At 35.0% G+C, this 143,243-nt stretch overlaps 12 protein-coding genes, 2 non-coding genes and 2 pseudogenes across 18 annotated transcripts; 9 read left to right on the forward strand and 7 right to left on the reverse strand.

Moving 5' to 3' along the window:
* The first annotated feature begins 4,413 nt into the window (after positions 1-4,413).
* LOC115957193 lies at positions 4,414-8,118 on the forward strand (annotated as a pseudogene).
* Positions 8,119-9,653: 1,535 nt separating this feature from the next.
* Positions 9,654-13,322, forward strand: LOC115957194 (annotated as a pseudogene).
* Positions 13,323-14,790: 1,468 nt separating this feature from the next.
* On the forward strand, positions 14,791-17,088 carry LOC115957260 (uncharacterized protein At2g39795, mitochondrial-like). Its single transcript, XM_031075460.1, has 3 exons — positions 14,791-15,149; positions 16,218-16,555; positions 16,656-17,088. The coding sequence occupies exons 1-3, from the start codon at positions 14,874-14,876 to the stop codon at positions 16,813-16,815; spliced, it is 774 nt and encodes a 257-aa protein (XP_030931320.1). The 5' UTR covers positions 14,791-14,873; the 3' UTR covers positions 16,816-17,088.
* A 1,842-nt stretch (positions 17,089-18,930) lies between these two features.
* Positions 18,931-25,350, forward strand: LOC115957195. The gene is made up of 7 exons (XM_031075404.1): positions 18,931-19,244; positions 20,221-20,558; positions 20,676-20,826; positions 20,942-21,009; positions 23,174-23,441; positions 24,437-24,831; positions 24,928-25,350. Exons 1-7 carry the CDS (start codon positions 18,972-18,974, stop codon positions 25,085-25,087), a joined length of 1,653 nt encoding a protein of 550 aa, XP_030931264.1. The 5' UTR covers positions 18,931-18,971; the 3' UTR covers positions 25,088-25,350.
* A 2,821-nt stretch (positions 25,351-28,171) lies between these two features.
* On the forward strand, positions 28,172-36,541 carry LOC115957814 (probable receptor-like protein kinase At5g24010). The gene is made up of 2 exons (XM_031076147.1): positions 28,172-28,288; positions 33,862-36,541. Exon 2 carries the CDS (start codon positions 33,921-33,923, stop codon positions 36,396-36,398), a length of 2,478 nt encoding a protein of 825 aa, XP_030932007.1. The 5' UTR covers positions 28,172-28,288; positions 33,862-33,920; the 3' UTR covers positions 36,399-36,541.
* LOC115957813 (probable receptor-like protein kinase At5g24010) lies at positions 28,223-30,968 on the forward strand. Its single transcript, XM_031076146.1, has one exon. The coding sequence runs from the start codon at positions 28,344-28,346 to the stop codon at positions 30,819-30,821; it is 2,478 nt and encodes an 825-aa protein (XP_030932006.1). The 5' UTR covers positions 28,223-28,343; the 3' UTR covers positions 30,822-30,968.
* LOC115957815 (delta-1-pyrroline-5-carboxylate synthase-like) lies at positions 32,689-47,723 on the reverse strand. Of its 2 annotated transcripts, XR_004084402.1 has the most exons (21): positions 47,455-47,723; positions 46,549-46,620; positions 46,367-46,470; positions 46,084-46,186; positions 45,806-45,967; positions 44,671-44,948; positions 44,062-44,212; positions 43,784-43,948; positions 43,482-43,559; positions 43,075-43,164; positions 42,051-42,137; positions 41,843-41,929; positions 41,659-41,755; positions 41,433-41,536; positions 41,244-41,319; positions 40,431-40,581; positions 40,242-40,310; positions 39,997-40,063; positions 38,993-39,063; positions 37,794-38,011; positions 32,689-32,820 (listed from the first exon to the last, which is right to left on the reverse strand). XR_004084402.1 is itself a non-coding variant. In XM_031076148.1 (20 exons), the coding sequence occupies exons 1-20, from the start codon at positions 47,512-47,514 to the stop codon at positions 37,930-37,932; spliced, it is 2,154 nt and encodes a 717-aa protein (XP_030932008.1). In that variant the 5' UTR covers positions 47,515-47,723; the 3' UTR covers positions 37,586-37,929. The 2 variants fall into 2 exon arrangements, 1 of the variants encoding a protein (XP_030932008.1); XM_031076148.1 differs by lacking the exon at positions 32,689-32,820 and having other exon boundaries at positions 37,586-38,011.
* An 8,429-nt stretch (positions 47,724-56,152) lies between these two features.
* On the reverse strand, positions 56,153-62,537 carry LOC115957816 (protein YIPF1 homolog). The gene is made up of 6 exons (XM_031076149.1): positions 62,282-62,537; positions 61,040-61,079; positions 60,819-60,908; positions 58,959-59,124; positions 57,137-57,410; positions 56,153-56,808 (listed from the first exon to the last, which is right to left on the reverse strand). The coding sequence occupies exons 1-6, from the start codon at positions 62,333-62,335 to the stop codon at positions 56,614-56,616; spliced, it is 819 nt and encodes a 272-aa protein (XP_030932009.1). The 5' UTR covers positions 62,336-62,537; the 3' UTR covers positions 56,153-56,613.
* Positions 62,538-71,660: 9,123 nt separating this feature from the next.
* Positions 71,661-72,429, reverse strand: LOC115957196. The gene is made up of 3 exons (XM_031075406.1): positions 72,409-72,429; positions 72,235-72,310; positions 71,661-72,121 (listed from the first exon to the last, which is right to left on the reverse strand). Exons 1-3 carry the CDS (start codon positions 72,427-72,429, stop codon positions 71,661-71,663), a joined length of 558 nt encoding a protein of 185 aa, XP_030931266.1.
* Positions 72,430-75,952: 3,523 nt separating this feature from the next.
* TRNAV-CAC lies at positions 75,953-76,026 on the reverse strand. The gene has a single exon. It is a non-coding gene; the product is annotated as a tRNA-Val (tRNA).
* A 380-nt stretch (positions 76,027-76,406) lies between these two features.
* LOC115957817 (probable glycosyltransferase At5g20260) lies at positions 76,407-77,909 on the forward strand. Its single transcript, XM_031076150.1, has one exon. The coding sequence runs from the start codon at positions 76,587-76,589 to the stop codon at positions 77,637-77,639; it is 1,053 nt and encodes a 350-aa protein (XP_030932010.1). The 5' UTR covers positions 76,407-76,586; the 3' UTR covers positions 77,640-77,909.
* Positions 77,910-87,118: 9,209 nt separating this feature from the next.
* On the forward strand, positions 87,119-96,304 carry LOC115957818 (folylpolyglutamate synthase-like). 3 transcript variants are annotated; one of them, XM_031076151.1, is made up of 16 exons: positions 87,119-87,355; positions 87,469-87,581; positions 87,662-87,727; positions 87,867-87,976; positions 88,522-88,582; positions 89,818-89,901; positions 90,027-90,083; positions 90,808-90,868; positions 91,614-91,660; positions 91,767-91,844; positions 92,952-93,116; positions 93,204-93,476; positions 94,042-94,120; positions 94,456-94,608; positions 95,054-95,217; positions 95,831-96,304. In XM_031076151.1, the coding sequence occupies exons 1-16, from the start codon at positions 87,346-87,348 to the stop codon at positions 95,888-95,890; spliced, it is 1,581 nt and encodes a 526-aa protein (XP_030932011.1). In that variant the 5' UTR covers positions 87,119-87,345; the 3' UTR covers positions 95,891-96,304. The 3 variants fall into 3 exon arrangements, with proteins under 3 accessions (XP_030932011.1, XP_030932012.1, XP_030932013.1); XM_031076152.1 differs by having other exon boundaries at positions 95,057-95,217; XM_031076153.1 differs by lacking the exons at positions 87,119-87,355; positions 87,469-87,581; positions 87,662-87,727 and having other exon boundaries at positions 87,888-87,976; positions 88,503-88,582.
* A 19,242-nt stretch (positions 96,305-115,546) lies between these two features.
* Positions 115,547-124,952, forward strand: LOC115958174 (folylpolyglutamate synthase-like). 2 transcript variants are annotated; one of them, XM_031076561.1, is made up of 16 exons: positions 115,547-115,752; positions 115,863-115,999; positions 116,129-116,194; positions 116,711-116,820; positions 117,303-117,363; positions 118,527-118,610; positions 118,741-118,797; positions 118,925-118,985; positions 119,798-119,844; positions 119,952-120,029; positions 120,935-121,099; positions 121,193-121,486; positions 122,937-123,015; positions 123,303-123,455; positions 123,742-123,902; positions 124,538-124,952. In XM_031076561.1, the coding sequence occupies exons 1-16, from the start codon at positions 115,743-115,745 to the stop codon at positions 124,595-124,597; spliced, it is 1,623 nt and encodes a 540-aa protein (XP_030932421.1). In that variant the 5' UTR covers positions 115,547-115,742; the 3' UTR covers positions 124,598-124,952. The 2 variants fall into 2 exon arrangements, with proteins under 2 accessions (XP_030932421.1, XP_030932422.1); XM_031076562.1 differs by lacking the exons at positions 115,547-115,752; positions 116,711-116,820 and having other exon boundaries at positions 115,916-115,999.
* A 953-nt stretch (positions 124,953-125,905) lies between these two features.
* Positions 125,906-134,439, reverse strand: LOC115958175 (protein NEDD1). Its single transcript, XM_031076563.1, has 10 exons — positions 133,962-134,439; positions 133,633-133,745; positions 131,787-132,047; positions 131,582-131,686; positions 130,897-130,962; positions 130,532-130,753; positions 128,652-129,230; positions 127,023-127,649; positions 126,552-126,728; positions 125,906-126,474 (listed from the first exon to the last, which is right to left on the reverse strand). Exons 1-10 carry the CDS (start codon positions 134,116-134,118, stop codon positions 126,367-126,369), a joined length of 2,415 nt encoding a protein of 804 aa, XP_030932423.1. The 5' UTR covers positions 134,119-134,439; the 3' UTR covers positions 125,906-126,366.
* A 1,179-nt stretch (positions 134,440-135,618) lies between these two features.
* On the reverse strand, positions 135,619-140,571 carry LOC115958176 (serine/threonine-protein phosphatase PP1 isozyme 4). Its single transcript, XM_031076564.1, has 4 exons — positions 140,211-140,571; positions 137,593-138,152; positions 137,251-137,474; positions 135,619-136,127 (listed from the first exon to the last, which is right to left on the reverse strand). Exons 1-3 carry the CDS (start codon positions 140,410-140,412, stop codon positions 137,286-137,288), a joined length of 951 nt encoding a protein of 316 aa, XP_030932424.1. The 5' UTR covers positions 140,413-140,571; the 3' UTR covers positions 135,619-136,127; positions 137,251-137,285.
* Positions 136,673-136,819, reverse strand: LOC115958714. Its single transcript, XR_004084636.1, has one exon. It is a non-coding gene; the product is annotated as a small nucleolar RNA snoR135 (small nucleolar RNA).
* Positions 140,572-143,243: the final 2,672 nt, after the last annotated feature.

A 143,243-nucleotide genomic window follows, 5' to 3' on the forward strand; every position in this document is an offset into this window, starting at 1 on the left:
TGTCAATCAACTAAATCAAATATGGTATAGCTAGTCTCAAAACAGATCTAATGTATTGTTTTATGTTTTTTTTACTGCATGTCAACCAACATTATTCAAGTAATGGATAATATTTGGACCCCTGATTTTATTTGAACATGGGTCCAGCGAAGGCATTTAGGAAGGCCAGTACCTAATGTCTGCAACATATCCATATCAATTGTAAAATAATTTGATTACATTGTCATAATCCTAACCATTAACCATGTTTCTTGTGCTTAATTTAAATCAAAAAATTACCTCCCAAGTTCCACCAAAGACCCTAAGGTGCTATTCTAATGTAGAAATTATCATTTTTCTCATATGAAATTTTGAAATGATAGCATCTATCATACCCTTCTTTCTTAAGTTCAAATTCTTTTGGGTTTTTGATGAATCAAACGAATTTGCACTCTCATTAAATCCCAAATCTCATTATAACAAGAACTGCAAAATCTTCTTACATATCAAAAATTGTAGAGTAAGGCATTGGCGGCAAGGTATCAACAGAGGGGGACGTGAATAGCTTTGGAGTATTGCTACTGGAGATGTTCTTGGGAAAAAGACCAACTGATAAAATGTTTAAAGATGATCTCAATCTCCACAATTTTGTTAAGATGGCATTGCCAGAATGACTTGTTCAAATTGTGGACCTAACACTTCTCATAAGAGAAGTTGAAGAAATTCCAACAACTGCAGTGGCGGCTAGAGAATATAATAATGATAATGAAATTGAAGCAGATGAAGAAACTCAAAGTAATGTTAATCACTACCAAGTGGAAGCTAATGTGTACAAGTGCTTAGTCTCAGTCCTTGAAATTGGTCTTACATGTTCCGTGGAGTCACCAAAAGAAAGAATGAATATGGAGGAAGTTAGCAAGGAACTACATTCAATAAAAAGTGCTTTTCTTGGTTCTAGGATTTGAAGAGGTTAGAGAATCTAAGCTGAGGTCCTGCTACATTTCAAATTTGAATTTGCTTAAATAAAATTGCACATGACAATTGTCTCATAAAATGGTGATGTCCTAAGTTGTAACATACTGGCCATTACTGTTTTTTTCTTTTAGGCAAATGATCTTGATTGTATAACTAAATTTTCTGTATTGAATTGTTGAGTAACATATTCGATTGTTTAGACCCGACCGTACTAGACAAGATATTAATTTTACATGAAATAACACACATAACTAATTTTTACTTGGATTGCATAGCAAGAAACTACCTCAAAAATTGATTTGTGGATTCTCCTTACTCTGTAGTTGGATTCAGCATTTATACGTGAAATATGTTCACATGCTTGTTAAATCTTGTTTAAAAATTTTAGTGGATGATTTTGTTATCATGTTATGGAACTAATAATGCTTAAAATTTTATTACATAGATTTATATATTAATTTATTAATTTAATAAAATTAAGAGATTTCTTTATTATGCGGTTGACATTCATTGTCAACTCAGTTTGCAAAATTTTTGTCATAAAATTAATAATAGCTTTAGCATTTTCCTTTTGTTGTGCACTCTTCTTTTGGGTCATCCTTTTGTTGTAACTTGGTAACTTAACACATAGACCGGTCTGGGTCATCAATTATATCGGATATGCACAAGATCCGATCAAAACCGGTACAACTCGACGGGTTCTAAGCAAACTGTGTGATCTGGTTGGGTTATTATAACCTTGCGAATTGTTTAAAATTACATTAATAGGATTGACTTATTTACTGTTTAATGCGTGATAATATGATAATTTAAGAAAGAAAAAACCTACCAATGAAACTATTCTTTTGCCATAACATGATAACAAAATCATCCACTAAAATTTAACAAGCATGTGAACATATTTCACGTATTTCATGATAAGCATGTGAACATCACTACATATGTTCACGTATTTAACAAGCATGTGAACATATAATAAAAAAGTGAACATATTTCATGAATGATGTTAATATTTCATGATAAGCCTGTGAACTTTTTTGCCTCACATGTTTTTTTTGCCATTTTTTTGGTTTGTCCAATTCATGCTATTTCACATTATAATAAAATATTAACATCACGAATTAGCACAATATTTTTACAATTGTTGAGGTGTTAATTCATTATAGGTCAAAATAAAATAATAAAATATCATACTAGAACTAGTTACAACTAAAAATAAAAGTATTGTGAAAAAGAAGTGCTATATCCACAACAATTTTCACAACACTTTCATAACAATTCAAATATGGTAAATAGTTATTGGTTCTAATTTAAACTTACCAATGAAAATACCTTTTTGCCCACCAATAACAACTTGTAGTAACCTTCTACTTATAATTTGTTGTGAAAATGTCATGGACATAACATTTTTTTGTATGAAAAATGTTAAGACATCTTAATGTCGTCACAATATTTTCAAAATTGCTGAGTTATCAATTCTTTACAAGTTAAAATAAAAATATAACAAAATTATAAAGGTATTATGAAAATTTTACGTCATTCTGTTGTGTTTTTTGAAATTTTTTGTTGGTTTAATCAACTTTGTTGAGCCAAAATTCACTATTCTACATACAATTTTCTTTGGTTGACTTTTTGTATATTTTTTCCTTTACACACTATTTAAAGTAAAGACACATAGTTTTACACACACACACACACACAAAAACTTAGGAAAAAAAACATTTTTCATCCTTTATGTTTGGGATAGTTTACAATTCTTCCTTAAACTTTAAAATCAAGCAATTTTTCCCTCAATATTTTGGAAAAGAGCAAATATGTCATATTGTTATTCTCTCAGTTAAACCCTAATGAAAGCTTATGATTCTTAAAATATTTTATTGTGTAATGTCTAAATTACTCCCGCTAAATTTTAACATCCTAAAAATTTTCTTTACATATTTTGAGTTTTAAATGATAGAAATTCTTAGAAAGTTAGAATGATGATATTAGGTGTTTTATTTGTTATCTAAAGAACGTTAATTTTCTAGGTTTAAATTTTCAAAACTTATAATTTATCTAATGAAAAATTCGATAACACATGCCTTTTGTTATCTTTTTTTTTTTTTTTTTAATTTTCTTAGCAAAACTCAATTGTTTATTGTTGGAAGATGATGATATTCGTTATCATTCTTAGAAGTTTTTAGAGAGTAGATATATTGTCTTTAGCAAGTAGGTACTAAAAACTATTATAGTTAAATAAATATTTATACGTTAAATAGCTACCCTAACTTTGTGGTTGATCAAAATTCTTATGCAAATGAGATTAACTTTTTACAACATAATTATTAAAATTCTTAAAATTAATGTCTCTTTTGATTAATGTAAATTTCTATATACTTTAAAAATCAAATGATTCATATCTTTGTTTTGTGATACAAATAAAATCTAGAATTGACCTTAATTACTTTTTTTTTTCCATGGCAAGCACGTGCCTTGCACGTGCTATCCTAACTAGTATTTATTTAATCTATAAACTTAACGCTTTGTTTACTTTGTTTCCATTAAGGGTCATGAGCATAGTTATTGTGTTTTAAATGAGGTGGCGGATTCTACACCATAGATTTATTTATTTATTTATTGATGGTAACCATCGATTCATTTTAAATAGACTTGGCCCTGACTTAAACCGAAATCGAGAGGATACTTATCCGCGAATATTTTATTGTAAAGCCAACTTATCTTTACTTCATATGTATAACTGCAATCAAGTGAAGTTGGTTATTCATTGCGTTTTAGCTTTTAGGAGACAAAGTGAACTATTCATGCACTGTGTACGCACTATTAATGCACTATTCACGGGACCCACAACCACTTTATTCAAAAAAATACATTAAAAATGGGTCCCACGATACTATTTACACATTTAAAAATTATTTTGCTATAGTGTTTTCAATTTTCAGTAAAATAAACTGTATCCAAACAAACCCTTAGTGGGAGTTGTTGATGTGAGAGGTCATTCTTTTATGGTCAATGAGAAATTTTTATTTCTCCTAAATGGTGTTATCTTCGTGTGATTCCTATGTCCTTAAGGCTTTCCCAGACTTTCCTGGCACATTGTGTTTTTGTTCCAACCTTAGCTCTCATTGCAAGTCCACCTTTACCAAAAATACATTCTATATATAGATCTTCACTCGTCCCCCTTACATAATTGCAACCAAGTGAAGTTGATTGTTCAGTTGCATATCTAACACCAACAAACAATTTACCAGCTTCCTGCCCCCTCAAACCAAATGAAGCTTCGCCAAACCAACCTATATACACTTTGGCCTATGCACCTTCATGTCATTCTTCTTTTTTCTATAAACTTATTGCAACCCACCATTATTGCCAAAGCTCCAACAAATGAAATTGATCGTTTGGCTTTGATTAAATTCAAAGAATCTATAACTCATGACCCAGATATGATGTTGAGCTCATGGAATGATTCTATGCACTTCTGCTACTGGTTTGGAATCAAATGTGGCCGATGACACCAAAGAGTCACAGCCTTTAACCTACAAGGCTATAAGTTACAAGGATCCATATCACCTTACATCAGTAATCTCACCTTCCTGAGGATCATCAATCTCCAAAACAACAGCTTCTATGGCAAAATCCCACATGAAGTTGGTCATTTGTTCCGACTGCAAGAGCTCTATCTTAACAATAACACATTGGAAGGTGACGTACCATCCATCTTATCCAACTGCTCCAATGCTATATTGATAAATCTTCAAGTGAATAAACTCGATGGGAAAATTCCAGCATAATTAGGCTCTTTGAAGAAGCTTGAATTGCTTCAGCTTGGTGCAAACAATCTGACAGGAAGAATCCCACCATCTTTTGGAAATCTTTCATCAATTAGAATTTTCTTTCTAGCATTTAACAAATTGGTGGGAAATATACCTTATCGCATTGGTCATCTAAAAAGTTTAGTCTTTTTCACCATTACAGCCAATAAAATCTCAGGTACAATCCCTTCCTCCCTTTACAATATATCATCTCTCCAAATCATTTCAATTTCAGAAAACCAACTTAAATATACACTTCCAGCCAACATTGGCCTCACTCTCCCTAACCTAAAAATAGTTTTTTTTGGTGGAAATGAATTGTCGGGGCCAATTCCTATTTCATTATGCAACGCATCTCAGCTTCGAAAACTTGATCTAAGTAGAAACAATTTTTTGGGATTAGTTCCAACTAATTTGGGAAATCTTCCAGATCTTCAATGGCTAGGCTTGAGTCACAATTACCTAGGAAAGAGCCTGGATTTCTTGAAATCTTTGACCAATTGCAGTAAACTAAATCTATTGGATTTAGGTACAAACCAATTTAGAGGTGTTTTGCCTATACCTGTAGGCAACTTGTCAACCCAACTTACTGAATTATATTTTGGATAGAATGAAATTTATGGAACTATTCCAGTAACATTAGGGAATCTTGCCAACTTAATTGGCTTAGGTTTGGAGTATAATCTTTTCACAGGCCTCATTCCCACTACTTTCAAGAAGTTTCAGAAAATTCAAGCATTGTATTTAGAAGCAAATAGATTGTTAGGAGAATTACCAACCTTCATAGGCAAACTTACTCAGTTATTCCTACTCCATTTATATGAAAACAGATTAGAAGGAAGCATACCTCCAAGTCTAGGTAATTGCCAAAATTTGCAAATCTTAAGCATTTCACAAAATAATCTTAGTGGATTCATCCCCCCGCAGCTTATTGGTCTATCTTCCCTTCAAATACTACTTTTGTCTCACAACTCATTTACTAGCAAACTACCTTTTGAAGTAGGCAATCTGAAAAATATTAACCAACTTGATATCTCTGAGAATAATTTGTCTGGGGAAATTCCTAGCTCCATAGGAAATTGTTTGAGCTTGGAGTACCTTAGCTTGCAAGGTAATTCCTTTGAAGGATCCTTACCGTCATCTATGGCTTTCTTAAAAGGCCTTATATTCCTTGATGTTTCAAGAAATAACCTATCAGGCTCAATTCCAAAAGGTTTAGAAAAGCTTCCTTCTTTAAAAGAATTGAACCTCTCATTCAATAATATCAAGAGTGAGTTGCCAACAAAAGGAGTTTTCAAAAATGCAAGTGCTATATCAATGATCAGAAATACTAAACTTTGTGGTGGTGTTCCACAATTGCTATTGCCTCCACGTCCTGTTGAAGTCATAAAACATACAAAGTCCCTTTCATTCAAACTTAAAATTGCAATCATTGTTGTCGTTGTATGTTTCCTTCTATTTTCATTCATTCTTTTTCTTCATCGGAGGAAAAAACCAAAAAGGAATTCATCTTCTTTGGGTTCAACAATAGACCTCCTTCCAAATGTTTCTTATAAAATGCTTTATCAGGCAACCAATGGATTTTCTCCTAGTAACTTAGTTGGGACTGGCAGTTTTGGCACTGTATATAAAGGAGTTCTTCACCTTGAGGAAAGATTAGTTGCTGTAAAGGTCCTTAACCTTCAACAAAAGGGTGCTTCCAAGAGTTTTATGGCTGAATGTAATGTACTAAGAAATATCCGGCATAGGAATCTTGTCAAGATATTAACATGTTGCTCAAGCATGGATTACAATGGGAATTAATTTAAAGCCCTAGTCTTTGAATTCATGACAAATGGGAGTCTAGATATCAGGCTTCATCCAAAGATAGACAGGGAAGATCAATCAGAGGTCTTGAGCCTTCTTCAAAGACTAAATATTGCAATTGATGTTGCTTGTGCATTAGATTATCTTCACAACCATTCTGTGCAACCAATCATTCATTGTGATTTGAAGCCAAGCAATATTCTTCTTGACAATGACATGGTGGCTCATGTAAGTGATTTTGGTTTAGCAAGACTCGTCTCAACTGTTACTCATTCTTCTCAAAAGCAAACTAGTACAATTGGGATAAAGGGGTCTATTGGCTATGCTGCTCCAGGTAACTATCTTTCCAACTGTCTAATTTCTTAAAAATGATTATGGATCTTTTTAATAATAGTTTTTGAAACATATTGAATAGTTTTTTGCAATTATCCTACTATTAATATAAAATTATCTTTGTATTAATATGCAACACAGAAACACTCAAACTCACAACATGATTTATACCTTGATAAATCATAGATTTCATTAATTAACAGAGCTAATTATTGAATATGCATTGGCCATGCCTTTTTTTAGGCATTTATTTCCTCAACTCTATATGTTGTGATGATAGCTTACCAATCAACTATATCAAATATGGTATAGCTGGTCTCAAAACAGATCTAATGTATTGTTTTATGTTTTTTTACTGCATGTCAACCAACATTATTCAAGTAATGGATAATAATTGGACCTCTGATTTTATTTGAACATGGGTCCAGTGAAGGCATTTAGGAACGCCAATACCTAATGTGTGCAACATATCCATATCAATTGTAAAATAATTTGGTTACATTTTCAGAGTCCTAACCATTAACCGAGTTTCTTGTGCTTCATATAAATCAAAAAATACCTCCCAAGTTCCACCAGAGACCCTAAGGTTCTACTCTAATGTAGAAATTCTCATTTTTTCACATGAAATTTTGAAATGATAGCATCTATCTTATCCTTCTTTCTTACGTTCAAATTCTTTTTGGTTTTTGATGAATCAAATGAATTTGCACTCTCATTAAATCCCAAATCTCATTATAATAGAACTGCAAAATCTTCTTACATATCATAAATTGTAGATTATGGCATGGGCGGCAAGGTATCAACAAAGGGGGATGTGTATAGTTTTGGAGTATTTCTAATGGAGATGTTCTTGGGAAAGAGACCAACTGATGAAATGTTTAAAGATGATCTCAATCTCCACAATTTTGTTAAGATGGCATTGCCAAAACGACTTGTTCAAATTGTGGACCCAACACTTCTCATAAGAGAAGTTGAAGAAATTCCAGCAGATGCAGTGGCAGCTAGAGAATATAATAATGAGAATGAAATTGAAGCAGATGAAGTAAATCATGGTAATGTTAATCACTGCGAAGTGGAAGCTAATGTGTATAAGTGCTTAGTCTCAGTCCTTGAAATTGGTCTTGCATGTTCCGTGGAGTCACCAAAAGAAAGAATGAATATGGAGGAAGTTAGCAAAGAACTACATTCAATAAAAAAATGCTTTTCTTGGTTCTAGGATTTGAAGAGGTTAGAGAATCCAAGCTGAAGTCCTGCTACATTTCAAATTTGAATTTGCTTAAATAAAATTGCACATGACAATTGTCTCATAAATTGGTGATGTCCTAAGTTGTAACATACTGGCCATTATTTTATTTTTTTTTTTTTCTTTGGGGCAGATGATCTTGATTGTATAACTAAATTTTCTGTATTAAATTATTTGAGTAACATATTAAGTTGTTTAGACCCGACCTTACTGGACAGGATATTAATTTTACATGAAATGACAAACTTAACTAATTTTTACTTGGATTGCATTGCAAGAAACTACATTAAAACTAGATTTTTGGATTCTCCTTACTCTGCAATTGATTTGGCATTTATACGTAAAATATGTTCTCATGTTTGTTAAATCTTGTTTGAAAATTTTAGTGGATGATTTTGTTATCATGTTATGGCACTAATGATGCTACAAAGTTTATTACATAGATTTATAAATTAATTTATTAACTTAACAAAATTAATAAAAATTATTTATTATACGGTTGATATTCATTGTCAACTCAGTTTGTAAAACTTTTGTGGTAAAATTAATATTAACTTTAGCAGTTTCCTTTTGTTGTGCACTCTTCTTTTGTGTCATACTTGTATATGCATATCATCGGGGATGGACCTACGCTTAAACAACGGGGGCCTTGGTCCCCTGGCCTTAATTTTTTTCAATTTCAAAATTCTTTTTCTTCACTCTACAAGAAATTAGTATGGAACAGTGAAAATTACTCTTTCAAAATATTAAATTAAGTGGAACTCATTAGATAAATGGTCGTTGTTTAACACTTGATGTTCATAGAGAGTCACATGACTGAAGAACATCATACTTTGTTAAAAGAAATTTTCACCAAATGAAACTATTGACTCTTTGCTTGACTAAAAATTCCTAAGTATTAACTCCATTTTATTTGGATTCTGAAAACCCTTCAACAATCAAGTCTGAATCCTAAAATTTTGGGAGTCGAGTATGTTTTCTCAAAAAAATAATTAGGGTCAACCCCATATTATACAATTGAGTGAAATGATTTCAGTCATACAATGTTCAATTGAGTAGAAGATCTATGAGGTGGAGACATCGATGGAATCCCATTGGCACAAGAATTGATATTCTTTATCATAAAAGAGTGAAAGAAGCACGGACTGAGCAGTAGGAGCCAGCAAGACAATGCAGTATAGGAGATGCTAAATTGAGAGGTCATTCTTTTATGGTAAATGAGGTTTTTTTTTTTTTTTTTTTTTTTTTTTTTTTTTTTTCAACCTTAGCTCTCATTGTAAGGTCACCTTTACATAAAATAAATTCTATTTTAAATCCTTCACTCATCTCCCTTACATAGTTGCAACCAAGCGAACTAGGTTGTTCAGTTGCATATCTAAGAGTGACCCTAAAAAAATTTACCAGCTTCCTGCTCCTCTAACCAAATGAAGCTTCACCAAAAACATTTATATGCATTTTGGCCTATATACCTTATCTTTGTTATGAACCTATGTTTATTGCAACCCACCATGACTGCCAACACTCTAACAAATGAGACTGATCATTCGGCTTTGCTAAAATTCAAAGAATCAATATCTCATGATCCATATATGATGTTGAGCTCATGGAATGATTCTATGCACTTCTGCAACTGGTTTGGAATCACATGTGGCCAACAACACCAAAAAGTCATGGCCTTGTACTTACAAGGCTATAAATTGCAAGGGTCCATATCACCTTACATCAACAACCTCACCTTTCTTAGGTTCATCAATCTTCAAAACAACAACTTTTATGGTGAAATCATGCATGAAGTTGGTCATTTGTTCCAACTACAAATGCTCAACCTTAACAACAACACACTGGAAGGTGAAATACCATCCAGCTTATCCAACTGCTCCAATGCCAGATTCATCAATCTTCTTTGGAATAGACTTAATGGGAAAATTCCAACAGAGTTAGGATCTTTGCTGAAGCTTCAAACACTTCAACCTAGTGGAAACAATCTGACAGGAGAAATCCCAACATCTTTAGTAAATCTTTCCTCATTATCAAAAAAGTAAATCTTTCCTCACTCAGAATTTTGTCTCTATCAGATAACAAATTGGTTGGAAATATTCCAAATGGCATAGATAATCTAAAAGGCTTATACTTTTTCTCAATTTCAGTCAATAATCTGTCGGGTACAATCCCCTCCTCCCTTTACAATATATCATCTCTCTAAACCATTTCATTTTTAGAAAACCAACTTGAAGGTACACTTCCAAACAACATAGGCCTCACTCTTCCTAATCTCAATAGTCTTCTCTTTGGTAATAATAAATTCCCTGGGCCAATTCCTATTTCATTATGCAATGCATCTCAGCTTCAAATACTTGATCTAGGTGAAAACTATTTTTTGGGATCAGTTCCAACTAATTTGGGAAATTTGCCATATTTTTATGGGCTAGCCTTGAGTGACAATGACCTAGGAGGAAGCCTGGATTTCTTAACATCTTTGACAAATTGTAGTAAACTAGAAACAATGGATTTGAGTACAAACCAGTTTGGAGGTGTTTTGCCCATATCTGTAGGCAACTTGTCCACACAACTTACTGAATTATATTTTGGAAGCAATGAAATTTCAGGAACTATTCCTATTAACATTAGGGAACCTTGTCAACTTAATTGCCTTAGGCATGGAGTATAATCTTTTCACAAGCCTCATTCCCACTATTTTCGAGAAGTTTCAGAAAATTCAACTATTGGCTTTAAATGGAAATAGATTGTTAGGAGAGATACTGACTTCCATAGGCAACCTTACTCAGTTATTCCTACTTGATTTAGATGAAAACAGATTAGAAGGAAGCATACCTCCAAGTATTGGTAATTGCCAAAATTTGCAATACTTAGACCTTTCACAAAATAATTTTCATGGATTCATCCCCTAGCAGCTTATTGGTCTAACTTCCCTTACAACACTACTCAATTTGTCTCATAACTCATTTGATGGCAAACTGCCTTCTGAAGTAGGCAATCTGAAAAACATTAACCAACTTAATGTCTCAGAAAATAATTTGCTTAGGGAAATTCCTAGCTCCATAGGAAATTGTTTTGAGCTTGGAATACCTTAGCTTGCAAGGGAATTCCTTTGAAGGATCTTTACATTCATCTATGGCCTACTTAATAGGCCTTCAGTTCCTTGATGTTTCAAGAAATCACCTATCAGGATCAACTCCAAAAGGTTTAGAAAAGCTTCCATTTCTAAAAAAATTGAACCTCTCATTCAATGATATCGAGGGTGAGGTACCAACAGAGGGAGTTTTCAAAAATGCAAGTGCTATATCAGTAAACGAAAATACTAAACTCTGTGGTGGTGTTCCACAACTGTAGTTGCCTCCATGTCCTGTCAAAGTCATGAAACCAAGGAAGTCCCTTTCATTCAAACTAATAATTGCAATCGCTGTTGTTATTCTATTTTCATTCCTCCTTGTTCCTTTTTGGAGGGAAAAATCAAAAAGGGATTCTTCTTTTGTCTCAACAATAGAACTCCTTCCAAATGTGTCATACAAATGCTTTATCAAGCAACCAATGGATTTTCTCCAAGTAACTTAATTGGAACTCGCAGTTATGGATTTGTATATAAAGGAGTTCTTCACCCCGTAGAAAGATTAGTTGATATAAAGGTCCTTAACCTTCAACGAAAGGGTGCTTTTAGAAGTTTTTTGGTTGAATGTAATGTATTAACAAATATCTGGTATAGGAATCATGTTAAGATATTAACATGTTGCTCCAACATAGATTACAGTGGGAATCAATTCAAAGCTCTAGTCTTTGAATTCATGAGAAATGGGAGTTTAGATATCTAGCTACATCCAGAGATAGATAGGGAAGATCGATCAAGGGACTTGAGCCTTCTTCAGAGACTAAATATTGCAATTGCTGATGTTGCTTCGGCATTAGATTATCTTCATAGCCATTTTGTGCAACCAATCATTCATTGTGATTTGAAGCCTAGCAACATTCTTCTTGACAATGACATTGTTGATCATGTAAGCGATTTTGGTTTGGTGAAATTACTCTCAACCATGACTTATTCTTCTAAAACGCAAACTAGTACAATTGGCTATACTGCTCTAGGTAAAACCTATTCTATTTGTATTAACATGCAGCACAGAAACACACAGCTCTAAACATGAATTATGCCGTGATAAATCATAGATTTGATTAATTGGCAGACATCAACTATTGACTATCCATTGACTAAGCATTTTTTTCGGCATTCACTTCCCCAACTCTATAAGTTGAGATGATAGCTTGTCAATCAACAACATCAATTATGGAATAGCTGGCCTCCAAACAGAACTATACTATTGATTTTTGTTTTTTGTTATTGCATCTGTCAACAAATAATATTCAAGTAATGGATAATAATAGAACTCGTGATTTTATTTGAACCTGGCTCCAGTCAAGTACCTAAAGTAAAGTGTGCAAATTGTAACAGTTGTAAAATAATTAAATTAGATTATAATAATCCTGACCATTAACCATATTTTCCGTTCAACATGTACCAGGTGCTATTCTAATATAGAAATTATCATCTTTTATAAATGAAATTTTGAAATGATAGCATATATCATACCGTTCTCCTTAAATTCAACTTCTTTTTGCTTTTTTGACAAGTGAAATGAATTTGTACTCCCATTAAATCTCAAATCTCATTACAAATAAGAATTGCAAATCTTCGTACATATCATAAACTGTAGAGTATGGCATGGGCTACAAGGCATCAATCGAGGGGATGTGTATAGCTTTGGAGTATTTCTGCTAGAGTTATTCCTAGGAAAGAGACCAACTAATGAAATGTTCAAAGATGATCTCAATCTCTACAATTTTGTTAAGAACTTAAGATGGCATTGCCGGAAGGATTTGTTCAAGTTGTGGACCAAACCCTTCTCATTAGAGAAGTTGAAGAAATGCCAGCAGCAATACTGGCAGCCAGAGAAGATAATAATGAGAATGAAATTGAAGCAGATAAAGAAACTCAGGGTATTGTGAACCTCTATCAAGTGGAAGCCAATGTGTACAAGTGCTTAGCCTCAGTACTTGAGATTGGACTTGCATGTAGCGTGGAGTCGCCAAAAGAAAGAATGAATATGGAGGAAGTCACCAGGGAACTACATTTAATCAAAAATACTTTTCATAGTTCTAGGATCTGAAGACTTAGTAGAATCCAAGTTGAGGTCCTGCTACCTTTCGAATTTGAAATTACTCCAGTAAAATTTCACATGACAATTATCTCATAAAATTGTTGAAGACGTCCGAAGTGAAATATTCTAGCCATGAAGGGTATTTTTTTCATAAACACAAGTGTGGAGTCCCAATTTTTGTTTTTTTTTTTTTTTTTTTTTTTTTTTTTTTTTTTTTTTTGCAAATGATCTTGATTGTACAACTAAAATTTCTGTATAAAAATGTTGGAGTAACAACTTTGGCCAAAATATGTTGATCCATAAAATTTATATATGGATCATTAAATGTATTTTGTCCCTAATGTCTTAAATAAGTGTGCATTTTTCTCAGTACAAAAAATAAAATAAAATAAATAAGTGTGCATTTTGGAAACCAATTAAAAACTAAGGATATGTTAGGTAACAGTTTTTGTTTTTTATTTTCAAAAACTTGTTTTTGGGAATATAAAGAAAAAACAATTTTCTTATATTTTTTAAATCAAAAACATGCTTGGTTAGTTGAAATTAAAAAGATAGTTTTTTAAAGAAAAAAATAGAAAATACTAAAATATATTGTTACTAGGGCTTGAACTATAACGTTAACTCATTAAATGAGAGAGATTAATTAAATTAAATGAATGTTTTCATTGACTTTTGAAAATTAGAAACTAAAAATAGTCTTTTGCATGTTTTCAGTTTCCTTTACAAATTGAGTTTTGAGAATAGTTTTTTGTTTTTTGTCTATTTTGAGTTGCCAAACAAGTTTTTTAGTCTAAAAAATAGAAAATTGTTTTTGGAAACAAAAAATAAAGAGAAAAACAGTAACCAAATATATCCTAACTTTTTGCTTAAATTATTCATTGTTTGTGGGTCCTAAATTACTTTTTGTCTCAAACTTTATTTTAAATATTCTAACCTTCAGTTTTTTTATATAAAACAACCTAACTTTTAACTTTTTGTTTCACATTATGCAAATAAAAATAAACTACTAGAAATAAGCAATTCTCAAAACGGATACTAAAGTTTAACAAACTAATGCTATTAATCTCTCTAATTACATTAATTTTTCTTGTATATATGGCTAACAAAGCAATGAGATGACTTTGTTTTGTTTAGTTTTTTTTTTTTTTTTTTTTTTTTTTAGGAAAAACTTTGTTTAGTAACTTGGCAGTTGAATTTTTATTAAATAATTACAACATGGAAACAAAAAGAGCCAAATAAATTTTAATTTTTGTTTTAAATTTTCTTACTGGCCCTTGAGTTTCAAAATTTTCAGTTTTATGAAGAGCCAAATAAAAAACTGAATCAAATAAAAATGACCAAAATAAAGTATTTAAAAGGTTAAAGGTCAATATCAAGAAAATTCAAATAGGAAGGGTCAAAATAAAATATTTTGAAACTTAAAGGCCAAAATAAAAATAGCTCCAAACCAAACTTTAAAAAGTTACTAAAAGTTAAAACCCTGAGAGTCCAAAATCATTGTACCCTTGTCCCTAAAACCCTAAACCCCTTCTCTCTGCAACCCAAACTCAAGTTAGAGAAATGGCTTTCACTTCCATTCTTCGCAAGTCGGGTTCTTCTTTGGCCCCACTCGCAACTCGACTCGTTCGTGGCCAGAGAAATTACCATCGTGCCCTCTTCACGGCCAAAACCCACTCCAATCTCTCTCACAATCACAGGATCTCATTTCTGAGCCCTCTTTTGGTTCCCAACCTTCACTACTCTTCTGCTTCGAAGAAGCCCAGTTCTGATGAGACCCTTTTACGAGTGATTCTGTCAGAGATCCAGTGCTTGCAGGAGACTGATGATCATGATCGGGTAGGTATTTATGTTATTTTATTCTATTTTTTATAAATTTTTTTGGGGTTTATGGGCTGTTTGGTTGCTGAGAAAGTGTGGGAAAAAGAAAAGAAAATGGAACTTATAGGGCTATTTTTGTAGTTTTTTGGGAGAAGATGAAAAACCCACCTCAATGTCATCGAAGGGTTGTGTTTGGGCACGGAAAAATCAATAATAATTTGATATCTAGGATTTTAATTTCTTGAATGTTTACTATCTTTCTAGGCAATAGAAGGCACATGCTGATGCTGCTCGGTTTGCTTGTGGACTAAAGGTTGTCTTTTTATTATTAAAAACAAAAAAGTGAGGCAAATTTAGTTGCTCCAAGAGGAATGTAATGGAAGGAAATGAAGCTTTAAATGTTATGACTTTATATGTTTTGAACTGCGGAAACTTGGTAAAAACAAAATGTAGTTAGGCGGGGTTGAGTGGTTGCTTCTGTTTTCAGGCCCTGGGACCTGAATTGTGAATAATTTTAGTAAGAATGGGAATTTCATTTTCTTTATTGTCACCAAAAAGAAAAGGCAAGAAATGAAAGAGAAGGATAGAGGTTTGTGCTTCAAGTTTTGATTATTGCAATTCTTAGTATGCAAGCAGCTAGAGGAGGTTTTTTAAAAGTTGTAGTTATTCTTTTTATTCTTATTACTTTCCAGATAGACAAACAGAATTAAGACTTGTGATAGTTATTGTTGCCTCATACTTGGGTTGTTATTCAACTGTAATTCTTGGTTTTTAATAAAAAAGAGCCAGATGATCCAGAGTTTTCAGATGGATTTTGGAGATAATACTCTGAATAGTGTTGGTTTTGGTTTACTTAGAGAAACATTTATTGGTTTGTTAATGTTCAACGGATATCCTTGTATGCATTTGTCGATCGCATGTGGAAACTTCCTTTGATGTGGATGTCTTTTAACTATTGATGCTCTTGTAATGTAGTGCTTTAGGAGCTTACCTTATTTTTTTCTTTTTTTCTTCTTTTAATGAATATGCTTATACACTTATTAATTGCCTTACTGATAGTGGTGATCACATCATTTTATTTGATAGGTTGAACAGATTCCAAGCGATTTTCCTTTCGAAATTGTGGATAATCCAGGACTTCAAACTCTAACACTGAAAAGAACTTATCAAGGTGAAGAGATAGAAGTTGAAGTTCACATGCCCGATCTAGTTACTGGTGAAAATGATGATGATCCTGATGGGGATAATAGTGAAAAGGCTAGTCTATCTAGCTTGCCACTGGTTGTTAGTGTCTCTAAGAAGGATGGACCTAGTCTAGAGTTTAGTTGCATTTCTTACCCTGATGAAATTGAGATTGACAGCTTGGCAGCTAAACGTCCAGAAATTTCTGATGAGGAGATTGCCTATAAGGGCCCTAGCTTCATGTAAGAATTTATCGTTCTTACTTTTATATCATCAATTCAATATCATGGTATATGTATTTATATATATAATTTATGAGGGTCTTCACGTTTTCTTTTCCAGTGATTTGGATGAGGACCTGCAGAAGGCTTTCAAGAGGTATTTAAATATAAGAGGAATCAAGCCCAGCACAATTAATTTCTTGCATGAGTACATGATCAACAAGAACAGTAAAGAAGAATTGATTTGGATGAAGAAACTTAAGAAGTTTGTTGAAGCCTGAACTTTTGCCCTATACAGCAACTTTGGTAGAAGAGAACTCAAGGACCAAGTTTTGATATTGTATTTTCTTCTGCATAGAGATATACATTGCTGCAATTTATTTACAGAGCCTTTTATGCAAGGCCTATGATAGTTTCACTTGGTCATTAACAAATAGTTGTGTTAGAGGTCTTTTATTGAGAAGTTGGTTAAGTTGCTTTTGATATAGAATGAATGTGTTGTTTCAATTAGAATTTAGAACCAACTATGATTGAATGGATCTGTTTATAACTCCTGAAGTGTTTCATTAGGAAGTCTAGTACCTAATGAAGTGTGCAAATTGTAACAGGTGTAAAATAATTAAATTAGATTATCATAATCCAGACCATTAACCATATTTTCCATTCTACATGTACGAGGTGCCATTTTAATATAGAAATTATCATATTTTCTAACATGAAATTTTGAAATGATAGAATGTGCCATACCGTTCTTCCTTAAGTTCAACTTCTTTTTGCTTTTTTTGACAAATGAAATGTATTTGCACTCTCATTAAAAATCAAATCTCATTATAAACAATAACTGCAAAATCTTCTTACATATGATAAAGATAAACTGTAGAATACGCCATGGGCAGCGAGGCATCAATCAAGGGGGTGTGTACAGCTTTGGAGTATTTCTACTAGAATTGTTCCTGGGAAAGAGACCAACTGATGAAATACATAAAAATGATATCACTCTCCACAATTTTGTTAATATAGTATTGCCGGGATGGGCTTGTTCAAGTTGTGGACCAAACCCTTCTCATTAAAGAGGTTGAAGAAATGCCATTGCCAGCAGCAACAGTGGCAGCTAGAGAAGATAATAATGAGAATGAAATTGAAGCAGATGAAGAAACTCAGGGTATTGTGAACATTTGTCAATTGGAAGCCAATGTGTATAAGTGCATAGTCTTGGTCCTTGGGATTGGACTTGCATGTAGCGTGGAATGACCAAAAAAAAGAATGCTTTTCTTGGTTCTAGGATCTGAAGACTTGGTAGAATCCAAGTTGAGGTACTTCTACCTTTCAAATTTGAATTCACTCCGGTAAAATTGCACATGACAATTATCTCATAAAATGGTTGAAGATGTCCCAAGTGAAATATACTGGCCATGAAGGGGTTTTTTTCTTTTCTTTTTTTTATAAACACTAGTGTGGAGTCAATCAATTTTTAACCTTTTTTTTTTTTTTTTTTTTTGCAGATGATCTTGATTGTACTAAATTTGCTGTATAAAAATGTTGGAGTAACAACTTTGGCCAAAATACATTGTTCATCCATAAAATTTACACATTAAACACAGTTTGTCCCTAATGTCTTAAATAAGTGGGCATTTGATGATGGATTAAAAACTAGTTTTTTGCTCAAATTATTCACTGTTTCCTAAATTACCTTTTGCCTCAAACTCTCAGCTTTATTTCACATAATCTAACTTTCAGTTTTTTAAAAATAAGCTAACTTTTAGCTTTGTCTCACATTATATAAATAAGCTACTAGAAATAAGTAATTCGCGTTACTCAACTAATAAAGTTTCTGATACTTGTATAAGAGATCTGGGATTCAATCCTGCCTACATCAAAAACTGATTGGTGTCTTGATTTGATAATAAAGAGCTATTAGTAAGAACGGACGTCATAGATTGAAATTCTCTTAAAAAAAAAAAAAAAGTAATTCTCAAATGACGAAGTTTAACAGCGAACGCAATTAATCTCTCTAAGTAGGTTAATTTTTCTTGTATATGTGGTTAACAAAGCAATGAGGTGACTTTGTTTAGAGATATGAACATTGTGGAGTCGAATTTTTATTAAATAGAAAGTACCCAAAAGTATTTGTATAAAACCTTTTGTTTTTAATTTTCAATTTTCTTACTGGCCCTTGAGGTTTGAAATTTTCATTTTTATGAAAGGCAAATAAAGAACTGAATCAAAAAATAAAAATTTTAAAACGTAAAAAGTTAATATAATTTCAAAATAAAAAATTTGAAACTTAAAATCTAAAATAAAAATAAATCCAAACCAAACTTTAAAAGGTGTATATACTATTTACTTAAAAACCTTAGTCCAAAATCCTTGTTCCCTTCTCCCTAAAATCCAAAAACCTAAACCCCTTCTCTCTGCAACTCAAACTCAAGTCAGAGAAATGGCTTTCACTTCCATTCTTCGCAAGTCCGGTTCTTCTTTGGCCCCACTCGCAACTCGACTTGTTCGTGGCCAGGGAAATTACCATCATGCCCTCTTCACTGCCAAAACCCACTCCAATTTTTCTAACAGTCACAGTCCCTCATTTCTGAGCCCTTTGGTTCCCAACCTTCACTACTCTTCTGCTTCGAAGAAGCCCAGCTCTGATGAGACCCTTTTACGAGTGATTCAGTCAGAGATTCAATGCTTGCAGGAGACTGATGATCATGATCGGGTAGTTTTTTTTTTTAATAAATATTTTTGAGGTTTAGGGGCTGTTTCGTTGCTGAGAATGTGGGAAAGTGGAAAGAAGATGAAAAAACCCACCTCAATGTCGTCGAATGGTTGTGTTTGGGCACGGAAAAAATCAATAATTTGATATCTAGGATTTTAATTTCTTGAATGTTTACCATCATTCTAGGCAATAGAAGGCACATGCTGATGCTGCTCGGTTTGCTTGTGGGGTAAAGGTTGTCTTTTTAATATATAAAAATAAATAAAAAATAAAAAAGTCAGGTGAATTTAGTTGCTCCAAGAGGAATGTAATGGAAGGAAATGAAGCTTTAAATGTTATGACTTTATATGTTCTGAATTGCAGAAACTTGGTTATAAAAAAAAGGTAGTTAGGCGGGGTTGAGCGGTCACAAAAAACAAAAACTAAAAAACAAAAAAGGCAAGAAATGAAAGAAGGATAGAGGTTTGTGCTTCAAGTTTTGATTAATGCAATTCTTAGTATGCAAGCAGCAATAGGAGGTTTTTTAATAGTTGTTGTTATTCTTATGATTCTTCTGACTTTTTAAATAGATAAACAGAATTAAGACTTGTGATAGTTATTAACTTATGATGATAGTTATTGTTGCCTCATACTTGGGTTTTTTATTCAGCTGCACTTCTTGGTTTTAATAAAAAAGAGCCCGATGATCCAGAGTTTTCAGATGGATTTTGGAGATAATACTCTGAATAGTGTTGGTTTTGCATTACTCAGAGAAACATTTATTGGTTTGTTAATGTTCAACGAATATCCCTATATACGTTTGTCCTTCAATCGTGGAAACTTCCTTTGATGTGGATGTCTTTTAACTATTGATACTGGTAAAGTAGTGCTTTAGGATCTTACCATGTCTTTTTCTTTTTTCTTCTTTTGATGGGTATGCTTATACACTTACTTATTGCCTTACTGATAGTGATGATCGCATCTTTTTATTTAATAGGTTGAACAGATTCCAAGTGATTTTCCTTTCAAAATTGTGGATAATCCAGGACTTCAAACTCTAACACTGAAAAGAACTTATCAAGGTGAAGAGATAGAAGTTGAAGTTCACATGCCCGATCTAGTTACTAGTGAAAATGATGATGATCCTGATGGGGATGATAGTGAAAAGGCTAGTCTATCTAGCTTGCCACTGGTTGTTTGTGTCTCTAAGAAGAATAGACGTAGTTTAGAGTTTAATTGCATTTCTTACCCTGATGAAATTGAGATTGACAGCTTGGCAGTTAAACGTCCAGGAATTTCTGAGGATGAGATTGCCTATAAGGGCCCTAGCTTCAAGTAAGAATTTATTGTTCATACTTGTATATCATCTATTCAATATCATGGTATATGTATTTTTTTTTTATTTTTATAAATATCTATAATTTATGAGTGCCTTCACATTTTCTTCTCCAGTGATTTGCCTCACCTGCGGAAGCCTTTCAAGAGGTACTTAAAACTAAGAGGAATCAAGCCCAGCACAATTAAGTTCTTGCATGAGTACATGATCAATAAGAACAGTAAAAAAAAATTGATATGGATGAAGAAACTTAAGAAGTTCATTGAAGCCTGAACTTTTGCCCAATACAGCTACTTTGGTAGTAAAGAACTCACGGACCAAGTTTTGATATTGTATATTTTCTTCTGCATAGAGATATACTGTTGCTGCAATTTATTTACAGAGCCTTTTATGTAAGGCCTATAATAGTTACACTTGGTCTTTAGCAACTAGTCGTGTTGGCCCTGTTGGGTGAGATCTTTTATTGAGAGGTTAGTTAGGTTGCTTTTGATATAGAATGGAAGTGTTGTTTCAATTAGAATTTAGAACCAACTATGATCGAATGGATCTGTTTATAAATCCTTGTGTTCCATAACCTTTTTTAATGTTCTGATGAAGATCCATATCTATCTCAAATAATTTGGTGAAAAAGGTCATATGAGCTTATAGTAGCTTAAAGCAGAGCCGTGATGTTGCGTAATTGTTGTATAGGGGTGGCAATTTTTATTTAAACCTATCAATCAATCCATTTTCCGCCTAATTTGATTAAGCATTAATCTAGCCTAATTAAACATTTGGGTTAAATGGGTAAAGACATTGGGTAATTCAATTAAATGAGTTTTAATTGGTAAACCCACTGGATACCAAGTGATACCCATCTAAAATTTTTAATACATTAAAAAAATTAATAATAATACCCCAAGCCTAACTTAGCTTCTCAACACAACCGCCAAACCCTATCTCCCTCACCTTTCTTCCTATTGACTTTCTTGCCTTTTCCTTCACATTTTCTTAGCTACCAAACGTATTCTCTACCCCTCTCTATTTGTTGCTCATTTTTCCAACCAAGAACTTTCAATATCTCCAAGCCCTTCGAGTTCCTTGTCTAAGTGTTTGTTTGGGAACAACTTATTTAGCTAAAACTGAAAACTTTTTGCTGAAAGTACTGTAGATAAAGCTAAAAAGTAGTTGAAATAGTATAGTAGAACACATTAATAGTACTAAAAAGTGCAATAGGATCCATGAATAGTAGCAAAAATAAACTGAATAGTTAAAAAAAAAAAAAAACTGATTTTTTAAGCCAATGCCAAACACACCAAATTTCTTGAAAATTTTTCGATTTCCTTTCAATTCGATTGGAAAAAAAAAATATTTTGATTTTGTAGGTCATGAAATCTACAAATCTTAGGCTGAAGCTTGAAACAACAACAAAGAAATCATCTTAAATCAATAAAAAAATTTCAATTTTAGCTGATTTTTTTTTTTTTGTAAATTATATTTTCTCGAGAAAATTTAGGTGTTAAAGTTTTCTTGGGAAACAAACGGTGTTTGGAGTTGTGTACTATACGATCATAGTTCGTTATTTCATTTGATTTGGTACTAATATGATGTTGTTATGCATATAGGTGTTTTGCTTTTAATTGAATTCTTGGTGATTTTGTGAATCTAACTCAAATTTGATCTAAATTTATTTTGCTTATTTGAGTAACTTTTACTCTTAAAATTAGAATTGTATGTAAGATCATAGTCAAAAGTGAATATTCATTTTGTTTGATTCTCAATTTTCTAAGAAACCAAACGGTGGGTAAATCAATTTCTCGGATACCAAACACTGGTTAAGTTAACTTAGAAGCCAAAAGGGTATTTTTGTAATTTTGTATATTTTGGGGTATTTTGGTATTTTTGGAGGCCAAAAGGATATTTGGGTCATTTTGGTTTAAATGGCAAGTCACAATATTAAATGGCTTTGGTGGGTAATGGATATTTAATTTATATTTAAACAAGTAATAAATGGGTAATTATATACCCATCCTATTTATGACCCAACTCACCCCACTCATTTGCTACAAAATATAGTATCATGCTTAAATGATCTTTTTTGGTGGGAACATTTAGGCCATTTATGAAAGTTTAACCCTTGTAGCTCAACTAATTGGCACATTTTGGTATTTCTAAAAGAGAAAAACATGTGGGATTCAAATTGACATGATAAATGCTTTTTGTCCTTAATTTTTTAAACAATTGTCTTTAATCCCTAAACTTTAACAAAAAAGACTATTGGATTCTCTAATTCTGTTAATTTTCTTGTATACATGGCTAATGAATGAAGCAATGAGGTGATCTAATAAATTTTTTGTTAAATGTCGAGTTGAATTTTTATTAAATAATTACACAATGTAGAACTTAATAAAATTTTCAAACAAAAAATTGAATCAAACATAAAAATGAAAATTTTGAAACTGAAAGAGCAAAAATGAAAATGAAATCAAAAGGCTAAAATAAAAATATTGAAACATAAAAACTAAAGTAAAAACAATTCCAAAACTTTAAACGCGCTAATTAGTCAAAACCCTTAAAACCCTTCGAGTCCGAGAGCCCAAAATCCTTCTACCCGTGTGACTCTAAAACCCTAAAGGGCTTCTCTGCAAGTCGGAGAAATGGCTTTCACTTCCATTCTTCGCAAGTCGGCTTCTTCTTTGACCACACTCGCAAGTCAACTCGCTCGTGGCCAGAGAAATTACCACTGTGCCCTCTTTACAGCCATAACCCACTCCTCTTTGAGCCCTTTGGTTCCCAACCTTCACTACTCTTCTGTTTCGACTAAGCACAGTTCTGATGAGACCCTTCTACCTGTGATTCAGTCTAGGATTCAATGCTTGCGGGAGACTGATGGTCATGGCCGGGTAAGTCTTTTTTTTTTCTTGGGGGGGTTTATGGGCTGTTTAGTTGATGAGAAAGTGTGGGAAAATGAAAAGAAAGGGGAACTTATATGGATATTTTTTTGTAGTTTTTTGGGGAAAAGATGAAAAACCCACCTCAATTTCATCGAATGGTTGTGTTTGGGCACGGAAAAATCAATAATTTGATATCTAGGATCTTATTTCCTTGAACGTTTGCTACATGCTGCTCTGTTTGCTTGTGTAGTAAAGGTTTTCTTTCTCAGAAAGAATAAAATTCAGGCGACTTTTGTTGCTCCAAGAGGAATGTAATGGAGGGAAATGAAGCTTCAAAAGTTATGACTTTAGATGTTCTGAATTGCATAAACTTAGTCAAAAAATGTAGTTAGGTGGAGTTGAGATTTTGCTTCTGTTTTCGGGTCCTGAATTGTCAATAACTTCAGTAAGAATGGGAATTTCATTCTCTGTATTGTCACTGAAAAAAAAAAGAGGAGGCAAGAAAAGAAAGGAGGATAGAGTTTTGAATAATGCAAATCAGTTTGCGAGCTGCTAGAGGAGGTTTTTTAAAAGTTGAAGTTACTCTTTTTATTCTTGTGACTTTTCAAATAGACAAACAGAATTAAGACTCGTGATAGTTACGGTGATAGCTAGTAACGCCTCTTATATGGGTTGTTATTCAGCTGTACTCATTGGCTTTATTAAAAGAGCCAGATGATCCAGAGTTTTCAGAGGTAGATTTTGGAGATAATACTCTGAATAGTTTTGATTTTGCAGAACTCATAGAAGCGTTTACTGGTTTGTTAATGTTCACTGAACGTTTTTGTATACATTTGTCAATTGCTTGTGAAAACTTCCTTTGATGTAGATATCTTTTAAACTATTGATCCTCAAGTAAAGTAGTGCTTTAGGATCTTACCATATCATTTTCTTTTTTCTTCTTTTGCTTTTACAATCATTTATTACCTTACTGATGGTGGCGATTGCTTCTTTTTATTTGATAGGTTGAACAGATTCCAAGTGATTTTCCTTTTGAAATCGTGGATAATCCAGGACTTCAGACTCTAACACTGAAAAGAAAATACCAAGGTGAAGAGATAGAAGTTGAAGTTCACATGCCTGATATATTTACTGGTGAAAATAATGATCATCATGATGGGAATGATAACAGTGAAAAGCCCAGACTATCTATCTTGCCACTAGTTGTTAGTGTCTCTAAGCAGATAAAACCTAGTCGAAATGAACGTTTAGGTTTTTACCCATATAGGCTTGAGTATGGTGACAAACGTCTAGAGTTCAGTTGCATTTCTTACCCTGATGAAATTGAGATTGACAGCTTCGTATTTAAACTTCCTGAAATTTCTGATGATGAGAATACCTATGAGGGCCCTAGCTTCGTGTAAGCATATATTCTTCTTACTCGTATATCATCAATTCATTATCGTGGTTTATATATTTTTATGATCAATGAGTGTCTTCCTGTTTTCTCTTCCAGTGATTTGGATAAGGACCTGCAGAAGGCTTTCAAGAGGTATTTGAGAATAAGAGGAATCAAGCCCAGCACATTTAATTTCTTGCACGAGTACATGATCAATAAGCACGGTAAAGAAGATTTGATTTGGATGAAGAAACTTAAGAAGTTCTTAGAAGCCTGAACTTTTGCCTAATACAGCAACTTTGGTAGAAGAGAACTCGAAGACGAAGTTTGGATTATTTGTTTTCTTATGCATAGAGGTATACTGTTGCTGCAATTTATTTACAGTACCTATCATGTAAAAGAGTATGATAGTTACACACTTGGTCATTAACAAATAGTTGTGGCATGAAAAACTAATCTAGTTTGACATTATGCAGGCTTGTATTTGAAAAGTTGGTTAAGTTGCTTTGATATAAAAATGAAGGTGTTGTTTCAATTAAATTTAGAATTAAATAAGATTGAATGGATCTGTTTATAACTCCTGAAGTGTTCTGTAAACTCTTTCAATGTTCTGATGAAGATCCATATCAATTATTTGGGGAAAAAGGTCATATTCTGCTTATAGTAGCTTAAAGCAAAGCTGTGATGTTGTTGTATCATGCTCACATGAATGCATGATATTTTCTGGAGGGAATGTTTAGGCCATATATGGCCTGTCAGGTTGCAGCTTAGTGGTTAGAGGCTTGGGATTAGTTGTATTCCTAGACATCTTGGATTCGACCCCCAGTAGTTCTCTGGATTGCATGATGTTAGCACTTGTAATGTTGACTGATTCCATGACAAATTTGATCGTATTTTAGGTCTCAACTTTAATTGTTTTTATGTAATTTTGTGGGCTTTCAATTTTATTGAGCTTGTGAGTTCAAGTGGTCATAGTGCAAAAAGGGAAGTCGGCTGAGTATTTTCACTCCTATGATTGCAAGGCAAGAAATCGAAAGAAGATACGGAATTGAAGTTTGAAAATTTGTTGGACTAGTGAGTTCGCGGCTTATTCATACAAAGTTTGTATTGTATGAAAATCAGAGAACCGAAGAGAATCTCATAATTGAATTCTCTACAGTTTAAGCCTCTTAGCCCATTTTTTAAGTATCATTTCCCACGATTTTGACACCTTGAATTCCCATAAGATTTGGTGAGAACCCATAAACCCTAGAACAAAACTCAGATGTCTCTCTCTCTCTCTCCCTCTCTCAACAACCAAATTCAAGAGAGGAGATCAAACCCATTACTACCTTTGAGTTGTTAGTGTTGCTTGGAGCTTAGGAAGTATTGCAACCACCACAAAACTACCAACGTGACTTGGAGATTGCAATTGGAGCTCAATTGCAGAACCGAAGCTAGAGTGGGGAAAGGAAAGGACTCGTGGAGTCCATTGCTAGCAAGATGGTGCCCAACACAGGCTGCTTCCACATGAATGCAAAACTCATTTTCTCCATCAAGGTGCTACTGCTAGTCTGCTAACTCCTCTTCCACATAAAACCATAAATCTTGTGAACATTCATCTTTTGAGATACCCTTCTATTTATTTCAGTGGTCCAGTACTATGACAATTTATAAAACGTTTACGGTGTCAATTAGAGTAGCTCTAAGCGCATGTTCCTCCTCTTTTCCCTACTTAATACTTCGCAGGCGCAATAAATCTTTTTTTTTTTTAATAGCTAAAACAAAAAAACAAAAAGGAGGGCTTGCAAGTATGGTCACTCATTGAACTCCGCATTGCATTATGGCATAAGACTATTTAAGCACTAATGGGACTTGCCACTACTCGAAATCACAACTCCGAAACTCATAGGTTTAATGGGTCATAAGGGCTTCCTACTAATAGGCCACCCCCTCGAGTGGTAGTTATAAACTGGGAAGACTTTTACATAACAAGACATTACATAACAAGATGCTTCCTAGCAAAACTAAACTGTTGTTTCATTTTGAAGGGAACGTATACATTACAAATGTCCAGGCGCATATATACAATGTAGGATCTAATTTGTGAGTAAATTTACTTTATGGTGTGGTTCAGTGGCGCTGTGTGAAAGTGCTGATTTGACTGAACAGAGAAACGGTTTCTGCAGAATATTTTCGCAAATTTCTGGTCTCAAACAGCTATAAAACGATTTTTTTTGCTTAGATGAATCAAAGTAACTCTCTAAGATGTCATTCTCCTCTCTCTCCTCTACCTCCCCCATTATACCTTTTCCTTTCCTTTCTTTCCGAACTGCCAAACATACCATAGAAGAAACAGTTGTTGGGTGAAAAATCTTGAGTAGTTTGAGAAAATGTTGTATTAATGGCAGGTTTTTATTGAGAGGTTAGTTAAGTTGCTTTTAGTATAAAAATGAAAGCGTTTTGAGGGATGATGGTAAAGATACAATATAGCAAAAACGGTGCCCAACACAACAGTGCCTCCACATGAAGATGAAGGAAGGAAGAAATCATTTCATCCATCGAGGTGCTACTGTTTTTAACTCCTCTTTCCACGTAAAACTATCAATCCTGTCAGCAATCTTCTATTTATTTCCGTGGTCCACAACTCTTCCCATTTAACTCGTAAAGATTTTTACCGAGTAGGTCCCGGTGCATGTTCCTCCTCTTTTCCCACTTACTTTTTCTTTCTTTTGTTGAGAAAAGTTTCCCCTACTTACTTTGACTCTTTATCCAATAGAAACAAAAAGCAGACATTACGACATAACAAGATGCTTCCTAGCAATACTTGCATTCACACTAAATTCATATATGCATGGTCAAAAAACTAGAATAATTGATATTACCCTTAAAACAATTCATATGCTTTTGACTCAAGATCACTTGATAATTATACATACAATATTACCCTCTCCAAATAAAATAAAATAAAAAACTAGACAAATCAATATAAATACAAACCGAATGGCATGGAAATACAAAGCCAGTTCTCAAAATTCTAGAAATCAAGATTTTATTTCAGTTTGATTTCTGAACAAATATGAGTGCTCTTATGATACTATTTTAATTAAAATCCATTTAAGATCATTTTAACTTAGAAAATAAAATTTGAGTTTTTTTTTTTTTTTTTCCCTGTTAGATTCCAGAGATCTCTTCCTTATGCATTCAAGGAACCTCTTTATTTTATTTTACTCCTTTCACACGTTCTGGTAGATGCAAATAATTGGGGAGACTTTTCTATCCTTGAAATGTCTTGGACTCTTATTCAACATGGTGCAGACATATAAAGTAACAAAACGCATCCTTGGCATTACGTTACTGTAGTCATGTTTAGAAGGGAACATGGACATTTCAAACGTCAAAGTCAACAAACACTTTCTCCTACACCTCTAATATCATGTGTGTGTTCAATACAAATTATTTCCATCCACCATTAGTTTCCTCCATATATGCTGATAAGGTTCTCCTCAAGCCTAGTCTCTCACTGAACTAACTAAAAAGCTGCAATTCCTTCCATGGAAAAGTTTCATATTTTCCCTCTCTTCCTTCCATATTTCCTTTCTCTTCTACTTTTCTCATCAGCTTACACCCCTCGAAATAAGTACTTCATCAACTGTGGATCAAAGACCAACGTTACAGTCAATGGTAGGAACTTCGTCGGTGACTCGAATTCAAGCTCACTTTCGTTCTTTGTTGGACCAAGCTCTACTGTAAGTGACACCAACTCATCAACAAATAACTCTCTTTATCAAACTGCGAGAATATTCACAAATTCATCTTTGTATGAGTTTGATATCATTGACAAGGGCAACTACTATGTACGTATCCATTTCTTTCCTTTCGTGTCTGGTAGGACTAATCTGGCTGATGCTCTATTTGATGTTTCGGCTTCTGATTTTTATCTGCTATCAAATTTTGCTCTTCAAAACAATAGTAATTCACCAGTGATTGAGGAATTCTTACTTACTATCAATGGAAGCAAGTTCAGCATCCACTTCACTCCTCATAAGAACTCCTTTGCTTTCGTTAGCGCCGTAGAAGTCTTTCTTGCCCCACCAAACTTCACTACTTATGGTTTCCCTCATGTTACTCCTATGGGGGAAAACGGTAGTTACTATGGTGTAGCATCTCAGGTTTTTCATACAATTCACAGGGTCAATGTTGGAGGTCCAAAGACTAATGACACACTGTGGAGGAATTGGATACCTGATGATGAGTATCTACTTTCTGCAGGATCTGCAAAAACATGTGCTACTTATAATGGTACGCTTCTCTATGATAATCCTGGAGGAACTAATTATAGTGCCCCGGATCTTGTCTACAAGACTTGCAAAGAATTGAATCCCACTGACAACATGGGATCAAATTCTTCTAACATAAGTTGGCAATTTGGTGTGAGTAAGAGATCCAGGCATATGGTTAGGCTTCACTTTTGTGATATCATTAGCAAAGACCCTTATTTTCTCAAGTTCAATCTCTATATTTATAGCAATTTCAGTCAGAAGATAAATCCTTACGATGAAACTGATAAGGTGGCAGCTCCATTTTACTGTGACTTTGTGGTTGATTCAGATGATTCAGGATATATGAACATGAGTGTCGGGCCTAGGGAAGATTCTATAACTAAAACTGCCTATCTAAATGGGGTGGAGATAATGGAATTTATTAAAGAATCAGACTTTGTCCATATTCCAGGCGATCAAAAGAAACTAATTTTTGTTGTGGTAGGTACAGTTTGTGGTGTGACCTTCGTTTTCATTTTGGCACTGCTGTTCTTGTTAAAACGCATGAGAGCAAAGCATGTGGATGGGGTGGGTTCAAAGCCAGAGGTTCATCTTGGAAAAGGATCGACGAATGCCTCCCTCGTTCGTAATTTAAATTTGAAGTTGAAGATGCCTCTTCTTGAAGTACAAGGTGCTACTCATAACTTTGATTCCAAACGGTTGGTAGGTGAGGGTGGATTTGGGAAAGTTTATGAAGGAAGTCTTCAGAATGGCATGAAAGTGGCTGTGAAGCGAAGTGATTCAAAGCATGGCCAGGGCCTTCCAGAATTCACAACAGAAATCTTGGTTTTATCCAGAATTCGCCATCGCCATCTTGTTTCCTTGATTGGATATTGTGATGAAGGGTCTGAGATGATACTGGTGTGTGAATTTATGGAAAAGGGAAGCCTGAGAGAACATTTGTATGATTCCAATGAGAACTCTTCTCAGAGATCAGCTAAAAGGCCCACATTGACCTGGAAGCAAAGGCTTGAGATTTGTATTGGTGCAGCAAAAGGCCTTCATTACCTTCACACTTGCTTACATGGGGGAATCATCCACCGTGATGTTAAGTCAACAAACATATTGTTGAATGAACATTATGTTGCAAAAGTTGCAGATTTTGGCCTTTCAAGATCCGGTCCTGATGATCCAGAACATTTCAGTGTTGGCATAAAAGGTAGCTTTGGTTATGTGGATCCTGAATATTTTAGGTCCTTTCAGTTCACAGACAAGTCTGATGTCTACTCCTTTGGTGTAGTACTTCTTGAAGTGCTTTGTGCCAGACCTGCTATTCTTGACTCACCGAAGAGGGAGGAGGTGAACTTAGCTGAATGGGGGATGTTATGGCAAAAGAAAGGAGGACAACTTGAAAAGATTATGGACCCGCTTTTAGTGGGAGACATTAACCCTGATTCATTGAGAAAATTTGGTGAAACAGCTGTGGGATGTTTGAAGGAAAATGGAGCTGAAAGGCCTACTATGCTTGATGTGCTGTGGGACTTGGAATATGCATTGCAGCTTCAAAAAACTGCAGTGCAAGGAGTACCACATGGGGACAGCACAACAAATGCGATTTTGGGATTGCATTTGACTCAAAATTTGGGTTTGCTTCCTGATATCATCCTTGATGAGGGAGGTGTTGAATGTAATGAAGAGCCCTTAAGAGGGGATAATGGTTCGGATGTAAGTGGAGTTTTCTCTCAAATAGAGATTGATGGTGCAAGATGATCGAAAGTTGCTTTGTGGTGAGGTCCAGAAAGTATCTCTTGTAACAGGTGTACCAAGTTACCCATGTAACAATCAATGAATAAACGTCGTGTAATTCAATTTTATACTCTATTATCAAAGTTGGTCCCACTAATTTTTCACATATTATTCACTCATTGAGTTGTCGCACAGAGGGCTTGTTATTTTATTTTGATTTTTGTTCTTCCCTGTTAGCTCTAGATGTATCTTGATGTGCTGCTGTGTTTACTATTTGTGTTGGAGTGTGCAAGTATATATGCAAGTATGTGGCTGAGAAACAAGACCGTTGAGAATAATATCGTTTATGATAAGGATAAAACTGTAATATTAACACTTACCGATGAAAAGGTATAAGGCGACGTTCCAAACCAACTCGTCGGTCTTACTTGTGTCCATTGACAAGTGACGACTGTAGGAGGTCTACGGGTTCACCTCGAAGCTGACGGGAGCACCTTGGGCAAGGAAGATGGAAAGCTTACGCCAATAAGCTGAAGGAGGTATGCGAGACTCTGACGGTTCTGACGTGGGCCTAACTTGGTCTCCACACATGCATGTATAAGGAAATATCTTGTGTCCCACGCTCAATGCTAATGAAAAGGACTCCTACATGGTATGGGTTTTGCAAAATACGCTTATGGAGGCTCTTATAAGGAAAGGACTTCTAAACCAAGGAAGAGATGTCAACCCTCTACTACTATAAAAACCCCAAAACCCTCACAAACCAAGGTAAGCATAATTTACCCCAGCTCTAGCACTATAGAATTGTGAAAAGTTCTAACTTGACCTTCGGAGAGTATTTGGCCGGCACCACTGGTTATTTTTTCGGCATCATCAGTTTACTCTATGTTTATTTCCTAAAAAATGGAATTAAAGGGAAATGAGAGGAGAGTCGAGGAGAACCTTCACTATTGGAGATGCACTCACTTTCTTAGAGCCCTTTGGTTCTGATTTTCAGGCTGAGTTCTGATGAGAGCCTTCTACATGTGACTAAAGTGATTCTATTTTTTAGGCGCTTTATGGGCTGTTTCAAACGTGAGGAAGTGAAGAAGAAAAAAGAGAACTAAAATTTTTTTTTTTTTAAAAGGATCTTTTTGCATTAGTGGTAAAAACAGCATTGCCAAACCAGTGCTTGAGATAGAGCCTTGGCATGCGCTGAGACTAATACGTTTGCTACACTTATACAAGAGCATTCCGCTGGATGTATGTTCTGAAAAAATAAAAAATAAAAATCAATGGAGATCATCTTGAATCATTATTTGGGATTCCATGTAACATTGTTTTCTTTTCTTTTTTAAGAGATTATGTCTAGGTGATTGCTAGATGAACTAGAAAGTACACCATGCAACAGTTATATGCATTATTATTCTCACTGAATCTACAGGTGATTTACAATTAAACACCCCAAATATGAGAATATACATGTATACCTCTTTGATAAAATGGCTACTATTCATTTCTTTATTTCATTTACTAAAAAATCAAAAGCTACTAATTCATTTCTTTATTTCATTTATAAAATAGGGGAGAGAGAGAGAGAGAGAGAGACCAGGTTGTTAATTCTTGGGTTGATTGAAACTATTTATATCCTACAATAAACTATAGATTATTCAGAATAAGTTATAAATTATAATTTTTTGCAAATAAATTTTAATACCCTAAATTGAGAGATTCGTGTCAAATTGAAATCTTAGTGCTTGTTGAATTGTAAATCCTATCCCACCCCAATTTACTAATCTGTAAGTTTTTACCTTAATAGGATGAAAAGAAAAATAAACATTACAAATCAATCTCAAATTTAGGTACAAAAATTTATAGTTTGAGAGACATTGTAAATAACCCCATTGTTTAAGATAAATATTTGGGGTCACTAGCAATAATGTCAATCAATAAACTGCACCAGTAATTATCAGGCCAAAGGACTGATGAGATGGTTATGATTTCATCAAGGTCGGCTATTTCTTTGCCAAGTTGAACTAAGAAACTGTTGTATTTATGGCAGGTTTTTATTGAGAAGTTAGTTAAGTTGCTTTTAGTATAAAAATGAAAGGGATGGAAGTAAAGATATATACAATATAGCAAAAATGGTGCCCAACACAACAGTGCTTCCACATGAAGATGAAGGAAGGAAGAAATCATTTCATCCATCAAGGTGCTACGTTCCTTCTCTTTTCCCTACTTAATTTTTCTTTCTTTTTTATTTAGAAAAGTTTACCCTACTTACTTTGACTCTTTATTCAATAAAAAAAATAAAAATAAAAAAAGCATACATTACGACATAACAAGATGCTTCCTAGCAATACTTGCATTTACACTAAATTCATATGCATGGTCAAACAACTATAAAAATTGATATTACCCTTAAAACAATTCATATGCTTTTGACTCAAGATCACTTAATAATTATGCATACAATATTACCCTTTCTAAATAAAATAAAATAAACAACTAGACAAATCAATATAAATTCAAACCCAATGGCATGGAAACACAAGCTAGTTCTCAAAATTTTAGAAATCAAGATTTTATTTCAGTTTGATTTCAGAACAAATGGGAGTGCTCTTATGATACTATATTAATTGAAATCCATTTAAGAAAACTTTTACTTGGAATATAAAATTTGAGTTTTTTTTTTTTTTTTTTTTTGCCTGTTAGATTCCAGATATCTCTTCCTTATGTTTTCAAGAACCTCTTTATTGGTTTAAGAATTTGCGTCTGACTAGAACCAGATTAATTTACTCCTTCTCCTTCCACACGGTCTGGTAGATGCAAATAATTGGGGAGACTTTTCTATCCTTGAAATGTCTTGGACTCTTATTCAACATGATGTAGACATATAAAGTAACAAAACGCATCCTTCGCATTACGTTAATTACTGTAGTCATGTTTAGAACGGAACACCGAACATGTACATTTCAAACGTCAAAGTCAACAATACACTTTCTCCTACACCTCTAATATCATGTGTGTGTTCAATACAAATTATTTCCATCCACCATTAGTTTCCTCCATATATGCTGATAAGGTTCTCTTCCATTCTCCCACTGGAACTAACTAAAAAGCAGCAATTCCTACCAATTTTCCATGGAAAAGTTTCACCTTTTCCCTCTCTTCCTTCTATATTTCCTTTCTCTTCTACTTTTCTCATCAGCTTACACCCTTCAAAATAAGTACTTCATCAATTGTGGATCAAAGACCGACGTTACTGTCAATGGTAGGAACTTTGTCGGTGACTCGAATTCAAGCTCACTTTCATTCTCTGTTGGACCAAGCTCTACTGTAAGTGACGCCAACTCATCAACAAATAACTCTCTGTATCAAACTGCAAGAATATTCACAAATCCATCTTTCTATGAGTTTGATATCATTGACAAGGGCACCTACTATGTACGTATCCATTTCTTTCCTTTCGTGTCTGGTAGGACTAATCTGGCTGATGCTCTATTTGATGTTTCGGCTTCTGATTTTTATCTGCTATCAAATTTTGCTCTTCTAAACAATAGTAATTCACCAGTTATAGAGGAATTCTTACTTACTATCAATGGAAGCAAGTTCAGCATCCACTTCACTCCTCATAAGAACTCTTTTGCTTTTGTTAGTGCCATAGAAGTCTTTCTTGCCCCACCAAACTTCACTACTGATGGTTTCCCTCATGTTACTCCTATGGGGGATAACGGTAGTTACGATGGTATAGCATCTCAGGTTTTTCATACAATTCACAGGGTCAATGTTGGAGGTCCACAGACTAACGACACACTGTGGAGGAATTGGATACCTGATGATGAGTATCTACTTTCTGCAGGATACGCAAAAACATGTGCTACTTATAATGGTACGCTTATCTATGATGTTCTTGGAGGAAATAATTATAGTGCTCCAGATCTTGTCTACAAGACTTGCAAAGAATTGAATCCCACTGACAACATGGGATCAAATTCTTCTAACATAAGTTGGCAATTTGGTGTGAGTAAGAGATCCAGGCATATGGTTAGGCTTCACTTTTGTGATATCATTAGCAAAGACCCTTATTTTCTCAAGTTCAATCTCTATATTTATAGCAATTTCAGTCAGGAGATAAATCCTTACGATGAAACTGTTAAGGTGGCAGCTCCATTTTACTGGGACTTTGTGGTTGATTCAGATGATTCAGGGTATATGAACATAAGTGTCGGGCCTAGGGAAGATTCTATAACTAAAACTGCCTATCTAAATGGGGTGGAGATAATGGAATTTATTAAAGAATCAGACTTTGTCCATATTCCAGGCGATCAAAAGAAACTAATTTTTGTTGTGGTAGGTACAGTTTGTGGTGTGACCTTCGTTTTCATTTTGGTAGTGCTGTTCTTGTTAAAACGCATGAGAGCAAAGCATGTTGATGGGGTGGGTTCAAAGCCAGAGGTTCATCTTGGAAAAGGATCGACGAATGCCTCCCTCGTTCGTAATTTAAATTTGAAGTTGAAGATGCCTCTTCTTGAAGTACAAGGTGCTACTCATAACTTTGATTCCAAACGGTTGGTAGGTGAGGGTGGGTTTGGGAAAGTTTATGAGGGAAGTCTTCAGAATGGCATGAAAGTGGCTGTGAAGAGAAGTGATTCAAAGCATGGCCAGGGCCTTCCAGAATTCAAAACAGAAATCTTGGTTTTATCCAGAATTCGCCATCGTCATCTTGTTTCCTTGATTGGATATTGTGATGAAGGGTCTGAGATGATACTGGTGTATGAATTTATGGAAAAGGGAAGTCTGAGAGAACATTTGTATGATTCCAATGAGAACTCTTCTCAGAGATCAGCTAAAAGGCCCACATTGACCTGGAAGCAAAGGCTTGAGATTTGTATTGGTGCAGCAAAAGGCCTTCATTACCTTCACACTTGCTTACATGGGGGAATCATCCACCGTGATGTTAAGTCAACAAACATATTGTTGAATGAACATTATGTTGCAAAAGTTGCAGATTTTGGTCTTTCAAGATCCGGTCCTGATGATCCAGAACATTTCAGTGTTGGCATAAAAGGTAGCTTTGGTTATGTGGATCCTGAATATTTTAGGTCCTTTCAGTTCACAGACAAGTCTGATGTCTACTCCTTTGGTGTTGTACTTCTTGAAGTGCTTTGTGCCAGACCTGCTATTATTGACTCACCGAAGAGGGAGGAGGTGAACTTAGCTGAATGGGGGATGTTATGGCAAAAGAAAGGAGGACAACTTGAAAAGATTATGGACCCGCTTTTAGTGGGAGACATTAACCCTGATTCATTGAGAAAATTTGGTGAAACAGCTGTGGGATGTTTGAAGGAAAATGGAGCTGAAAGGCCTACTATGCTTGATGTGCTGTGGGACTTGGAATATGCATTGCAGCTTCAAAAAACTGCAGTGCAAGGAGTACCAAATGGGGACAGCACAACAAATGCGATTTTGGAATTGCATTTGACTCAAAATTTGGGTTTGCTTCCTGAAATCATCCTTGATGAGGGAGGTGTTGAATGTAATGTAGAGCCCTTAAGAGTGGATAATGGTTCGGATATAAATGGAGTTTTCTCCCAAATAGAGATTGATGGTGCAAGATGATCGAAAGTTGCTTTGTGGTGACAGGTGTACCAAGTTACCCATGTAACAATCAACGAATGAACGTCGTGTAATTCAATTTTATACTCTATTATCAAAGTTGGTCCCACTAATTTTTCACATATTATTCACTCATTGAGTTGTCACACGGAGGGCTTGGTATTTTATTTTGATTTTTGTTCTTCCCTGTTAGCTCTAGATGTATCTTGATGTGCTGCTTTGTTTACTATTGAGAATAATATTGTTTACTATATGTTTATTTCCTGAAAAATGGAATTAAAGGGAAATGAGAGGAGAGTCGAGGAGAACCTTCACTATTAGAGATGCACTCATTTTCTCAAAGCCCTTTGGTTCTGATTTTCAGGCTGAGTTCTGATGGGAGCCTTCTACATGTGACTAAAGTGATTCTATTTTTTGGGCGGTTTATGGGCTGTTTCATATGTGAGGAAGTGAAGTAGAAAAAAGATAATTTAAAAAAAAAAAAAAAAAAAAAAAGGAGGATCTTTTTGCATTAGTGGTAAAAACAGCATTGCCAAACCAGCGCTTGAGATAGAGCCTAGGCATGCGCTGAGATTAATACATTTGCTCCACTTACACATGAGCATTCCGCTGGATGTATGTTCTGAAAAATAAAAAATAAAAATCAATGGAGATCCTCTTGAATCATTATTTGGGATTCCATGTAACATTGTTTTTGTTTTTTTTTATAAGAGATTATGTCTAGGCGATTACTAGATGAACTAGAAAGTACATCATGCAACAGTTATATGCATTATTATTCTCACTGAATCTACACGTGATTTACAATTAAACACCCCAAACATGAGAATATACATGCATACCTCTTTGATAAAATGGCTAATATTCATTTCTTTATTTCATTTACTAAAAAATCAAAAGCTACAAATTCATTTCTTTATTTCATTTATAAAATAGGAGAGAGAGAGAGAGAGAGAGAGAGAGAGAGGCCAGATCGTTAATTCTTGGGTTGATTGTAACTATATATACCCTACAATAAACTACAGATTATTTAGAATAAGTTCTAAATTATAAATTTTTGCAAATAAATTTTAATACCCTAAATTGAGAGATTCGTGTCAAATTGAAAGATTAGTGCTTGTTGAATTGTAACGCCTATCCCACCCGAATTTACTAATCTGTAATTTTGACCTTAATCGGACGAAAAAAAATAAACATTACAAATCAATCTCAAATTTAGGTACAAAAATTTATAGTTTGAGAGACATTGTAAATAAGCGTGTTTAAGATAAATATTTGGGGTCACTAGCAATAAAGTCAATCAATAAACTGCACCAGTAATTATCAGGCCAAAGGACTGATGAGATGGTTATGATTTCATCAGGGTCGGCTATTTCTTTGCCAAGTTGAACTAAGAACCTAATATCAAACCTACCTTATAATACACTACTGATATATAGGAAACAACAGCCAACACAACATTTTTATTCTCTCACTTCTTCTTTTCCCTTATTTCCAGCTTGTGGGCTGAACAGCTGAAGCTCTGGCAACAAACTCAGGACTCGTTTGTGAGGTCCTTGTGGGTGTAAACTATGTCTTTATCACCATCAACCACTTGTCCACTTCCTTTGAGAATCCTGCATATGCCACAAGTATCATGCTTATACCTATGTAGATTCTCCTTGCTAAAACATGTTTCTTGTGATGTTGCATTCTTCACCTTTCGGGAAGTAAGGGGTAAATGAAGTCTATGACTAAAGGCATGTGAAAATAGCAGAGGAAAATAAATTGCTCCAACTATGTGCATTTGGATTAGCTTTTTTTTCTTAGCTAATCTACTCATGTGCAACTTTTAAAAAGCCTCACGTTTTGTAGGGATAGCTGTAACTTTCAAAAACTAAGCAGTTTCACATGATAAGATATCAGTTGCTTTATCTGATATTTCCTTCTCCAATAATAAAATGGTATAGAAGAAAAGGTCATGAAGTCAAGACAAGACCCACTAGATGTATGTGTAACTTACAAATTTAAAAAATGTTAGCTACTTATTTTCTTTCCTGAATGAATAATTGTCAGTTACTTTATAATTTACTTTACAGTTCCTTGTAATGCCAGTGGGATATATTTCTGCATTTAATAATACTTTTCACTAAAATTTTATCCGCATGTTATACAATTGAGTCAAAAAGTGACACCTAATCTTTAAAAGCAAGACTTAGATACAGTACTTAGCTGCTATTCTTTAGATTTCATTTTTAAAATTCTGTCATGTGGATTTTTTCTCTTGGGATGAAAGTGTATTTTCTAATTAAATAACTACATAGCTAAATTTTAAGAGAGGAACCTAAGGAACAGTACCTAAGGTACTATACCTAAGTTTTGTTCAATCTTTAACAACCAAGGCACAAGCAATCCTCAAGTTGTCCCCTCTACATCATGTTATAAGAAAATATGTTATAATGTTTATTTCCAAATGAGGCATGATTTCTTTATCTTTACCAATCTTTGCAACACAAACTTTATATTCTCATCAGGGATGCTTCTATAATTTACCAAAGGGACAAAAAGAAAGAATTTTGATGTCATTAAATATACCAACAGAGATCAGCAGTTCATACCATCGTGTTGTTAACAGTCCTTCAACTCCTACTGGACCCCGAGCATGAATCCGGCTTGTACTTATCCCAACCTAAACAAACCATTAAAGAGAATCAAATACAAGATCAATAACACCAATCAATGTATATATAAAAGCAAAGACCTCATGTGAGAAAGCATGAGATTCTGCCAAGTGACGCATTCTATACAAAAAGAATTGAAATATTCTCAAATGCCACATCAAAAATAAGAACAAATTAAATATTAACTTTTTATTTCATTTGGTTAAATGTTTCAAGACTTTTCTAATTAAAATGTAAATATTCTTTGTATCTTTTGGTTCAATGTTTTAAGACTACTCCCTCAAATATACACACAAAATTCTTTGCATTTCAATTAATCATTTTCACCTCTTGCACTTCTACTCCTTTATATATACCTACCCACCCATGGCCCTTCATGCCATCCCATGTCACAACGGAACAAAAATGATTTCATTTACCTTCAATATTTCGATGATATCTACCTAGCTTTTTCATTCTTGTCTCATCTAATCCTACCCCGTATAAGTTGGCTACAACCAAGAAAGGGGGCGTGCATTTTATATTGAGCGACAATGGTAATTACGATTTTGATGTTAAGGTCAAACGTTGTAGATTTGTGAGTTTTGTAAAGGATGTGATTGATTGTGGGTGTTTGGGATGTGTATTTTGTTTTAGAATTAAGGAGAAAGAGAGAGACACATTTTATATTAACTTTTATTTACAATATTCCTCCAAAGTTGTTTTATTATTTCTCATTACTTGAACTGAATAATTATAATGGATATGTGTGTAAAATTTATAATTGTTTCTTCTTATGATAAACTCATTACTAACAAAATTCTATAACAACTATGCTATAATATATGTACAAAATTCTTCAAAACCATCTTACATAAAATATTACAACATTATCCATGCATCGCACGGTTAACTTACTAGTTTAAGTAAATTTTTGAGCTAACTACTAAATGATGTTATACCTCGGCACCTAGTCCAAACCGAGCCCCATCACAAAATCTGGTACTTGCATTGTGAAAAACAGCAGCACTGCCAAACAAACCACAGTGACTGAATTGTTATCATCACGGATTACAGAATAAATTCTTAACAAAGATCAAACTAGTACTATATTGGTATATCAAATTCAACAGTTCAAAAAAAAAAAAAATGCAGAAGCAATGAAAGTAGAAGTAAATAGTGTGTGTGTGCGCGTGCATGCTCCAACCTGTCAACTTGGTGTAGGAAAACTTCAGCAACTTCCTGGTCTTCTGCAATGATGCAATCAGTATGTGCGCTGCCAAAAAAATTAGAAATAAAATCGATTCATCTCCCAATGTCTTCTAGACAACTTTAGATGTGTGCAGCGAGAGAGGGAATTAATATGATTCTTATCAAAACGGAAATGCTAACATACCTTCCATGTTGATGTATATGATCTATGGCTGCATATACATCATCCACAATTTCAACAGTGCAAGCCAGTGAATTGTACTCATGATGAAATGACCTGGCCTCGGGAAAATTCAGCAGGGAGCTTGCCCGTGGTCCACCATATAAAGTAACACCTGCAAAAGATGCACATCAGTTGTTTAACCTTCTCGATTGTCCTGAAGGTTACTGCATTGCGTAACAGTAGTCAGAATACCAAACTTGAAGACATCTAAAATAGGGTGAAGGAGAAGTATCAGTGATAATTCCATTCCACCATTTTGTTTTGAGCTTTTGGTAAGCTATCATATCAGTCATAAAAGATATCAAAATGAAATTTCAACCTTCTAAACTGCTGTCAAATTTGATCTAATTACAGGAATGCAAAACCTAAATGGCATAATTTTGATACTTCCGCCATTTCAATTTGAGTGTGTTGGTTTGAAACGACACAAATTTTTAATTAAGAAAACAAAGTATACAATTTTTACTAAACTGACCAAAGGTTATGCAACTTTTAATTAGTGTCTTAATTGATTTTTTGAAATATTGAGCTATGGGAAACTCAAGCTTTTAAATAAGAGGTGACGAAAAATTTTCATGTAAACACGACTTATACCTAAATTGGTCAAAACTAACAAAGACTACCCACAGTTGATGGTTCAAGGGTTCTATACTATAAAGAGAAATTTAGCATGATTACAAATACCTTCCAACCTCCCCAGCAATAAAAGGGATACAAAAAGTATGAAGTTTTTTTCACATGTAAAATAAAAAGGGTTTGCAAGAAAAGTCCAACCTTCAACCCGAAGGTCAACAATAAGCTCAGATAGTCCTTCACTCTGACTCAAATCCTTGTGAACAAGAAGTGTTTCCTAAGAAAAGTAAAAGACATCAACCAAAAAAAGTTGTAGACCCTCATTTACAGAAATACTATATAAGGTCATCGAAATTGAAATTATCAGCACAAAAGCCTACAACAAATTACCATTGCATTACAGGCTGCTGGATAATCTACTTTTGCATCCACAACGATTCGCTTTGCCATATCCATGTTAGCAGACTTATCGAGGTAAACATGGCAAATTCCATCTGGTAGCAAACAATGCAGCTTTAGTTATCATATTCTTCTCACAGAATGAAGATTACTAATCCTGATCAAGCACACACTGTAGATTATATATGAACAAACAGATATATGTAGCTTGCCTAACCTGCATGACCCAGAACTGGAATTTTAGTAGAGTTCTTGATTTGAGATACAAGTTTATTGCTGCCCCTTGGAATTACAAGGTCAATCACATCATCGAGCTGGCACACAAATGTAAAGGCTGACTTTTAACTTAGGTCTAAAAATTAACGTCTAGAAAATCAGTTATTGTTATTAGCTCTGCCCACCTTAAGCAGATCAGGAATCTCCTCTCTTGAAGTTACAAGTCCAATAAGTTTTCCACCAACACTATCCGGGATGGCATCAGTGATAATCTACAAATATTCACAAAGAACAGTGACTTAACAACAACTAATTTCACCAACAATGAAGTAGAATTTTGATATTACAAACAAATCTATTCCCAAGAAAAAAGTCATTTAAGGAGGGAGACACCTTGTGCAAGATTGCATTTGAGCGCTTGGCCTCCTTTCCTCCTTTCAGGAGAAGTCCATTCCCACTCCGGATTGCTAATGAAGCTATCTATTCAAATGATTAAAAAAAAAATGCCAGTCTTATAATGATGAAAAAAGGCCAACATTTATGGTTCAAAACATGTGAGCACCATGCCTGTTGTCATTCTTCACCAAATCAGCTCATATGACTTAAATAGTTAAATGAATAAGTACAAACCACACAGTAATGCATCATACACTATTTTTATGTAACAAGTTTACTTGACAATGAATAACCAATGTAACTCGAGCAAGGTACATAAAGTCATAAACACCATTGCTTTTAGTGTCATTACAAACTTCATGGGATAACAATCCCTTTTTTTGTTTTTTTTTAATTGGTAAGTTCCACATGCATCCAATGGGTTTTGAACTCAAGACCTCACTCTCCACCTTGCTCTTACAAGGGTGGGAGGTGCCATTTGAGCTAATGCCCATTAGCTTAATAGGATACTAATCTCTACTCTACAAGTAATCTATAATTCTTTTTTTTAACTGTCACTCTCTTTTAACCTTACATATTACTTATTAATTTCTTTATATGTCAGTACATATATCGACAATGACAGTTCTAGAATATGAACCATCAGAACTTTAATCTGATTTTTGAAGGGTCTGTTGATTCTTTCAAATATTACACAAACCAGACCACAACTGCAGAGATTTTAACCCATCATACTACCTTAATAGCACATTTTGTGCAAGGAAACAAACATTTTTAGGTCAGGCAACCTAACATTGGAGCCCTGCAAACATCATAACCCAATATTTGCTTGCTTTTTACTTCATATTCCCAATCAACAATGCCAACAAAGGTTGTCATTTTGCTAGATAGGTTATCATATAAATCAATAAAGGAACAATATGCCCCAAAGTTATAACAAAATCAAATTAACTCATTCACAATATCCAGAAAAAAATAAAAAATAATGCAAATTTTAGTCCACAATTTAGGTCCTGTATACCTGCACCAGCGCATCAGGACGTGACTCAAAAACAATCAGGAGAACACCCAAGGGAGATGATGTTTTCTCTAATACAAGTCCATCTGCAAGCTGGATGCAAAATTAATCATCAGCAACATCACAGACCTATTGTCAATATTAAGATCTAAATATCTTTTTGGAATATAGATTGTAGGACTTTTATCTGTAATAAATCTGAAAAAAATATCTAGCTTGTTTCTCCTTAGCATTTTTTTTATTGATAAGTTATACATACACCCAATGGGTTTTGAATCACACCACGCCCAAAACTTGTGAGAGAAGGAAGTGTCATTTGCGCCAAGGATCATTGGCCAATCTATACCCTTGGAATTGGTGTGTGAGACTACCCAAAGCCTGAAAATATCATTACAACCTCCCCTGCATACCTCAGTTCTCTTCAGAATGCGACCAATTGGATCTTCCATGTTTGCAAGCACACGTATTGAGTTTGCAAGGCTTGAAATCTGTCAAGTACAATTGATTTGCTGAGAACAAAATATTTAAACGAGCAATGTGCAAGATAAAGACATGTAATCCAATAAGGCCATTACACCCACATGGCACCATTTCTACAGGATCAAAATAAAGATGGACAGAATCCAAAGTGATAAGCAGTAACAGGAATTTTAAAAGAGAAATATATTAATATTGCAATAGAGTCAAACTTATGTTATTTTGCATGTCTTGCCTTCCCAGGCTTTAGAGCCAGCCGAGCTATCAAGGACTTTTCATATCCTGCCTGTTGTGCAGTAGTAACATCAGCTTCATTTTCTGTTTTAATCAGTTTTTCATTTGCTTCTAGGGCATCAGCTATGTCCAGCAGAATGTTTTTCCTATCATGTGAAGAAATGGCCTGTAGAACAAGATATTACTGTGTAATGATGCTTCTGAATCACAATGCTTAAATGGAAGAATGAGTGACCCAATTTGCAGAAGAACCATAAACATGAAGCAACTTGATGATACCTGAAGCCGCCTGGAGCTTTCCCTTGCTGCAACTGCCATCTCACGTGAACTACATTCTTTAACTGTGGCCCATAAATGTGCATCTTGGTGAAAGAGGGTTCCAAGACACTCTCCTTGAAGGACTTTAATAATGTTTTCAGGAGCATACCCACTTCAAAAGAAACAACCAAGAAATCATTGCATAATCATGCAAAGCAGACAGCTTATAAATAAATACCTTCCCTTGACTGAAAAGTTGTACTAGTTATTTAAGTTGTTGGAATAAGATACCAGACTTGAGAAAGAGGGTGGGGGAGGGAGGAAGTAGAGGGCTATAACTTTTTTAATCTAAACTTGTTAAATAGAAGAACTGTAGTACATGAGCAAGATATGAGTAAAAAAAAAGTAAATGACATTAATATTTTATCAAAAATAGATATTTAATATTTTTTTCTATTTCTATAAATTAGAAAGTTATTTTTTTTCTATTTCTATTTCCCTCTTGCAATCACATGGCCCAAAAATGTTCTGATAAAGTGGACAAAATAAAGATATTCCCAGATGTAACATTTGTCCTTGCATTGTGTTTAACCAATTATTGAAGGACAGGCTTCTAGGACAAAAGCATACCTGGTGATAACAACAGGGATGCCGGCATAAGCTGCATTGACAGCAGCTTTTACTTTTGCAGTCATGCCCCCTCTTCCCACCCTAGACTTGTCTCCAAAGGTAATTCCACCTTGATGTTTTTCCTTAACATATGTATGGATTAGCTTTGACTTTGGGTCACTTGGAGGGCCACTATAGAGACCCTCTACATCACTCAACAAAACAAGAAGATCAGCCTTTAGCTCCAAAGCTAGCAGAGCAGCCAAACTGTCATTATCCCAAAATATACCAGAAGAATCCTGCACAAGAAAGGTCTTAATCAGAACCACGAGTAAATGGCACATTAAATACTGAGATAGGTTGAGAGAGTCTAGGAAACACATTTTCAAACTTGCCTTACATGCCAAAAAGATACTATATACTGATTTCCAATAAATCAAGGGTAAATGCCTGAATCTACCATCCTTCCCCCTTGGTACCCCAACCCAAAAGTACTCTTGCTGGTATAGGGGTCAGCGCACACATGCAAGTATATTTGCCGGCAAAAGCCAGTCAGTTTAATGTATAAAAAGATAAGATTACAATCCTAAACATTGTCTCCAATTCTTGTCAAGCTAAACTCATCAGGACTGTGCACATAAGGTTCCCTCTTTACTCTAGGCAAAAATTTTATTATATAATGTGTAACAGCCTATACTCAGCACTACTAAGTCTTAAAAGCAACTGAATTGAAAGTTGAAACCGATTAAGAGGGAAAAACCTAAGGCAATAAAGTCTAAAAAGATTCATATAAGCAAAAACCAGGACATAATTGATGCCAACCAAAGCAAGTATAGCTCAGAGATGAAGGAGGAGATCTCCAGAAAATATAAGTATTACAAGAGTCTTTTTAAACAGTTTGATCATGTTATAGCATTATCGACTTAGGTTAAATGGCTTCTTACATACATTTTTTAAAATAAATAATAATTCAATAGTTGGGGGAAGGGGGAAGGGGGATTTGAACCCTAGAAGCCTCCTTTGGAACACCAGGAAGTGCCAGTTGAGCCATTAGGCTCTTGGCTGAATGGCTTCTTATACATACTGCTATTTCTTGACAATAATAGTAAAATTTACTTCCAAGCAAGAAACAAAGCAGTTAAAAATGGTAACATACCTCATATGGAGCTCTCCTGGTGCTGACTGCATCATTTTCATTGAAAATTGGAATAACCTTGAGAGCTAATAATGACTGTACAGTTTCACTAAGTTGATTTCTAAAAGCTTTGTCCCTAAAATCATTATCTGTTACAAGAAGCTGAGCCGATGTGACATCCAGCTGCAGATGGGGAAAATAGACTAATACATTAAATCCAAAACAACCACAAAAAGGAACATGGTAGAAAAAAAAAAAAATATATATATATATATATATAGGTCAAACATTTTAATTACCTGACTAAACAATGTATCATAGAGAGCCATAAGACAATTTTGTCCAACAGCGGCACATGCCTTTCCATCAAGCTCAACTTGTGGTTTTTGGAGATCAGCAAAGCTGCAAGCAATAAATAATTACCAAGTTCGTAAGCAATTTGAACTAGCTCAAAAAGGAAATCGACCCCCCCACCCCCCCAAAAAAAAATCTTGGTAACGCTGTAACACATTCTAAAGCTTGCTTTATTTTTAAGGCTGCATTCCAAAATCTTTTTTCCTTGAATGTGCATTAATGTCCAACCTGCTGTTAACTAATCTCCTGTATTTAAGCCGTTGGCGGCCAAGGCCGACAGCACCCGACGACACTACAATAACCTCGTAACCTTGAGCGTTCAAATCTTTAATCTGCATCACGTTCAAAATTTAATAATATCGTAACATTCCCAATTTTAGAGCAGCATAAGGTAATATATAATGGTATACCTGTTCACATAGTGCTCCTAGTCTTCCTAGCGCTAGTCTTCCATCGGCTCGAGTAACAACAGCAGTCCCTACCTTCATTAGTTAAAAGCACAATATCAACAAATGTGTAAAAAGCATCAAGGTTTCAAATTAGTCGTGCATACCAACATGACAATTCTCATAATTACTTGAGAGGAAAAAAGTCATTTTTAGTCTCTTTGATGACGTGGCCAAACTAACTTAAGATCATCTCTCCACAAGGACTAAAAGCAATCATTTTAAGTTTGTTAGGGACTAAAAAATCATTCACTTAAAATTTTTTTTTTGGGGACCTTAAGTTCGTTAAGAATTAAAAAGCAATATCTTTAAACTTCAGAGACTAAAATCACTCATAGCCTATGGTTAAGGGACCAACAATGTATTTTGACCACACACCAAAAAAAAAAAAACTAAAAACACATTTTGAGAACCATATGCTTTCTTTAATTGCACGAGAAAATAAATTCATGAAAACAAAACAACAATGTGTGGAATTTTTAGTTAATATTGATTGGGGGCAAAAAAAAAAAAAAAAAAAAAAAAAAGCCCATTACTCCATTTAGATTGGATTATAGTTAGCTTGCACAATATGCTCTAAATGCCAAACCAAAAGTGAGAAATGATAAAATTAAAACCTTATCTGTACAATTTTCTGGGCTAAGAAAACACAGAGCTAGCTAAGCTAAAGCATATATATACATAGAACTGAGAAACAGAGCAATTGAGTATAAACAACCAAACATTGCTTCGTTTTATTTACAGCCGAAAATGGGAGATTTTCATTAAGCAAAAACAAATAGGAAGAATATCTCAATTATAGAAAAATTTGAATGGAAATGTAAATGGAAGAAGAAGAAGAAGATTAAAGAAGGAGAAAATGTGAGAAACCTTGATAACGAGGCGCTTGACTTCTTTCAAGAAAGCTCGAGAGCGATCGAGGCCGTCCATGGCGAACACTGGGCGAGTCCGACTCGGTCAAAAGAACGAGGCGACTCGGACGGCGCAGCCTTGTTGAGTTTTTTTGTTTTTGAGAGAGGGTTTTGTTTTAAAGAGTGGCTAGCTATAGCTTTCAAGTTTTACAAGTTTCAAGTTTTTTTTTAGTTAAACTTTAAAGACTTCAGATGCCAGATGCCGAATTTTATAACATGGACTGTAAATTGCCCTTTCTGTTTCATGCATTGGTCCTGACCAAAAAGCTATAGGCCTTTATAGCGAAAATTTAGAACAGCCAACTCTTTTTACCATAACTGTACCGTGGTAAATTATGATTCATAGAGAAAATATAGTATGTCCAATGTCCATAAAAAGACAAGACAATTATTGATGGTTTCCCGCATCAAAATTGTGATCCTAGAACTACTCCCTTTTTTTTAGGTTTGACTTATTTCTAATTTTTTTTTTTTTTTTTTTGCCGGAATCTCCTTTTGTTTTAACGAGAAATTACTACATCACCTACTAACTAAATAAAATGTGAAAATTAAAATTCATTACCACTTATTATTATATGTTCAAAATAAAATGACATGTCCAATTGAAAAGTACATAAGCGAAACTCTTTTTTTTTTTTCCTTTTCTTTTTCTTCTTCTTTTATTTAATGAAAAATATATAGGGTGGACAAAGTTTGTGGAAGTAGATGAGGAGGTCCTACTTCTACAGCCATATAATTGTAGAACTTAGAGTACGGTTTATCTGTCTACACTTTATTAAAATTTGAAAGTGAGAAAAGGTTAAACTCCAAACTGATTTAGAAGAATTTTTCTTCAACCCATTACGTGACAATTTAAATAAAAAAATTAAAAAAAAAACATCTACATATATCTTTAGTTATATAATTTTGTTAATAAATCATATAGCTTGTTTAAATAATATGTGGTGTAGATATTGATTCGTTTAATGATAGATTAAATGAGTATTAAATTTGTGATTATAAATAAATTGAGTTATACACTCATTTAAATGGATAAAATTAACTTAATACTAATCTTTTTTTTATCTATTTCAATTATCAAATATCATCCATTCAATTTCAAATTTAATTTTATATATATATATATATATAATATCAAAGTGAATACTAAATGATTACCGATTGAATATTCATAATGGACAAAGCGTTCTTCTAAATCATGTTGAAATAATCTTCTTCATCTATTAGGTAACTCATAAGACTATTCCAATAATCCAATCTATGATCCTAGAACTACTCTTTTTTTTCCCCCTTTTCTTTTTCTTTTTCTTTTATTTAATAAAAAAAATATAGGGTGGACAAAGTTTGTGGAAGTAGATTAAGAGGTCCTACTCTTACAGGCTACAGCTATATAATTGTAGAACTTAGAGTAGGATTTATCTGTCCACACCTTATTAAAATTTGAAAGTGGAAAAAGGTTAACTCATAACTAATTTAGAAGAATTTTTCTTCAACCCATTACATGGCAATTAAACAAAAAAATCTACATATATCTTTAGTTATATAATTTTGTTAATAAATCATATACTGTTGCTTGTTTAAATAATATATGTGGTGTGGATATTGATTCATTTAATGATAGGTTAAATGAGTATTAAATTTGTGATTATAACAAAATTGAGTTATATACTCGTTTAAATGGATAAAATTAACTTAATACTAATCTATTTCAATTTTCAAATATCATCTATTAAATTTGTGATTAAAACCGATTTGGATATTCATAATGGACAAAGCTTTCTTCTAAATTGTGTTGAAATAACCTCCTTCATATATTAGGTGACTCATAAGACTATTCCAATCTATGACTATTGGGTGATTCATAAGACTATTAGTGTGTTTTAAGTCATTTTAAAAAATAAAATAAATATTAAGTCATGTTACTAAAAGTATGCATAAAAGTGATTTTTATTTTGTTTTTTAAGATAAGCAAATTGTGCAAAAGATGTGGGGTTTCAACCCACATACATGAGTCACCCTAAAGAATTCGATTACCACTAGTTTACCGCTTGAACCCCACATAGGCAGTCTTGTTAAGTTGCTACGTAATGGCTTGAAGATGCTACCATTGGTGAACTCCTAAGTCCTAACTAATCCACTTATTCAAGTCATCGATCAAGTTGGCAACATAAAAGCACCCCTTTGGCTAGTTAAGGTTGCTTGACCTGATATGCAAAACTCATTGCACAACTCTTAGGGTTCGTTTGGTTGGATAGGTGGAAAAGTGAGAAGGTAGAAAATGGTGGGAGGATAAAAAAATGGAAGGATAGAAAATATTTTAATTTCTTTCCTTTTTATCTGGTTGGGAGTGGAAAAATTGAAGGATGGAAAAAGTGAGTTTGTATAAATTTACTTATATACACTTGTTAAAAAATGATAGCCAATTAAAACAAAAAAGTGACAAACAACTAAAAAAATCACCCAGATTTAAAAAAATATATAAATCATGCCCCAAAAAAATTGTCTAGTTAAAACAAACAAAAAGAAAAAAGAAAAAAAAAAAAAAAAAAAAAAAAAAAAAAAAGAGGAATTGGATGAATTCTCAGTTCTCACGTGTAAAAGCACATGGGCATTTTTGTCTATTAAATAGCCTTATTTTCTTCTTTCAATTTTCTTTTCAATTTGAAAAGAAAACTTTTTGGTGGGTCAGGAAAGAAAGCACCTAGACCCCACTATTTATTTTCCTTCCTCTTCATCCAACTAAACACAATCCAAAAAGTTTTCCTTTACATTTTCTCTCTAAAGTTTTTCATCCATCCTATTTTACCTTCAAACAAACAATCTCTTAAATTCTTGAACCAAACGCCATTAACTTCAAATAATTTTGATGGATAAGTTGGTATTCCATGAAGGATGTCATTTTGAATTTCTCACTCTACGATTGAGATCTTTCTCCAAAAGGGTTTATTATTATTATTATTATTATTATTATTATCCTCCAACAGGTGTTGGGTGTAAGAGCAATTGAGATTTCCCTGATTATTGGTTTTTGTTTTTGTGTATGAGGCTTGAGATTTTTGTTTAATATTATCTTAAATCTTAAATAGTTTTCTAACGGTTTGGTTGAAAAGAAAACAAATGAAATAAGAAAAAAAAGGGGGTAATTTTATTGTTTTATGAGATAATTTTTTAGTTGATGTAGTTTATTTCTTTTTCTTTTCCAATTAAACAAGTTATAACTTTTTTTTTTGGTTATAATTAAACCATTTAATGTAGCACGTAAGCATTTCATCAACCATAAAAAAATTTGGCGAATCAATGATGGTAATTGGCACACAATAATAACATCAAAACATGTTTGAAAAAAATAAGAACGAAATTGTCACACGAAAATTGTTGAGGACAATAAACACATTTATAAGAATGGGAAAAAATTAGTCAAATTAAGTATAGATATTCATTTTCAAAAAAAAAATTTTATATATATATAGATATTTAATTAACAAATACTAATAGTTAATTTGGTGATTATGTACTACTTCCCCGTTTCTCAGCCACCCAAACCGCTTGTTTGTCAGTCTCATGTTGAAAACTTGAAATTATATCATACTTTTCTCAACTTAAAAAAAAAAAAAAAAAAAAGATAATAATAATAATAATAATACTTTTTTTTTCTCATTTTCTGCAAGTGTTTAATAGTATTATTATGTGGCTTTTCGGGATTGGATGGCACATGGAATATTTGGTAATACGAACTAGACAAGATTATTTACTATTTTTATATGTTTTTGTAAAACTGTTACAGCAGCGCACGGCGCCTTTGGGTTGGTGGCGACGTGGCGTCACGACAAAATTCATATGACTTTTGTAGCTGTAGATCCGTGCATTATTAGATAGATATTCACGAATCACGCTCTATTGCCTAACATTAGATCTGTGTCTTTTTGCGGGCAGATTCTGTCGATCCTAGCATAACTTATTGAGAAATTTTAGCAAACACGAGCTTTTGCGTCACATTATTTGTACTGTCAGTAGATTGCGATTGATAGTAAGTTTACGTGAAAATGAAGTATCAATTTACTGAGACAGGTGTTATGTGTTGTGTTGGTAGAGTATCTCTCTTCTAGAATCCACTTATTATTGATAAAATTTAGCAACACAAGCTCTTGCATCATATTTTTGTCGCAATTTGGTAGATTGCGACTAGTAGGTTTATGTGAAAGTAACAAGTATCAATTTAGGTGAAAAATGAAGTATCAATTTATTAAGACTCGTGTTATGTGTGGGTAGAGTATCTCTCTTCTAGCATCCACTTATTATTGATAAAATTTAGCAACACAAGCTCTTGTATCATATTTTTGCCACAATTTGGTAGATTGCGATTAGTAGGTTTATGTGAAAGTAACAAGTATCAATTTATTGAGACTTTTGTCATTGTCATGAGCAGGTAGAGTATGTCAGTCTTAGCATTAACTTATTGAGAAAATTTTGCAATATAATCTTTTGTGTCGCATTTTTGTCACAATTTTACAGATTATAGATAGTAGATTCATGTAAAATTGACAAATAGTTAATCATATATCTTATGGTATATAACATAGTTACAAGAAATAGTGTAATAAAGGTTGTGATTTGAAATAACTTTAACTTATTTAGTTTGTCAATTTTTTTTTCTTTTTTGTTCCTTTTTGAAAGTTTAGGAACATAACAAAATGTCAATTTATCTTTATAATATATATATTTTTTTAGTTACTAAGGTAAAGTTGATACTTCAGATTGTGTTCAAATATTATTAGATTTTTCGTTGTGTCAATTTTTTCTAGTTAAATACATTTATACCCTAAAGAAATAAAATTTCAAAAATTAAATAAACTAAAAGTAACTCTAGAAGTAATGTTTTTGTAAGCGCAAAGCTTCATGCACAATAAACTGGTATAATTGGTGAGTTCATATGAGAATGTCTCCAAACATAACCTATTATCTTAGTTCTTAACAACTTATGAAAAATATTATGAAAAAATTACTTCTCTAACATTGCTAATAAAAACAAAAGGGGTGAGAGTTCAGACTTCGTGGAGGAGAGAGAGGGGTATCCAGTATCCAGGACATCCAGGTGCACCTTTTGCTACAATATATTTTTTTCTCAATTAAAAGAGTAAGAGGATACATGAATACATACGTGTAGGAAAAGAAATCAAGAGTCCAGAGGACCAGAAGTGTTTTACTTGCCTATTATGCTGATTAAATAAACATCTACCTAATTGCCCTTAAATCTGTATATTCCTTGCACTTGATTTCAGTTCTCATTCCTCAAGAAAAAAAAACACAACAAGAAGAGCAACATGAACTCATGCCTTCATGTTCACCATCATGTGTTTCTTCCACTTGGTTTCACCGTTTCAGTTCTTATTCATAAAAAGGAAAACAACAAGAGAGCAACATCTTTTTTTATTAAAAGGAGTTGGTTAAATTACTAAATTAGTCACTAAATATTACCCAAAATTCAAATTGATCCCCGATTGTTTGTTTAGTCAATTTCATATCTCGTCATAATCATAAAGTTAAGTTCATCGTTGAGTCACATTATTTTTTTGATAATGACACCTATATCTCTATGCTTTCCATAGCAAGTCACCCTCCACATAGGCACAAAAACAAAAGAGAGGGGATGGTAATGGATGAGGAAACTAAAACTTTTGTCCACAAATTATAACCTTAGCTGTGTAGAATTTTACATTAAAAAAAAAAAAAAAAAAAAAGTGGAACTATGGAAGAAGATAACATATAGGTGTATATGCTATTAGTTGAAAAAGACCCTTCAAATCTTATCTCCAACTAAAATGATTTTGTCTCTGAGCCTCGACCTGTCTGCTTTTGCTTGGACGGGTGTAATTAGATTCTCCTAAATCAATTCATGCAAAATACTCGTAAATCAACAATCTCGCTTTTGCATGACCATGTTTCATGGCCATTCTTTTGTTGCCTCTAGTATGAGTCTTGCAATTTAGGGTCCGTTTGGGAGGATGGAATGGAAAGGAATGAAAAAAAATCAATTTAGAATATTCTTCTCTTCCCTTGTTTGGGAGTTTTAATGGTGGGAATGGAAAGTTTATTCCCTTATTTGGAAGTTTAAGTAAAAGGGAACGGAATGGTTAGGAGGGAATGCTCATTCCTCCATTTTCCCTCAAAATCTCAAATTTTTGTTCCCCTCAAAATTGGGAGGAATGAGAGGGAATGGATTTAGGTTTAATGAAATTTTTGTTAAAATCTCTAAAATACCCCCTTTAATATCAGCCCTTTTTTTCTCATTCAGCCGTAAAAAAATATAACTATCATTCTTGCACGATATTGTCCATCCTCTGCAAAGTGAAGCTGCTACTGTTGGTCTTTCTTTTTCTTTTATCTGCTACAATTTTCGGTTATTGCTCAAACCAAGTATGTCTATCTTTTTCTTTTTTTTATGAACTGTTTGTCGACATTTGTCAACGTCCTCGTATATTCATAAATATGAAGTCTAAAATTACAGCAGCAATGTCCAAGGTTCAATTCTCTACCCCACTATCAAATTATCTAAAGAAAAATTACCCATGTTTAACCCAAAATAAAGTTGTTGCCACATGAATGTTCCTTTGCTAGATTTTTTTGGGCTAAATTGGGTGTTCCCAAATTTCTTTTAATATATTTATTTGAATAGGAAGGTGTTCCCATTTCAAATCTCAAGAACTTAGCCTTACCATGGCTCAGATTAAAATTTCCTGCCTATTATCGTTTTGGTAATTCTTACATCCAATGGAACGTTCTGTTCCCCATGGGCGCTTTGCAGCTTTAGTTACATCGAAATCTCAGCGAAAATAATCAAATACCACGTTTTGGTAAAATTTGTGGCAAACTAGCACTGTTTCATAAATATTTAGCAATCTACCACTTTTTTGGTACTTGAGTTCTTAGGTGAGTTGCCAGCGTGGCACTGCTGACCTGAAATTTGTGGAAATAAAAAAGTAATATGGTACTCGATATTACAAAAATCGAGCACTTTTTTATAGTACTCAAGCTTAACAAAGTCGAGTACTTTAATTTTTTTTTTTTCTACTTTTTGTTTTGTACAAAACTTTTACTTATTTCATCTTCAACTGTTTGTGATTGTTGTATCCACCAAACTAAGTATAGCGTCTGGACTTGAAAAAGTTCATGTGCAAGTAACTAGAGTTGCAGTTAGCTAAGCACAAAGTAGTCTGGCAGTAACTATTCACTAAAGGTGCCCATGAGATGTTAGGAAGTCAGTAAAATGCAAAATGGCCCTTACCCTGGATAACACCTAAACAAAGGACCGGATGGAAGAGGTCTCATTGAGTATATTGTTGTAAAAGTGCTGCACAAAAAAATGATAAGAGTTGGTAATTTGATATGATTCTAAACAAAAAAAATTATAAGAGTTGGTAATTTTATTTGATGTTGATAATTAGAGATCACCAAAGACACATATGGATCGGACCTTTCAGTTCATCACTGTTAGAAACCATGACATGAAAAATTATTTGTTGTATACATATGTGTCAGCAAAATTTAATATGGTTTTTTTTAACACATCGTCCACGTGGCTAACCCGGCCCCACCTTAGTTTGGTGTGTTGGGAAAAATTCTATATAACTGTGAATAAATTTCAGCAAGCACAGTGGAAGCACAACTACACAAGAACACAAAGATTTGCGTGGAAACCCTTTCTCCTTGAAGGAAAAAATCACAGGACAAACTCCAAATATTTCACTCTATTAAATAGAGATTACAACACTTAGAGATACAACTTGAGCAAAAAAAAAAAAAACTCTCTTTTTCTTTTCACTCAATGTATTTCTTACAATTTTCTCTTACTCTCTGTTTTTCTCTTTTCTTTTGCTTGCTCACTCGCTCACATAGTTTTTTAAGACTACACTTCGTCCTCGCTTTCTCTGGGACTTCACTTTCTTGCTCACTGGCCAAATGGCCTCCCCTTTTATTTCTTCATCTTTTCTTTCTTTTTGTCCTTTCACACTCTTGACATCAAATCACAATAAATACAACTCACTTGCCTTGACTTTGCTTTAGCCACTTTCTTTTTCCTTCAACTCTCAGTTAGGCCGAATAGCCTTAATGCATCCCCCTTTCTTTTTTTCTTTTTCTCCTTAGTGTGTCCAACACACCTAAGTCACTACCCAAGAAGAAAATAGGCTGACTTTTGTGCTTGTCCAACCACATCTTTAATGAGGTGTTTCATCAAGTGTGGGCTGGATCCATGGTGCTATGATGCACCTAACATGGTGGACACAAAAATCACAAGCAGTTGAAGATGAAATAATTAAAAGTTTTGTACGAAACAAAAAGTATAAAAAAAAAAAATAAAAAAAATAAAAAAAAAAAAAAAGTTACTCGACTTTGTTAAGCTTGAGTACTATAGAGAAGTACTCGAAATCTCGTCATCTTTCATAAAGGAATAATAAACCCTTAACTTTCATGAAGAGTGCTTCAAGAAAGGAGCTGAATTCTTTGAGCTAGCAACCAATTCATCTACTAGGCTGGCCCATTATACCATTGCCCTCTTGATTGAGGCAAAATTGAACCCGCTCAAAGAGCCACAGTATTGTCTTACAAAATAATTTTCGATAAACAAGTACAACCTCTCGCTTTTCCTTTTTGTGAATATATGCACGTGGACGCAAAAAAGATGTGGTTCTATTTTTTGTGATAAAATTTGCCTTGTATGCTGCTCAGAACAGTCACCATAATACAATTCGTGTATTAAAATTGAAGTATATTTACACGGGGTCAAAACAGAATTCGAAGATTTAGTTCTCCCCTTTGCTAGTATTGGTGTTCTTAATACTGTAGGCTGACAACACCCAAAGCTATTTCGGTCCAACCCATAGAAAAAAACACTATCACTCTCAAAAGCATTAACCTACCTCTTCTTAGAATTCTTTCTCCAAATCCGTATCTCAGAATCTTCTCTAAATGACACATCCAACCAAGTCAGTAATTCCAACACACAGGAAACTCATCTTCAAGACAAACTCCACTCCAGCTAATGTTTTTATGAAATGTCCCATAAAAGTAAATACAACTGGTTATAAGCCTGGACTCTACAGACAGTCACACTGCATGAGGCTCATGGAAAGAACCAGACCTTGATGAAGATTGCCAAAGCCATTTGCAACAAAAATGCAGCAACCACCGTCAATGAAAGATCAGGCCTCTCTTCTACATGAGATTTGAGGTTGAAGGCAACAAAGCAAGCTGAGGCAGCACCAGCAAGAATTATGATGATCCACCGTAGAATCTCGACAGGGATGAGCAACAGAAACTGAAAAATACATGAGTTTACAAATTATGAAGTGGGGGTTTCTCAGCTTGGGAATTGCAAATACAAAAGCTTTCTGACAATATTAAATTGCCTTCAGTGATCATCAATCTTTTATAATATAAGTTGCCTCCTGGTTTCCACCACCCACTAAGAACAAAACAGTTAAAGCTTAAACAGAAGCTATACTGGTTCAATGGAGCAACTGGGGTTTAAATACTCCAGAGGGAAACGTATGCAGTTCAGAGATATGCACCCTCAAAAATCTATATAGAGATGACAAAGAGAGGGGGGGTTGGGGAGGAGCAAAGCAAAGAGCACAGCAACTTACCGAGGCCAGAACAAAAACAAAGAAGGAATATCCCCACAAGCACCAAAATTGAACAAGGCTGGGCTTTGAACCCAGATACTGAAGCAAGAAGTAAAATGCCAATGGCACCACTATTGCATAACCATAGACTGAACCTGCTGCCACATTCATGTAGCTGACATCGAAGCTCCAGGAAGTAGTGTTATCGGTGCGTTTTTCTATGAGGTAGGTGGCACAATTTCCAAAAGAAGCAAGCACAAATACCAATGTAGTAGAGATCCAGATAAGCCCATATCTTACACATCAAGGAGAAAAAGTCAATGTCAGATACTTATGAAATCAATGCTGTTGTCAACTAACCATCAGATTCAGAACCCAGAGAGAAAACCAAAAAGAAATGTAATAATTAGATTCTCAAAAAGTTCAGATATTTGTCAGAAAAGTGTCTTTTTATAAGCAATACAGTTTTTCCCAAATGTGCGATTTCTCTAAAGTCAAATTTCCTTCCCAGAAATTGTACTTGCATCTATGTAAACTTATGTAAATGAGAAGAAGACAAACTTAAAACATTCGAAATCCATAAATGTTATCATATCAGCATTCCAATTTTCTTATAGAAAGATCAATTACAGAATTCTTAGAAATCCCTATGAGAATTCAAAGACTTTGCTTTTGCATAACTTATGAAGAAAAGGAAAAGCATGTGGTGTGTATGCAATTTGAATCTGCAAAGAACAGTACGAGAAAGAGCCATGAAACTGTAAGCATAATGAATGCTTGAAAGTGCAGCAACCTTTAACCAACAACATTCATGAGATACCACTCTTCAGAGAATTAAAAATAACCTGTTGCACATTAAACCATCATCCTTCCAAGCAAAAGATTGGAAACTTCATTCCTTGTTATGTAAAGACACAAAAATTTACAGAATCAGACATTTAAGTATGAAATCCTGGTTCATCTTCCCCATCAGTCACTGTCTTTAGTTCTTCAAATGTTGTCGTGTGAATGAGTATGGAAAATATTTGCAGATAGATATCAAACATCCTCTACTTGGCTCATATCATATCTTGGCTCATATCATATCAAGAGATACAAATATTTCTTTTACTTCCAGGGTAGAAGGAAAAAAAAACAAAAAAAAAAAAAAAAAACCTGAAAAGACAAGCCACCTACCCGCTTTCTTTTTCTTCTCTCTTTTTTTTTGTCAACAATTTCTGATAGCCCAAATCATTTCAAACAAGGAAACAATCTCCTAGACTTGGTAAGTTTGTTGACCTGAATAGGTTTGTCTGCTTTACCATAAATCATGTTTTTGTTGAAGGAATTTCTTAGTTCTTAAATATCTTTAATCCAACTATTTATCCTGAATATATTTAGTTCCAGTTTATGTTAATTTAATTCATAGTGTCCTAACTCTGTATGAACGGATGTCTGTCCCAAGCAATGTCCATTTCACTTTTTTTTTTTGGGGGGTAGTTTTTTTTTTTTTTTTTTTATAAATAATTTTTTTAATTTTATTTTAAGCCAGATTATAATCCACTGGCCATTGGAGTTGCTCTGGTATACTTCCTGCGTACTATAGCATTTTCCTCTTTTTAGTAAAATGCTTATTTACTTAATACATATTTTTTTCCAGAATGTACTTTTATAAAATTATGTATAACTTTGTAGTGGACGTTAGAATATCAAAGGAATTTATCTTCAAACATGTTTTTGTACAGATATGAACTGTCTATTAGTTTCAAATAATCATTTTGAATGAATATATTAGTACCAATTTTTCGATAAAGGAGTACCAAAAGGGGGAAAAGGAAAAAAGAAAAGAAGCAGCGGTACTCACAGATCAGGGTTAGCATCAATTTTTCTAAAAAAATCTCCGGCAATTGGATGCAAAGAACTCATGAGTCTGTTTACGACAACATCTGTATCAACATCGAAATATTGTGTGTATGATAAGATATTAAACATTCCCTTCCAGCCATTTGCTGGTTGTTGCTCAAATCCTTCTGCAAGGATAGAAAGACAGAGATCATTCTACATGAAGTGAATCTAGCAGCAGTCATTGGAATGACAAAAATGCCATAAAAATGACAGCTAGGTCCAATAGCACTACCAGAAAATATGCATAGAAAAATGACTAAACATTTAAAATTTTATCAAATCAATGTTATAAAATATATATATATATATATATCTCCACTAGGTAAAGAAGAAGCAAGCAAGTTCCAATAAGTCCAAAGAATTGGTTAACCATATATACATGCAGCTATCAGATAAGTCATTGAATGAACTACCGTCTGAGCTCTCATTCAATATAACCTTACCCATTGAGATTTCAGTTCAATGCCTCGCATATGTTCAATGGCATCAGAATTTGTGCATGCCTGTTCCAGTCAATCCTACGCATCTCAATTTGATATCCATGAATTGCTTTGTTTTTCGTTTTTTTTTTTTTTTTTTTGTGGGTGGGGGGGGGAGGGGGGCGTTGTTGGAAGGCAAGTAAGACTTGCTGAGTCAACCAAGCTAAATAATATAAGTCAAAGATAATTCTATTGGATGAAGACTCTATTTCTCTGATTTTTCTTCTAGTTTAACTTATTCCTGATATTTTGGCCAAAATTTATCTCTGATGTATCCTCTTCTAATGCTAATTTTGAGTTAGTTACAAAACCTTAAAAAGACTCTGCTTAGAATTCAACAAATTTGGCTTTCAAGACAATATATTATATGACCTCAGTGAAATGATCTCTACATGTTTCTTGTCTCAACTAACAAAACAACCTCTTGTCAGATTTTTTTTTTTTTTTTTTAATAAGTAATCTCCTGTCAGAATTTTTTCTTTCTTTTATTTTTAATTTTTGTTTGAGAGGGGTTGGGATCAATCCTATGTATCTTGATTTAATTGTGTGAGTGGCCCAGTTGGCATGATTGGGGTCTACATCCCAAGTATGAAACCTCTCATGTGTGTGTGTGTTATAAAGTTGTGTGTGATTCCTTTTAACGTGTAATAGTTGGTGGGAAAAAAAAACTCCCCATAATGGCAGGCCCAGAGATTCAATCAGCCAAGAAAACAATTGTATACAAAGATAATAGTGGTTATGAAGAGTCCCTTTTCTCAAATTACCATTTCCCAAATCCAAATTTACCACGCAATATGATGATACTTCCATGAAGCCACAAATCCAGAATAAAACCAATAGATGTCCCAGATAGATCACTGTAATTGAATCCAATTGTCCTACAGATATTGCCTCTTTCCTATTCAGCAGGGTAATTTAAGAGAAGAATCCCACATTGAAACTACTTGAGTTTTATGACCATAAAGGGGGGGGGGGGGGGGGGGGGGGGGGGGGTGTGTGTGCTTTGATGACATTAAATGACAACTGAACTGGACTCTCTACAGAGATTGAACAAAACAATAAAGATATCTCATTATAAGTGGAGGAGTGAATAGAAGATGACATATTCATCAATTAGCATATTCAATAAAGAGCCTTGAAGTTCTTATATATATAAAGGAGCCTTCAAGCTTAGTGGCATTGTCTAATCTCCTTTATGAGGATAGCAAAGGTTCAAATCTACCCTTCCCTACTTGTTGTAACAATTGAATTACCAAACATATTGCTCATGTTCCTTGAAAAACTGTGTAGTTATCCTATAAGCTCCAAAAGTCTGGGAAAGAGAGAGTTAAGAACCATACCAGCTGTACTTCCAAGAGTTTGATAACCCCGCCCTCCTCCTCCCCCTCCTCCATTGTTTGGAGGGAATATTTGCAAATTTGCTTCGGGAACTGCATATGAGTTCAGAAACAAGTTTTTGGGGAAGAAAAGGAGAATGATTCAGATTCAACAGTAACTACGAACAAAAAATAAAAAAATCATTGTATCACAAAGCAAAAATTTTGAAAATAGAATCTCATACCCTCATAGTTTAAAGTGCTCTTTTCATCCTTGATGACAGCCTATGCACCAAAAAACAGTTTTAAGAGAGTATTCATTAATAATAACATCAGCAACAACAAAAATTCAAGATTATATAGAATTTTACAACTCAACACAACTTCAACAAATATATACCGTTTTGGGCATTTTGGCACATGAGAATTATAACTTGAGAACAAAATGTTATAAAAAATTTTAAAATAAAAATATTTGCAGACAGATTAATCTTTACCACAAAAAAAAAAAAAAAAATGAAAAAAAAGAAAAAAAAAAAAAAGGTAAACCTAACTTAGGAATTTACAGCACAAGTAAATATTTGGTAACCTTGGATAAGAAGTTTCTTTTGGCATTAGGTAACAATTTGCTTCCTATAGTCATAGATTGGTGCTGAATGTTATCTACTTTAAACATTAGATCAAGAGGTTTACACATAAATTACGACGGTCCATTAAAACCTATCAAGTCCCAACAAAGGGAAAATTATTATGAAATTTCTTCAACTGCAGAGAAAAACATTCCTCATTAGGTTACTTTCCAGTAAAGCCTCTAGAAGTTCTAAAATTCCAAACCATTTATAGTTAAGCGAATGGTTCAGATTTCGTCACGTCATCAACATTTAAACAAACCTAGACTAGCACTACTTTTGGCATCTATTGAAGATGGCAAAATCCGAAGCAATCATTGAACTATGAACAGTTCGAATTTTAAGAACTCTACAGTGGATTTACCTTAGGAAATTTAGAGGATCCTAATTGGTATAGTCTCTAGGTTTTTACTCAACTTAACTAAAGCTAATATATATAAACAGAATGTAACAAACTCAACCATAAACATAAATTATAATCGATCATTATCCATATATTAATCATTGTGAAATAAAGCTCTAGCTTCTAGTAATGCGAAATTTGCTTTGTAGAACCGTTTCGCTGACTTCAGTTTTTGACTTTTGTTCTCTTAAAAGGCACAATACTTGAAATTACATGAAATTTGAAATTCTTTTCCGTTTTCCTCAGCTTTCTCAGGAAACAAACAAAACGGAGAAAAAAAAAAAAAAACAAACAAAAGTGATCGATCTCGATTACTCCATGCAGTAGATCAATTTGCTCCCAAATCAAAATACAGAAAACAAAAAACCAAAAAAAAAAAATCCAAATTAGTAAAATTACAGAGAAGTAAACACAAAATTGATCAGAAAGAGAAATTATATAAAATCAGAACATACAGGAACTGAGCCGAGCAAATGGCTGGTAGGGAGGCTTGTGTAGGACTCGTCCATGGCAGAGAGAGAGAGAGAGAGTCAATGCGTTATGAATACGAGTGAGAATCTGAGAATTTGATGAAAGAAATGAAATGAACGAGAGGTGAAACGAGAGAGCCCTAAGACGACGTCGCTTTTCGTAGCTTGGAAGGAACACAGAGGACGAGACGAGAGAAGGAAGACTGGACTGACCGGTACGTATAATAAAGAGCTCTCTGAAAGAGGAGGGAAAGAGGGGTGCGAATTGTAGTACGCGCCTAAATGGCGTGTGAGGTAACGCTCGGTTTTATTTTATTCGTTTTCTACTTTACAGCCACGGACACGTGGGTGTATGAGTGCTTTGTTTTACATTTTTTGGTGTAACCTGGGCTCCACGTGGACCTCCTGGGCCTTCATGTTGTTGTTTTTGTTTTTTTTTTTTTTAATCAGAGCCTGATATTAATGGGCCGGGTTATCGGAAACTCGAATCCACTTCTGCCCATGAAGCTAACTTAATGGAACTCCTACACTTGGATTGAGCTTGGTTTTGAGTGATTCTTAGACACACTCATTTTACTTTTCATGTTTTAAACATGGACATTTAAAAAAAAAAAAAAAGTGAAATCGTGCCTTCAACAACTGTTTAAGAACATTAGTTACATTCATTGAAATGTATGGTAGGGGACAATGTAATGGATCCTGTGGGAGGACGAGAGTTTGGGGGAGAAAAACAAAAGAGAGAGAAATCATTCAGTTGTAAGTTCATTCTCAAACTAAACCTGATGACGAATACTTAGTTAATTTTTATGCTATTTTTAGTTGAACATTTCCACTTCACATAAAGAACTTAACTCAGATTTTTGCCTTTTGTTACACAACGGGTATTTTAAAGTTGACCTTGCATCTCATCTCTACAAATTAATTGTGTATGTGAACTATAACATAATTAAAACGAGTCTTAATCAATTGACTTACTTTTCGCCCGCCATAGATCTATTGATAATAAAGTAACTAAATTTTGCAATAGTTCTCAACCTATCGCAATCTTCCTCATTTTTTTCAAATTTGGGACCAATTGTGATCGAAATTGTTAGAAACTGAAAGAATATGGATAGAAACCCAATGTGAGCATGTCCCTCTCTTTGCCTCCGCCATAGATCCATTGATAATAAAGTAACTAAATTTTGCAATAGTTCTCAACCTATCGCAATCTTCCTCATTTTTTTCAAATTTGGGACCAATTGTGATCGAAATTGTTAGAAACTGAAATAATATAGACAGAAACCCAATGTGAGCATGTCCCCCTATTTGCCTCAGATTGTAACATCTAGGAGTTATGGAGTAATAGTATTGGACCGTTACACTACTCCATTAAGTCCACTATCCCACTAAATATTAATGGAGTAGTGTGTATATAAATACCAAGAATGGTACCCATTAAACAGTAAACGAATTCTACATTTTTCATAGTGTTTACAGAGTGTTGTGAGGCTCTTAGGTTGTGGGTTATGTTTGCATCACTCTAGTAGTGTGCAACACCGTCGAAGAAATGTTTTTGGTTCGAGGGTTACACAAACTAGAATTCAAAACGTGTTTGGATAGCTAGTCTGTGTGGAGGCTGGCTCTAGATAGCGTAAAACGATCTCAAAGCTCCTGTGTGATCATTAGTTTAGGCCAAGAGAGGTATGTCGAAAAACTGATTACTTATATTCTGTTGCAAGTTTCTATTTCTAACATTGGTATCAGAGCGTTTATAGGTTGTTCTCGATGTCATAGGCATATATGATTAGTCCTTAATGCATTTTATGCTTCTGAGATATGTTATGAATTTCTATGCACCTCACATGGCCTTCAATGGCAAGTTTTGATTCTGAGCATTTCATGCTTTGAAATTAATATATGTTGTTTATATTACATGTATTAATATCTTTCTTAAGTTTCGTAGCAAATCTCTAAGTGTGCCATGAGATATAGTTTAACAAAACTTAGAACACCGAAACTTTAAGGACAAAATTGCTCTTATATGAATTTTTTTTTACAAAATATGATTTCATATTATGAATCTATATGTTATAATCTTTAAATCGGTATATGGTACGTTAAAAATGGACTTGAAATGAAGAAGATATAAAATTTTGAAGTTCATGTTTGAAACACCTTTTTTTTTTTTTTTTTTTTTTTTTTTTTGTTGAAAGAAATTGAGAGGAGTGGATGAAGGTAGAAGACAACCTGTTTTAGGCATCACGTGTCTCCACTCGCCAAAAGGGCTAGAGTGACATCCAATGATATTAAAAAAAAAAAAAAAAAAGGGAAAAAAGGGAGGTCCTACAATTGCTTACTTCTTAAACACCTGTGTTTTTTTTTTTACTCTGTTCAGTGTGCACATGTACTCCGTTTGGGGTGTTTGATCTTTGTAAGTTTTGTTTTATGCATATTAAGCCTATTGCATTGTTTCACCATTATTTAAAAAGGCATCATGGTCAGTGATATATTTGCAATAATTTATTTGGATTAAAATTGTATTAAATCCATTTAATTATTTCATTGAAACGTATATTATACAAGCCTAACATTTATTTCTCATGAAACGTAAAAGGTATTTGCATAAATGATATGGAATTTATTTAATGTTGTAAATTGTTTAATTCCATTATTATTTCTTAGTGAAATATGGCATAAAAGATAAATATTATATTTAACGTGACAAAGCAATAATTATTTTTTAGTGAAATAATGAGATGCCTATATGAATTGTTCTCATGAGTTTAAATTGTGATAGCATGTTTGGCTTAATAGTTAATTGATAATATTGGTGAATTATTTTCAATACATATATTTTGTAAATATGTTTAGAATTGAAATATGGAATAGTGGGAGTATGGTTGAGTTGCGTTATCTCCCATACATAATTTTACACGAATAGATTAAAATTAAGCTTAGTAATAAATACTAGTGGCATAAGAGATGATTAAGAAGTTTAGCGAATTTTCGATCTTGCAACGTGTGTTGATTATCTAAGTTTATTTTAGATCGAACGTCAAAATTTTTGAAATGCGTGTGTAATGTCCCATTTGTGAAATTTTGTAGTGAAATGGCTTCCAAAGGTATAGTTGCTGATCTCAACAAAGGAGAGAAACTGGATGGTGAAAACTACAATATTTGGCACTGCAAAATCCAATATGTGCTGAATGAGCAAAAAGTCCTAGAGACTCTAACTCATTCGTTGAGTAAACCCGACGAGGGAAGCACTGAGCAACACCAACGTGATCTTGTTGCCTATGAAAGTTGGCGCAAGAAAGATTTGTGTGCACGCTTTACAATGTTAAGCAGCATGCATAATGACTTGATTGGTGAATTTGAGCAATATACAACTACACAAGACATGTGGAAAGCTCTAAAGCTAAGATATGGAGGGACATCAACCACTAGACTGTGTGGCTTAACAATGAAATTTGATTCATATAAGATGCGCTCTAAACATATGATGAAGTAGCATCTTTAGGCGATGTCCTCCATGATTTGAGAGCTCAAATCAACTGGAAACAATCTTACTGACGGACAACATGTCCAGGCAGTGATTCGTTCATTACCAAGTTCATAAGAGACGATGTGTCAAAAATTTTGACACATAATGAGAACATCAAAACATTTGATGATGTGGCTCATCACTTGGAACTTGAAGCTAAGCGCCTTGAAGCAGCCAAGTCGATTAGGTCTGTGCACATGGCTAAGACTAGCTCGCATAAGGCATCTAGGCCTAAACGCAGGCAACCTGATTATACTCCTAGACAAGAGAGACCTAATGGGCCACCACATAAAAAGGCTAAGTTTGTCAAGCGCAATACTAAAGGAAAGTGTGCAAAGAAGGACAAGTCTAAGTTGACTTGTTATAATTGTGGGAAGAAAGGACATTTTGCTCGTGATTGCACTGAGCCAAAAAAGGTAACATCTAATCCTACATCTCACCTTGTTTTTGTAACTAGTCATGTCCTTGTTGCTAATTCTGCTCCTATGTGGCTGTAGACTTAGCAGCAACAGAACATGTAGTGAGAGATAGAGTGGGATTTGTGGAGTACCGTCGGATTCCTGTTGGCAATAGAGACATCAAGGTGGGAAATAGAGTTAGCATGGAGGTACTTGGAATTGGTACCTACAAGCTAGAATTGCGAGGTGGTCGCACTTTATTACTCCATGACGTATTGTATGCTCTAGGGATCTGAAGGAACTTACTTTCCGTAGTTACTTTGTTAAGACTTGGTTTCCAGTTTATTTTTTAGAATAATTATGTTTTATTGCATTTGGGAACAGTTTATTATGGTCGTGGTTTTATTTCAAATGGTTTTTTTAATTTTGGATATTGAATATTATAATAATGATAGTTCAGTTTTTTTGACTTCATCTAATAATGCTTCTGCTAATTCAATTATATGGCATGCTAGGCTTGACCATATAAGGCAAGAAAGGATGACTAGGTTAGTTAGAGAAGGCCTTATAGGCAATCTCACTAAGGTAACTTTGTCCACATGTGAACATTGTCTTGTGGGAAAGTCAAAAAGAAAACCGTTTGAAAAAGCCACAAGGGCATCTTTTCCATTGCAATTAATCCACTCTGATATATGTGGTCCAATGAATGTGAGGGCAAGGCATGGAGGTTTCTACTTCATCACATTTATAGATGACTATACATGTTACGGTCATGTCTATTTGATTTCTCATAAGTCTAAGGCTTTAGATTGATTTAGACGATACATGAGATTGGTTGAGAATCAATTAGACAAGAGCATTAAGGCTCTCAGAACTGATCGTGGGCGTAAGTATCTATCTGAGCAATTTAAGAAGCTTTGTGATGAAAAGGGAATTGAAAGGTAGTTAACGATACCTTATACACTGCAGCAAAATGGTGTGGTGGAAATGAGAAATCGAACACTGCTAGAGATGGTTAAGTCAATGATGGCGCAAGCAAACTTATCGATTTTGTAGTGGGGGGTTGCACTTTTGACTGCAGCCTATATACTTAACTGAGTGCCCTCTAAATCAGTATCTTCCACACCTTATGAACTATGGACCGACAAGAAACCTGACTTGAATAACTTGCGGCTGTGGGGTTCAATAGGTTATGTTCACAACACTTCTCATAGATATGGGAAGTTAGGGCCTAGAGGAAAGAAGTGTATCTTTATAAGATATTCTGATCATTCCAAAGGCTATGTGTTGATAGGTGAACAACCTGATGGAAGTGTGACTGAATTGGAGTCACGTGATGTAGATTTCATTGAAAGTGAATTCCTTAACATAGGTGAGGTTGAAAAGAACTTGACTTTTTATGAAATGATGGATCAAGAGGTAGGCGCCCCAAGTAGACTAGTAGAGGACAAGGAAGAAATTCCTACAACTCCTAGAGACAGTGGGAGTGACTTACAACCTAGTGGGAGCACACCACTAGAAGTTAATCCACAACAACCTTAGCCACATAGAAGCAACCGTGGTAATGTTCCTCGTCTTCATTTTAAGATTGAGGGGGAAGCTTTCATGATTGCTTCACAAGATGATGATGAGCCAAAAAATGTGCAATAAGCTCTCTCATCTTTTGTTAGTGATGAGTGGATGAAAACAATGAATGATGAAATGGAGTTTATGAGGACTAATCAGGTTTGGTATCTGGTAGACCTACTGTCAGGGCATAAAGCAATTGGGAACAAATAGGTTCTTAAAATCAATCGCAAGGCGGATAGGTCAATAAAAAGGTATAAAGCTCGATTAGTGGCAAAATGATACACTCAAAAGAAGGGTGTTGACTACGAGGAAACCTTTTCTCTGGTTGTGAGGTTTGCCGCTATTCGACCCATTCTGGCCATTGTTGCAAACTTGAATTTGAAATTATACCAAATGGACGTTAAGACAGCTTTTCTCAATGGACAACTAGATGAAGAAATCTATATGGATCAACTTATTAGCTTTGTGACTAAAGATCAAGAGCACAAAGTATGCAAACTTAAGCGATCCATATATGGTTTAAACTAGTCATCTAGACAGTGGTATCTAAGATTTCATCGAGCCATTCTATCGAATGGGTTTACAATGATTGAAGAAGATCATTATGTCTACGTAAAACGATCCAAGGGAAGTTTCATTATTTTGTCATTGTATGTCGATGACATATTACTGGCCGGTAATGACATGAAGATGATTATCGCCACAAAAGGGTGGTTGTCCTCTAACTTTGAGATGAAGGACATGGATGAGGCAGATTATATTCTAGGGGTTAAAATCTTTAGGGATCGCTCAAAGAAACTTTTAGGTTTATCACAACAAACCTACATTAAGAAAGTTCTTGAGCATTTCCAAATGCATAACTGCAAATCCATAGATACTTTAGTTGCAAAAAATGAGAGCTTAAGCCTTGATATGTGTCCTAAGACTCAAGATGAAAAAGAAAAGATAGCTCGTGTTCCCTATGCTAATGCAATTGGAAGCTTGAAGTATGCAATGATGTGTACTAAACCTGATATATGTTATGCTATTGGATTGGTCAGCAGATTTCAGTCTAATCCAGGACTTGCTCATTGGAAAGTTATTAAGAGGATATTAAGGTATCTTAAAGGGACAGTAGACTACATCCTTTGTTATCAGGGTTCAAATCTACGTATGATTGGCTATAGTGATGCTGATTAGGGTAGTAACCTAGATGAACGCAAATCTACATCTGGATATGCTTTCTTGCTAAATAATGGCGCCATCACTTGGAGTAGCGAGAAACAACCTTTTATAGCATTATCAACTATGGAAGCAGGGTATGTAGCATGTTCAGCAGCTGTTCAAGAAGCAGTTTGGTTGAGGAGGTTCTTTTAGAATCTTGAGGTTGTTAAGGATGCCTTGGATCCCGTTACGATACGTTGTGATAGCATGGTAGCACTTGCCCATGCTAAAGACTCTAAGTATCATGGTAGAACCAAACAAATTGATATACGATATCACTATATTCAAGACATGGTTGCTCACAATGAAGTGATTCTAAAACACATTTCTACGAGTCTCATGATTGCTAATCCACTAACAAAGCCTATAGGAATGGATGTCTTTTAGGCTCATGTTAGGAGTTTAGGGCTATGTAGAATATGATGATATGTTGTTTTTAGTTACCATTTATTGTACTTTTTGGGATATTTTGTTTTAAATACATATGATGTTATTCAGTTAATAATATATATGTTTACACACACATATACCATATGATGAGTTCTATGGTATGAAAGGTATGTCGGCAGGTTTAGGTCGGCTCACTCACACGAGCGATCACCTCTGGTGCTTGAGTAGTGAGCAGAGATGAGACATTGTGTCATTCAATGCTTATGTAGCATATATAGATAGTTGACACAAACAGATGTCGTCTTAGTTGGGACTCAGATGAGGTCTATAATATATTTATCTTGATTAGACCGTACATGGATAGCCCATGATCCATGTAGCCTGTGGTTAGCTAGATGCGAGACCTTATTTGATGCCTGAGGTGGCAAGCGAATAAAGGACTCAAGTTAGGCGCTTGAGTAGCGACTAGACTAAGATTTGTACGAAGTATTGAGTTAAGACATACGCTCTTACTTAAGAGAACTCCACTGTAGCATGTATTTCATACTACATGTGCTTGCTTGACCAAAAGCGAAGGTGGGAGAATAAATCCCTGCTTCTTCACCATGTGAATCCCATGGATCTTTCATTAAGATCCTACTTATGCCCTTGTTACTTTTGACTATGTCATGAAGCTGAGGTTTTGATGTTTGCTACTTTGGCATGTTACCTATGGCCATGTTGGATTCAGTTTAAAGGAACATTGCTGGGAAAGCGATTGAACCAAAGTTAAAGGACATGAGTGCAAAGGGAAGACTATTTTGTAACACATCCTTATATTTGTGCTCATTCGACAGGTTATAGTGCTTATGGTAGCAAAATAATCGTGAGTACATTTAGATAGTTATGACGGATCAAGCATAAGTCTGAGTATTAAACTCAAAAGGGGTTAGAGATGCTTGATTCGATGTGTTAATATATGTCTAGGGCATAACGAGACACTTGGGATGTTGCTATGCTGGTCTTGGTATAAGATTTAGTATAGTGCTCCCAAATATGTTTTTCAAGTGTGCTCGACGGTCGCACAACCTATTTGCCAGTATGAACACACTGAGAAACACATTGAGAGATGGATAATAGGGCCATGACAGACACCCAATGTGAGCATGTCCCTCTATTTGCCTCAGATTGTAACATCTAGAAGTTATGGAGTAATAGTATTGGACCGTTACACTACCCCACTAAATCCACTATCCCACTCAATATTAATGAAGTGGTGTGTATATAAACACCAAAAATGGTACCCATTAAACAGTGAACAAATTCTACGTTTCTCATAGTGTTTACAGAGTGTTTATAGAATGTTGTGAGGCTCTTAAGTTGTGGGTTATGTTTGCATCACTCTAGTAGTGTGCAACACCGTCGGAGAAACGTTTTTAGTTTGAGGGTTACACAAACTGGAATTCAAAATGTGTTTGGATACTTATATTCCGCTGCAAGTTTCTATTTCTAACAGAAATATACGAAGACTTTCTCATAGTTTATTAATAATTGATGACAGCCAACCAAGTTAGAAAAGTAAAATTTGAATACACTTCTTGAAGTGCTACCTTACATAATTAAATTAAATTAAATCATATAATTGCATACTTCATTTATAATATTAAAAAAAAAAATCACAAATGGAAGTTTCAACGAATTAAATTGAATTCATTTTAATAATATAAAATCTAAAATTTTAAATTATCTTGTTGTTTAAATTTAAAAGTTGACATTCGTTTATAAAATTTGTGTGATAAAATTTGTAGTGGTTGTATCATACTATTATCACTGAACACACACATTTAAGATGCCGTAATGGTAAATAAGAATTCGCATAGGTTAAACATAGTAATACGAGACAAACAACAAAGTTTAGCCGTTCTAAACTAGATAAAATAAAAAAGCAGCGAAGCATTATTGTAAACTGAGTACAAAAAAAAAACTACACTGCATAAACCAAACTATACAATATGAAGTTCCTCATGAAAAATGGATAAAACAAATTAAAGGGGACAAAAACAAAAATGATTCACATATTATAAAAGGATATCAAAAATAGATTATCCCAAATAATAAAGTTTCATATCATAAATATAACAAATCCCAAGTCTGAAATTCAAAACCTTTACTTCTCTAAGAAATCCAAACCAAAATCCATTAATTCCTCCTCAAAAAATCGGAGGAAAAATAAAATATTTAACTCAAATAAACTTAGTATTTCACTAAGTCCTTAGCAAGGTATATTTTCTAACAAATTTTACATGATAGAGCATGAATAGTCTGGATCATAGAATGGATGAATCTTCATTGGCGATGGTGGCTGTGGAAAGCATTGTGCCGGTGGCTCATACTGCAGGTAATAAGGGTGCTGTGCCCAAGGCTCATAGCGTGAAGGCTCAATGCGTGACCCATAGTAGCGTGGCTCATGATAATTAGATGGGTAATAAGGATACTGATGTAAAGGCAAAGGCTCCACTCTTCCATAATTCTGATAATTACAAGAAGGATAGTCATGGTAAGACTCATAACCATGGTCATAGTTATACATCATCATATTCATATCGCTATTCCTATAGGTATAGGGATCATCATCAGAATGAACTTCAATGAGTTCTGCCTTTTTCCCAGCTTTTCGTAGCTTCTTCAAAAGTACTTTTGGATCTACCTTACCACAAATACGTGCAACCCCTTCTGCTACATCAACATCATAAGATAATCCTAACAAGAAAAATAATAATAGATTATAAGAAACAGCCCATTAGGCCAAAACACATAATGAAAAAAAAATCCTAGCCATATCAAAAGTGAAAGAGAGCAAATTGAAAAAAAACCTCTAACACTCTTCAATACTTTGATCAATGTCTTGTGCCACTCGGGAGCTTTGGTATCAACTTTCAGAGAACAACTCTGCAAAACGTAATATAAAAAGCACCATATTATGTTAAGAAAAAGATATAAAACACACAAACAAAAAGGCTAAGGATGAATGATAAAAAATGACTAACCATGTATCCGGGGATAGCCATTGAAAAGAAGCTTGCTATAACAGGAGACAAAAGGTTTTCTTCTAAAACCTTAAACTTGAACGCAGAATGTTGTAAGAAAATGACTTTCTAAAGTTTTAGGTTAATACATATAGGGTTGGTTCGTTTATATAGGTGAAGCCGTACGTGAAGGCCAAGTAACTAAAAAAATCTAGGGTTAGGTGTCAGTTATGGAAGTTTTACACGTAATAAAGTGTATCAACCGTAAATCACAATCTAATTCTGGTAAGAATATTTAGTATATATGTTCTTGATCATGTTTTATTTCTCCGTATAAATATCAGAAGATTTTATTTTCCCATTATAAACTATTGGATTTCTTATTTTATTTTACTTTTTCGAGAATTATATAAAATAGATTTCAATTCCAAAAAAGCTTTTATTTTTTATTTTTTTGAGAATCCAATTCCAAATAAACCAATCATGAAATTATGGATTCCGAAACCTTATTTGTAGCTAATTAAGGTTTTTTCTCATAACCAATAAATGAGACTAAACCCATTCAACCACTTATGAGATCCCATCCTTTAGTGTATTTTGAGTTATGTGGGCGGGAGATATATGTCCTCAGACATCTCTGTAACTTCACTTAGAAAGATTGGTATTAGGTTATCAACCATTTACAAGAACAATGTAAATCACCCTAAATTGATTTGACTGATCATTAACCTCAAAATTCATCAAAAAAAAGATCATTAACCTCAAAAGCTAGACTGAAGACCAAATCAATCAATATTGCATTAATTACTCCCCCACTACCCACATAGACCTTCCACTCAAGATTTAATGCGATCTAACTTATTTCTCAGCGAGACTCCAATCAATTGAGAAAAGCATGTAGTTTAGCAAAATGGACATGGAGTTGTCACATTTAACAGGCACACAACTGAGAACCAAAAATACTCACAGGAGAAATCTTTTTCCACTTCTATTTTCTCTAACTTAAGCTTCGAAGTGTTTATTGCCACTCATTGCATACTTCTCTATCTATATATATATATATATATATATATATATAAAAGAATATGAGATATAACTTCTCTAAGATCTTCCAATCTCAATCCTTAAATTATTAAATTACCCCACTCAACTTATCACCACTAAAAGTTCTATATGGACCTAATATATATTCACCAACACATATTCCAATAGAAAGTGTTGGAATGACTACTACCATACTAATCACCCATGACTGAGAGCAAGCAGAAAAGGATAGGAAACAGAATGACAAAGCATACTTCACAAAATTATTCAATAATTTAGTACCATGAGTAATTAGAATGAACAAGCTATACTAGGTAAACATGTTTTGAGTTATCTCCCTCTAACTTAATTACTATGTAATAATGAAAAAATCGTCCATATATTGTTTTAGTCACATGATTTTTTTGAATCAAGTGACTTCTTTAAATAATACACATTTTTTGTCTTATAATTTATCATGTAATTAATGAGTTGAAAAAATATATTTTCAAACAGAGAGATACTATGTCCACAACATTTTTACAACATTTTCATAACAAATTACAAGCGGTTAGTTGTTATTGGTTCAAATTTGAACCTAATATTAAGATTACTTTTTTGCCCCAACAATAATAACCAGTATCAACCTGACACTTAACAACCTGACACTTAAGATTTGTTGTAAAAATGTTGTGAAAATGTTATAGACATATCATTTCCCTTTCAAACACAGTCAAACTTTGTATAAAAACAAAACAAAGACAGGCTCTCTCACATCAAAAGATCACAACTTCATGGCTGCTTATAGCTCACTTGCACCAAAGTGCACAAAATTCCTTACATAGAACATATTCAAGTGTGCCACCAAATTAATTAGGCGTTTTAAAGTTTGCGTGAAGAACGGAGACTGCAAATGAGAATCCATATCACTGAAAGGTAACACATAAAATGGTTGGGCAAAGTTCATGAAATGTAACTATGGGAAGTGGAAAAGTCTTCACCCAAGCCTAAGGCCCAAATACCTGTTGGACCACATGGAGTGGAATGGGCCAGACCCACATGCTCACAGAATGGCCCAATAGCTTACAGGATTTGGTGGAGTGGAATAATGCTAGCCCAAGCATCTAGGAGGGAAAAGGGATCCTCGTAGACCGTTCCTGTGAGGTAGGTAGTAAATTACACGAAGCAAAGTCTTATCCGAGGAGATGTACACGGATGATCCACATTTTGCTTACAACTGGCATCTAGAACCATAGGAAATCTTCTAGAACATGTAAGAAGGATAGAGATCTTTACCTCCGCATTAATAAGGGGACTTCTACCTAACTTCTACCACATTTAATGCATATGAGACAACCTAAACAGTACAAACACCCCCAAAAGCTATGTTCCAAGATAAGGAAGGGGAGGAAACCGATAAAGGAGAGGAAAATATCCTTGAAAATTCAGCTGGAGATAGGACAGTTGTAGGGATAAGGGTAGGAAATGTACCTATATAAGGGGAGGGGACAAGCAAATAGAAAGGGGTTGGAAAATAGAGACTTGAAACAAAAAAGAGAAAGAACTACCCATTTGATGTAGTGTAACAACACAAGAAATAGAGTTTTTCCTACTATAATACATTAGTTTCATCTAAAATATATGAGTGTTCTTCAAATCAATTGTTTGAGTTTCCCATTGTGGAGTGTTTTACCCTGTTTCTCTTTTGTATAAATATGTTGTGTCTGTCAATTGAACATCATCTCGTGGATACCTTTAGTATTCCTAGTTTTGTTAGTTTTTGATCCCCACAGTAACCAATCCTAGTATGGATTTACATAAGGGCAATGGTAGTAACTACAAGCTTGTCTGAGAATTATCAGCACCAATGATTGGAGGACAACCAAAACTTTGGGAGTGTTTGGTACCATTGTTTAAACAACAGCTTGCAGTGTTTAAACAACATTACAAGTATTTTCACATACTTTTTCACTCACATGTATTTCCATAAAATAATAACAACGTTATTAAAAATATCTTACCAAACGGGCCCTTTCTTTGTAAAAAATAGTATATCATATAAAAAAAAAATACAATAATAATAACAAAGGAAGCTAACCTTTCAAGTAACAAAGGAACAACAACAACATACATTCTCTATCTACCCCAAGAGTTATTACTTTTGGTTTAAAATGCACTCATAAGCCTTAATAATACATCCAACATTACAAGTATTTTCACATATTTTTTCACTCACATGTATTTTCATAAAATAATAACAACGTTATTAAAAATCTCTTACCAAACGGGCCCTTTATTTGCAAAAAGTAGTATATCATATAAAAAAAAAATACAATAATAATAATAAAGGAAGCTAACCTTTCAGGTAACAAAGGAACAACAACAACATACATTCTCTATCCACCCCAAGAGTTATTACTTTTGGTTTAAAAATGCACTCAGAAGCCTTAATAATACATGAATGGTTTAAAAGGCTTATGCTTTGTTTGGTTAAAGCATATATTTAATTGAGGGGACAAAAAATAAATTTTGGATAAATTAATGTCTGAGCCCGGGTTCGAACCGGGGACCTCTAGTGTGTGAGACTAGCGTGATAACCAACTACACCACCCAGACTATTTGTTAGCTTCGCTCAAATTATTTAACTTCTTCTTTGCTAAAAGGAATATTACTCTTTTCAACGTGAGACATGAAAAAAACCAAAAAATGGAAAAAAAGACAAAAGTTTAAGCCAACAAATCATTGTCTTCTAACAAGTATTAAGATCAAGGTTCTTGAAGCCATTTTCTAATTTAGAGTCTGGATAAAATTTATTTTATTAAAATTAAAAATTAAAAATTAAAAATATTATAGTAAAATAATTTTTAAATGTATGAATAGTATCGTAAGATCTATTTTTAATAAAAAAATTGTTAAAAAGTGAAATTTATAGGTCCATAAATAGTATATAAATACCCTGTTCATCATGAAAACATCAACAAATGTGGGCTAAAAAAAAAAAAAAAACATAGAAAACATAAACGCAGTTCCAGTCCAATCCAAACCGCACCTTAGTCTTCAACCTCTTAAAACTCCTCTTTGTTCCGTCTTCCAAGTCAACCGTCTCAACTTGATCTCAAAGGCTGAATATTCAATCAAACTAGCCTTAAGGTTTTGTTTGTTTGATCATTCAAAAAATGTCCACCACCTACTTCTCCGTCCTCCTCCTCTTCCTCTGCCTCTCTCTCTTCACCTCCCTTACCACCACCATCTACTCCAAACCACTCACCTCACCGTACCTCTCATCCACCACACTCTTCCCCAATTACCAAAAAATGCTCAAATCTTTCAAAATCTTCATCTACAAACCAAACGAGGCCTTAACTTTCAACTCCCCAGCTGAATCACTCTTCTACTCGTCTCTTCAAAACTGCCCTTTCGTCACTCAAAACCCCGAAGAAGCTCACCTCTTCTTCGTCCCTTTCCGCTCCACTATCTCCATGCGCTCCATCGGGCGTGTCGTCAAACGCCACAGAGAAGAGCTCCCATATTGGAACCGAACTCTCGGCGCCGACCATTTCTACCTCTCGTGTGCCGGTTTGGGCTACGAATCGGACCGAAATCTCGTCGAGTTGAAGAAAAACTCGGTCCAGATCAGTTGCTTCCCTGCCTCTCAGGGCAAGTTTGTCCCTCACAAAGACATAGCTCTACCTCCAGTTTCAACCTCCCACGCGCCTCACGCGCCGGATAACAAAACCACGAAGTTTCTCGGTTATTTCAGACAAGTAAAACTGAAAGAGTCAAGCTTGATAAATGAGTTGGTCAACGATCCCAACTTTCTGATAGAATCTGAGCCGTCAGATCAGCTGACTTATACGATGAGACTAGCGAGCAGTAAATTTTGTTTGTTTGAATATGGAGGCGACGTTTCGGGAATAGGTGAGGCCTTGAGTTTTGGGTGCGTGCCAGTGGTGATTACTGACCGTCCGATTCAGGACCTGCCGTTCATGGACGTGCTGAGGTGGCAGGAGATCGTGGTGTTCGTGAATAACAACGGTGGGGCCAAGGAGCTGAAGCGTGCGTTGGGTGACACGGGGGGCAAACGGTATGAGCAAATGAAGGGACTGGGCGTAAAAGCGAGTCAACACTTTGTGTGGAACGAGCTGCCACAGCCGTTGGATTCGTTTCACACGGTGATGTATCAGCTGTGGCTGAGACGGCATACCATCAGATACGCACGGTGGGGTTAGGGAACTGTGGGTCCTAACTTGGCTTGTACGTGGCCCTACTATGATTGTTATATAATTGTTGTTGACTTGACTTACATGGTGGAGAATTGGAGATCACTTCAATTTTTTTTTTTTTTTTTTTTTTTTAAGCATAAGCAAAATGTAATACTTATCAGAACGCACGTGATTCGCGAAAATATAAGGTTAGGAATCTATGGGTCCTAACTTGATATGTACGTTGCCCCACTATGATTGTTATATAATTGTTGTCGACTTGACTTACGTGGAGAATTGGAGATCGCTTCAACCTTTTTTTTTTTTTTTTTAAGCAAACAGTAATACTTATTAAAATGCACGCGAAAATAGTAATATTTATATTTTAAACCAAGATGTTTATCCCACATTGGTAGTGTGTATCTAGTATCCGCTGTTTATAATTCCAATCTATAACTACAAATATTAGACATTTTTGTAATTGTACTCTAGTTAAATAATGTATTAGAGATCACTTCAACTCGATTGTGTTTAATCAACAAAAAGTATTGAACTTAAAACTTTAAATTTATGTTTTTTTTATTTGTTGTTGTTTTGGTGGAGTGTGCAATAAATACTATCATTCTGTATGTCATCTAGAAATTGAAGTAATTCTTCCTTGGAGTTTAAATTTTCTTGTCTTAGTAACAAGCCGGCCAAGATAATTTGAGGCCTAAGACAAAAATTTTAAAGGGGCCTTTTATATCTAAATATCACTTAAATAATATTTAGTTTTTTTTTTTTTCAAATTTATTACTAATTCATACTTAATAATATGGATAATTAACCCAAAGTAAGCTAATGATACTTACTATATATAGGTTTTACAAATTAGCATATCACCAATAAAGAAAAGAAAGTTATTCAAACATTCATTTATTATACTGTTTAAGTAACACCGATCATATTACTGTCACATTTGTTTGTAAGATTTTTATTGTAAAATTTGTATTAGCTTTACCATTTTTTATTCACTTAATAGAAATTAGGTTTGTGGGGCCCGAATATTTGCGGTCCCAGCCCACTTTGTATTAAGGGCCCAAAGCCCAAGCCGAGGAGCCGAGGAGCCCTACTGTTAAGGACGCGGAAAGGGAAACTCCTTGAAGGCCCAAGAATGTGGCCGAGGACGACTTTACGTCCAACATCCCACAGAAACGTTGGAAGAAAAGGACAAATTCAGCACATGAACAGCACATGAGAGAAGGCTGCCATCACCTTAATGTGGAGCCCAGCGCCTGACAAACCCATACTTATATCCTGCTATCCAGCTTTCCCAAACCACTCTGACGTGAGGATTGATAAGACAAGTAACCACCCAGAACAAGGAGAAACGGACACGTGGGTGAAGAATGGGAAGGAAATACTAGTATAAAAGGGAAGCTCGGGGCATTGACAAGGGGGGACTCTTTTCTAGAGGAACCAGAGAAAAAGGAGGAGGGGAGAAAGAACTCATAAGAAAGAAGGACGGACGGTGAGGGCAAGACGCTCCTCGGACTAATTCCGAGGAGAAAGATCTTCTCACCACATCCGTGTAAAGCTTAGCCATGCAGGCCAAACTTACCTTTGTATGGGCTTCCATGAAAATCTCGACCAAACCGTCGTCCAACGACCAAGGTTCAGCCTTCCAAAGCCCACTCTCTACAAATCGTATTGTTTGGACCCCTTTTACATATGAGCCCACCCTTGGGTCGTTAAAAATCATGTCCTTACAAGGTTGCATTTCTATTAATTCTTTTTTTTTTTGGGGGAGAAAATGCTAAACTTACTATAAATTTTATTACAAAATACTTACAAACTGGTGTGGCAATGATGTGACACTTCAACAAAAGAATAAATGAGTATTGAATTATTTCATGTGATTAGTAACATGTCAATTTATAGAAGTTACATAATAAAACTTGTAATATACTAGCTGTGGGGCCCAATAATTTGTGGCCCTGGCCCACTTTTACATTGGGATCCAAGGCCCGAGCCGAGGAGGGATATAGCCGAGAACATATAATAAAAGTCCAAGTAACCTTGAGACATAGCCGATGATGACTTTGTCCTCGGCATCCCCGATGCCCACCTGAAAGAAAGGGTAAGGACGGTATAGGAACAGTTTTGGGAAAAATCTAAAATATCTGCGTTGATAGAAAAAGAATCCCTGGACAGTATGGCGACAAAGGACAAAGGGAAAGCTGTCATTACTGCCATTGAATACTCTGCACCTGACAGGACCATGCTCTTCAGCTTTTACAACCACCTCCACCCACTTTGGGTATAGGCTGATGGGACAAGTATCAGTCCTGGAAAGTCGAACCTACATGTGGACGTTGGAGGGAGGGGTAAAGGTTAGTATAAAAGGAAAAGTAAGCAGTCCAGAAGAGGGGCTGGGAAAAAAGGCCAAGAACCAGAGCCTCTCAGACCAAATCGAGGAGAAAGACTCCTCGAGCGAACACGGTTTAAATTTGTATGAACACTATGACTAACCACCGTTCAGTGACCAAGGCCTAACCTTTCAAACCCACGCTTTACAAATTTTATTGTTTGGGCCTTCTAATGTACGAACCCAACATCATTTTGGGGTCGTCACGAATTGAGTCCTTACAATTGGCGCCGTCTGTGGGAAAGGCTTGTGTGTTGGCACAGGCGGTGCGTCGAGAAAGTCCCCCCCTCCCCATCACTTCCAATAGCCCGTTGTAGTGTCCTAACATAAAGTTTCATTAGGGGTTACGTTTTTCCATTAGGGGCTACGCTTCGAAGCGCCAGTAGAGCGGATGGTTCTAGGGGCTTGGCCGAAGGGCTAATCCCCCCAAACCAATGTCCCATACCTTAGCCGAGGGGCTAATCTCCCAAAACTTAAAGAATTAAGTTTTGGACAGAACCAAGGTATTGCATGGTCCTCGGACTCAAACCTATAGGGAAACCAACTACTTAAAGAATTAAGTTTTGGACAAAACCAAGGTATTGCATGATCCTCGGACTCAAACCTATGGGGAAACCAACTATTTAAAAAACTAAATTTTGGACAGAACCAAGGTATTGCATGGTCCTCGGACTCAAACCTATGGGGAAACCAACTACTTAAAAAACTAAGTTTTGGACAGAACCAAGGTATTGCATAGTCCTCGGACTCAAACCTATGAGGAAACCAACTACTTAAAGAATTAAGTTTTGGACAGAACCAAGGTATTGCATGGTCCTCGGACTCAAACCTATGGGGAAACCAACTACTTAAAGAACTAAGTTTTGGACAGAACCAAGGTATTGCATGGTCCTCGGACTCAAACCTATGGGGAAACCAACAACTTAAAGAACTAAGTTTTGGACAGAACCAAGGTATTGCATGGTCCTCGGACTCAAACCTATGGGAAACCAACTACTTAAAGAATTAAGTTTTGGACAGAACCAAGGTATTGCATGGTCCTCGGACTCAAACCTATGGGGAAACCAACTACTTAAAAACTAAGTTTTGGACAGAACCAAGGTATTGCATGGTCCTCGGACTCAAACCTATGGGGAAACCAACTACTTAAAGAATTAAGTTTTGGACAGAACCAAGGTATTGCATGGTCCTCGGACTCAAACCTTTGGGGAAACTAACTACTTAAAAAACTAAGTTTTGGACAAAACCAAGGTATTGCATGGTCCTCGGACTTAAACCTATGGAGAAATCAACTACTTAAAGAATTAAGTTTTGGACAGAACCAAGGTATTACATGGTCATCGGACTCAAACCTATGGGGAAACCAACTACTTAAAAAACTAAGTTTTGGACAGAACCAAGGTATTGCATGGTCCTCGGACTTAAACCTATGGGGAAACCAACGACTTAAAAAACTAAGTTTTGGACAGAATCAAGGTATTGCATGGTCCTCGGACTCAAACCTATGGGGAAACCAACTACTTAAAGAATTAAGTTTTGGACAGAATCAAGGTGTTGCATGATCCTCAGACTCAAACCTATGGGGAAACCAACTTCTTAAAAAACTAAGTTTTGGACAGAACTAAGGTATTGCATGGTCTTCGGACTTAAACCTATGGAGAAATCAACCACTTAAGGAGAATTCTAGATTACTCAGACCTACGGGATGATTATATACTAAAAGTCGGATTAAGTCCTAGACGGAATGAAGATCCCGACCTGTCCTCGAATCCTTAGTTTTAAGGGAACTGATGCAAACGAGTGTTTAAGTTCAATACGATCGTACTTCGATCCTCGGACCGGATGCCAAAAATGGCTAAGGCTAGGAAGGATATTAAGAAGGTGGCAAAGCACCCTCGTACTTGGCGACCCGCATGGGCAGCTCATTTTGGGTTACCCCTCCTCGGATGATTACCTCCTACACAGTACCGAGCATTCAGCTGTCATCTTAGTTAGTCTTAGGTATGTAACCTTTTCTAGGTCGGCATTATTGTGCCGGATAATTTCAATAAGCTCGGAATAATATCTTTTTCTTAAACAAGGGTCTCGGCCCTAAAGATCATCTTTTCAGGTCGGCATTATTGTGCCGGATAGTTTCAATAAACTCGGAATAATATCTTTTCCTTAATAAGGGCCTCGGCCCTAGGTATCTTTTTTTTTTTAGGGCGGCATTATTGTGCCGAATAGTTTCAATAAGCTCATAAAGATATCTTTTTCTTAACAGGGGTTTCGGCCTTAAGTATCGTTCAGAATGATTAAAAAAAAATCATATAATAGCACATTCATTCATAGCATAACTATTGCAGAAAAGAAAGAATACATAGAATAAAATAACGTCAACTTTTATTAATATAAAGAAGTAGTACAGCGTACAATGAGGGGTTTAAACAAGCCTATACAGGAAGCTAATTACAAAAGCGAAAATAAAAAGAAAGTACACAATGAAACGACGAATCTTTCTAAACTCTGCTCCAGTTGCAAGCGTGTATGAGAGGGTGACCCCTTTGATGGATGAGGAGAAGAAGAGGAAGAAGTAAAAGCACTAGGATGGATCCGGTGATGGGAAAGAAGAAGAAGGGGAGGCAAAAGTAGGCACCAGTGAAGAAAGAGAGGAAGAAGCAGGGATACTTAATCCCTGCGTCAACCCTGACTCCTATCACGTTGGTACCATATTAGCTATACTCGAAAGAGAGCGGATGGTACTGATGATGAGCAACCCCAGCTCAGTTGCACCAAAAATTTGATGCGATTAACACCTGCTTCGAATTTTGGCTAAAGGAAGGTGAAAAATATCTTGAGTTTCTGCCTACCCTGTCCTAACCGAAGCTTCGGAGGGACATGGTGCTTCTGGAGAGGGTGTGGTTCCTTCACTCCCGCTTTTACCTCAGACATATCACACTCTAAGGTTTGATTGCGCTGATAAGGAAAACCTTGAGCCCAGCTTGAGATTTAAGGCTTTAGAAAAGTTAAAGGGTCTCTATGTAAAGGAAGTACCCTCTTACCTTGCTTCTTATATGGAAGGTAAGTTCAATGGCATTTAATCCGTACAGATTTCCAAGAAGAGCTACAAACGAGATAGTGTCCACTCAACTCCCCAATGCCATCTATAACCGTCAGATCTGATTGGCCTCGTAAAGGGAAGTTATTAAAGACGTGCCTCGTACACGGAAACGGCATGAGCGCATTGTGAGTAAATCTAAAATAATGTCTCGTAACCCGGCGCATTTTCTAGGCAGATGAAGAAACACCGACATTAATGAAGGACAAAGTTGGGCAAGCCATGATACTGGCCCGACATCACCAAAACCCTCCTTCCCGACCAAGAGGTTGGACAGCAGGATTTTGAGGGGCTATTGTGGGGCCCAATAATTTGTGGCCCTGGCCCACTTTTACATTGGAATCCAAGGCCCGAACCGAGGAGGGATATAGCCGAGAACATATAATAAAAGTCCAAGTAACCTTGAGACATAACCGAGGATGACTTTGTCCTCGGCATCCCCGAGGCCCACCTAAAAGAAAGGGCAAAGACGGTATAGGAACAGTTTTGGGAAAAACTTAAAATATCTGCGTTGATAGAAAAAGAATCTCTGAACAGTATGGCGACAAAGGACAAAGGGAAAGCTGCCATTACTGCCATTGAATACTCTGCACTTGACAGGACCATGCTCTTCAGCTTTTACAATCACCCCCAACCACTTTGGGTATGGGCTGATGGGACAAGTATTAGTCCTGGAAAGTCGAACCTACACGTGGACGTTGGAGGGAGGGGTAAGGGTTAGTATAAAAGGAAAAGTAAGCAGTCCAGAATAGGGGCTGGGAAAAAAGGCCAAGAACCAGAGCCTCCCAGACCGTATCGAGGAGAAAGACTCCTCGAGCGAACACGGTTTAAATTTGTATGAACACTATGACTAACCACCGTTCGGTGACCAAGGCCTAGCCTTTCAAACCCACGCTCTACAAATTTTATTGTTTGGGCCTTCTAACGTACGAACCCAACATCATTTTGGGGTTGTCACGAATTGAGTCCTTACACTAGCATAACTCTAATATTTTAGGTATTGGGGAAAAAAATGTACACTTAAGTACTTAACTCACATTTTTCTTTAATTAAAAAAAAAAAAAAAAAAAAAAAAAAAAAAAAAAAAACCTTTACTGCCCCATATATAGGGCGTTTCCATGTTAAGGGCCTTAGGCCATGGCCTAAATGGCCTAGGCCTAGGCCCGGTCCTGCTGGGTAAACTAATTGAATCAAGCAAAATGCTCAAAAGTTTAATACCAATTCATTTAATTTGATTACAAATATGTGCAAAGCTAGAATTCAAGTTTTTTTTTTTTTTTTTTTTTTTTTTTAGAGAGTTTCAACCTATGGTGTCCGTTTCTAATGATAGCTTTTTATCATTAGTTCAAGTTATCAATCTATTTTTGGTTAAGACCCTTTGGGATATATACCGCTGTTAGTTTTTTTAAAACATTCTCCCATTTTCACATGTGTGTGTTAAAAATACTTAGTATTCTAAAAAAAAAAAAATTATTTTCAACCTAGATTATGTTCAACCGTTGTTTATTTTCTTTTTAAACAATTTCGAAATTGTTCACAACCTATTTAATTAATTGGACAAGCCCCCAATGCAAACATGCAGTAATGGATGGGATACGTTGGAATTCAGACACGCATTCAATGCATTGATGCACTAAACACAAGTTTAGCCCTAATTAATTTATGAGAAATATTAACAAATGCCTTAAGGGCATTGATTTATGAACTATTTTTACAAACATTTTATAAGAAAATGATAAAGCAATTAATTTTTCTAACAGCTTTTTATATTTCTCATGAAAGCTATATTAAAATATTTTCTAATCAAGTTTATTAATAATTGCCCTAAGGGCACCCCGTTAACATGACCTTTAATTTATTCATTTAGATCAAATTAAGTGACCGTAACTTGCAATAACTTTAAATCATATTACACCACCTAATAGTTTTTTATTTGATTAATAATTTGAAAATCTCATAGTTTAATTACATATTCTCTATGTTCTTAACATGCATATTATATTTATTTTCAATCATATATTATTTACTATTCAATTAATAAACTTATTTTTTATACATAATTTTAAAAATACTAAAACTTGATATTTAAGCATTTTATAGATAAAATAACTATTGATCTTTAATCGTCTTGAAATTTGCAAGCATGAGGAGTATAAGAATTACACGTAATCTAATGGTAGATTTGTCAAAAAACATATTGAATAAAAGATATTTAGTGGTGTAACATTGTTTAAAGTTAAACCATCTATAATTTTAAGCAAGCCCTATTCCTTTTCAATATATAGTAACTAAAATTGCTTACTCCTTTATGAATCTATTCTAAAAATAAACAACTAAAGTTTAATTGAAATTATATTGTTTGAATTAATTAGAAAGAATTGTTTTCATTTGTGAATTTATAAAAATTTAGATTCATCAACCTTGCATTGTTAAATGTTATGTGTGATTTTTATTACAAAATGGAATATTCATATTATCAATAAATTACAAGTAATAATTTGATATCTTACAAACTTATTTATATTCTAATTTCAAGTCCATACAAGTATATTTACACACATGTTTACATATAAAAAACATATTATATATACTTAAAATTGCACCTTATACTTACGTTCTTGTTCACGAAATGTTATTAAAGTTTGGTTCATTAATAGTCAAGCATAAATCCAAGCTTGAGCTTTATTCGCTTGCTAAGTAAACAAACATAAATAATTTGTTTTTGAGTCGAACTTAAGTTGTCAGTGAACAACGTCTCAATTTACAACTCTACTTTCATGTTGACTTTATAAATTGCATTATTATACCCTCATGTGTATTTGAGAAATGGGTCGTCTTATACATATTCAAATATGACCTAATTGAATAATACATATTAGAAATAAGTAATGGATTAGAATTGGGTTGGGGATATAGTCATTCACACAAGGGGGTAGAGTTGATGAAATGGAGGGCATAGGTTGTGTAGGTAAAGTGTTTGTGATTTGATTTGAGGGTGGTTTCAAGTTTGGTAGAAATGGGGTTGTATTTGAATGAAAATGTATGAAACAGGTTTTCTCCTTCATATTATAGTTTACATTAAATGAACGAGTTTTTATCCAAACCAATTTAGGAGAATTCATTTTTAACTTATTATGTTACAACTCTATAAATTATCTACATATATTACATTATATGACTCATTAAATTAATTAAACAAGCCGATCAACTTATTGATTGGATTATTCCTCAAAAAAAAAAAAAACGTATTGAATAGATTATGTAAAATAAAGTACAAGTAGATGCTAATTTAAATCACCAGGAAGTGAATTTGAAGAATATTATTCCAAACAAGTTTAGAAGTAAACTTCATCCTCTATCAAAGCATTTATTCATCTGTCAAAATAAATTCCAAACTAAAACGATAATAATTTTTTTTAATAAAAAAAAAAATCCCACTTCTCACATACCCATTTGCAAAAATAACAATAACCTCATAAAATCATTAGAATTTTGGTGCATGCAATATTGCAATATCTCAAGGATCCGGACATATTTAACGAAAATTAGAATAACATATTTGCACTGGAAGATGCTATTGTATACCCAAGTGACGAAAATAAATTATTTTAAACATAATATGCGAAATAAAATGAAATGACTTTTAACTAAAAATATATATATTTAGTAAAGTATCTCTAAGTTATTCTCTTAAAATTCAGTTATGTGGTTAGTTAACTAAAAAATACACTTTCATCTTTTAAGAAAAAATCCACATGGGATAATCTTAAAAAAAGTGTATAAAAAACAGCACCTAAATACTATATCTAATTCTTCCTCTTCTATCAATTAAAAAAATAAGAAAGAAAAAAAGAAAGAAAGAAAGAAATGCGTTGAGACGTTACAGATACACAATTCAAAAAATTCCACACATTTAAAATTAACATTTTCTTAAGTTAATACATAAATCCTAAATAGTTTTTGTTATTTTTTCTAATTTTTTTTTATTATTTTATTTTTATAGAATCAATCAATTTCGATCATATCAGTATCCACAAGAATACCAGAATCTTAATTAATGTTCACGCTAACAGAAGAGCGAACCCAATTCCAACGACTTTTGCTTCTCCACTCCCTCCAAAATTCCAAAACCCAATCCCATCAAAACTCAGCTCACGAACCCTCTCCGTCTCACTCTATATATAACCCGTTACCGTTCTCCGTTGAATTCGTCTTATAGTCAAACCACAATGGAGGAAGGTAATTTCCAGTTCCCATCCTCTCTCTGTGTATCTTTTATCTGATAGACATGTGTGTTTAATATATGAAAAACATACCCATTACTTTTTTTTTATTTGACTGTTGGTGTTCAGTGAGTTCGTATGAAAAGGCATTGGATGTCTTGTCCTCTTTTATTACGCTGCGTAGTCCGGCTGATAAGGGCAGCAAGTGTTCTCGCTTCGAGTACGTCTTCGATTATGTTAAGGTAATTTCTGAATTTGGCAAATATGACATTTTCATTTTTTTTTTCTGGTCCAAATTGTATGTGTTATGACTTTATTGTAGATTCTGGACTTGGAGGAGCCAATTTCAAAGATGAAGATTATCCACGTAGCTGGCACCAAAGGGAAGGTACTAAATTATGTGATAAATTAATACTAATTTGTAACAGAAATTTATGTGAAGAATAAATGTACACTCAATAAACTTGTTTGTATATGTTGTAACTAGTAAGACACTAATTAATCTTTTTTATTTGGGGTTTGAAAAGGGATCCACATGCACTTTTGTAGAATCAATATTGCGTAATTGCGGCCTTCGCACTGGACTTTTCACGTCTCCACACCTCATTGATGTCCGAGAAAGGTTTCGTATAGATGGGTGAGATTTTTAATCCATAAACATGTGCTTTTTAGTTTTTACTATAAGTAAAAAGGATGATGTTTGGTGTTTTGATTTCTTATTCTCTTTGAAGAACACAGCATTGGTTTCTGTTTGCTTAGCGTATTACATGATTTCCTGTTATTTTGGCGAAAAGAAATCCAATGAAGTGTTTAAACTTAAATTAAAAAAAAAAACAAATTATTCATTCTGTTCTGTTCTTTAGTCATAGGTTCTGCTCTATTGTTACACTTTCATGCCTTCAGCAAATCTTTTGGGCAAGTCCTAGCGCGTTTTGTCTTCTGAAGCGCCAAGTACACTTACTTCTGTTATTTGTTCTTCCTGATTATTGTGATCTCTTGGCATTGAGCCTTAAGTCAAAAGTCATTGGGTGCATATGTGACTTACCAATACAAAAATTACTTTTTTTTTTTTTTTTTGGTTTTCTTCTCCTAGTGTCTTTTCTCATTTTCGATTTTGCAAAATCATTTGCATCATAACGATAGGTGCTATGGTTAATAATCAGTTCCGGTTGGCTGCTTCAGTGTAGACATCTGTGAAGAGAAATTTTCAGCAAATTTCTGGTGGTGTTATGATATACTAAAGGTATGCTTGTGCCCATATTTTATTTTGCTTTTTAATTCTTCCCTGAATTCTCATAGCTTTTGGACATGTAATTTGGGTAATACCTACGTAGATGGAGTGGATCTTTGGTAGTGATGTATCTAAAATTAAAGATGTTCATTCTCTCTCTTTTTCTGATTCTTTTGAATAGAAATATTACAGAATAATAATAGCGGCAGGACTTAATCATCAAAATTCTTAAATATGCAAGGAAGCGTTTGAATAAATGATTGTATAAATTTAGAGGTCTTTTGCAGCACAAAATCATGGAGTCATGCAAATAGTCTATCTCAGCAGATGTTGATGCTGCTGAAATTTATAAGAACACTAACTGGCCAGCCATAAATTAAAAGTCATTAATTTTTGGTTTGTTAATATGACCTTTTGGTTTAGCCATGCAATTTAAAAATTCTTGCAGCAGTGTTTTTGTGGCAGAGTAATGAGAAAATGCTTCGAGATGATTCAAAGTGGCATATGCATATAAGTTTCTAACATAGACAAAACAAGTTACAGGAATAGAATATCACAACTCTTTTCTTTTTAGTGCACTCTGTTCATATAATAATAGCACTAGTAAACCAACCGTATACTCCAGAGTGATATATATGACTCTGGGGGTTCTCTTGGTGTTAAAATGAAATTTTAGAGTGTAGTGTAGGGCTAAATAGAGTTTAATGGTAGAAGGGGGGACCTGTGAAGCCTGATTCAAGCAATTGGAGTCAAGGAGTTAAGGTCTTGTTTAATTAATTAGAATCTGTAAACAACTTGAAAAGATTAGTTAGTTTTGAGTGCCTGTTGGGTTTGATTAGGTTATCTGTCCTTATCAACTTGAAACCAGATTGATTGTCACTATAATTATTTATCTGAGAAATATCACTACATATCATGTACTGATATGTATATATGTATATGTACCTATGTATACATGTAAGAATGTATGCATGTACATATGATACATGCATTAGGGCCAAATGTGTTGAACCTACTCGTTGTGAGAGTAACCTCACCCACTCCATGTTCTCATACCATTGTTATGAATTTCTGTTTTGAAGGAGGGAAGTAGTAGCTTAACTCTTATTTTAAGTTAACTATGTTATTTGCTTAAATATCATTGTTGATCTCTGAGTAAAGGATATATATGTATATATATATATTTTGAAAAATGAGCTAGCATAATGAAATTAATCCTGGTGGTTTATATATTTGTTTGTGTGTAGGAAAATACAAATGAGGATTTACCAATGCCCTTTTTGTTCTGCTTCTTTACCTTACTTGCACTCAAGATTTTTACAGCAGAGCAGGTTTGATGTGTATCTAACTTTTCTGCACAGGCTTTTCCCCACATAGATCTCTCCTGTTCATGAACTTTGTTGCTATTAATGAAGTGGAATCAGAAACATCCTCTTTAATATAATTTTCTTTTCAGGTAGATGTTGTTATCTTGGAGGTTGGGATAGGTGGAAGGTTAGATTCAACAAATTTGGTACGTGTAATTGTTGTGGTATCTATTGATTAAATTCAGCTTGTTCATGGTCTAATGTTGACATCATATTCTATACAAGAAAAGTTGTGTCTTACAAGCTGTGGTTGTGCCAAATAGATGCCCTCTCCTTCTATTATTATTATTATTTTCCCCTCCTTATGCCACATGACAATCCTTTTGCCTCTTTATTTTACATACTTTTCTAGAATTTGAAAAAAGTTTCATTATTTATTTTAAATTATTTGAATAATACTATCATTTTTGTTTTAAAATTAAAAGTTAGAAACCTTTAACCAAGTTGTTTTGGAAAAATGGTTTTGGATATTTGGGATGGAATAAACATGTTTGTGGGTGCATGTTGTAGCTGCGAAGTACGGTGAGGAATGGGGTAGCTGGAGTTTGAAATCTGTCAAGTACCAAAATTTTAAGATATTTAAATGGATTTTCACTTTTTTATTTTAAGTTATTCTAATAATCTATTATAATTTTTGGTTTTGATAACAACTTGGTATTACATGAGATGCTTTCGCTCTATAACCTAAAGTACTTATTGTTCTTTTTATTACTGTTATTTATTACATTGTTCAATTTCTATTAGATTATTGAAAGATTTTATTTAGGTTACATATAATATTTTATTAACCCTTTGTATTGGGCTTAGTATTAGTTTTCTACAAAGATAATGCCTGGGAATAACCTGAGTATTAATGCTCTAACATTTCAGGTTCAGGCACCTATTGTGTGTGGTATATGTTCCCTTGGGTATGATCATGTGGAGATTCTTGGTTAGTGTTCTAATTCTATAACCTTGGTAATTCATGTAAATAATTGATGCATAGCTATTTTAAATGTAAGTGAGTGAGCTGATATATTAATATAGTTTTCTAAGATAGAGCTATCATTTTGTATTGACTTTTAATGTGCAATACGTGCACTACTAGTTGAAATTTAGGAAACAATTTGACCTTTTGCTGCATTTCTGGTTTATGTTCCATGTAGCAATTTGTGAAATATGCAGATTTATATAAATTTGCTGATTCTCTATCATGCTCCTTCAGTGTTATATTCACTGTGGTACAGTTAGTGAGCATTGCTTTGACATGGTGTAAAAACTATGACAAATATCCTTAAACATGACACTTGATCTGTTTATATAAGATTTTATTAATTTTTCTTCCAATGATTTTAATGGCCAGAACCTTGTGTCTGCATTTGTATGTGCTGTCATGTTTTGTGAGAATAGAATACTGGGAAGCATGTCAAACTAATGCCTTTAAAGGCTGTTTACCTTGAACATAGTAAATGATGAAAAAAAATTTGCACCTGAATTTTATGGATTAAGCCTTATTGGTGATTATGTCAAAATTTAACAAATAAATGCTTGTTATATATGTCGTGATTGTACAAAAATTATTTGTAAATTTATTTAGGTAAAATTGTTAGATCATAGTCAACTACTATGGTGCTTCAAGAGTAATTCAGTCTAATATGAATAAGTGATTCCTTCTCTTTGTTGGATTCTTTAACCAGGACATACTCTGAGACAAATTGCTGGGGAGAAGGCTGGCATCTTCAAGGTTTTCTGTAGAACCACAATTCCTTAAAGCAAATGCCAACAGGAATTGTAACACAATTCCAGTCACTTTTACTGGTCTTTTTTATACTTGTCTATCCTTGTTGCAGCATGGGGTTCCAGCTTTTACTGTGTCTCAACCTGATGAAGCAATGAGTGTTCTTCAAGAAAAGGCTTCTCAATTGGGTGTAAGTTGCATAGTTCTCTTCCCATATTATTTGGAATATGCAAGACTCTGAACTTGGCTTGACTATAACAATTGATTAGCCACAATAATAATGAAAACTATTGGTATTTGTTTTTGGAACATAAAACACGAGTGAAATTCCCTTGTATGCTGGTATACTTTGAAAATCCAGTATCACCAAGAAAATTTGCATTCCAACCAAAAGACAAGACAATTGACTGTAACCCAAGATGTTGGTACACCAATCAGAACTCAAATCCAATACTAACTCTATGGCTGCAATACTTCAAGACTTAATTGGCCTGGTCATGACTGCACATCACCTCTGCCTGTCACATCCAGTACCAAATAAAATTATGTACTCACCCTCTTAAAACCATGAGAGAGAGAGAGAGAGAGAGAGAGAGAGAGAGAGAGAGAGAGAGAGAATGTGTGTGTGTGTATGGCTGATTAGAAGTTGAGAATGATTAGGGCTATTGGTGGGATGTTTGTTACTTACTTACGTCTGGGTTGCACTTTTCAGTTCACCTAGCCTAAGTCTGGCCTTATTAATTTCTCTAGGTTGCTAACCCGTGCAATGCCTAGGATAGTTCAAAAAAGAAGAAGATGTATGATAGATATTAGTGATTATTAATTAATAAAAATTCAAATTAGAAATTTTATAGAAAGAACATGCATAATTTAATTAGAATTTGTTTAAAGAAATCTAATTACGATTTGATTCGTGTTTGGTTGTTCTATCCAAAATGATGGTGATTTTAATTAGTTTAAATTAACATATTTTAGCACTATTTATAACTCTACAAACCAAATTTAAATATATATTAGAATGATGATTGGGCCTGAAAATCAGCCAGAAATTGCAAGCCTAAGGCCATCTAAAAAGGCCAGGCTTCGTCCCAACATATCAAGTTGTCTGATCGTTGTTCAAAGAACATCTTCAATGTCTCATAGGAGTCTTAACAAGTTGAGGAAGTGCATTATACCAATTCAAATCTAGCTGTTTTTGTTGCCTTAATAAGCAGGTTATTTAACCTGCAATGTGTCAGACAGGAAGAACATAAAAGGCTATATCTTTATGTTATGAAAAAAAACAAGTTAATTACAGGTACATCTTGAAGTGGCTCCACCATTGGATGCTAACTTGCTGAATGGTCTAAAACTTGGGCTTGAAGGTGAGCATCAGTATCAAAATGCAGGCCTTGCTGTTGCACTATGCTATACTTGGCTTCATAGGACTGGCCATCTTGAAATCACTAACCTGGAACAAACTGTAAGTTTTGCACATAAGAGCTCTCCTTTATGCCATGATTTGTTATACCAATTGATACATTCTTATTTTTTAAATTTCATGGAATAGAGCTCTTTGCCAGAGTCGTTCATCAAAGGTCTAACAACAGCCAATTTGCAAGGGCGGGCCCAGATAGTCCCTGATCAACATATTGACATTGAGAGCCCTGGAGATCTAGTGTTCTACTTGGATGGAGCCCATACTTCTGAAAGCATGGAAATATGTGCAAGATGGTTTTCTATTGCCATTAAAGAAGACAGCCAGCCGCAGGATAATTTTAGAGCTTCACATGAACTGGTACAGATGCCCCCTGATGAAAGATCCAGAAAGAACTCTATACAAGTAAAGCACTGAACTTCCAAACCCTTTTGAGTCCCTATTATTTGGATACTCAAAAAAAAAAAAAAAAAACAAAAAGGTGGGAGAGTAGAACTTAAAATCAGGTTGAGTTCAAAATCCAGCTAAGCAGGTGGTTGACCTCTACCCCCTAAACCTCTCACTTTTTTGGTTCTTTGCACGGTGTGGTTTTCAAAACATTATTACTTATTGAGTGTATCTAAATTTCAGAATTGATATTTTGCACTTGAAAAGCAATTGTGCTGTATTTGGTTGCTTGGACAGGAGCCTCATTTCCAATTCTCAGTATGTGTTTGAATTTGATTTAATTTCCAGATATCAGGCCCAGATAAGCAATTCCATGGTGGAATCAAATGTGTATAAAAGATTAGTAATATTGTGTCTATATTTGTCCTTTTTATTTTAAGCTAACAGTAATAATTTTGTCAATGTTTTGACTTTTGATGCTCTGTTGCCTTATTCCTTCTAATTAATGTTGATGTAAACTTCCTTTTTCCTTGCCTCCCTGAAAGTAAGGTGTATAGCTAAACTTCTTGAGATATATTTGCAGATACTATTGTTTAATTGTATGTCAGTGCGAGATCCTCAGCTGCTTCTTCTGCACCTAATAAAAACATGTGCCAGTCATGGTGAGTTCTAGAGCAAGAACCTTAGAACCATCTGTAGATATAAAATTATTATAGAACATAATCACCTAATAATGATAAAGTATTAAAAGGGTTAAAGTGCATGGGATGTAAAATCAGCTGTAAAATATTCCCAGGTGATCTTAAAGTGAATAATAATGATCAGAACCATCCAATTTCTGCAGAATATTGAATGCTTGGAAACCACAAACAAGGACAAAAGTGCTGAAAATAAAATTTTCTTTAGATGTCAATTGGATTTATCAAGAATTTTTTTATTGTAATACAATTTCATTTCGATATTTGTGGTAATAATGAATATTTGGTTGAAATTTTAGGTGTCCATTTCAAGAAGGCACTCTTTGTACCAAATATGACGGCATTTTTCAAGTTTGGTTCCCATGCTTTGCCACCCACTGATTCTCAAGTTGATTTATCATGGCAGTTCACTCTTCAAAGAGAATGGGAGAGCCTCACGCAGGGTAACAAAGGTATTGACTTAATACATATTAAATATTCTTATATTACTGGTTGTGTAGCCTCAAGACCTTCTTTCAAGTTACTTTTTTTTTTTTCAAAAAAGAAAAATTAATCAATTAATATATCACCTCAAATGTTTGGATTAACTCATCCTCAGCAATGTATGGAAGTTGTCATTATTGGATTGCCTAATATGAAGTTCTCAAAAACTTATTGCATGTCTTTGATGTGAGGCAATCACTATTTATTTTTATTGTTTTTTCCCACACATACACTCTCACACATACCCTCTATCATCTTCTATCTGGTAGACTTGGTTAACAACTCCCAGCTTATTTTGAGAATTACAGTTAGATTTTTTGGGATGAAGTTCCTTGCCCATTTTGGTGTGTGTATCATACATAGAGTATAATTAAGTCATCTTTATTTGCTTAGTTTGCTTTGTTTTTGACTTAGTAGGAGGTGATGCCAAAAGCACAGATGGTGTTTGTGAAGAAGTAAAAGATGATTCAGAACTGAGCACTAAAAGTTGTGAGAATAGTATGGTGTTTTCTTCTCTCCCTTTAGCTATCAAATGGCTTAGGGACAGTGTAAAACAAAATCAATCTATTCATTTTCAGGTAATACCTTATCTTGTTGGAGAATATTGCATATTCGCTGTTATATTGCCTGTTGACACACATTTTTCCTCATTTGAAAATATGGTCGAAGTCAGTTCCTTACCATTGTCACAGTTATGGATGGGTCCTATGTATAACTAGTGCAGATTGCTATTTATGCTGGTAAAAGCTTGTACACCAAACAACTTTTCAAATTATGCTTGCAAATTTGGAAATATATATATTTCCTGCAACCTGATACCGAAGAGTTTGACAGAATTGTTTTGAGTGCTTGTGAAATTTAAAAAGTTACTTGAATGGGCAGTGTATTCAATGCCCAGTTGAAAACCATGATTAGACAAATTTAATTATTTACTCAACCTACGGCCTGATTAATTTAGTCATGGGATCAACTTGCATCAATTTGCAACACCTGCATTGAGTAAATTGCTAAAACTTAAGCCCACCTTTCAATGAGTAAAAGCATGACTGTTGTAATGCTGTTCTGTTTCATCTACGAGTTCCCTGCTTGTCTTTGCATTTTGTTCTTTATGGTCATATAGCATCTTTGTAAAGAATGATCTCGCTCCATTCATTTGGCTGTCTTCTAATATTATTTAAATTGATTCATCAGGTCCTTGTAACTGGTTCTTTACATCTTATGGGCGACATGTTGAAATTCGTAAAGAAGTGAAGTGCAGGGCCTCTTGAAGTCCCATATATATATATATATATATATATTGTGGTCAATTGAAGCCTATGGTTGTACTCACTCCAAAGGAAAAAAAAAATAGTCCTATAGTTACATATATGCTGGTATTTAATGATGTGAGGAGGGTGGAAGAGTTGGGTCATCTTAACTTTCTAGTGAGTTCTCTCTGATATTTAGTGACCATTGATGTGTCATTGGTCATGGCTGCTTGCTATATTGTTAAAACTGCTAATTATTAATGTCGGTGTTCTTTGGGCATGAGAGATAAGCCCTATGTCTTGGGCTAAAGTCCTATAATGTCTCAATTTTATGGTGCCTATATTTTTCTGTTACCAATGGAAACTTCTGTATTTTTTTTTAAAGAATAAAGTAGAGTTAACCTATTAGGCCGTGCTATTGAAAGTAACTCCAGAAAATTTTTAATTAATAAGTTACAAAGATATTTGGTGCATCTTGAACCCACAATTTCACTTGTTTACGGCACAAATTGGCTTCACTATAATAATTGATGCCTAGCCACAATTCCAGTGAAAATTTGCATTCCAGCCCAAAAGAGAGGCTAAGATTTGGCTGTAACCCAAGCTATTGGTACACCAATCAGAACTCAAATTCGACAATAAACTACAAATACTTAGTGACCGTTTGGATAGAGCTGAAACTTGCGTTTCAGCTCTACGTTTTCCTGCCTTTTTTTTTTTTTTTTTTTTTTCTCTGCACGTGAACAGTAAAAGCACTGTACAGGAGAAAAAAATACTATTCACACACTGTTCACATACTGTTCACGTACTATTCATGGGTCCCACGACACTATTCACATATTTAAAAATTATTTTGTTACAGTGTTTTCAGTTTTCAGTTTTCAGTTTTCAGTTTTCAGTTTCAGCAACAATAAGCTCAATCCAAACGGACCCTTAGATTCTGTTTAAAGAAATTTATTCAAGATTTAATTGGTGTTGGGTTGTTCTATCCAAACTGATGGTGAGTTTTACTTAGAATCTAAATTTAAATGAACATATTTTTTTTGCGTAGTAACTCTATATAAACCAAATTAATACAGTACTCTATATATATTAGAGTGATACTTGGGCCTGAATATCAGGAAAAAATTGCAAGCCCAAGCAAAACACAGAGGTGGCCTAAAAATTCCTCAGCCTTAGTTCTATCATGTATGTTATGATCATTATATTCAAATTCCTTGTGTATGATCACTTTTAGTAAAAACCATGACAGACAATTAGCATGACAAAAGGAATAGTGCAATAGAAAACTGGCATATAAATAATAATAGAAAAGATGGTAGAAAACTAAAAGCAACCGAAAGATCTATAGCTATAACATATAAAGACAATAAGAAAGACTTTGAAAAAGATGACTTAAAGAAAGAAGATTTGAAAACACTAAAAATTACTTTGACAGAAAAGAAAGAAAGTAGTGCTATAGAAATAATGCAACAAAAAAATGACATAGAAAGACAAGAGTAATAATAAGAAAGATGGCATAATAATGGAAAGAACACCACGTATAGAAAGCAAAGAAGATAATTCTTTGTACAAAGAAACAGACATAGTAAAAACTAAAAAGGCAAACAAGATGTAGTAAGGATGAGAAAGATAACAAGAATCATGACTTGAAAGACTTAAAGACAACTTTCATGGAAAAGAAAGACAATGGTCATATTGAAATAGTGCAAGACAACCTAGACATAATTGATAAAGACAAAGAAAAAGGAATGTTAAAGAAAGGAATAGTAAAAGGAATGATAGAAAGAATGGAAAGACAAGCCAATAGTACTCTTAAACTAATCAACTCAAAAGAAACTCTACGTAAGAAGTTGGATATAGAAAAGGACATAGAAAAAGAAAGGTCATATGTATAACTGGTGCAGATTGCTATTTATGCTGGTAAAAGCTTGTACACCAAACAGCTTTTCAAATTATACTTCAAAATTGGAAATATATATATTTCCTGCAACCTGATACCGAAGAGTTTGACAGAATTGTTTTGAGTTCTTGTGAAATTTAAGAAGTTACTTGAATGGGCAGTGTATTCAATTCCCAATTGAAAACCATGATTAGACAAATTTAATTATTTACTCGACCTACGGCCTGATTAATTTAATCATGGGATCAACTTGCATCAATTTGCAACACCTGCATTGAGTAAATTGCTAAAACTTTGAAGCCCACCTTTCAATGAGTAAAAGCATGACTGTTGTAATGCTGTTCTGTTTCATCTACGAGTTCCCTGCTTGTCTTAGCATTTTGTTCTTATGGTCATATAGCATCTTTGTAAAGAATGATCTCGCTCCATTCATTTGGCTGTCTTCTAATATTGTTTAAATTGATTCATCAGGTCCTTGTAACTGGCTCTTTACATCTTACGTGCGACATGTTGAAATTCGTAAAGAAGTGAGCTGCAAGGCCTCTTGAAGTCCCATATATAAATATAAATATAAATATATATATATATATATATATATATATATATATATGGTCAACTGAAGCCCCATGGTTATACTCACTCCAAAGGAAAAAAAAAAAAAATAGTCCTATAGTTACATATGCTGGTATCTATAGTTACATATGCTGGTATTTAATGATGTGAAGAGATTATTGAATTTATCTTCATCTTAATAAAGTTACTAGTCTTTTTATCAAAAAAAAAAAAAAAAAAAAAAAAAAACTTTCTAGTGAGTTCTCTCTGATATTTAGTGACGGTTGATATGTCATTGCCGCTTGCTATATTGTTAAAACTGCTAATTATTAATGTTGGTGTTCTTTGGGCATGAGAGATAAACCCTATGTCTGGGGGCTAAAGTTCTATACTGTCTCAATTTTATGATGCCTATATTTTTCTGTTTCCAATGGAAACTTCTGTATATTTGTTAAATAATAAAGTATAGTTAACGTATCCTCCAAAAAATTAACTGATTAAATAGGCCATGCTATTGAAATTTGAAAGTAACTCCAAAATTTTTTTAATTAAGAAGTTACAAAGATATTTGGTGCATCTTGAACCCACAATTTCACATGTTTACGGCACAAATTGGCATGACTATAATAATTGATGCCTAGCCACAATTCTAGCGAAAATTTGCATTCCAGCCCAAAAGAGAGGCTAAGATTTGACTGTAACCCAAGCTATTGGTAAACCAATCAGAACTCAAATTCGACAATAAGCTACAAATACTTAGATTCTGTTTAAAGAAATTTATTCAAGATTTGATTGGTGTTGGGTTGTTCTATCCAAACTGATGGTGAGTTTTACTTAGAATCTAAATTTAAATGAACATATTTTTTTTGCGTAGTAACTCTATATAAACCAAATTAATACAGTACTCTATATATATTAGAGTGATATTTGGGCCTGAAAATCAGGAAAAAATTGCAAGCCCAAGCAAAACATAGAGGTGGCCTAAAAATTCTTCGACTTTAAGGTCCGTTTGGATTAAGGGAGAGAGAGGAGGAGTAGAGTAGATTTAACATAAAATTAGCTTATTTTTAACTAGGGACGGAACCAGGATTCGAACTTGAGGAGGGCCAAAGCTTAAAACCAAAAAAAAAAAAAAAAAAAATTATGAAAATAAAAACTGTGGGGTCCAATAATTTGTGGCCTTGGCTCATTTTTACATTGGGGCCCAAGGCCTGAGCCGAGGAAGGTTATAGCCGAGGATAGGTAATAAAAGTCCAAATAGTCTTGAGACACAGCCGATGATGATTCTGTCCTCGGCATATCCGAGGTCTCCCTGGAAGGAAGGGCAAAAACGGTATAGGAACAGTTTGGGAAAAAATCTAAAATATCTAGGTCAATAGAGAAGGATACGCTGGATAGTATAACGACCAAGGACAAAGGGAAAGCTGCCCTTACTGCCATTCAATACTCTGCACCTGATAGAGCCATACTCTTCAGTTTTTACAACCACCCCCAACCACTCTGGGTATGAGCTGATGGGATAAGTATCAATCCTGGAAAATCGAACCCCACACATGGACGATGGATAAGTGATACAGGCTAGTATAAAAGGAAAAGTAAGCAATCCGAGGAAAAGGGCTGGGAAAAATGGCCAAAAACCAGAGCCTCCCAGCCCGCCTCCAGGAGAAAGACTCTTAGGGCGAACACGATTTAATTATGTATGAACACCACGGAAAACCACTGTCTTGTGACCAAGGCCTAGCCTTTCAAACCCACGCTCTATAAATGATATTATTTGGGCCCTCTTTACGTACGAGCCCAATATTATCTTGGGGTCGTTACGAATCGTGTCCTTACAAAAACTAACATCTATTTCATATTCAATAAAATACTACATACAAAATAAGTATTTCTTAAACATTTCAACACATTATCAAAATGGAACTCGACGCTCTTTTAAATCTCTAAAGTTGTTTATGATTGATTCTGTGCCAAATTTTGCAGCAATCTCATCTTCAATGTACAAAATCAAAGACTTAAATCACAACCACACAAAGAATTAAATTAAATCACAAGAGACAAACACAATTTCATATATATAATATATTGGCCACACGGCCCACACCACAAAAAGTGACAAAGAAAAAATTTAATGACTTAGTACTAAAGACTTTTACAATCATTGTCTAACATCTATTTCGATCAAATAATACCTCCCATGTATATTTCATCTATTTGCATCTACAAAAAGAATGATGCATACTCAAAATTCAGCATTAATAGTGCTGCCAAATCTAGGGCACTCAAACAATCATTGGTCTCAAGCACAAACACAATATATATATACTAGTTTTTCTTCTTCTTCTTTTTTGGGGGGGGGGGGGGGGGGCATGGCCCCCCTCTACCCTATTGTAGGTCCGTCCCTGTTTTCAGCTAACTTTACTCTACTCTCCTTCACTCCCCCTCCTTCCCCCCTCCATTCAAATAGGCCATTAGTTCTATCATGTATGTTATGATCATTATATTCAAATTCCTCATGTGCATGGCATATATCTTTCCAGAAAAATAATCCTACATCTGTCCAAGAAAATTCCTGCATGTTCATAGGTTGAATCTTTCAAGGAACACATGACTCAATCATGTATAGGATTTCACAAGAAAATAAAAAAATTGTTCTGCATGTGCTTAGCATTCAGCATTCATCCTTAAGGAAAAGAATGAAAAGAATTCCACATGCATGTCAAGAAAAATTTTGCTTGTACGTACCAACTTGGTTAGGCTTTTTGCCTTCCAAAATCTTACCATAGTAGAAAATCCAAGTTCAAACTAGAAAATTTTCATTAATAAAGTCCTCATGATCAAACGATCAAACCCTAAAACAAAAATCATTCATCAAGAAGGTCTCTTGGCTAAAAAATTCAATTTGAATTTCTCTTCAAACAGTTACAAAATTCCACAAATTTTCTTAACATGTTTCTAAAACCCTCTCTAATAAGACGGGAAAAAGGTTCTCATTGGTTCCAAAATTTTCCCACCTCCCATTTTGGTGGTACATCATACATGCTCCCAAAATTTCTCTTTTGACAATTAACAAATTCCAAAACAGCTTAATACATGCTTGAATTTCCTTTCAAAGAGTTATAAAATTTTAAAAATGCCCAAACATATTTAGAAATTCTCCTTTAATGGATAAAAAATTATAATTTCCCTTTTCACTAAAAAATTTAAGGTAATGTTTGGTAACTGTTTTTGTTTTCTATTTTTAAAAACTTGCTTTTAAAAAAAAAGTAATTTTTTTTTAATTTTTTATGTTTTCAAAGTAAAAAAAATGTTTGATTAATTGAAAAGGAAAAGCAATTTCCAAAAACAAAAACAGAAAAATTTGTTTGGTAACTATTTTTTTTTAAAAGTTCAAAATAGTTTTTTTTTTTTTTTTGGGTAAATATTTGCAACATTTATCTATGAAAAAGGTTAAAAGTATTACAAGTATACACTGATGTGACATTGAATATTATTTTGAGACTTTAACTACCTTATCATTGAATATTTGAATTGTCTTTCTACAAATGTTGATATATCTAAGTTTAATATAGTAAAAATTTTGATATCTATAGGACTACTCTTTGTCTACTCATTCCGATCTTTAATCTTATTTAATATTTGTATTTTTTTTGAGAAGTGTGAATATTGATTTGTTTCAAACCAATGGTCTGCTATAGAAGAATAATCTTTGTTTATTCATTATTCACTCCTATTCTTAATCTTATTTAGTATTTATATTAGTGTATTTGTTTCAAATCAATGGTCTGCCATATCTATCCAAAAAAAAAATGGTCTGCCATAATATGGTAGCGTAGAAGAGGTGATTATATAAAACTTAAAAAGTAGTTTAAGTGGGAGAGACTAAGAGCATTCTCACCAAAGATTTCAAAAAATTTAGCATTTAGCATCTCAAAAACTTACTTTATCAATTTTAACAACTCACTTTACAATACACCCAACATTAAAGATTTTCTATTTTTTACCATTTCATTAAAATATTATTTTTTTTTAATTTTTTATTCTCATTCTCATCTCTTTCACTACCAACAAACCCACTACCACTACCAACACCGCCCACAGCGACAATCATAGCCACCACCACCAACCACAACCTCAACCCTCAACCACCAAAATAAAATAAAATAAAATAATAAAAAAAAAGTTCATCCCTTCTTCAACTTTGTAGCACGCTCCCACACACACAAAAACAAACCACACATTTTTCTTCTGCAACTCAACCTCTGGTTCCGCCTCTTCATTCCCACAGACACGGACACCACTTCCCTCCCCGTTGTCATCTTCTTCCATGGCAGCGGCTTCACTTTCCTTTCCCTTTCCTCCTTCGCACTATAAAAATAAAGCACAATCCCAAAACCAAATCAAGACCCAAAATCAAATCAAACTCACCCCGATCTGAACCCACCACAGAACCGCAACCAAAACCCACCCCAGCCTCTTCGATGACTACCAACCCAACAGCCTAGCCTCTCCGGTCTCAATCCTAGCCAAGAACACTGACCACGCCGACTCAAGAATGACGCCTCAATAACGCCGACTCAACCTAATCTAAACCTCGACTCAAGCTTGGGTTTTTGGGTTTGGCCATAGAGAGAAAAGAAGAGCTTAGGTTGAGGGAGAACCAAAAAAAAGAAGAAGAAAAAAGAGGTAGCATGATGACTAATAAGTCGTGGGTTGAGGGAGAACCAGAAGAGAGAAAGATGGAAATTGCATGTGAGAAAGAGAGAGGGCACGTGTGGAGATTAGAATATAATATTTGGGTTTGAAACTTAGCTACAGTGCACTGCTATCTCTAGCAGCACACTATAGTTGGGTGTCAAAAAATTTAGCATTTCTCTAGCAGCGCACTGTAGCTGAGTGTCAAAAATTTTAGCATTTGCCTTCTTTGATGGAGCACATTTTTTGTGCTTAGAGTTATAAAAATAGCATATCAGAGCATTTAGCATCTTTGATGAGAATGCTCTAAAACCAAAATGAAGGAGATTTTTTTTATTCAAAAGAAACCATTTGTATTAACTTGAAATTAACAGATAGCAATAGCACCTCTTTTGTTTCGCTAGGAAAAAAGTATTCTAAATAATAGATATATTGTTGTGTTTGATCATGAAGTTAAAATTGCAATAAAAAAAATCAAATATAAATAGGATTGTGATTTGTGACGGAGTGCGCATAAACGAGATTTGTGTATGGGAAAGAGAGGGAAGAATTATTTTAGGTATAGAGAAGGAGAAAAAATATTTTAGATAAAAATACATTTTTGGTATCACGTCACAATTCGAACTATTGCCCTACTTCATTAAAAAAGTGTTGACACCCCATTTTTCAACCCGTATTTAACCTCACATGGAGGGTAAAAAGGTAATTTTGCTTTGGAAATATGCATCTTGATTCTGATCACTAGATCCTTAATCTCATTTCACCAAAATGATCTTGATGTTATAACAATCAAATTGACTAGTCATAAGTCCTAATCAGACCATCAGATTGGAAGTTATCATCAAATCAAGTTTTAATAGCCGAAATGCACCATCCCAAATTGAGTCCAACTATATATGATTATGAACAATTGATTCCAATTGGTTATAATTATAATCAATTTGAGATTAATGACGTGTCATAATTTGATTGGTTAGGACTACATTTTATGGTAAGGTTGCACACACCTAATTAATTAGATAGTTAAACATTAATTATTCAATGAGTAATTTGTGCAATTATTTTTTAATTAGGGTAAATTTGGAACTAATTAAGTTTGAAATGGGAGTGATTGGAGCCTATTAATGTTAATTGGGAGCTAATTTGAGACCTATTAATGTTAATTGTGCTAAAATTGTTTTCTAACAAATGACCTCTGCTCACCATTTCGTTGATATCTCTCAAAATATTTTGAATCTGTGAATGAGATTAATTTTCCTAGAAACTAGACATCCGGGGTTTCAATTTGAGCACAAGAATGAAACAATTCCGATCCGAATTGAGTCAAATATGATTTTTTGAAGTTGTCTGTACAGGCTGTTGCAGCAGCTACGGGAAAACCAAATTTTGGCTTGCTTCTCACTCCCACCAATCTCTGCATTTAATGCATTAGATTCCCCCCAAGGCTAAAATGAGGTCTAGGTTCATGATTCTTTGTCAACCTTCATTAAATGGTCTTCCATTCATATTTCCTCCACCACTACTATATAAACCCCTTCTCTCCTTCATTCCAAAACAATGGCGACACCACATGCAACTTAGGGTGTTTCTAGGAACACCCTAACCTGAAAAAAAAAAAAAAAAAAAAAAAACCTGAATTTTTTATATTTACTCTATATTAGGACACCCTTAATCACAGAATTAGGAACACCCTCAAATTAAAAAAAAAATTAATATATATATATAATATATATATGTTCTACTTTCAAGCCAAAAAAAAAAAAAAGCCCAAAAAATTTGAACTAAAATCTATAAAAAAAAAAAAAAAAAAAAAAAAAAAAATTGTAACAGAGCCAAGCCCACAACAAGCCCAACAGATTAAAACCCACAGATTCTCCAAAAAAAAAAAAAAAAACAGAGTAACGCCTCAGTCCCTAAAGGTCTAAATCAGAAATCACTAAAGGCTTTATCTAAAACAAAAAAAAGGAAACCACTAAAGGCCTAAAGCAAACCTAAACTCAATCCCTCAGAGCAACACCATTTGAGCCCCAAGCCAACAGACGGAGATCGGATCGGTCACAACTTGCTCGTCGGAGATCGGCCCAGTCCAGATTGTCGTTGTCGCTCACTCGCCCCTCCGCGTCGTCATTGCTCGACGCTAACTCTCATCAGAGGACGGAGATCTGTAAATCGCTAGTCGCGATGTCGCCTTGTCACTGCCTCAGCGGCCTCAGTCTTCAGGCCTCCCTGCTCGGCTGCTCTGGTGCTCCCTCCCTCAAGGTATTTCATTTTCTCTCTCTCAGTCTCTCAGTCTCTCTCTCTCTCTCTCTATCTGAACTGAAATGAAAAATATGAAATGAATTAAACTCTCTCTCTCTTTATTCTTTAATAAGACTAACTATCTCTCTCTTTTGATTGGCCGAACTTTAGCTTTATTAATGTTTTGTTATTTTGTCTGTTTTTGACTTTTTGAATTTGACTTTTATCAGTTTATCTTATCCGTTGGTGTTGGTGTTGGTGAGATATTAATTGTCTTTTAGTGTAATGTGTGATTGTGAAATTTTCTAATTGGCAGGGGGCATCACTCATCAGGCATGAGGCGTGCTTGTTTGTTGAGTAGGGTGGGGGTAGATGGGCACATGGGGGGCCTGGCTGCACATTACACTGCTTTAGTGCTTTAATTATTGTGCATTTGTGCTGCACATGGGATGTGTTACATGTGTAATGTGCACATAGTGGCTCTTTTAGTGTAATGTGCACATAGGGCTAAACGATATAACAAATTAAAACAATATAATTAATGACAAATAAATTAAAGCAATATAGTTTATTGTTAGGCTAAACAACAATAATTAAAGCAGTATAATTAACCAATACATTATAAAAGACAAACAAATTAAATTATGTTAAGCTAAACAATAATTAATAATTTTATAATTAATGAAATAACAATATAACAAATTATAGTTTATAAAAGACAAACAAATTAATGAAACAACTAAACAACATTAATTAATAATTTTATTAATATTTCAAATGAACTTATAGTTTATTGTTTATTCTTTTGCTAGAATTATGGACAAATATTTGATAAGAAAACCACATGCCAAAAAAAAAATTCTTGGGAAAAATTTTTAGAAACACCCTGGAAAAAATTCCTGGAGTCGCCATTGTTCCAAAGCACACAAAAACCCCCTCTCTTCTCCTCTCTTGAGTTCTAGGAAATTAAGTAGTCTTGTCATATCTTGGTCTTCTTGAGACTCAAGGTATTGAGTGTGACTCACTTTTCCTCTCCTAACTCTTCTTTTCCTCCACCCTTAGGACCTCTACCAAGGGTCTCATCCCCCACTATATAGATCTTGCATGAAGGTATAATCCATTTCCCTAACTTGTTTTTTGTATTGCCATGATGAGGGTTTAAGATTAAAGCATGATAATAACTATTTAAATTCACTTGAATATGTTTGAATGTTCTTAGTTGTTCTTATTTGTTTTTCACATGTTCTTGGTTGTTCATCACATGTTCATACATAACACTAGTTTTAATCTTAAATCCACATCAAAAATATGAAAAACATGTTTGTTTCATAATTCTTTCAAATCCTTGAATCTAGGATACCACTATCCACACACATTCACTAGAATTTATTTTTCAATTCAAATGCAATGCTTAACAAATTGAATTAGGGTTCATCACATGCGCACACATTAAATTTAACATGCAAATTGATTGATATATTGGATGATATGATATGAATGTTGGCCACCATAGTCTAGAAGACCGGTTTCACCGGGCAAGGTGGGTGCCTAACACTTTCCCACCTTGTAACATAACCTCTGAACTTAGATCAAGGGTTAGTAGAGCAAATGCTTATCTATGTAATTTTCAATTTCTAGATTGTAACTAGGAAACAAAACTATGTACTTTATCTTAGATTGTATCTAGGACCAAAGTCATGTAATTTTACTATAATCAATGTAAATTCAATTGAAAATTAATAAAATGAGGAATTTTTCAATTTTGGTTTTCTTATTTATCCCAATAATTAAATAAGTGGCAACTCCATTGTAAAACCCTTAATCTAAAGGGGAAAATATAATCAGTCGAACCTCCATTTTGAGAGGCAATAACATGACTACACCCATTTACGTGGATTTGGCCCAACATCATAAAAAAAGGGACCAGGGGTGCGGTCTCTCACAAAAAGCAGTAGAGATGTTTCCTCCGTGTTTTTTTAAGCCTTAAAAAACATAAAATTGGAAACTACCCTTTAGGGCTCGTTTAATACATGGCTTTAAACACATGTATTCAATTTTTAAATAACATTACACTTTTTTTCACATACTTTTTCACCCACACGTATTTCTAAAAAAACTGAAAATTGTTGTTTAAACACACGTACCAAACAGACCTTAAGTTTTTGTTTTCTGCAATTTTGTGAGTAACCAAACGAGTTTTTTGTTCTTGAAAACAGAAAGCTGAGGGAAAAAATTGCAACCAAACATGACCTACATGGGATCACAATCTATTTATTTTGTGGGCTTTTGTGTTTCCTACTGTGGGTGATCCTATACTTAGCAGGCCTAAATACAATTCTATTTCCTTAAGCCTTTCTCCTTCCCTCACAAGATTGCTCCTTTGCTCCCTCTGAGAGTTGGCTCTCTTCTCTTAATACTCTTCCTAGAATTGCTAACCCCTTTTTTCTCATTCTCATCTCTTATTTATAGCTCAAGATTAGTGGAAGGGTTATGATTACCTAAGTTATTAGTGGGACTGGGGGTCCAATTCCATCGTTTCAAAGTGGGTGTTTAGGTGGGAGTGGGAGAAGTGGCATTGGAACTGCATCCCACCTCAGAAGATCTGCTCGACGGCGATACTCTCCAAGGCAATGTCGGGCAGTCACGATGCGGTATCCCTAAGCAGTTGCCCTCTTATCTGGGATATAGTTAACTGGGCCAGGCCCAGGTGATGAAGCATGATGTGTTCGGACTCAGATTATTCATCCAATGGGCTCTAGGCAGGCATAAGGCCTGGGCCCATGGCCCTGGTGGGCATAGGGCCCGGCCTCAGACAAAGGGGTTGGGGGTCATGAGCCATACCATTGGGTCGAGGATCAGGGCCCAAGTAAACCTGGGGACCCTTATGTCGTACAGTATACATTTAAAACTTTACATGCTTTGAATTGATATAGATGGATTTAAAAAAGTCATGGGAAATGTAAGAATCAAAAAAAAATTTCAATGTTCTACATAAGACTAATTTCAATGCAAAATTGTAAGAGTTGAATTCAATGAACATGACAAATGTTATTTGTTTCCACATCAATTAATCAATCAATCAATAATATATATAAAAGCAGAGACCTCATGTGAGAAAGCATGATGTTTAGCCAAGTGGCACATTGTATGACATCCTTCTCATTTAGGCTTCCACCTCATCTAAATTTAACATTTATGTCAAACTATTAAGTAATGGCAACTTCATTTATTTCAATGTATTAAAAAAATTCAAAGAATTTGTATACATTTATAACTTTACATGCTTTGAATTGATATATATGGATTTAAAAAGTCATGGGAAATGTAGGAATAAAATTCAAAGAATTTGTATACATTTATAACTTTACATGCTTTGAATTGATACGGATAGATCTAAAAAGTTATGGGTAAGGTAGGAATCAAAAAAACTTTTTAATTTTCTGCATAAGACTAACTTCAATGCAGAATTGCAAAAGTCGAATTCAATGAATTGGGCAAATATTATTTGTCTCCACATCAATTCAATATCATCAATATATATATATATATATATATATATATATATATAAAAGCAGAGATCCCACGTGGGAAAGTATGAGTTTTTGCTAAGGGGCACATTGTATGACATCCTTCTCATTTAGGCTTCCACCTCATCTAAATTTAGCATATATGTCAAACTATTAAGTAATGACAAATGCATTTATTTTAATGTATTAATAAAATTCAAAGAATTTGTATACATTTATAATTTTACATGCTTTGAATTGATACGGATGGATTTAAAAAGTCATGGGAAATGTAGGAATAAAATTCAAAAAATTTGTATACATTAATAACTTTACATGCTTTGAATTGATACGGATGGATCTAAAAATTCATGGGAAATGTAGGAATCAAAAAAACTTTTCAATTTTTTGCATAAGACTAACTGCAATGCAGAATTGCAAAAGTCGAATTCAATGCATTGGGCAAATATTATTTGTCTCCACATTTGTCTAATATAAATCTCAATTTCCATTGGACTTAAAAATTAAACTTCCATAATTTTCTCACAATATCTTTGTTTTTCTTTCTGAGAGGTATGTTAATTTTCAAAATATTACGTTCGTCTTAAATATTTTGTTTAAATTTTATGTATATGGTTTTACTTATGTAGCATTGTAATTTATTTAGGCTTATTTTTTCATATTATGTGCCAATTTATATTTTTGGTTTTCTGTATGATGCATATACCTGGTAAGGAAATTTTTGGCTACTTTTAGTTCAATTAAAATTTAGACGTTAAATTATGATATTATTGCATCACTATGACATTATTTTTTCTATTGTTGTATCATGAAATTCTAGAATTAGCTATTATTGCTAAGACACCATTACAACGGCGGTAAGGCAGCTAAAGTTCTTGGTAGTGGGTATTGACTACTTCACAAAATGGGTAGAAGCGGAAGCCTTGGCCACCATTACAGAAAAGAACATTAGAAGTTTTGTTTGGCGGTGCATCGTATGCAGGTTTGGTATTCCCAGAGTCCTTGTTTCGGATAACGGGAGGCAGTTCGACAACGGCCACTTCCAAGATTTCTACACGCAGCTAGGAATAAAAAACCACTACTCATCCCCCGCCCATCCTCAGGCCAATGGCCAGGTTGAAGTCACGAACCGATCCCTGCTAAAGATTATCAAGACTCGGCTCGAGGGGGCAAAGGGAATATGGCCCGAAGAATTACCGAGCATACTGTGGGCATACAGGACAACGGCTAGGACTCCGACAGGAGAGACGCCATTCCGACTAACATACGGGAGTGAGGCGGTCATCCCAGCAGAAGTTGGCCTCACAAGTTACAGGGTTCACAACCATGACGAATGCAGGAACGACGAATCGATGAGGCTACAGCTCGACCTGATAGATGAGGTAAGGTCGGCGGCGGAGCAAAGGATCGCTAGATACCAGGATCGCATGGCCAGACATTACAACTCCCGGGTCCGACACAGAGACTTCCAAGTAGGAGACCTGGTACTCAGGAGGGTCATGGGCGCAACTAGAGACCCTACACAGGGAAAGCTCGGCCCCAACTGGGAAGGACCTTACAGAGTCACAGCATCGAAAAGGAAAGGAACATACCACCTGGAGACTACAGAGGGTGTGAAGCTACCGCACCCATGGAATGCCGAGCATTTGAGGAAATACTACCAGTGATAGTAACACGGCGAACGACAACCAATTTTCTATTTGGCTTTTATTAACTATTTATAAGTTTTTTCTTTACTGTATTTCTCTTGCTACAATCTTGTTGTGCCTTTTTTAAGCCCAAGGGGGCAGGCACTTTTCCTTTACGCATCTCTATAATTAGATACAATTATGATCTTCTACTTGGATGTCATTGCAATTGTCCTCAAAGTTAACGAATGCTAGTTAAAAGTCCACGAAACGGACGGGTCATCCTGAAATGATGATAACATCTTACAAGGACGATGACTTATACAAGTCCATAAATTGGACGGTGTATCCGCCACAAAGTGGATGGATCACCACAATTCAACACGTCCATAAATTGGACGGTGGATGTATCCGCCACAAAGTGGACGGATCACCACAATTCAACACGTCCATAAATTGGACGGTATGTCCGCCACAAAGTGGACGGATCACCGCAATTCAACATGTCCATAAATTGGACGGTATGTCCGCCACAAAGTGGACGGATCACCTAAAATGTTGAATAATCCTACATGTCCATAAAGTGGACGGATCACCAAAACGGTGAAAATTATACAAGTCCATAAATTGGACGCTGTATCCGCCACAAAGTGGACGGATCACCACAATTCAACACGTCCATAAATTGGACGGTATGTCCGCCACAAAGTGGACGGATCACCTAAAATGTTGAATAATCCTACATGTCCATAAAGTGGACGGATCACCAAAACGGTGAAAATTATACAAGTCCATAAATTGGACAGTGTATCACCCACAAAGTGGACGGATCACTGCAATTCAACACGTCCATAAATTGGACAGTATGTCCGCCACAAAGTGGACGGATCACCTAAATTCAACACGTCCATAAATTGGACGGTATTTCCGCCACAAAGTGGACGGATCACCTAAAATGTTAGTAATTCTACATGTCCATAAAGTGGACGGTATAGCCGAAACAAATTGGACGGATAACCCAAAACGGTGAATAAATTACACACATACATAAAGCGGACGGAGCAACCGCCACAAAGTGGACGGATCACCGAAAACGGTGAGTAATTTTATAAGTTCATAAATTAGACGGTTTGACCACCACAATATGAACGGATCATCGACTCGATCAAAAGCTACCCACAAAAGTGGACGGTCCATAAAAACGGCTGAAATGATATGCTCCCAACACGGACGGTTCTAAAACGCCCACAATGTGGACGGACAACATGACGATATAAGTCAGCTTTAATAAAGCGGACGGATAGTATATCGTATACGTAATAGACGGGTCCGATTAGAGGTGAGAAAAGCTTTTAAAGTGGACGGATCAACAGACCAGTTTATGCAAATTAACACTTAACATACAAGTAGACAAAAAAAAATCCTTAACGGATACAAATAACGAAGAGACAATGAATGAAAAACATTGTTCAGTACGACATCATTCTTAAAACAAACCGTCTACAAATTACTAACAGTACATAAAAAGGGGACGGATCCTCCTCAACAATTACAAGGGTTAGTCTGCTTTCTTGGGGTCGGCAACAGGCACTTCATTCGGCACAGCGGACTCCCCGTCTCCCTGGACAGCATTTTCACCGAAAAGATCATCAGTATTTTCGGAAGCGATGGGTACAACAGACGTCTGGTCTTGATCAGTAAGTGTTATCATGGACACGTCCAGATCTGGGTAGGCCTTTTTTATCTGACGGAGTGCATCGTCAAAGCCTTGAAGGAACGATCCCCCCAGCTCCTTCAGCAAAGCCTCCGAGTCGCGATACTCTTTGACGGCGACCTCCCTGGCCTGACGGAGTTTTTTCTTCAAATCCTTTAATTCATCATCTTTTCCCTTCAAGGCCTTCCCAGCTTCCTCCGTCCTCTGTTCAAGCTCTTCTCTCGTCTTCTCAGAGAGTTCGAGTTTCTGTTCCATTGTGGACTTCCACTTGTGTAACTGGCTAAGCTCCTCCTCCGTCTGCCCAGCCTTTAACCGTACCCGTTCCAGAGCCGCTTCACGGTTGAGGCAACGGTCCATCAAGCCCTTCATCATTACAAAGGACTGAAATAAACAAAATTAAGTGTTAAATATGAAACTAAGAAGTGGACGGACATACTCTAAAGGATAAAGGAAGGTTACCTGTCCGACGGCGAATAACCCCGTCTCCCCCATTGCCTCCGTCAAATGATTCCCCAGATCCTCATAGTCCTCTGCAGAAATTATGGACGAAAGCTTCTCCAAAGCGAACTTCGAGTCGTCACGGAGAAGGGGAGGGGGCTTCTCCTCGTTGACGGGTGGGGCATTCATTAGGCCCTTACCGGCCCCATGTTTAACTTGGGTGACGGTCTTAGCACCCTCAGCCATCAAGCCCACCACGGGTTCCATTGACACCTTTGGCTGCTTGTATGGACGGTCAGATTTTGGGTGCTGCTTCCTTTTGGCCGATGACCCCGCCACATTGGGCACCACGATCTCACCCGTCTTCTTTTGCTCGACGGCGAGAGATTTTATCATGGCCCTTCTCTTGGCGTCGTCCATTTCTGCAATACAGGACGGATGAAGACGTATTCTGAAATAAAATTTCAATTTCAAGAGTCAAAGTCGACGGACTCACGTTTGTGTATTCTTTCGTTGTATGCAATGGCCTCACGGGTAGGTTCTGGACCGTCGCAATACCAGTGTATTGTCTTTGGATTCACTAACTTAGCCCAGGTCCTTTCCTCCGGCTTAGTTTTCCTGCAAATCTTTTCAAGGAAACTAAATTCCTCGAGGCTAACCTGCGGGCGCCGTCTACCTGTAGATAGAGACGGTCAAAATACGCACATAAAAGTGGACGGATATATAAAAAAGGGACAAGCAAGACGGGTGCATACGCAATTGGTTTATTATTCCCCAAGTTGTATCGACAAGCATGTAATCCGTCTCTCCTGGACGGTTCATCCATCTGTCACCCTCCAGGAAGAAGTAGCGACTCTTCCAGTCTCTATTTGAGTCTGGGGTTTCAAAGATAATCTTCAACAGGGGACCTCGACTAGCAAAACGATACAACCCCCTTGATCTATCAATCTCATCAGGACGGTAACAGTGAAGAAATTCACGGACCGTCAATCTCCTTTCTCCATCTGACATTGCACCATAAAGAATCTCCATTGCAATAAAGACCCTCTAGGCGTTCGGAGAAATCTAGGTGACGGACAGTCCCAGGTAATGCAAGAGTTCCCTATGGAGTGTAGAGAGCGGGAACCGAAGTCCTGCCTTCAACACCTGCTCGTACACTCCAACACCTTCTACCCCATCATGATAACATTTCTCCGAAACGTAGGGTAGACAGATGGGAATGTAATCTGGAATCTGGAAATTTGTTCTAAATGTACTGAAATGTCTCTCCCTGATGACGGATGTGAACCTATGCACTGTCCACTCTGGTAGCATGATGAACTGCCTTAGTCCATCAGCACCTACAACGGACTCCAGTGCTTGATTCCCGTCGTCAGCAGGACCCTCTATCTCAATTATCTCCACATCCTCACTTGTTGAGGACGAAGAGGATGCAGACGGACTCCTATCTTCGCCGGGACTATCCTGGTCTTTATGACCGGACGGGTATACATTCTCGTATTCCGTCCCGTCACGAACCACCGACTGGTTACTTGACGCACTAGACATTTCCTACAATTAATGACGAAACCTAAGACATGACGGGTTTGAAAGCATTGACGGATATAGTAAGCCTAACAACAATGCTTGGACGAAAAGGTAACTTGAATATGAAATTAAAGTAAATACTTACCACACCTGGCGGAGGAAGGGTGACGGTTGTGGTGATTGGTGGTTATCAGTACTCGACGGATTGCTCTGACAAGGTTGACGGTTCTCTCTGACAGACGTTTTATGTTTGGAAATGCGAAAATGAGAGATTGAGACGCCTCATATATATAGGAGATGCACGGAAGACGAAGCGACGCTTCGATCCTATACAACGGCCATTCAGAGATTGACACGTGGCATGCTCAATAAATGTTGACAACCTGTCAGTACGCATCAATAGATTGTGCCTTTCATATAACCTTCGACTCGATGAATCTTCTTCGGACGGTTGATCCATCTTAAACCGTCATCCTATCTGACGGTTAACACCGTCGATCAGTTTAAACCTTCTTTGTCTCACGGATCCCATTCCGTCGTTAAAATACCAATCATGCCCCTACATTAGGGCCGTCACCCCATTGATCCTCTGACCTAAAAGCAGACGGATCATTGGGGTGAAGGGGGCAACTGAAGATGATGAAATATATAATCTGATGGGCCTATCTTAAGGGGCCTGACGGATTGGGACTGTTTGGCCCGTGTGAAGATGGTCCCACGCGCTTTGAAGGCCCATCGCTGACAGACGCAGTATGGGCCCATGATCCGAAATCCCTATCGCCTAGAAAAGCCCTAAGATCCAAAAAGGGGAATCCTGGCCTACCACGCTTTTGGAGAATTTGTATCAGAGTCCCACATTGGAAAGATCTGGAGGTCAAGAAGAAAAGCCACCTCTCCACTGCTATAAAAGGACTAACATTCTCGCGAAACGAGGTATGATGAATTGACCCTCACTAACGCATTAGAGTAAAGAGACGAACTCTGACTTGACCTTCGGAGAGTGTTTGGCCGGCCCTACACCGGTGCTCTCTAAAGGTTTTCTTTCGATCGTTTTTGTCGTGCAGGTTGGATTTTGAGTCGCGAGTACGGTGTGACCCATTGGTGGCAATTTTCAACGTCATCAAAAATAGTATAGTGGGATTCATAAATAATATCAAAAAATACAATAGAATTCATGAATAGTAATAAAAATAAACTAAATAATAAAAATAAAAAGACCGACATTTTAAGCCTAAGCCAAAGCCAAACTTACACTCAATAAGCAAAACACCGACCTAATAAAAGAAAAATACTCAATAAGCAAAACACCGACCTAATAAAAGAAAAATACCAAAGTTGAGTTTCAAAGGAATTAAAACGACGCCGTACTACTATCGGTAAGAAAAGGATAATAGTGTAAAAAATTTAAGGGAAAATAAAATATTCAAATACTGTAAGTTTCCAACCAATGCCGTTGTCCTTGTTCGTTTCACTCACTCCCTTGAAAGCCTTTTCGACCCTCCGAACCCAATCTCATTCTCATATGAATCTTCAGCTCACTCTATATATAACCCACTCTCTACGTTGAATTCAGCTCTTAACTCACAACTCACTCACTCTCTGTTGAATTCAGGTTTTAGCAAATAAAAACCACAATGGACCAAGGTATTGACCACACTCTCTATCTCTATCTCTATCTCTATCTGTTACACACACATAGTAGATTGCTTTATATAAGAATAGGATTTGAAATCCATGGCTCTTTTTGTATGTAGCAAAAGGCTCTCAGAAAGCTTCAGTGACTCCGTACGAAGAGGTATTGGATGCTTTATCCTCTTTGATTACGAAACGCAGTCGTGCAGATCCCAGCATCAAGGGCGATCGCTTCGACCTCCTCTTCGATTACATTAAGGCAATTTCTTCAATCTCCTTTGGTTTTTGGATTTTTTTTTTTTTTTTTTTAAATTTTCAAATACGTTCTGTTCTTAATTTTTGGTTATAATTGTATGAAATTTTGTAGATTCATTTTTTTTTTTTGTAGATTCTGGATTTGGAGGAGCCGATTTCAAAGTTGAAGATTATTCATGTGGCTGGAACTAAGGGAAAGGTACTCTACGAAATTGTATTTTGCTGATTTCTCTTTATACATTTTTTTTTTGTAGAATTCTCTGTATATATTTTTTCTTTGTTCTTCGATTTAGCATTATTGCTGTGTGTTCCTCAATAATTATTGCGGTTGGAGAATTGTGATAATTAGCCTTTAGCTACTTTCACACTTGTTTTTAACTTACGAATTCGAAATGTGTGAGAATGAAGTTTGTATTGCATTAGAATAGGTACTAGTTTTTCATATTTAAAGAGATCAAATTAGGTTTTGTGGCCGGTTCTGATTAGTTTGTTAAGAATCCATAGCCGACACCATAATTTTGGGACTAAGGCTTTATTGTTGTTGTTGTTGTTGTCTCTTTGTGATTTTAATTTATGTTTGCGTTTACCTCCTGCTTTACTCTTATTGATTAAACCGAATTTGTAGCAGAAATTTATGTAGAGATTAATTCTACTAGTTAAGTTTGTTTGCATATGCTATCGCACTGATTAATCTTTGTTGTTTGGGGCTTGAAAGGGATCCACATGCACCTTCACAGAAGCCATATTACGTAATTGTGGCTTCCACACTGGGCTTTTCACGTCTCCTCACCTCATTGATATTCGAGAAAGATTTCGTTTGGATGGGTGAGTTTTTTTTTTTAATTCCTAAATAGATGTGTGATCTCTTATATACATAAGTTAACTGGTGAAGTTTAATAATTCGGTTTCTTCTCTTTCTTAGAATCAGGTTATTGTTTGAAGCACTGTTATTACCTGTCTAATATCTTAACTGTGTGTTTATACTAGTAAATTATATGATTTCGGGTTCTCATGGTACATTGGACTACATTCCATGCTCTGTCTTATCTTAAACAAAACTGATGGTTCATTCCTGTTATTTAGTCATTTGTTCTTCCAAGTTGTTTTGCTTTCGTTCTCCTTCAGAAAATTTTGGACCTCCTAGATATCCTAGAGCCTTATGCCTCCCGAAACACTAAGTATACTATGCTGTTTACCCCTAGTGCCTTTTCTCATCCCCCACCTCCCTCTCTTGTTTTCCTGTTGACGTTTGCACCATAACTTTAGTTTCTATAGCTAATATTTCTTGTTCTGGTTGGCTGCTGCAGCGTGGACATATGTGAAGAGAAATTTTTAGCATATTTCTGGTGGTGTTTTGATAGACTAAAGGTATGTTTGTGCCCATATATGACCCCCCTTTGAATTCTTCCTTAAACTCTATCTTTGGACATGGTATATTGTAAATTATTTGAGTACTTATTGATGGGAGTAATATAGAGGATATTTGCTAGTGATAAATTAAATATTTTCATTCTCTCCCTATGTTCTTTTAACTAAGAAACTTTACACAATCATTTTAGCTGCACCACTAATGCAAAATTCTTGTATACAATAAGTAAATGCTTGATCATGCAAGCAGTTTATTTCAGTGAGATGTTGTTGAAGCTAGAATTTAATAAAACATACAAACTGCCAATCAGAGATCACAAATAATAATTTTTGGCTTCTTAATGATTGTTTGGCTACTCAATGCAATTTAGACACTCCTGCAGCTGCTTTTTGTGGCAGATCAATGAATAATTGCAGATAAAATCCTGTGAGATGATTCCAAGTGGCAGGCTGTTATAAGTGTCTAACATAAACAAAATGAAGATTGTTAGCATGGGATATCATAAGTCTTAGTGGTACTGCAAAGCACCAGATATATAATTTTGGTGGTTATTTTGATGTCAAAATCAATTGAAAGATGTAGTACATGGCTAGATAGAGATCAAGTAAAAGCAGACTTGTGAAGCCTGCTCCAATAAGTCTGTTGAATTAAGTGAAGTAGCAATTCTCTGACCAATGTGAGCTGAATAGGCTGTTTTGGTTGGCAATTGGGTTTGCTTTTGTGTGTATATAAATACATACATACGTACATATTGCCTTAGGATGGCCGAACCTGTCCATTGTGGAATAGTTCCATTTTATGCTCCATCAATTATGGTATGCCATGTTTTTTATTTTTTTTCAATTTTAAACTTTAGTAATTTTATAAGGAAAGTAAAAGATTTGATGGTAAGTTGTGATTAGTGGAGAACACAAAAAGTAGGATAGAGGATTTGTATTCTCCATTGTGAGCTTAATCTCAGCTGCCATTCCTTGCTGTCATATCACTGTTAAGTTCCAATGGAGAAAAGAAGTATCTTAATTTTATTTTTATTGTTTTATTTGTTGCAATTTTGTATAACTGAACAAAAAATGTTTGTGATTTTGTTTGTTTAACATTTTTTGTATGATAAGTTTGCCTAAAATTCTTAATTCTGGTGGCTTCTCTGTTTGTTGGTATGTAGGAAAATACTAATGATGATGTACCAATGCCTACTTTCTTCCGCTTTATTACCTTACTTGCCTTCAAGATATTTACAGCGGAGCAGGTTTGATTTGAATCATCTTTCGATTTCTCTGTACAGTGTTTTTTATGCATGGATTTTCCTATTCATGGACTTTGTTACTATTAGAGAACTGGAATCAGAAACATCCCCTTTAGTTTAATTATCTATGCAGGTAGATGTTGCTATCTTGGAGGTTGGATTAGGTGGAAGGTTTGACTCAACAAATGTGGTATGTGGAAATGTTGATTGAGTAAGATGTCTATGCATTAAAGTCACCTTGAATGTGGTTACTTGTTGACATGTTCTATAAAGCTAACATCAAGGATAACCTGAGAATTGATGCTATAACATTTCAGGTTCAGGCACCTATCGTATGTGGTATATCTTCCCTTGGCTATGACCACATGGAGATTCTTGGTTAGTGTTCTAATTCTGTAACCTAGGTAATTGCTTGTACTATTTAATGTGGAGCTGTTGCAACAAATGTAAATGTTTGAGTAGATATATTTATATATCTATATATTTGATAAGTAAGAAAAATTTTATTAAACAAGGCTACTTCATGCAAGGAGCATGGAGTAACAAAGAAATATGTACAAAAAAAAAAAAAGCTAACTTTTTTGTGTTGAGCTGTGATTTGCAATATGTGCACCGCTAGTTGATTTGCAATATATTTATATATTTTCCTTCAGTACTGGTTAATATCTTTGTAGTAATTGGCAAAATATACTGATGCTCCATTATATTCCTTCATTGTTACATGCACTGTGGTCCCAACTAGTGAATGTAGTTGTTTGTGTAAAAACTCTGGCAATATCTTTCAAAAATAAGATGCTATTTGTCTATATAAGATTTTATTTTAGTTTTATTTGAATGAGTTTTTGGGTCAGAACCCTGTGTGCAATCTGTGAGCTATAACATTTTGCAGGGGTGGTACTGGCAAGAATGTCAATTTGTAGGCCCTTGGAGGCTGATAAACTTAAACAATGGCATAGTAATGACAAAACTTGTTTTGCACCAGAGTTTTCTTCTTCCCTCTTTTATTTTTTATTTTTTTTTATTTTAGTCTTCTAGGTGCTTATGCAGAACATAGGTAATAATATGTTTGTGGTAGGATTCATGGTTGTACAAAAATTAATTGTAAACATACGCTTAAAACTGGTGCTTCAAGAGTTCTTAGCTCTAATATGCGTAAGTGCTTTATTTTCTATGCTGGGCACCTTACGCAGGAAATACAATTGGAGAGATTGCTGGGGAGAAGGCTGGCATCTTCAAGGTGTTCTTTAGTATTTGAAGAGCATGTGCCTAATGGAGCTGCTTTTTGTGTGTGACACTTTCAATCACATCCATCAGTCTTTTTCATGCTTGTCTGTCCTCTTGCAGCATGGTGTTCCAGCCTTTACTGTCTCTCAACCTGATGAAGCAATGCATGTGCTTGAAGAGAAGGCTTCTCAGTTGGATGTAAGTTGCATAGTTATTTCATCAGTTAGTTTTGTTTCCCATACAGTTGGAATGTGCATGACTATGAACTAGGCTCAAGACTATAGTGATTGATGTACTAGTGAAGCCACAAGTTTAATGAAATATATTGGGTATTTAAAAAAAAAAAATGTAAAATTGGTCTATTAATGAGATTCTTATGAGTTGTCAAACAATCGGGTTGAAGTGTTGCAACAAATTTTCTGAACATTTTTTTTCCTTTTTAATGTTTCTAAGCTTGATGAAGTAATGGCATTTCCTACTACGTATATTCCACCCAAAAAAAGAAAAAAAAAGAAGATAAAGTACTGACATTGCTGAAAATTCGTTAAACTTTTGTTGGGATTCTTTGTTTCTCAGCCATGGTTTATATTGTGTCAAAGTCCTGATATTCTTAAAGTAAATCTATTATGGACTGCCAAAAATTGGTAACTGATAAACAGTTGATCAGAACTTGAGACCTGTCTTTTATTGAGAGAAAACCCTTCCATTGGCCCCAACATTCATTTATTCAAGAGCATCTCAATGTGTGTGAGATTCTTTATGAGGTGAGTAAGTGCATTATACCATTTATAAATCCAGTGTCTTGGTTGCCCCAATAAATTTTTTGATGACGTGGAACCTCACCAAGGCAGGGTCCTTTGGACTCACCCTTGGGGAGTAAACCACGGCTACACAAACCTACCCTCCAGAATCTTGTATCAGGTAATTCAGGGGAACTCCTAGTGAGAATCAAATTCAGGATGTCTGAGACTATAGATCATCCCAAGCCTCCAACCACTAGGTTGCATCCTGATGGGTCCCAATAAATCAAGTTATTATACCAAATGGAAAAGATAGAAAAGGTTGTATCCCTCAACGAGCTGAGAATATTGTACTACTTACAGGTACATCTTCAAGTGGTGCCACCGCTAGATGCCAACTTACTAAATGGTATAAAACTTGGGCTTGAAGGTGAGCATCAATATCTAAATGCAGGTCTCGCTGTGGCACTATGCTCTACTTGGCTTCAGAGAACTGGCCATCTTGAAGTGGCCAATCTACAACAAAATGTAAGAATTAACATGAGAATTCTCATATCCAGCCTGTAAATTGTTATATCAATTGTTATTTTATTTATTTATTTTTAAATCTTCATGGGGCAGAGCTCTTTGCCAGAGCAATTCATCAAAGGGCTAGCAACAGCCAGTTTGCAAGGACGGGCTCAGATTGTCCCTGATCAACATATTGACATTGAACGTTCAGGAGATCTGGTGTTCTACTTGGATGGAGCCCATAGTCCTGAAAGCATGGAAGTATGTGCAAGGTGGTTTTCTCTTGCCATTAAAGAAGACAGCCAGCAACAGACCTTGAACTATCAGCCACAGGATGATACTAGATCTTCAAACGAATTGATACAGAGGGACTCTGGGGGAAGATCCTGGAAGAACTCTACCCAGGTAGATCACAGAACTATTGAACCCTGTCAAGTCTCTATTATTTAAATATTCACTTGGAAAAACATATGTGGAAAAGTAGAACTTAAAATCAGGTTGAGGTAAAACGCCACCGGGCACCGGCTATGTAGTTGATTTAAATTTGCTACCTAATATATGTTTTGACAGATAAGGTGAAAACTGCAGTGGGAAATAATGCTATAATGAAAGCTGTGTTTCATTATTTATTATCTGATGCTAAATAAACCTAAGCTGCAATTTAAGGAAAATTACCATTAAAGAAAGAAATGACGAGTATAAGTGCTTGGTTAAGTCACATGCTTCATTGGCAAACAGTAAACCACTTGGCTATTGGCACTGATTGGTAATGGTATAGCTGAGTTCACTGCTACTCACTGGATCTCAGTCCCTCACATAAGTATGTCATTTTGGTCATTCCATGAAGAGAGATTAAGAAAATTTGATATTTTTATGGTATCTTGATAACGCAATTTGCTACTCATCTCAACATAACATGTCATGTAGACAGAGATTTTATTCCGAAGGATGCATGCCCAGACTAAAATCTAATTGTTGCATCTCTAGTTATGTTACCATAGTGGCTGGATCAGGTTCTTTTGCATCTTTCTGTGATTAATAGCGTGCATACAGGAGGCAGACACATTTGGCATATAAGAAGATCCTTCTATTTCTCTAAATATTATCTGTGCAATTGATTGCAAAAAATCATTACATCATGCAAATGTATTCTTTTTTTTTTTTATCAGATAATTAGGACATCTCTTCTGGTACATATCCAATGCCAGATGAGGGGAAAAAGCCATTAGGAAAACCTTTGTAATTGAGTTGAATATTAATTACCATCGAAAACCTTTCCAAATGAGAATGTTAATTTTCTCAAGAGCTTTTGATGTATTCATGATTGTTTTCATACATCTAAATCGGGCAAAGGCAAAGAAATGTTATTGTACAGATCAAGTGTGACATTATCTTCCATCCAATTTTTAAACCAGAAACTAATGTTACCCTCACCAAAAGCCTTATAATGTATTCACATCCACACTTATCTCTGCACTTTTGTGCATTTTATCTATTGTGTGTACTTATCTGAGTGCATTTTTTTGAAAAAAAAAATGTTATTATTGTAGTTGGAAAAACACTTGTGGTGCATTTGGTTGCCTTGGAATTGGAGCCTTATTTATGGATGATTTTGAAGGCCCCGATTCCAACTGTACAGTTTGTGTTTTGAATTTGAATTTAGATGTTATAGGAATGAAATCCACATAAGCAATTCCACGGTAGAATGGAATGAATACTTTATTGAAATTTATTAATCATATTGGGGTCCCTTTTACTAAGAACAAAAAAAAAAAGGTGATAAAAATTAAACTTTTATTATGTTTTATTGCACTTTTGGTGGTGTTGAGCTAAAGTTGTTGAAAAATGCGTGCAGATACTCTTGTTTAATTGTATGTCAGTGCGAGATCCTCAGATACTTCTTCCGCGCCTGTTGAAAACATGTGCCAGTCATGGTAAGTACTCAATCAAGAACCATCTTTAGATATAACAATTTTGTAGAACTTAATGACCTAGTTAATGGAATAGTATGGCTTGGATAAAGTGCTAAGGCATTTACCCAGGTGATTGTAAAGTAAATACATATTGAACCATGCAATTTCTGCAGAATATCGAATGCTCAAAAACCAGAATAAGAAAAATATTTCCTTTAATGTTGATGGGATATATCGAGAAAAATTTTAATTTAAAGAAATCTGTTTTATATCTTGGAATATTAACAAATATTTGCTTGAAATTTTAGGTGTCCACTTCAAGAAGGCGCTCCTTGTACCAAATATATCGGTTTATCATAAAGTTGGATCCCATGCTTTATCATCCACTGATTCTCAAATTGATTTGTCATGGCAGTTTACTATTCAAAGAGTATGGGAAACCCTTGTTCAGGGTAACAAAGGTATTGACTGAATACATTGTACATGTTCTTATTATATTACAGGTTTTATAGCTCCCTTTTGTCTTTTAATGAATTAATATGTTACCTTAACTTTTTGGTGAACTAACTCATTTTTAGAAATGTGTTGAAATATTCATTATTGGATTGCATAATATGGAAGCTCTGCAAAACTTAATACATCTATAGATATGAGGCAATCTCTATCCAGTTATATTTGTCTTTGAATACATCGTATATACCAGAGTACACAAAAGACAGCTTGAATAACTCAGTTTGGCTTTAATAGGAGTTGATGCCCAGAGCATGGATGCCATTTGTGAAGAAGTAAAAGATGATACAGAACTGTGCGTTAAAAATTGTGCGAACAGTGCAGTCTTTTCTTCTCTCCCAATAGCTATTAAATGGCTCAGAGACTACGTCCAACAGAACCAATCTATTCGTTTTCAGGTAGTGCTTTTTTCTTGTTGGAGAACACTTGCATGTTTAATATTATATAACCTGTTCGGACACACATGGTCATAGTTGGTTCCTCTCTATTGTTGCAATTCTGGAATGTACACATGCATATCAATTGTGGAATGCTTTCTATGCTCCTATAAGCCTGTCACCAAACATAACTTTAGACAATTCTTGAATATATACATATAAATTTCAGGCTATCTCCATTTGACTAATTTAAAAAAAGAAAAAAGAAAAAGTTTTAACTGAATTATTGATAGTGCTTGTGCAATTTTAAGAATGTTACTTGAATGGGCTATGTATGCAGTGCCCAGTTGAAAACCATGGTTACCCAATTTAAATTATCTCCTTGACCTAGAGCATTAGTAATCTGATCTCAAGACTGTCTTACATCAACTTGCTAGTTGTTACACTTGTGATGGGTAATTTCTAAGACTTGGAACCCCACATTTCTATGAATTAAACCATAAGTGTGCTGTTCTATCTATAGCCACTTGACTTGGGTATCATTGGAGATCCATGAGTTTGCAACTTGTTATGGTAATATAACTTCCTTGTAAATTGGAATTATCTTACTCCATTTGTTTGACTGTCTTTTGATTTTCGTTTAATTGATTCATCAGGTTCTTGTGACTGGTTCTATACATCTTGTGGGCGACGTGTTGAAATTAGCCAAGAAGTGAATAGCAGGACCACTTGAACTCTGCAAATGTTCTGGTATTTCATGATGCGTGGGCCGAAGAGTCAGGTCATCTTTACTTTAATGGCCTCTGTGATTTCTAGTGCCTGTTACTGTGCTTCTACTGCATGCTGTGTTGTTGTAACTGCTAGCTCTTTATGTCAGCATTCTTTGGGCATGAGAGATGATGCCCCCTTCTCTTCCTCTGATAAAGTTCTCTAATGCCTTGTTTTTCCAGGGCAGTATCTTTTGGTTGCTACTAGCTAATGGAAACATCTTGTAGTTTTAAAAAATAAAGTAAATTTTCCATTTTTTAAAATAATGTAACTTATGAGGGCAATGCACACGTTCTTTCACTACCTCCAGAAAATCAGCTGATTATGCTGTGCTAGAGAAAAAGGAAATTCCAGATATTGGGTTCGTACCGTAGAATTCTACGAACCTCGTCCAAATTAAAATTGCTAAAGGTAACTCATCCAGTGTTAATAAAAAATAAAAATAAAAAAGGAAGAAACAAGCATGCCTCATCCATCTGGTAATAGATTAGGGTAGGGGGCATTTCATCCATCCGTTTGTGGCAGGTAAAAATTTAACTTATTTCTGGGGTTCTTAAAGATAAATTCACTCATAAAGGGGATTACAATAGTGAAAATTTAATTTGTTTTTTAATAGCCACATGATTAACGTGCTAACGTACCGATATCAATTTGAATGAAATGTAACAGAAGGTATTTGCAACTTTTAGATGGTTCAGATACAAATTGTAAAGTTTACGTAGGGGGTAACAATGCATTTTGATCCCATCAGAACCTCCTCTATTCTCACCTGCACAGCTGGGAACTCCTCCAAAGAACAGCATTTTGTCAAAATTAGGGTCAGTAGGACATTTAAAAACAGGCTTCAATCATAGACGGAATTGAAGGGAAGGATTATTATAAAGTGAGGCACATGCCTTCAATGCCTCAATTTTCAAAGTAAGGGCACTAGTTGCCAACTTGCCACTATGCAATATCAGCCAACATTTAATGAAGAAATAAAAATTTCTGAATGATCATTTTTTGTGTGTGTATAAGCTACTTGTGGAAACTGGAAACAAAGTCTTACCTTCTGAAGCAACTACCAATTTCTTTTCCTGATATCACCCCTCTTTCTCAAGGAGAATCATATTTCCTTTTGAGCTAAAACGTGTTAGGCAGTGCAGAGACAATAAGCAAATGAGTAGCTTCATTTATTTTTTAACTTACAACAGCCAACACCATCTATTTAATGTTCGTACGCCAATCAAAATGTGATTTAATTAAGAGGCTCGATCATATTAAGAGTTTGATTTAATTCAACAATCAAATTTGACAGAACCAAATGAGAGCTCACTATTTCTATTCAAAGCTTTCATATCTTCCACTAAAAAAGAATAAAAATCTTCATACCAACTAAGACTAATATCACATAATCTTGATAGAAGCCATTCAAGTGCTTCTATTCATTAGCTGAAATATACATCTCTGTACATCTTCAGAAACCCTAGCTCAAAAATGCAAGCAAATTTTCCCTATTTTCTTTTGATTTTTTTTTTCCACTTCCTTTTCCTTTTTTACTGACACCACAACTCCACTTCACTACTATTGCTGAGAATAGCAATCCTAGTACACCACTAAAACAAAAGGCCACAACTGGAGTGTGAATTATGGAGATGAAACAACAGACAGACCCCAAATACTTCCAAAAGAATTAAGGGTAAATAAAAACCACAAATAATGCAATCTTCGCCCATGCTTACAGCAATTGCCGGAGCTGCTGGTTTTCTTTCCGGAGTGATTTAACTTCTTTCATTAATTCCGCTTGGTTTTCCAAAATTGAGCTCATTACGCTTGACATCTCCATCTGCCCAATAATTCCAGAAATTAATTTGAGGAAAGAACAAAAAGCCAAGGAAACAAAGAAGTTAATACCGTGTTTACCTCCTGCATATGAAATTGTCTTAGAATTTCAATATGAAGGTTCCTCATATCTTCGTGTATGGATTTCTGAAAGGAATCAAGAGTTTCATCAAGAGTGCGTTGAAAAAGCTGAAGTGTAAAGGAGGATCCCTGCTGTGCATCTGGTTGCTGGGCCTTTTGGGGTTGTGAGATTACTCCCTATCACACAAATTGCAAATCAATGAACCACCATAATCTAATAAAAGCAGAAACAAAACTACTTTCATAAATGTTTGTGATGTTTGTCAGCACCATTTTTCACTTTTAAATTTTAATGACAGCACACAATCAACACCACCCATATCAACTGAGACCCACAGGTCACAGTTTCTTTATGCAAAGCACAACGGTGAAGATATTAGGAAAACAAAAGCATATAGACAATCAGTTGATGCTTGCACTCTTCTATAAAAGCATAAACAAACATTTATCTAATGCATATGAAATTCATACATTCATTGATGGAAGAATTCCTAGTTCCGAAGCAGCCACTGTATCGGATTTTGCCAACAAGTTATTCAAAAGTTCTTCCCTGGTTTCAGCTCCTGTTTTCTTCAATTTTGGAGAAACTACTGAAAGAGATGTGCCGTCACTGAAAGAAGACGCTGTGCTTATTCTCTCTGCGTAAGTAGAATATCTTCGAGGCAGGGTCGAAGATGCTGGCCCTGGCAAATCAAGGTTAGTCTGTCCGGTGATGCCTTTTGTACCAAGGGACAGAGATGTGGAACTAGAGGTTAAGTGTTCGGGAAATCCAAATGATGTCTCCTGATTTGAAGAGACATCTTTGGCGCGAAAATTCGCATAACCAAAGTTTGAGTTTGTCAAGGAGCTAATACTAGTCTGACTTGTTGATGAGGACAGATCTTGTAATCCACTAAACATTGACCCTCCTGATGACTGGCCACCAGAGGCCAAGGTCCCAAAACGAGATGGCAAAGGAATTGGCTGACGTAGGTGAGTATATTTATCAGACAATCTCTCACCACCCCAAGCTTCTGGAGGAGTGATAGAGGAGTCTTCACTTTTTGAAGATGGACTAGGAGTTGAACCCAAAATTGTAAAGGAAGATCGGGTGTCATCCTGCACAAAGTGATAAAAGAAAAATCACCATTAAGAATATTCAATTTACAGATGCATAGAGGATTTGCACAGACCAAGATCTTTCATTTTTTTCACAAGTAACCAAATTTGATTGAGAAAGAGGAGATACTTAGTGCACACAGGATGTATACACAAAATAATCCTAAAAGATTACAGGCTCTAATCACAACATACAAAAAGAGACAAAAACAATAAAGTCTATAACAGAATTTAAATCAACAGTGCATATAGTTTGGAACCACTCAAAAAACAGGATGTGCTCATAACACAAGTTTATTGAGGCAATACGGCAATACCTATAACAAAACAAGTTTATTGGGGCAATAAAACTCAGCAAAACAATATATGAGAAATCCTGGAAATGAGTAAAAGAAAAAATAGATGGCCTCTATATTTATTTAAGTATCACTTTACAGTTTCATGGTTCAACATTTGTTGAATGAGATTATTGTCCAAAAATCATACTTATAGGAATTTCAATTGTTCACTCAAAAGCAAGAAAGTAGAAATCAAAACTGGTTACTTAAAAATGCAGACTAAATCTTACAACTCTCCTCTGAAAGGCTTTTAAGTTTTAGGGCATTGCAGAATAAGAGACAACTGAACAAAGTGATCTTAGTGAATTTAATTCACAGTCCAAAGCATAAAGCTTTTTTTAACAAAAATTATTTCTTTAATTCACACAAGTTTTGTAATGATAAGCTCTGATGAAAAAGACAGCATAAAATTAAAGGGCATGAGCATGTACATCAAGATTCATACTTCAAACTCTACATTGAAATTCAAAAGTTCAATATATTTTTATTATCTTGTACAGTGCGGAGGATTTTTATTAGTAAGCTACAGACCCAATAGGGGGTCTTGAACCCATGACATCACCCTCCATCCCATTATTATGGGAGGAGGAAGAGTGCCAGTTTTTCTATAGGTGTTTGTGCAGTGCAGTCATCCAATGGAACTAAGCTAAAAGGAATATCAGACCTGTTTGGAAGTTGAGCTGGATTTCCAATCAAATATTGGATGGTCATTGCCACTATCATCTGCAATAGGGAATCTCCTGGTGGATGAAGGAAACAACAGTGATGGAGGCCTCTTATCTACAAGTAGATGATCCTTCTTGATTCCTTCATTGTCATCCCACAGCTTGTCAAGTGAGGGTGTTATTGGCTGAACATCCACAAGAGGGGAAAACACTTCCATATCATCCTTGAAGTTATAACTAGAACGAGGAGCTTGTAACCTTGCCAATGTACCACCTGCCCTTAAATGGCTTCGATGTGGTGTTTCCTCTGTGGTAGACGTATGGAGTGTGCTAGATGCAAATGCACTGCTGGTTGCTGTAAGTGAAGATGCTTCCATGGAGGCACCCAATCGGCCCAAATTTCGAGAACTGGATACTACTGTAGACAGAGAAAGGCTCGATGAAGTCACAGAAGGAAGTGGGTCAGGCATAAGAATTGAGTCTTCAACAGCATTTCCTACAAGAGCAGTCTCAGTAGTGCAATTACTTTCATTTACGATAACAGGTTTTGATCTCTGCCAGCATAAACTTGTAACAGCCTGAAAAACACTTGAAATGATTAGTATAAACTATAAATTAAGATTAAGAACATTAAGGTTTATGAAGCACAAATCTCTGAACTGAATAATATTATGTCATTGATGTGAACTATTTAAAAGGAAAACACCCCTTTTCTTGTTTCTTAGAGGCAAAACTCTTGAATGGCCACTGACCAAGTGGATACAATTTGCTGGGAAATACATTCCTATCATAAACTCTAATAGTTTTACCTAACATTAGCTTCCAATTAATTTACTTTGAATTAAAAGGCATTAGACATCTACTTATGATTATGAAGTACAGCATAAGTAGGATGTGCACCATTCCCTACCTCCCAAAAGCCTAAGCACGGCATCAAATGAATTTATGAATATAAAAAGGCAGTCTATTGTAATTCATGAAGTACCAACGTCGAGACTGAAGGTATTGTTCAATTGGATTTAAAATAGAGCAGCATGCTGGATCTCCATTTCTGACATTTAATGATTTAAACAAATTATTTGTATGCATAGAGCTTTGGGAGATCAACTATGAATGTGAAGATAAAAAGGTGTAAAGCATCACCATGGTCTAAAAGTAAGAACACAATCACTCCTACAAATCAAAATAAATAATACAGACTTGGTCCTTATATATTGAAATTAAAAACACTTCATGTTCATGATGATGAACACAAAGACTCCAAAAAATTTACAAAGCAAAGCTAAGGGAGTTGTGAAGCTGAAAAATGGTACAGTCCCTTGATGTATTTATGGCTCTAAAGGAGCCGTATGAGATGAAAATGCAACTCAATTAAGCAGTATAATTTACTATAAAGTTTCAATAACAATATAATTTACCATAAAGTTTCAATTTCAATCTTTTAAATTATCAAAACTACGAGTTCTATTTATTTTCTTTACAACTACAAATGAAATAACATTGGTGGAAAATCTTGAAATGGTAATTGTGCATGAATCATGCCTCTTTAATAGAAGCAGTTTATTGGACGTTTATCTCCCCTTTATCACCTTACTCTGTCATGATGATGACAGGCACAATAGGTGATTGGGAACTTGGAAGGACCTTATAAAAACTTTTCAAACATTTACAAGACTAGATATAAACTTCCTAAAAACAGCGTTACAGAGAAAAAAAAAATTAGTACACTAAGCCAATGTTGGACAAAAGCTACACTGAGCAGAAAAGAAACTTGTCAGCAGAAAGCAACATAATGTGCTTATATAGAAAAAATTGCAAGAACATGACAACTTGTGGAAACCAGAAATGAAGACACAATAAATGAGGAAAGGAAATGTACCTCTGAACTACCATAAGCATGGAGAACTACAAAGGGCTGTGGTTTTCCACGGACATCATAGAATACCACCCGACCATTACTTGTTCCAGCTGCAAGAGTCCAGCCATCATCTCTAAAAGCCAATGACGAGAAAGGCGCCTCATAGGGAATGCAAGATGAGGGCCTTCTAGACCCTGAGTCATACGTGTATAACTTTTTATCCAGACCAACACTAGCAATTATCTGTCATGAGAAAAAATTTGGTATGGCAGAATGCTTAACTATAAATACATATTCTGACCCTGAAAAAATCTTCACAATTTCCTGGCATAAAACAAAACTACATCCATATATATATAAACATAACAGGGCCATAAGAATGAGACCTTATCATTGGACGGTGAAAAACTAACACCAGCTGTTGGTGCTGAGTGCTGCTTCAACCAAGAAACCTGCAAAAAGATAAAGAAAGAGGGTCCAATTAATGGCTACGGCATCATTTGCAAACCTAATTTAATCACAAAACTAATGGAAAGAAGAAAAAAGTTATAAAATATTCTCTCTTTTAAATAAGGTAGCAACATCATTCCACTATGATGGAATCATTCACCTCTTCCAACCTTTTGTTTTCTTTCCTGATTGGTTCAGATTGTTTCTCATCATTAAGAAAAGGTTCTCGAAAAACTCATCTGCACACTGTTTCTGGGACATGATTTTAAGATGAATTTTCAAAACAGTGAGCCTACTTTTTTTAGTGGGCTCCACAGGTTTTGTTTTTAAGTGCTAGAAACAATGTTTAAAAATATCTGCCAAGGAAGCTAGTAATTTCTTTATATATCTAGATGTTGCTCTGCAAATATGTGGCAGTAAACCATAATGCCATTCATCTAAAAAAGGCTCAGAAAATGCAGTGCAATAACAGTTAAAACAGGTATTTTCCAGAATCAAAGCAGCAGCATAACAATGACTTTATTCAGTTTATTGAATACGAAAATTTAAAGAAGCATACAACTTGCTCAGTGATACTGAGTTTCTGTTGTTTTAAACATGAATCAGTAACATACTGCAAACCTTTGGATTGCGACCTGTCGTATCCCATAAATGTACGGTCCCATCATCACCAGCAGTAACCAAAAGGTGTCGGCTAATCCGGGAATAATCAAGCACTCTCAATACCTGATCTTACAATCCCAAACACAAACAATTAGCTTGAAAACCAGAACTCAAAACCATAAACACCTGAACAACAGCACCAAGATGCAACAAATCAAAGAACCTGTTCATTGGGATCCTTGAGTTCAGCAGCCCTCGCACCTGATGCAAGGTTGTGAAGTATGAGATCCCCACTAAGACTTATGGAAGCCAAGTGTTCATCCTTGCAGTTGTATATTGCACCCGTTATTGTATTGGTATGACCTCTCAGCCATTTAATACATCGTTTCCTCTGCAAATCCCATATTCTTACAACTTGACCACTTCCACCAGAACATATGTATCTGGATACCTTATTGCTGAAGCTGATAGCCGTTATAGACTCCTGTAAAATTATTTAAGAAAATAAATAAATAATGATAATAATCAACCACGACCATAAAACTAAACCAAGAAAATTCATTATCTTGGGTGTACAGATTAAGTTTCAATGATGACCATCAAGGACTCACCACAGTGAATGAGTCTTGTATGGGTGCAAATCAATAAGATTTTCACCACATAAAAGCAAATACAAAAGGAAGCATACACATAGATACGCATAAACACACACAGATCACAATCAATAGATCATCTTCCATAATGATACAAGAGTTCAGCACCCTAACTTCTCTCCACCAGGTGCTACATTAGTTGATTCATCCATCAACCCATCTTGTAACCCTTACAAGGTTGGATCACTCATCCTAGAAATTATACACAGCAGTCTTACATATACAAAAGCTCCATGTGTCTACTTTAATGCCAAAAGCATGGAGGTCCCCACCCACAAGTAAAACATAATTTGCTTACATTTTTGGTAATTGAATAAAGGATTGATGGAGTTTCTATAAATTCCTTTTGTTTCATTTCTTGAATGAAATGTTCAGAAGTTTTGTTGAGGATTTAATTTTTCAGCTTCTAGACCTTGTATGCACACACATCACAACAACCATCAAGCCTTAGTCCCAAAATGTTGACATTAGCTAAGAATCTTTAACATACTAGCCAGGGTCGGCTACATGCATTCTTTTCTGCCATTCTATTCTATCTTAAGTCATACTCTATGTTATTTTAATTGACATGTATTCTATTCTTAATTGACATGTCCTTTTTACTACTTCTAATCATCTTATTGTAGGTCTTCCTCTACCTTTTTCTGCTCCCCTAACTTTAATCAACTCACTCTTTCTCAATGGTGCACTAATTGCTATCCTCTGAACATGATCAGACTATCTCAAGCGACTCTCCTTCATCTTTTCATCAATAGGGACCTCTAATTCTTAACCTACTAATATCTACAGCATTTTAGTTCAGAAGTTTTACATCGACAATTGAACAGCTATTACTTTTTATTATCAAGCATAATTTTACTTATTCAAACACAAACATAAACACATACACATATCTCCTTATACACGCATGTGAATTTGAATAACTGAATGGACCTCCAATTCTAAACCTACTAATATCTACAGCATTTTAGTTCAGAAGTTTTACATTGACAATTGAACAGCTATTACTTTTTATTATCAAGCATAATTCTACTTATTCAAACACAAACATATACGCATACACATATCTCCTTATACACGCATGTGAATTCGAATAACTGAATGGACCTCCAATTCTGAACCTACTAGTATCTACAGCATTTTAGTTCAGAAGTTTTACATCGACAGTTGAACAGCTATTACTTTGTATTATCAAGCATAATTCAACTTATTCAAACACAAACATATACGCATACGCATACACATACACATATCTCCTAATACACGCAATGTGTATTTGAATACTAGTCCTATTCCTATATATCTCAATCCCAAGCAGAAAGCAAACTGAATGGAACAGCAATTCTTAACCTAATAATATCTTCAGCATTTTAACACTGCAAGAGTCTACTACTTCACCGAAAACACCAGAATTACCTCAATGTTGTCGCCGCTATCCGCTCCAGCCACCGGAATCGTCCCCAAGCTCTGCCCATTCTTACGCCACAACGAGATCTTCTTATCATCTCCAGCACTCGCCACAACCAAATCTGCAAAACAATCACATACCACCAAAATGGATCAAACAACTCATAGCTCTAATTTTTCTCGCCACCATCACTTAATAGTAACCTAGAAACAAATTCTCAAAAAACTCAAAAAACACTTCCATCCATTTTCTCAGCCACCAAAAAAACCCTAACAAATCAAACATTGATGAAATGCAATTTCCAAAGAGAGAGAGAGAGAGAGAAAGAGAGACTGACTGGTGTGGTTCCACTTCACTGAATTAACTAAGCAACCAGGAGAGGGAGTGTAGGTCAAAGCGCAAGGATCGCCGGCCTTCACCGAAACATCGAAGAGCTTCACAGTGTCTCCTCCGCTTGCCGCCAATAACGCCATTGCTGGATCCGATAAATTCATCGTTTCTTTTTTTTCTTTTCTTTTTCTCTCTTTTACTCTTTCACTGCGAACTTTACTAAAATATAAAGCACCACCTACCTCTAAAATTTTCCCAGGAAAATCAATTCAGCAATAGAAATAGTATATCAACGCATTCTATTTTGATTAAAATTCAAATTCAATGGAAATGGAATTTCCTTCGTTTCGTTTTTTCAAACATTTTTTCAATTTTTTTGGGATTTGGTTTTCCCTGAGAAACCCTACATGAGAGAGACAGAGAGAGAGAGGTTGGGCCGTTGGGACGAAAATTTAAAATGAGAGAGCGCCTTTATGCTCAAGGAGCCCAGCTTTCCTTTTATCTTCTTTTTTTTTTTAGTTTTTGAAAAGGAAAATTGTAATCATAATGTTGACAACAAACTTGGGCCTAGTAGTCGGTTGCAAACAGTAAAATGATCTTTTGCTTAATTTACCACTTTTGCGTGTTAATATTTGCCTTAAAATGCATTTCCTTTCAATCTACTTTAGTAAAAATTACTATCTACGAAAAAAGTAAAAAGTGTGTTTTCTGGAATTGGATTTTATGAAATTGGTATTGAACTATGATGGGATTCGTTGCCAAATCTAAGCTTTGTGGATGTCATTTCGTTAATTGATAATAATGTTTTCATTAAAAACAAAATTGGTAATAATATTTTCCCACTAAATTTTAAAATTACACAGGTGACTTTATTGAAAATATATAATCTTCCTGAAAGAAAATTGGAAAACAAATAGTGTAAAAAAATCATAACTATTATTTTTCTTCTCTAAGCAATAGCCCTGGACCATTCTCTTCAGAATAGAGATGTCTTGTCATGTTTTTTTGGCATCATTTGCCCAATACTTTACTTATAGGCAACCTTTATAAAGGATTTTTTTTTTCTTTTCTTTTGAGAATGAATTTATTATTATTATTATTATTATTATTTTGCTTCATAACATTACAAAATTTTTATTTTAACCCTTTATATTTGATTTTATTTTCATATTGCACATGTTATCCATTTTCGTAAATAATCTAATGATACTTGATACTATGTAAAACATGTTCTAACGGGTGACACTTATCTGACAAAGCTAACAGCTAAATTAATGACAGAAATAAAATCATATTATATGAGTGATATGTCTTAACGAAAATAATTTATTTCACTTATCGGTCAATTCTTAAAAAATAATAAAATATAACCCGAAACCCTAAGACTGAAAATGTGCTTAAGCTAAAAATAGTCACTAAAATACCAGCTCTATAACATTCGCTAGACCTGGCCCGTCGTAGCTGATCTGGTTGAAGCATAGCAAAGGCATAAAGCTGCTTTGAAATTAGATGATTGACAGAACTAGAATTGGGAATATTGTGTATATGAGATGCCTTTGGCAATGCTCAGCCAGACCAAAATGGCAAGAATCACAACATTCCTGCTGCAGCAAAATCAAAATGCCAACATGAGAGAGATTAACCAAGTGGCACTCACATCCAAGTGGCAATAATCATGGATGGCCGACAAGACCACATCCATAAATAAAAATCACACTTTGGAATACAATAATAAACAGCCACCACTCGCATATTACTACCTCTCCAACATCAAAATAAGCCTAAAATATTTTTAACCAAGAAAAATAAAAATAAAAAACCTAAAATATTTGAGATAAACAGCTCACAAATAGTTCAGCAAACCCCGTGCGAAATGTAAATGAGGCAATTTCCGTTGCCCCCAATGGAAAGCACAACTATGAATTACCCAATCAAATATATGTACACATTGTGTCAGTCACAGATGATGAGGTAATGAGAAAGGTAAACCAGCAAAATAAAAATTTTCTGCCTTGTGCCCTCCACACTAGTCCCAAGACCTAACTTCCTCCTCCCCAACTCACATGAGTTATAGCACAACAGACGGCACTTGCAACTCCTTGAGTTAGAAGGAACCTACGATGCTGGAAATCTTCATTTTCAGCCAATTCACCATGAAAAAAGAGGAGGACCTCTGCATGAAAATGAATAAACAGATAAATGAAGGAGAAGAGGCAATAGTTGAGAAACAGAGCTGCTGTGATTATTGAATGTTTGACTGTTGAACCTTTAATTTACTAAATGCAGAGACAACAAGCAATAAGATACAAGTCACACGTATAATGTATTTAGAATGCAGATCAACATCTCAGAGACCATAACCAGTACCAACAGTACACATAATCATATCAAATGGCTCTTTCCCCTGTGTGTTTTGACTCAAAGACGAGATTATTGATGCTCATTAAAGGTATGAGTCAGGTACGATTAATTTCCAAGTTCAAGAAAGTTATTTGTCCTGCTTACTCTGTTGTTTTCTCAATAATGAGTACAGCATAAACAAAGTACATAATGTGGTATTCCAAGCAAAAATGAGCCACCCAACTAGTCTTGCCCCATCCAAACAATTTTACTTTCAAACAAAGATACATTCTATAATTTAAAGTGGCAATAAAAAAGGTTGAAACAAGAAAGAAATAGTAATTTTTTTTTTATAAAGACTGTAGAAAGAATAAAAAACAATGTGGGGAAGATGATTGTTGGTAATATCAATGGTTAAGATGAAACACAACTGCCCACCTTCCCCCGATCAATGTTGCAGGGAACTCTTTCGGAAACATAGTGCACTTATTGTAGCACAACGCCGATACACACAATCCCTGCTTTAACTAACAAAACCCTTGTGTTTATTTATGTACAAATTAAGATTAAACAGAGATTGAAACAAAAAAAATAATACAAGAAAGAAATAATATTAGATAACTATGTTTTCTCAAAAATCTCTCTTTATAAGAAATCAAACTGAGAAAAGACACTTTCTCTTAATAACAACTATGTACCCACTGTTTGATATTTTCAGGGCTTTAGATGGATACTAAAGTATTTGTAAGTTAACCAACCAACTTGATTCCCCCAACCACACCACCCACAAAAAAGAAAAAAAGCCTCCAACTCTTCTGCATGGGAAATAACAAGATAACAATAGTAAAATTATACAATTGAGACACACCCACACATCCTCATGCTCCTATGCCTGGAGGTGTGCAACACACATCATTATTAGTAAATAAAGGAAGGAAGCAATAAATAAGACTGACCTTGGTTAAGATGAAGGAGCAGTATATAGCTACCATCACATTTTGTTTGACATCATGAACTTTGTTTTTTTCTCTGCTGGCTTAAGAATCTGGAAAGAGCACATCAAATCTTCATCTACAATCATCATTGCACCAGCATTATCAAATTCACCACAGTAATTTGGGGCGGAAAATATTGTAACAAGTTGCCTGTCAGCAAAGAATTCATACCCATCCTCCACAACCTATACCATAATAATTATTCAGGTATCCAAACTCCAGAATGAGTAGAACAGGAGGGAAATTATTATTTTAAAAAAGGGAGGGGGGGGGGGGGAGAAGAAGAAGAGCAAAGTCAGTGACCTGATGTGCACGACAGACAAGGTCCAAATCATGCTTTGTTAAGAACTCTGTCACCTTATCAGGCCCAAAGGTGTATGAGACTCCTCTGTCATTCATTCCCCATCCTTTAACATCTCTACCAGGATCTGACCAGAGCAAATCACACAGCAACCCAGTGTCCGGAACAGCAGTTGGACGACTTAAATTTCTAATTTGATCCAAGTTTGTCAGATCAGGTGAAAGGCCACCATGCATGCACAATATTTTGTCATCTATAAGAGCTGCTACAGGAAGGCAGTTAAAACAGTCTGTAAAGGCTTTCCAAAGTCTCACATTGAATCGCCGCTTACATTCATCATAAAATCCATATATCCGATTAATAGAAGCACATTCATGATTTCCTCTTAGAAGAAAGAAATTCTCTGGATATTTAATCTTATAGGCAAGCAAGAGGCATATTGTTTCCAAACTCTGCTTGCCACGATCCACATAGTCCCCTAAAAATAGATAATTTGCATTAGGAGGAAAACCCCCATATTCAAAAAGCCTTAATAAATCACTGTATTGTCCATGAATGTCACCTGAAAATAGAAAGAAGAAATTCACAAGGTGAGATTCAAATCCACAAAATTAGGACAGTTATTTCATTAAAATGAATAATCATAATTGCCTCTTGAGCATGAGCTCTAGAGCAGATTAGTCCATTTTTTTTTAAATGGCACCCTAGTGGGTTTTGAACCCACAACTTCACCCTATATGACGTAGGATAACCACACTATTTCAATGGAACAATACAACAACAATAGAACAAAAGGGTAAACCCTAGGAGTCAGCACCTAAGGGTTGCTTGGAGTTAGCACCAAGCAAAACTAGAGTCGGCACCAATGTAAAGAAAACACACATTTTTAATAATTCTGAAAAAGCTGTCTTACAATAATAAAAAAAAGTGCTTAAATAGCTAACAATAAAATGCATAAAGAAACCCTAATTATTAAATACTCGGGCTTGCTTAATCTCAAGCCCAATAACTAATAGGCTCCATCCATAAGGCCACAGGTTGGGCAGTCCTTTTTTTGCTCTTCCTCCTATACATGCGTATAATTGGGGGCTTGTACCTCGTGTCCGCACCACTATACCTTGATCTTACAAGGAGAAGAGGTGCGCCAAATTAACTCTTAGTCCTCTTGGATTTGTTAAAAATGTCAAATATAGCCCAAACCCCACTCTACTCATTAAAAGTTAAATAGGGATAATTTTTTTTTTTTTTTTTTGATAAGTAAAAAAAGAGGGTTAAATTCTGATAAAGGAATCAGCTTGTCCTAACCCCTCTATTGTTGACAACCACAGCATAACAAGGATCTCTTTCACAACAGCTTACTACCTAAGCATCCATGCTGCCATTCACCAAAGTTCCTTCAAAAACTCATTAACAAACATGGCCACATTAGATTAGGTGTTGATAAACATGGACTCTTATTTTTTATAGGTAATATAAGAATTATTATTGATGAAAATGGAAAAAGAAACATACAATGTGTTCCTAAGAATGAACACAGCAAAGCACAAAACAGAACACCACAGAAAACAATCAAGACACTAAACTAAGAGAAGAAAAAAACTGAACAATAAGTCAATAGACATGGACCCTAATGACTTATGAAGCCCTTGCACCCCCTACCCCAAAAAATACCAACAAGACAAAGGTCCATGGTCCATCATCACCCAAGTTCCAACATACTTATTAAGATGTTAGATTATCAAGGTTGTTCAACTCATGGAAATAATCATAATCTCCTACAAGAAAGTAGAGTAGTAAACAAACCGCCATTTTTTACAAAGACAGAAAGTACACATCCTGCATTTCAACGAATCGAAAAGAGACTTTAACCACTTGAGGAACAAAAACATTCTATGAGCCCGTCTAGTTGCATGTTAGCGAGTTTTTAGGGGAAAAAAAAAACCCCAATTTACTATTCATGTTTTATAAAAGTCCAGAACTTTAAAAGTACCATTCACTGAAGTTTACTAAACGCTCAAAACACAAAAGAGCTTTTCAGTTAAAGCTCTACTTCTTACATGGCACTATCTTGAGCATAGAGTAAGATATATATTCATGTTGCACAGCAGTACCAAGTATCAGCACACACAAAAGTGATCATTGCCAATTCACACCATATGAAAACACAAAATAACTCATTCAAAATCCTCTTTTTTCTTATCAGTAAGTTACTCATACTTAGTAGATTTTGAACTCACGATCTCACCCTCCACCCATTCTTATGGAAGAATGGAAGAACTACAAAACCTATAAAAAAAATTATTCACCAAAAAAAAAAAAAAAAACCCTAATCTAAGAGCCTATCAGCTAATTTACCTACAACAACCAAGACTTTCTATCATTCATACATGTCATTTTTTAACTATTTCTACTAGTGTTATTTTAACTCGGCTTCAAACGGTCCCACTTATGTCAGTAAGTAGCAAAAACTAATAAACAAATTCTGTTTAACCGACTCGCTGTAAAAAGTTAATAGACTGCATTATAAAATTCAATTAAAAAAAAAAAAAAAAGCAGCAGCAGTAGTAGTAGTAGAAGACAGTACCGCAAATTCAGCAAAAAAAAAGAGAGAAGACAGTACCGCAAATCTTGATAGGGGCAGAGAGTTCGAGAAGATTAGGCTGTTGAAGAAAGATGTCTCTGGAAGCACCACAAAGCTGCTTGATCTCATTCTCCGATAGCTGAACTTGCTTACCCGGTCTCGCTGATCGGACCTCTGTCAGCCGTCTGATTATATCATCCACTACGGCAAGGTCCATCGTAACCTGACCTTGCGCCGCCATTGGATTCTTTTTTCAGATCCTCCCCCTCCCCCCTCCCCCCTTGGAACGGCTACGATTTCAGGAAACCCTAGAGAGGGGGTGGGTTTGGTTGGTTTGGTTGGTACTTTTGTTTTTTTGTTTTTTTTTCCTCTCTCTCTCTCAGTGTTTGAGACTTTATTTATTTTTGTGTTGTCTATTTTGGTGAGTTTATAATAAAAAGTATTTTCTCGGGAAAGAAGAGTGGAAAAAAGGAAAGGAAATGACAGATTCTATTTTTTATTAATTTATTTAAGCTTTTGAGAGGGAGAGGTGGAAGTGTCAAACTCTTAAACAACATTGAAGATAGAGACGGCTGCTAAGTCATATGTTGCGGTGTTATAATTCATTTGATTAATATCTGTGGACTGAAAGTGAAAGGGGAGCGGTCATGAAACGGTGTCGTGTTGTGGGAATTTTTTTAAATTTTGGGATTTCACGGACAGGCGCTGTTCTGTCTGTCTATCAAAACTTCCTTTTTGAAGATAAATCAGTCATATCGAGCTGTGGACCTTGTGGAAATGGGGATGGGGTCGTAGATTTCATTTCATGGGCCCAAATAATGGCAAACAAACCTAACTTGAGTAGGAGCCCTAGCAAAAGTCCAACTAGACCCCAGAAAGAAAGAAAAAAATCTCAAACAAAGCTAGAGCATCTTTAATAGGCTTTCTAAACATAAAATTTTCTTTATTGTAGAGAGTTAATCCACAAAATAGGTTTTTAATGGACTCTTTATACCTGAAATTTTTTTTGGCTCATGAATTAAGTCTGATGGGTTACTATTCATTCTTCAAATGTTTTTTTTCTTATTATAATAATCAAGTATTGAATAAAAAAATGTTGGAAGATGTGTAGTTGTTAAAAAAGAATAAATAATGAATGAAGAAATAATATTTAAATGAGATAGAGAATGAGATACAGAATCTGTTGGAAAGTATATTTAAAAAAGTGGGTAGTTAAAAGGTAAAAATCACTGTTCATTCTCCAAACAGTACAAAAATTTGCCTAATCTACTGAAAATGCTCTTATGTTTGTTAGATTTTAGAACTAGCCTAGTTTTACTTTGATGTAAATTGAAATGGTCAAATAGTAAAACCTAATCGGTTTTGAATTGGATTTATTTTATATCACTCGGTTGATTTTAAGTTGATTAATTATACTAATTATGCAAATGTCCAAATTTAGCATGTGATTGCTACAACCAATATTGTAAATTACAAAGGTGCAAATGGAAAATAAATCTGAATACAATGATATGGTTACAATGAAAAACCCTAACGCAAAAAATCCAATAGGTGGTTTGAAGCTCTCTACCAACTAAAAAGTCCACTAAGACAAAAATGGAAATATAACCCGATCCTAGTGTTGCTTCCTAAAATAGGATTTACTCATGTGACCATGTGTAGCAACAATCCAATTGGATTCTTTTATCTTATGGATCTTTTATCTAACTCACCACAATAGCTTAATTGCAGTAGTCATGATGCAAGGTCTTCTATGAAAAAATCATTAACCTTTAATGGAACTTTGAACATAATGTTTGGTACAAAACTCTAGGCACGTAGTCATCGTAACAAGATCTCCACTTCACATAGTGTTCTCCATATGTTAATAACAGCCTAATATGACTTTAAATACACCTTTGGAACTCTAGTGCACAAATCCCTAAGCCTCTTGATCATCTTGGGATGCAACTTGAGAAAACAAATTCTAAAATCTCTGAGGGCTCGTTTGGTATCATAACTCAAACAATCATTTTCAGTTTTTAAACAACATTACACGTATTTTCACATACTTTTTCACCCACACGTATTTCCCAAAAAACTGAAAACTGTTATTTAAGTATATGTACCAAACACTCCCTCAATCAATTGACAGGAGTGAAACCTTAATTAAGCCCAATTTGTCGACATGCAATTGAGCCTAGTGTCGAGGGCCTTGAGGCAACATAAATTCTTCATTTTGAGCCGTTTATTGAGTTGTTTTTTGTGTCTTGAATGTAAGTTTTCAATCACTATTCTAGACACTAAAAAGTAACAACTCGTTTACATTTAACCGAAGTTTTGGAAACGGTTTGCCAACACAAGACACATTTGACCATAACACAATTTTTTTAGACTTCATAGTATTTTTGGATGGAGGGAGATGGAGCCATGTAGGGGTAGGATAGGAGAATAAAGAGTACGGTGGCTATAATATAGTAATTATAGTCTATTTTCAAGCTAGACAATTGCTATGGTATAAGAACCATAATGTAATTATAAGGTTTTTGTTAGTTAAAGTGGCAGCAATATGATGAGTTTTGTACGATCAATATAGATTTATAGATATATCATGTGGCACTAAATTTGAATGGATTCGCTGAGGATTGTAGGTAGGTAATATTGCCTTCTTCTAAATGTATATGATTGTCAGGGGCGGAGCCAGGGGGTCCAGGGGGGCAATTGCGCCCCCTGGCTCGCCCAAATTTTTTAAAGAGATTTACTTATATGTCATGAGTTTGCTACCTCCAATCATATGACTACACCCTACACTAAATAACAGGAATATGAGGAAATAGAACTCAAGTGTAATTACTGATGTGTGAGTTTCAAAGTTTTTGTCCTTTTATCAATTTGTTCCCTCCCCTCCATATGGCTGGCCCATCTTAATTTTTGTATCCATTTATTTTCTTGTTCTGTTTCATGTATGGATTTGCTTTATGTATTTCTTTTTCATTTATAAAATAATCATTGGACTATTTTTTTTTAATGGAAACTTCATTAAATATGAAAGAAAAATAAAATCATTAATAATCTATCAATGTGTTTTAAAGC

Source organism: Quercus lobata, chromosome 8, assembly GCF_001633185.2.
Source record: "Quercus lobata isolate SW786 chromosome 8, ValleyOak3.0 Primary Assembly, whole genome shotgun sequence".
NCBI lineage: Eukaryota > Viridiplantae > Streptophyta > Magnoliopsida > Fagales > Fagaceae > Quercus > Quercus lobata.

Excerpts from the sequence above, each read along its gene's own strand:
- LOC115957260 (XM_031075460.1), top strand. The coding sequence starts at position 14,874 with ATGGCTTTCACTTCCATTCTTCGCAAGTCGGGTTCTTCTTTGGCCCCA. Across the intron at positions 15,150-16,217 it reads AGACTGATGATCATGATCGG|GTTGAACAGATTCCAAGCGA; the intron begins GTAGGTATTTAT and ends TTTATTTGATAG. Across the intron at positions 16,556-16,655 it reads TATAAGGGCCCTAGCTTCAT|TGATTTGGATGAGGACCTGC; the intron begins GTAAGAATTTAT and ends TTTCTTTTCCAG.
- LOC115957195 (XM_031075404.1), top strand. The coding sequence starts at position 18,972 with ATGGCTTTCACTTCCATTCTTCGCAAGTCCGGTTCTTCTTTGGCCCCA. Across the intron at positions 20,559-20,675 it reads TATAAGGGCCCTAGCTTCAA|TGATTTGCCTCACCTGCGGA; the intron begins GTAAGAATTTAT and ends TTTCTTCTCCAG. Across the intron at positions 23,442-24,436 it reads AGACTGATGGTCATGGCCGG|GTTGAACAGATTCCAAGTGA; the intron begins GTAAGTCTTTTT and ends TTTATTTGATAG.
- LOC115957813 (XM_031076146.1), top strand. The coding sequence starts at position 28,344 with ATGGAAAAGTTTCATATTTTCCCTCTCTTCCTTCCATATTTCCTTTCT.
- LOC115957814 (XM_031076147.1), top strand. The coding sequence starts at position 33,921 with ATGGAAAAGTTTCACCTTTTCCCTCTCTTCCTTCTATATTTCCTTTCT.
- LOC115957815 (XM_031076148.1), bottom strand. The coding sequence starts at position 47,514 with ATGGACGGCCTCGATCGCTCTCGAGCTTTCTTGAAAGAAGTCAAGCGC. Across the intron at positions 41,756-41,842 it reads AGATTCCTGATCTGCTTAAG|CTCGATGATGTGATTGACCT; the intron begins GTGGGCAGAGCT and ends TTTGTGTGCCAG. Across the intron at positions 39,064-39,996 it reads GGTTTGGACTAGGTGCCGAG|GTTGGGATAAGTACAAGCCG; the intron begins GTATAACATCAT and ends TGGTTTGTTTAG.
- LOC115957816 (XM_031076149.1), bottom strand. The coding sequence starts at position 62,335 with ATGGACGAGTCCTACACAAGCCTCCCTACCAGCCATTTGCTCGGCTCA. Across the intron at positions 60,909-61,039 it reads GAGCACTTTAAACTATGAGG|TTCCCGAAGCAAATTTGCAA; the intron begins GTATGAGATTCT and ends ACTCATATGCAG. Across the intron at positions 56,809-57,136 it reads TTGTTTTTGTTCTGGCCTCG|TTTCTGTTGCTCATCCCTGT; the intron begins GTAAGTTGCTGT and ends TGTATTTTTCAG.
- LOC115957196 (XM_031075406.1), bottom strand. The coding sequence starts at position 72,429 with ATGGCTATCCCCGGATACATG. Across the intron at positions 72,311-72,408 it reads TGGCTATCCCCGGATACATG|AGTTGTTCTCTGAAAGTTGA; the intron begins GTTAGTCATTTT and ends TACGTTTTGCAG. Across the intron at positions 72,122-72,234 it reads AGTATTGAAGAGTGTTAGAG|GATTATCTTATGATGTTGAT; the intron begins GTTTTTTTTCAA and ends TTTTCTTGTTAG.
- LOC115957817 (XM_031076150.1), top strand. The coding sequence starts at position 76,587 with ATGTCCACCACCTACTTCTCCGTCCTCCTCCTCTTCCTCTGCCTCTCT.
- LOC115957818 (XM_031076151.1), top strand. Across the intron at positions 91,661-91,766 it reads AGAAGGCTGGCATCTTCAAG|CATGGGGTTCCAGCTTTTAC; the intron begins GTTTTCTGTAGA and ends TCCTTGTTGCAG. Across the intron at positions 95,218-95,830 it reads ATCAATCTATTCATTTTCAG|GTCCTTGTAACTGGTTCTTT; the intron begins GTAATACCTTAT and ends TTGATTCATCAG.
- LOC115958174 (XM_031076561.1), top strand. Across the intron at positions 116,000-116,128 it reads TCCTCTTCGATTACATTAAG|ATTCTGGATTTGGAGGAGCC; the intron begins GCAATTTCTTCA and ends TTTTTTTTGTAG. Across the intron at positions 118,798-118,924 it reads GGTTTGACTCAACAAATGTG|GTTCAGGCACCTATCGTATG; the intron begins GTATGTGGAAAT and ends ATAACATTTCAG.
- LOC115958175 (XM_031076563.1), bottom strand. The coding sequence starts at position 134,118 with ATGAATTTATCGGATCCAGCAATGGCGTTATTGGCGGCAAGCGGAGGA. Across the intron at positions 132,048-133,632 it reads ATAGCGGCGACAACATTGAG|GAGTCTATAACGGCTATCAG; the intron begins GTAATTCTGGTG and ends ATAATTTTACAG. Across the intron at positions 130,754-130,896 it reads TTTCACCGTCCAATGATAAG|ATAATTGCTAGTGTTGGTCT; the intron begins GTCTCATTCTTA and ends TTCTCATGACAG.
- LOC115958176 (XM_031076564.1), bottom strand. The coding sequence starts at position 140,412 with ATGGCGGCGCAAGGTCAGGTTACGATGGACCTTGCCGTAGTGGATGAT. Across the intron at positions 138,153-140,210 it reads TGCCCCTATCAAGATTTGCG|GTGACATTCATGGACAATAC; the intron begins GTACTGTCTTCT and ends TTCTATTTTCAG. Across the intron at positions 137,475-137,592 it reads TTGTCTGTCGTGCACATCAG|GTTGTGGAGGATGGGTATGA; the intron begins GTCACTGACTTT and ends ATTATGGTATAG.